We start from the raw sequence: 136934 nt of genomic DNA, 5'->3' as shown, positions 1-136934 counted from the left end.
TTTTTTTTGTCACACACACACACACAGATCATCCATCCACTGGTACCCTCCCCAAATGGCTGGGTCAGGCTGAAGCCAGGAACAAGGAACCAGGAACTCCACCCTGGTCTCCCACGTGGGTGGCCATCATGTACTGGATCAGAAATGAGGCTTCAGGACTCTAATGGGCAGTCAGGACACAAGCTGTTCTTCCCCTGGAATGCCGCGGCGCCGGCCCCTCCCCGCAACTTTAAACCTCCAAGTGCCACTACAGAGTGAGCAGGGCCTGGTCTTGAGATGTCTGAGACCCCCAGGGTGGAGGGGTAGGGAGCCATGGTGGCAGGAAGCTTGGGGTGTTGGAGGCTTGTGGTTGGGCTGCTGGGGCCCGGTTGGCTGTGAAGGCCTCAGGAGGAGGCAGGAAGTCAGGGTGGAACGTGGGCGCGGGGCGGCAGGTGGTGGCGGCGAGGACGGCAGCGAGGGGAGCTGCTGCCGCAGCTGGGCGGCCGGGCCAGGCTGGGAGGACCATGTGAATGGGGCCAGGGGGCTCCCAGGCTGGGCAGGTAAGGAGCGCGGGGAACCGGGAGGCCTGGCAGTGCGGGGGGCCAGGCCCTGCACGGATGCAGCACTCTTTCAGACTGGGAGAGAAGAGCCTGCAGGAGGTCAGGCAGGGGCTTGGGCCAGGGGCTCTTGTCTCGGCCCCACCTCCCTGGGGCATGCTGCTGGCAGATCCGCTGCGCGGACATCAGGACTCACTAAGCCCTTTGGGAGCCATCCAGGCCGGCATTTTGTCCTGTGAGGATGAGGCTCCAGGCACCCAGAGAGGGCCAGACAGCTGCCCACAGACCGTCAGCAAAGCAGTGGCAGAGTCTAGGCTGGGACCCTGCACCTCCCACGATGGAGCAGGCGACCCTATGAATTCTTTTAGTTCCTGGGACAGACCTCAGAAGAAAGAATTTCCTGAAAGAGAGAGAAGGGAGAGAGGAGGTGCCTAGGGCTCAGAGAAGAGATGCTGGCCTTGGCGACTGTCATAGCTGGACGGAACGGGGCCTCTGCGTGGGGGCAGGGGACAGCGAGGGGAGACTGGTCATCTGGGATGAAATCTCCGGGGCACTGGTTCCGTCAGACTCTGGGAAGCTTGAGGCGACAGATGAGGCTGGAGAGGGAAGAGGAAGGACTATTTTTATCCAGACGGAGTGTAGCGACCCGGAGCAAGGGACTTCTGACCTCACAGCTGGAAAGGGACCATGCCTGCCCTTGCCAAGGGTCACAGCGTGCTGGCCTCTTCCTGCTGCAGCCCCGGCGTCAGGGGCAGGGGCAGGGGCAGGGGCAGGGGCAGGGGGTCTTGCCGATTCCTGCTGCAAACTCCAGGGAGGTGGAGACCCAGGGAGGCACCCTCAGCTGCCTGCCACCCCCTTACTCTCTAACTTTGAGCTTGCAGATCTGGGGGGCAGCCCCCACCCCAGCCGACTTTCCAGGCTTCCCTGCCTCACTGGAACTTCTCCTGACACAAACTTTCCGCCCTGTTAGTCTGTCCTTGCCTGTCTCCAGCTACAAGGCCTGTGGCCTCTTGTGGGGGCTGGGGCTGGGGAGCCCACTAGCTCTCCCCAGGGTGCTGGGGGGGGTGCCCATCCGCCACTGGACAGGCACACACTGTCCCCTCCACCCGACAGCTGGCTCAGACAGGGTCTTGGGGGCTCAAGGTCAAAGGCTCTTCTCCAAGAAAGAAAGGGCCAAGTGGAGAGGAGCAGAGAACAGTCTGAGGGGCCCAAGGGGCTGGGGTGGGGGAATGGAGGAGGAGGCTTCCCTCCAGGGGGCTGAAAAGCTTCTGGGAGTTCTGAGGACAAAAGCCCCTTCTGGAGAGCACCTAGGAGGTGAAGCCAAGGCTGTGGTCCCTGAGTCCTGTTCCTTGCGGACTGTGGGGGTAGGGACCTCAGAGCAAGGCCGAAGGTAGGGGAGCCCCTGGGTGTGGTGTGGTGTGAAGATCATGCAGTTTGGGGTCAGGCAGACCTGAGTACAATTCCGGTTCTGCCATTTCCTTGTGAGCTCACCCCTCTGAACTTCAGTTTGCCTCTCGGTAAAACGGCCACAGAAGCCCCTCCCCGTGCAGTGCTGCTGGGGAGCTGTGGCCGGGAGGGGCGGAGCAGGTGTTTTGGGAAGGGTAGGCATTCCTGGCCTCCTGAAGATGGTGCACCACAAGCAGGACTGCCCGTGTCCAGAACGCGCCTAATGGGGCCTTGGCAGCACCGTGCACCGCCCGTTCCCTCACCTTTGCAGTGTGGCTTTGCTTGCTTCCTGTACAGGGTGTGAGAACCCAGGCAGGCCGGGTTCTGAGTTGCCAGAGTTTCCCTTGGCAACAGGTCCCTCACCTAGACACACACACGCGCGCACACCCATGCCCTCTCACCCTGACCATTGTAGGAAAACGCATCTGTGCAGGTATGTCAGCCGCAGGGCAGGGATGACACAGACGACACAAGCTGGGCCCTACAAAAATTCTAAAAAAAATTATTTATTTGAAAGAGTTACACAGAGAGGTAGAGAGACGTCTTCCATCCAGTGGTTCACTCTCCAATGGCCGCAAGACCAGAGCTGAGCTTGATCCGAATCCTGGAGCCTAGAGCCAGGAGCCAGGAGCTTCTTCCGGGTCTCCCATGTGGGTGCAGGAACCCAAGGACTTGGGCCGTCTTCTACTGCTTTCTCAGATGCATTAGCAGGGAGCTGAATTGGAAGTGGAGCAGCCGGGACTCAAACTGGCACCCATATGGGATGCCAGTGCTGTAGGCCAGGGCTTTAACCCACTGCGCCACAGCGCCAGCCCTGGGTCCTACAAATTCATGCACATCCTCCAGTAGACAGCTTCAAGGTCAAGCTCACTGCAGCCACAACAATTCTGGGCTACTGGTGTGTTGGGGATGGGGGCTTGCAGGACCAAGACACCAACCAGGAATCTGGCCTCAGACGAACAACCCTGGTGTTGGCCGCAAAGCACCTGAGCTGTGTTTCCAAGGCTGGCACCAAGGCACCTGGAAAGTGAGGGCTCAGAGCCCAACCTACTGGCCTCAGCTACACGCTGTCCCCTGCGCATATCCAGAGCAGCCCTAACCCAGCAAATCTCTGGAAGTCTCCCTGGAGCACAGCCTGAGCCATCTGCTCAGACTCAAGGTGTCCCAGAACCTTTTGTTCCCATGTCCCGTATTCCATGGCCACCCCACTGGAGACAAGGACAGGAGGGGCAGGGCAGGGCAGCCTGGGGAGTTGAGAACTCCTCAAACGATGGTGTCTCTTGGCAGAGTTTTTGTGTTGGTGGTGGGTTTGTTGCTTTTGCTTTTTTTTTTTTTTTTTTTTTTTTTTTTTTGCAATTATAAAATTAGCACACGGCTATTTTGAAAAACTCAAACGGCACAGAGGCATATAAAGAAGTACCCAAAATACAGCCAGCCCCCTCCACTCCCACTGCGGAGACGTGCTCACCGAGGCCGGCTTCGTGTGCGCCATTGCAGATGTCCCTTTGTGTGGCCCTGAGAAGCGGAGCTGTTAGGAACCTGAGTCTCCGGAGCCAGACAGACCAGGTTCAGCTCCATCACTCATTGGTTTATTATGAGGGCTCAGGCGAATCACGTTACTGGGTTTGGCCCTCGGGTTTCGCATCTGTAAAGTGGGGATAATAGCACCTACTTCATAGGATTACATGAAGCAATGCAAATGAAGGAGTAAGAGAACCCTCCATATACACAGATTCAGATGCAAATGGACGTCTCCTCTGTGTTTTGTTCTCTGGGATATCTTACTATGACCTCATCCTTTTTTAATGGTTTTAGCTAAATATTAGCTTGGTCAATGGGAAATGGAGGTAATTTTGAGATGCTGCTTCCTGGAAAGTATTGCTGTTTTGTGTGGCTGTGTTGTTGAGAGTCACAGATGTTACTGCTCAGCCAGCTACGGAGAGGCAGGACAGCTCCCTGCAAAGTGCAGAGAGCCGCTGGAGGGGACCCGTCTGCCACACGGGGCAGAGCCAAGCGGTGGGGACCTCTCTGCTCAGCTGTGTGTCCTCAGCTCTGTGTCAGAGCCTGCCTCATAGCAGGTACCCGTATGGTATATTATTTATTGACTATTTGAAAGGCAGAGTGCCAGAGTGGGAGAGACTGAGAGAGAGAGATTTTTCATCTGCTGGTTCACTCCCCAGATGGCTGCAATGGTCCAGGCTGGTCCATGCTTAAAGCCAGGATCCAGAAACATCGTCCAGGTCTCCTATGTGGGTGGCAGAGGCCCAAGCATTTGGGCCATCTTCTGCTGTCTTCCCAGGCACCTTAGCAGGGAGCTGGATTGGAACCAGAGGAGCTGGGACTCAAATCTGCACTCTCACGTGGGACGCTGGCATCACACGTGGTATCTTTCCCAACTGCGCTGCAACGTCAGTCCAAGATTTTTAAAAATCTCTTAAAAACTATTTATTTATTTGTTTGAAAATCAGAGAATAAGAGAGAGAGAGAGACAGAGAGAACGAGTCTTTGATCTGCTTGTCTACTTTCCAAATGCCCACGACAGGGGCTGTTGCAGCTCCAGATTCCGGGTTCGGTGGGCAGCAGCCCATTGAGGCCATCTGGGTAGTAAACCAGCATACGGAAGATCTTTCTTTCTCCCCCTCTGCCTTTCAAATAAATAAATAATGAAATCTTTAACAAAATGCCCCCCCACAACCAGGGCTGGGCCAAGCTGAAGCCAGGAGCCCGGAACTCCATCTGCAGCTCCTGCGGACCTTTACATTTTTGTGAATAGACTGGCCCATTAAGAAAGCTGGGGCTCCTCTAATTCTACAACAGAGGCCTGAGTCCGGAGTTCTCTCTCACGGTGCAGACTTTCCCAAAACGGGGCCTGGTTGCCTCTCAGGGATATGAGGGATTTTAAGGGACAATGGGTGAATCTTTACAAATGTTAATGTCTGTGATTATTCTAATGTGCAGGGATGTGTGACTTCTATTTATGGCCCTGATCTTGGATTTCCATTTATGGTGGTGATGTTTCCATATTAAAGGAGAAAAAGTGGTCTGTGGAAGTGCTAAAAACCATGAAGAAAAATAAAAACTGTTGATCATTTTTGGCTGGAAGATGTTTAAGTCTGGTATAATGAAAGGCCAATTATTCCCACTTACTTAGTCCTTGTTATGTTCCAAGCACCACGTTGAGCATTTTACTACATATTACATATGATGCTCATAATAGCCCTAGATGTGGGTCCCATTTATCTAAGAGACAAGAGACTGGGGAGAGAGAAAGTGTTCCCATTCACTGGTTTACTCCCCAAATGCTTACAATGGCTGGGGCTGGACCAGGGCCTAAACCGGGAGTCAGAAACACAATCCAGGTCTCCCGAGAGGGTGCTAGGAAACCAGTGACTGAGAGATCGCTGCTGCTTCCCAGGATGTGGCAGGAAGCTGGAGTCAGGAGCCAGGGACCCCTGTGTGGGACTTGGGCATCTCTTGTGTGTGTGTGTGTGTGTGTGTGTGTGTGTGTATGATGTATCATATCTATAAACATATATATTTTGGACTTGGCCATCTTAACCAGCACCTGAACTTGTAGGCTAAATGCCCCCCTGTGGGTCCTATTTTTACTCCCATTTTGAAGAAAATGGAACTGAGGAAGGCTCAGGGAGTTCTAGTAACCAGCCCAGAGGCCCTCTGCCAGTGAGCAATGGGGAAGCCTTGGGTTTGAACATGGGTTACCAAGACACGAACATTCAGGAAGCAGTGTGGACTGTTAAGCAGTGAGTAAGATTCCATCCTAATTAAACTCTCATGACGCAAAACACACACAGAGGTACCCAGGACAAGGGACTCACTAAAAGAAATTTTTAAGCACAATGCATGTTCCTGCCTGGAGGAGTTATGCTAAAATACCATTTAGAGTCTGGACTCTCCAGCCTATGTGTGACAATAATCAACCAGCAGTCTCAGTTCTGTGTTCAAGCCACTCCCAATCTATGAAAATTAATCCATGTTGTTTGCATCTAAAAAAAAGACTTTTCTTGTCCTCTGTGCTAAGAGGCAAGTTCACTTGAACTTTTTTATCAGGAAGGAACATATGAAAAAGGAGGAAGGGGTAGGCATATCAGAGTGTGATTTGAGTCCTGGCTGTTCCACTTCCAATCTGGCTCCCTGCTAATGCACCCTGGGAGGCAGCAGATGATGGTCAAGTAAGTACTTGAGTTGCTGCCACGCATGTGGGGAGCCTGGATGAAGTTCCTGGCTCCTGTCTGTGGCCTGGTCCAGCCATGGCTGTTAGGGGCACTTGGATAGTGAACTAGTGGATAGAAGATCTTCCTCTCTCTCAGTTGTTCTGCCTTTCAAATAAGAATATTAAAAAAAAAAAAAAAAAAAAAAGAGAGAGAGAGAGAGAGAGAAAAAAGAGGCAACCCAAGACACATCCCTGATTTTTTTTCACATCCCTGATTTATCCACCAGGAATTATGTCCCATGCCTGCTAACCCTGATTTATGAGCATTATGGTGAAGAGCCTGTGTGGACACCACAGCTATGCTCTTATCGAACATGTGCCTTTGCAGATAACCAAATCTTAGCCAGAGGCAAAGACCAAAAGAGTGTTTTAAATGATTTTTTTCTTTAAAGAATTTTTTTTTTTTAATTTGAAAGGTAGAGTGACAAAGAGAGAGGGAGAGACAGAGAGCTCTTCCATCTGCAGGTTCACTCCCCAAATGGCCACAGAGGCTAGAGGTGGGCCAGGCTGAAGCCAGGAGCTTGGAACTCCATCCTGGTCTTTGACACAGATGCAGGGGCCCAAGGACTTGTGCCATCCTGAGCTGACTAGAAAGTAGAGCAGCTGGAATTTGTACCAGCACTCCAATGGGATGCCGGAGTGGCAATTGGTGGCTTAGTCCACTGCGCCACAACGCCGGCCCCTTAAATAATTTCTGACAGATTTCGCTACAAAGTGGACCAGAGTACATAGTCTTAACCTGTCTATTTTCAATGTAAAGAATTGGCCCAAGCAACTCATGCAAGAATCTGGCACACAACTAACAGACTATTCAATAAATCAGTATGTCTATGGTTAGGGGAGGAAAATTGTTGCTAGCTTGCTTTTTTTTTTTTTTTTAAAGGACAAAATAGATTCTAGGCCCTGCCAGACAGCGTACTGTCTGTGGAGCTGATAAAAATGACTCTGCCAGAATCTAACTCATCATGATATGATTTCTTAACAATCCTGAGATTAGAAAATCTAGTACATGAGTTTCCCATAGCCTGAGATTTTTTAATGTATTTATTTACCTATTTAAGATTTATGTATTTATTTGAGAGGCAGAGTTACAGACAGGGAGAGAGAGAGGTCTTCCATCCGCTTGTTCACTCGCTCCCCAAATGGCCACAGCGCCCAGAACTGGGCTGATCCAAAGCCAGGATCCAGTAGTCTCCCCCGGGTTCCCCATGCGGGTGCAGGGGCTCAAGGACTTGGGCCATCTTCCACCACTTTCTCAGGCTGTTAGCAGGGAGCGAAATTGAAAGTGGAGCAGCTAGAACTCAAACCAGCGCCTATATAGGATGCTGGCGCTGCAGGCAGAGGCTTAACCTACTATGCCACAGCGCCGGCCCCAGGGATTTTAAAAAATCAATCACATGCCATTTGAACAGGGCCACTGTGTGTGCTGAGCAGGTTGGGTACTGTGGAGAAAGACAAGAAAGGGAGAGCAGGGGTGGGCACTGAGACTCCGTGGATTAAGTCCTGGCTCGGGATGCCTACATGCCATATTTCAGTGCCACTTGGAGTCCCCGCTGTTCCACTTTCAATCTGCTCCCTGCTAATGCACCCTGGGAGGCAGCAGGTGATGGTCTAAGTACTTAAGTCCCTGCCACCCATGGGGGAGACCTGGATAAAGTTCCTGGCTCCTGTCTTTGGCCTGGTCCAGCCCTGGCTACTGTAGGCGTTTGGGGAATGAACCAGCACATAGGAACTCCTTCTCTCTCATCTTGCCTTTCAAGGAAGTAAATAAATCGGTTATTTTTTTAAAGGGGGTGAATAGTGCTGGCGTTATAGCACAGCAGGTTAAGCTGCTGCCTGCAATGCCAGCATCCCATACTGAAACACCGGTTCCGTCTCAGCTGCTCTGCTTCTACTCCAGCCCCCCGTTAATGTGTCTAGGAAAGCAGTGGATGATGGCCCAAGCACTTGGGCTCCTGCCGCCCACATGGAAAACCCAGATGGAATTCCTAATTCCTGACTTCAGCCTGGCCCAGCCCCAGACATCGTTTGGGGAGTGAACCAGTAGATGGCTGCAACGGCTGGGGCTGGGTCAGGCTGAAGCCAGGAGCTTCATTCTGGGTCTCCCTCTTAGGTGACAGGGGCCCAAGCACTTTAGCCATCCTTCACTGCTTTCCCAGGCCATTAGCAAGGAGCTGAATCATCTGGGACCAAACTGGTGCTCATATGGGATGCCGGTGTAGCAGGTGGTAGTTTAATCAGCTACCCCACAACTCCAGCCCCACTAAATAAATCTTTGGGAAAAAAAATAAGTGGTGGGAGTAGGCACTAAAATCCAGCTCTCAGTCTACTCTCCAAGCTTGAAATTCCAAGGAGGGGTGATCCCTTTATAATTAGTACAAAGTGCTCTGTGGACCAGGGGCATCTATCTGACTGAGAGGTGGTCTTTAAAAAATCTACAAAATTCTCACCTTGGATTTCTGAGTTGGGAGAAGAGAATGTCCTGTTTCATTCATCCCAGAAGCTGCTTTCCTATTGGTTCTGAGAGCTCTGGATCTCTGGGATCTGTGTTCTCCTCCTCCTTTCTTTCAGACAATGAGAAATTCATGTTAAGCTTTAATTGTGACTATTTTTCCTGACCTCTGTTATTAGCCTGGCTCGGCCATTTCAGCTGCCTGGCTTTTTTTTTTTTTTTTTTTTTTTTTCAAATTCAGGCTGAAAAGATGAGATACACATTTTTAATAAACTGATGTGTGCACATAGGACCTCCCAGTTACCTAACTCTACAGAGCCCTGGCGTGCTACACATCCCTGTGCACACACAGACTGGTGCAAGCCCACAGATGTGCACACACCAGCACAGTGCTCACAGGTACTTCCCTATGCACTGAATTCCGGCGTCCATACAGGGTTGTGCACATGCAGAACATGCATTCCAGGCAGACAGACAACAGTCTTGTGGAGAAAAGCCTTTAGTAACAGCTCAACGGTTGGCTTTTTTTTTTTTTTTTTTTTTTTCAGGGAAAGTGGACAGTGAGAGAGAGAGACAGAGAGAAAGGTCTTCCTTTGCCGTTGGTTCACCCTCCAATGGCCACTGTGGCCGGCGCACCGCGCTGATCCAAAGGCAGGAGCCAGGTGCTTCTCCTGGTCTCCCATGTGGGTGCAGGGCCCAAGCACTTGGGCCATCCTCCACTGCCTTCCCGGGCCACAGCAGAGAGCTGGCCTGGAAGAGGGGCAACCGGGACAGAATCCGGCGCCCCGACCGGGACTAGAACCGGGTGTGCCGGCGCCACAAGGTGGAGGATTAGCCTGTTGAGCGGCGGTGCTGGCAACGGTCAGCTTCTAGATGGGGACTGGCTCCCACCCTGACCATCTGCCTGGCTGCGTTGGTCTCTCCGTAGCCTCTCAGGATCACTCCAACCCCTTTGTACTTCCCAGGGAGAGAGAGGCGAGAGGAGTCCCTTGATCACAAGATTTAGGAAGCTTATTTGAACTTTGCTTCTGCCAAGAACTTTCTGTGTGTTATTGGGAAAATAACTTCTCTGATCTCCCAGATGCCCCATCTTTAAAACCCCTGGAGGATTGCATTAGTGCTCCCTAACTCTCCTCTGCTTTGGATTTGTTTGCCATTCCCTCCTCCCTCTACAGATCTCATGATTGTGATGTTTTTGCCTACTAAACAATGGTATTTCCTTTAATGTTAAAAAATTTTAATTTTATTTCTTTGAAAGACAGAGGAGAGAGAGAGAGAGAGAGAGAGAGAGAGAGAGAGAAATCTTCCATATATTGGTTTACTTCCCAAATGGCTACAATGGCCAGGGCTGGGCCAGACCAAAGCCAGGAACCCGGGATTTCATTTGCACCTCCCATGTGTGTGGCAAGGACCCAGGTACTTGGGCCATCTGCTGCTGCTTTCCTAGCCATTATCAGGGAGCTGGATTGGACATGGAGCACCGGGACTCCAATTAGCATTGATGTGGGATGCTCGTGTCACAGATGGCTGCCCAATGTGCTGCTCTCTCTTCCTTCCTTCCTTCCTTCCTTCCTTCCTTCCTTCCTTCCTTCCTTCCTTCCTTCCTGGCAGAGTGGACAGTGAGAGAGAGAGAGAGACGGAGAGAAAGGTCTTCCTTTTACCATTGGTTCACCTTCCAATGGCCGCTGCGGCTGGCACGCTGCAGCCGGCGCACCGCGCTGATCCGAAGCCAGGAGCCAGGTACTTATCCTGGTCTCTCATGGGGTGCAGGGCCCAAGTACTTGGGCCATCCTCCACTGCACTCCCGGGCCACAGCAGAGAGCTGGACTGGAAGAGGGGCAACCGGGACAGAATCCGGCACCCTGACCGGGACTAGAACCCGGTGTGCCGGCGCGGCAGGTGGAGGATTAGCCTAGTGAGCCACAGCGTCAGCCTGCTCACTTTCTTAATTTTTTAAAAATTTACTTCATTTGAAAGAGGGACTGAGAGGAGGAGAGAGACAGGCAGAAACAAAGAGAGACCGAGAGCAGCAGACAGAGAGGGATTTTTCTTCCCCTGGTTCACTCAAATACCCATAGCAGTGGGGCTGGGCCAGGCTGAAGCTAGGAGCCTGGAACTTAATCTGGTCCTCCCACCTGGGTGATGGATGCAAGTACTTGAGCCACCAATTGTTACCTCTCAGGATACATATTTACGGGAAGCTAGAATGAGAAGCAGACCTGGGATTTGAACCCAGGTACTTCAACAGAGGCAGGTATCTTAACTGCTACACCAAAAACACCTGATGCTGTACCTTGTTTAGAATTAATTTTCTTGTTTTCCAGCTAAAATTTTAACAGATACTTAGCCAAGGATGCATTGAAGAAACTATAAAACAATGTGTCAAACTAAGAAACCTATCATAGTACAATTTCTCTTCAGAGTTTTGATATACTGAATTAACTCAATGGCCTGCAACACAGTCCTGGGGTCTCCTGGGAGCTTGTGGGCACACAGCTGGCCAAAATAACTTCTGGCATTGCCAGATCTTGGGGGCTTTTGATTGCTTCCAGGCCCCACACTCCAAAGCTCACACGCTTGTTGAGGGGAGATTTGCTAAGTGCAGCCGGAGGCCTCCAGGAGTGCAGAGCAAGCCATAGAAGGTTCAGCGGGGGCCTGACGCTCCGCAGAGTTAACAGCATTCAGCTAAATTTAACAGGGCCTGGCCTTTTCTCACTTTTGGCTTTAGTCTTAAGAGACGCCCTTTCCAGCTTGGCATTGTGGTGTGGTAGGTAAAGCCGCCGCCTGCACGCCAGCATCCCATATAGGGGCTGATTCAAGTCCCAGCCGCTCCCCTTCCCAACCAGCAGCTGCCCTGGGAAAGCTTCGGAGGATGGCCCAAGTACTTGGGCCCCTGCACCCATGTAGGAGACCCAGAAGAAGCTCCTGGCTCCTGGCTTCGGCCTGGCCCTGCCCCGGCAGTTGCGGCCATTTGGGGAGTGAACCAGAGCATGGAAGACCTCTGTCTCTCCCTCTCTCTCTGTAACTCTGCCTTTCAAATAAATAGATAAATCCTATATATAAAAAAGAGAGCGATATCCTTTCTGTGGGTCCCAGATTCAGCCCAAGAGCCGGCCCTCCCTATACCTTCTATTGGGTCCCTGTGGCTCCTTCTCCCTCCACACCTGACGCCGGAGTCTGGACTCATTCTGTGTTGGCCTTTCCTTAGGACTGCACCGCAGTTCATCCTCCTTCTTCATGTGTTTTAGAGACTTTGGTTTATTCTCTCCTCCGGGGCTCTTGTTAAATACGGCTATTCCCCCTCCACCCCAAATTCGAACCTCATGTCTGCCCTGCTCTTCCCACCCACCTGAGCAGCGCCTCTAAGTTGTTTCATCCCAGTGAGCCTCCACGCCTTCTTCCCAGATCCCAAGCAGCCATTTGCTGCTTCCAATCCTGTCTTGTCTCTGCTGCCTGTGTTTTATTAAGTATACACACGTTCAAAAATAAAGATTTTATTTTATTTGTTTGAAATGTAGAATGAGGGAGACAGACAGATAGACAGAAAGAAAGATCTTCCATCCACTGGTTCACTTCCCAAGTGGCTGCAACAGCCAGGGCTGGGCCAGGCCAAAGCCAGGGGCCAGGAACTCCATTAGGGTCTCCCGTGTGAGTGCAGGGGCTCACGTACTCGGGCCATCTGCTGCTGCTTTCCCAGGTGCATTAACAGGGAGCTGGGTCAGAAGTGGAGCAGCTGGACTTGAGCTTGTGGTCCTGATACAGGATGCCAGCGGCTCAGTCAGTGACTTAACCCGTTGCACCACAATACTCGCACCACATCCTGTCTTTATTGTTTTTTTTTAATTTTAAGATTTATTTATTTATTTACTTGAAAGGCAGAGCAACAAAGAGAGATGGAGAGACGGAAAAAGAGAGCAATCTTCCATGTGTTGATGTACTCCCCAAATGGTCACAACAGCCAGATCTGGGCTAGGCTGAAGCCAGGAGCCAGGAACTCCATCCTGGCTTCTCACCTGGGTGACAGGGGCCCACGCACTTGGGCCGTCTTCCACTGCCTCTCCAGACATGCGCATGATCAGGGAGCTGGATCAGAGGTGGAGCAGCTAGGGCCTTGAACCAGCGCTTTGACATGGAATGCTGGCACTGCACGTGGCAGTTTAGGCCGCTGTGCCACAGTGCCAGCTCCGACATCCCCTCTTTGTGATTCCAAACTTTCCACATCTTTCTCTTGCCTTTTCCTAAGGCCTCCAAAAACATGAAGTGTGGAAGGAGCCTTATGGACCTAAGTCCATGTCCCCTCTGACGCTGGCATTACCGCCCCGACATAACCAGCTTGTGGTTTCCCAGGGCCTGTGTGAGTATCTCGAACAACAGGATGCTCACTACCTAACAAGACGGCTCAGCACATCTCAGGTTGTTTCCGGGTGCCTATTAGTCCTCTCTGGGGGCTTTTATTGCTAGTCACTTCCTAGCCATAATAAAATTAGCAGTCAGAAAGTCATTTGCAGCCTTAGATGAGTGGGTCTGGCCTAGCCCGGTTTGTGAAAGATCTATCTGGCCCCTGCCCTGGAACTCCAAACAGTGAGGGGGCACACGATGCTGCCCTTGACAGTCTCTCTCTCTTAGATTTATTTATTTACTTGAATGAAAGGAAGAAAACGAGAGAGAGAGAGAGAGAGAACCTTCATCCACGGATTCACTCCCCAGATGCCCGCACGACAGCCAAAACTAGGCCACGCCGAAGCGAGGAGTCAGGAGCTCCGTCAAGTCCCCCCAGGGTGTGCATTGCAGGGAGCCAGAGTCCAAAGGGGAGGAGGGACTCTAACCCAGGCACTTGCGTGTGGGGTGCAGGCATCTTATCTGCCGTGCCAAATGCAGGCCCCTCGTTGGGGGCGTCTATTTATTTAGCTTGAAATTCCATGCACATTTTGCACTTCCCTCCACATTGGACTCACACTGTTGAATTTACATGAATAAGGTCAAGCCACACTCACGCCCGGGGAAGATGCACTCCGTGACTTCTGGGCCCCGTGGAGGCTCTCAGAGGTTTTTTGCCAGTTCATCCCCCACCCCCTCCATCAGGGACTGCTAAGGCAGAAGGAGCTGTTAACCAAGCTAACATTTATGGATGCTCATTAGAAGGGGACGATCCCATTTGAAAGAAGAGGAAAGTGAGGCTCAGGAAGAAGGGTTTCGGCAAACAGCACAGTGTCAGAGCAGGCATTTGAACTTCAGTCTCTCCAACTCTGGGCCTATCTCCTGATTCTCGCTGACCAGAAACTTCCAGCGCTCCCTCCCTCCACTTAGATCCTGGACGGGTTAGCAGCTCCGGTTCTGCTCTCCCCACACAGGTTGTGTGACCTTAGGCAGGCCTCTCTGGCCTAGGGTTGCTCAAATAAAAACAGATGTTAGGCTGGATGGCTTTTTTTTTTTTTTTTTTTTTTTTTTTGACAGGCAGAGTGGACAGTGAGAGAGAGAGAGACAGAGAGAAAGGTCTTCCTTTGCCGTTGGTTCACCCTCCAATGGCCGCCGCGGCTGGCGACTGGGACTAGAACCTGGTGTGCCGGCGCCACAAGGTGGAGGATTAGCCTAGTGTGCCGCGGCGCCAGCCGCTGGATGGCTTCTAAGACCTTTGTGAGTTTAACCCTCCACATGCCAACTGGCATTGATGAATGTGTATGGGGGGGGGGGCTTTCAGGCAAGTGAGTCCCCACCCAGCCTCATCTAAGGGGTGGGGCTGACCCATCAACGAGTCATATGGAACTCAGGGCCCAAGTTGAGGACTGTGGTCTGAGGATTTACAGGAGCCTGGGGCGAGTGGAGAATGCAGAGCCGGGCAAGGCCTCACAGAGTAGGCCAAGGGCCGGGAGAACCTGGAGGGTCCAATTAGAATTCAGCAGGAAGACAACCGAGCATTCCAAGGCAAGCAGAACCAAAGGTACCAGCACTCGAACAAAGATTGCAGCGGGGGTGGGGGAGGCATTGTGGCAGTGGCAGGTAAAGCTGCCCCTTGCAGCGCCGCCTCCCATATGGGCACCGGTTTAGGTCCTGGCTGCTCCACTTCCCAACAAGCTCCCTGCTGATGGCCTGCGAAAAGCAGGAAAGCTGGCCCAAGTGCTGTGGCCCCTACACCCTCACGGGAGACCTGGATGGGGCTCCTGGCTCCTGGCTTTGGTTGTTGTGGCCATCTGGGGAGTGAACCAGCAGATGGAGGATCTGCCTCTCCTTTCTGTAACTCTGACTTTCAAATAAATAAATATGTCTTTAAAGAAAGAAAGAAGGAAGGAAAGAGAGAGAGAAAGAAAGAAGCATTGGGTATTTGGGAAAGGCAAGAGTAGTTCAGAACACAGGACGTGTGTGTGTGTGTGTGTATAGCAGAACAAACTGAGAAGGTGGATTTGGTCTTGGTATTAAAGGGTCTTGCATACATAGTAAATTAAACTTTGAGGACTAGTTTTTAAAATTTTGCCAGCGCCATGGCTCACTAGGCTAATACTCTGCCTGCGGCACTGGCACTCCGGGTTCTAGTCCTGGTCAGGGCGTCGGATTCTGTCCCGGTTGCTCCTCTTCCAGTCCAGCTCTCTGCTGTGGCCCGGGAGGGCAGTGGAGGATGGCCCAGGTGCTTGGGCCCTGCACCCGCATGGGAGACCAGGAGGAAGTACCAGGCTCCTGGCTTCAGATTGGCACACGGGGCCAGCTGTAGCTGCCATTTGGGGGGTGAACCAATGGAAGGAAGACCTCTCTCTGCTCTCTCTCTCTCACTGTCTAACTCTGCCTGTCAAAAAAAAAATTATTTTATTTATAAAAAAGATGCAGATAGGGGAAAAGAGACAGAGGCAGAGAGAGACACAAAGAGATCTTCCACCTGCTGGTTCATTCCCCAAATGCCTGCAACAGCCAGGGCTTGGGCAGGCTGAAGCCAGGAGCCAGGAACTCGATCCAGGTCTCCCAACGTGAGTGACAGGGACCCAGGTGCCTGAGTCATCTGCTGTCTCCCAGGGTGCACATTAGCAGGAAGCTAGAGTGGACGGTGGGGCCAGGACTCGAACCCAGGCACTCTGATATGGGAAGCGAGTGTGCCACGCAACAGCTTAGCCATCTCTCCACACGCCCACTGCAGGGCCTGGGGTTTTCCAAGCGGTTCTCAGGAGCAGGGAAGGTGCGGCCTGAGGGCTCCTAGGGGCCTTGGAGTGGGGCCGCCACGCTGCCCTGCCGCAGGAAGATCCGCTGGCTCTGACCGGCTTTATTTGTGGTGTTCTGCTTGCTTTCAACTGACAAAAGTTTCCACTGCTGTAACAGGCAAACAAACAAAACAAGTTATGGCCAACAGGGCCCCTGAAGGGTTTTCGTGTAGGAACTCTGTGAGGCTGACCGCGTGGGTGTGTGGGGAAGCAGGGCCTGCCTGTCAACACCGGGGAGAGAGCGGAGAGAGGCTCAGCTTCCTTGCCTGCAAGGGCAATTGTATTTGAGGTGGGGGTGGTAGGGGACCCAGGGCTCCCCCAGGGCTCCGGGGAGTTTGTGTGATCTCCAGGAGGTAGTCCCCCAACGGCAGAGGGAGGAAGTGGGTAACTAGACTAACAAAGGTGCCTGTGGCAGTTTGCCCATCCCAGGTGGGAGGGCGGGGCCTCTGGCTCAGCCTGGGGAGCCTCGGGTGCGTGCTGTTCCGTGTGGCCCCTGGGGCTCCCCCCCAGTCAGGAGCGAGGGTCCCCCGTCTCAGCTTTTCTGTAGCTGATGGATGGGGGCCCAGGAGCTGAGCATCTCACGGTCCTGGGGAAATGCCTGACGCTGGGGGAGCCCTGTCAACCCCCTCTCCATTCTCCCAGGGACCATGGGCTGTAGCTGCAGCTCAAACCCTGAAGATGACTGGATGGAAAACATCGACGTGTGTGAGAACTGCCACTACCCCATAGTCCCACTGGAAGGCAAGGCCACGGTAAGAGGCCAGGCAGGGGCCGCGGTGAGGGAGTTGGGAGGAGCACACAGCAGAGGGAGAAACGGACCACCATTGTCGGTCCTGTAAATCAGAGGGTGGCCCTGCCTGGATGCGGAAACAGAGGGGTCCAGAGAGGGGAAGGGACTCTTCGAAGGTCACAAGGCAAGCGGTTGTCCAGTTCAGGGGCGAGACCGTGCCAGACTGGAGAAGCAGAGGCGAGCAAGGCAGGGGGAGGCAGTCAGAGGCTGACCCGGCCTTCTGCCCTCTTACCCCCACCCCACAGCTGCCCATCCGGAACGGCTCTGAGGTTCGGGACCCACTGGTCACCTATGAAGGTTCAAACCCTCCGGCATCCCCACTGCAAGGTAACGGAAACCAGCGGGGCCTAGAAGATAAGACCTGTGGATCCTTGGCTCCCTAGTCCTCCCCACCCACCTCTGCCCTGTCCCGCCCCTCTCTTCCTTGTCCCCTGCCCTGTGACTCCAGAACTCCGGTACCTACTCCCTGCCTGTCCCAGGCCACTGCCTCCAGCCCCCTTGTCTTTACAGACAACCTGGTTATCGCCCTGCACAGCTATGAGCCCTCTCACGACGGAGACCTGGGCTTCGAGAAGGGTGAACAGCTCCGTATCCTGGAGCAGTGAGTGCCCCCTCCCCACCCACACATCCTGCAAGGGCGGGGATCCCTCCTGTGGACCCCTGACTGGGTCCGGGTGGGCGTCCTTGGGAAGCTCCGGGGCGCTGGCCCGGCGCGACTGGGGGTCGTGAGAAGGGTCTCCAGCGAGTCCATGGCTGGCCGCGCTGATAGCCTCTGTGGCACAGGAACGGGGAGTGGTGGAAGGCGCAGTCCCTGACCACAGGCCAGGAAGGCTTCATCCCCTTCAACTTCGTGGCCAAAGCGAACAGCCTGGAGCCCGAACCGTGAGTGGGGATGGGAGGGGTGGGAGCAGTTCTAGGGACCCTGGAAGAGGTCAGGGACCCTGGGGTGGCGGCGAATCCTTAGGGAGATGGAGGAAGAACGGACCAACTCCCGACGGGCTTCGCTTGTGCCCTGCGCAGCTGGTTCTTCAAGAACCTAAGCCGCAAGGACGCAGAGCGGCAGCTCCTGGCGCCCGGGAACACACACGGCTCCTTCCTGATCCGGGAGAGCGAGAGCACCGCGGGTGAGCGGGAGGGCGGAATCTTGGTGGGCGGGGCCCTCGGGCGCGGGCTCGCTCGGTGGGCGTGGCCCCGCCTGGTGGGGCTCGGTGGGCGGGGCTTCAGGAGGCGGGCCTCGGTGGGCGGGGCCCTCGGGCGCGGGCTTGCTCGGTGGGCGGGGCCCAGTGGGTGTGGGCTCGGTAGGCGCGGCCGCAGGCGGGAGCTGCGGAGCGCGAAGGTGTGGGCGCGCCTGGCAGGAAGCCATCCCTCCTGATCTCCAGTTCCTTCTCTTCGGTTCGTGCATTCATTCATCCAGGATCATTTTCACTGTCGGTGCGGGATTTCGACCAGAACCAGGGAGAGGTGGTGAAACATTACAAGATCCGTAACCTGGACAACGGCGGCTTCTACATCTCCCCTCGCATCACTTTTCCAGGCCTGCACGAGCTGGTCCGCCATTACACCAGTGAGCAGCAGGACCCCTCACCTGTGCGCTGGCAGCCTGTTTCCCCTGCTTCCCCCTAGGGGCGCCCTCCTGCGTCTGCCGGTGTACTTCGTTCCCCGCAGTGGCTGCAGTGTGGTACCCGGCCACAGTCCCAGATGTCGGTGACAGCTCATTTCCCCTGGGTGGGGACGTGGAGGCTCCGGGGCCTCCCAGCCCTGCCCTCCGACGGCCTCTGCCATGCTGGCCCTTGCCCGCGTCCCCGCAGGTGCTCCGGACGGGCTGTGCACGCGGCTGAGCCGCCCCTGCCAGACCCAGAAGCCCCAGAAGCCTTGGTGGGAGGACGAATGGGAGGTTCCCAGGGAGACGCTGAAGCTGGTGGAGCGGCTCGGGGCCGGACAGTTCGGGGAGGTGTGGATGGGTGAGTGCGGCGCTCCGGCACGGCCTGGGGGGCGGGGCGGGGGCGTCTGCTGCGGTCCCGCGACCTTGACTACCCTGGCCCCCGGCTCAGGCTATTACAACGGGCACACAAAGGTGGCGGTGAAGAGCCTGAAGCAGGGCAGCATGTCCCCCGACGCCTTCCTGGCCGAGGCCAACCTCATGAAGCAGCTGCAGCACCAGCGGCTGGTCCGGCTCTACGCGGTGGTCACCCAGGAGCCCATCTACATCATCACGGAATACATGGAAAACGGTGGGCGGCCGCCGCGCATGCTCGCTGGGGAACACCGCTGGCCCCTGGGACCCTGCTGGAGGGTGGGGAGACGCTGTTTCCTCCCGCCCAGAGCTAGAGGCCTTTCCGGGGGCTCCCAAGACTCAGCTCCAGGGGTGGGGCGAGCTGTCGTTGGGGCCTCTGTGGAAGCCCCCCGCGCAAGGTGGCAGGCTCTGGAACAGCATCCCCCCTGATTCAAAGCTCTGCCTTGATCCCAGAGTGAAGTGGGTCCCTGACCCCGTTTCTGTCTCCCACCTCTGAGAGTTGGGAGGGTGGTGGTGGTTCTGTCCCAAATGGCTCTTTTTCAGTTTTGGGTGAGCTCCTACTTCAGTAGCTCTGCTGTGGAATAGCATAAGAGTCCGAAAAAGACAGGGAGCAGCTCCTAGGCTCAGCTTTGCTCCCACTGACTTGCTGTGTGACACAGGCCACGTCCCTGTACCGCATCTAGCGCACAGTTATCCTAAGGAATAAAGCAGAAGTTTAAACGGGCTGGCCCAGAAGTCACACCGGGTGTTCCTTAAAGGCTCGGGAGCCTGGGTTAGAGCCCTGGATGGCTTTGCACTAATCACGTCAGTCCTCTCTGTCGCGGTTTCCACATCTGTAAAACGGTGGGACCAGGACAGGGGTCACTTCCTCACAGTCTTTGGGAGGCTACGAAGGTGAATTACGGAGAGCCCTTAGCACAGTGCCTGCTCCGTGTTAGCAGCTCAGGCAGGGACCCGGCTCTGCTTCTTTGGGAACACAAGGTCTGCCCCTCTTTCATGAAGGGAAGCAAACTCTTCATTGGCTCATGGGTCGTGGAAGTCACCTAGATCTTAGGTACGCCAGCTTTGGAGCGAAGGCTTGCGAAGGAGTCTCGGGCTCACTGGAGGTGAGCGTGGGGGTTGATGAGCACTGTCTGCCACCGACCGAGGAGGAATGGCAGCGTGTGTCCCTGCATGTGCTGGGGCTGGGTGAGGCCTGCATCTCTGATGACTGCTTCAGCACGCCACTCGCACTGGGGCACGTGCTCGTTGTCATTCGCACACAGAGTTTTAATCACTTGGAAAGGGCCAGTGGTCACTGACTGTGTTCCAGCAACTCCTATCCTGGTCTTCTCCCAGTCACCCCCCCCCCCACCAAAGAGTGTCCTTCCTGCCACACCCCACCCAACGTATGCAGCCCACTCAGACAGGGAGAAAGGTCTTGCATCCGCTGGTTCACTCCCCACATGGCCGCAATGGCCAGAGCTGGGCCGATCTGAAGCCAGGAGCCAGGAGCGTCTTCCAGGTCTCCCATATGAGTGCAGGAGCCCAAGCACGTGAGTTATCTCCCACTGCTTTGCCAGACCATAAGCAGAGAGCTGGATGAGAAGAGGAGTAGCCAGGACACGAACTGGCGCCCATATGGGATGCTGGTGCCGCAGGCAGACACTTCATCTGCTACACCTCAGCACCAGCCCTGGAAAGCCCGATTTTAGTAATTGGCACTGAGAAAACCAGAGCTCAAGTCATGGAAAAGTTCCAGTGTGCATGGGAAGGCAGATGATGCTGCAATTTGTGGTGCCTGCTGGCGTCCAGAGAGACTTTCAGGAAGGGTGGCCCAACTGGGTTAGAAGAAGAAAGGGGGCCGGCACCGCGGCTCACTAGGCTAATCCTCCACCTAGCGGCGCCGGCACACCGGGTTCTAGTCCCGGTCGGGGCGCCGGATTCTGTCCCGGTTGCCCCTCTTCCAGGCCAGCTCTCTGCTGTGGCCAGGGAGTGCAGTGGAGGATGGCCCAGGTGCTTGGGCCCTGCACCCCATGGGAGACCAGGAAAAGCACCTGGCTCCTGGCTCCTGCCATCGGATTAGCGCGGTGCGCTGGCCGCAGCGCGCCGGCCGCGGAAGCCATTGGAGGGTGAACCAACGGCAAAGGAAGACCTTTCTCTTTGTCTCTCTCTCTCACTGTCCACTCTGCCTGTAAAAAAAAAAAAAAAAAAAAAAAAAAAAAAAAAAAAAAAAAAGAAGAAGAAGAAAGGAAAGTAGAAATTTCAGGGCCCAGTGCTGTGGCTTTGCTGGTAAAGCCACTGCCTGCAGTGCCAGCATCTCATATGGGCACAGTTCGAGTCCCAGCTTCTCTTCTGATCCAGCTCTCTGCTATGGCCTGGGAAAACAGCAGAAGATGGCCAAGTGACTGGGCCCTTGTACCCGTGTGGGAGACCTGGAAGAAGCTCCTGGCTCCTGGCTTCATTGCTGCCATTTGGGCAGTGACCCAGTGGATGGAAGACCTCTCTCTCTGCCTCTGCCTCTCTGTAACTTAACTCTGTACATAAAAAAAAGAAAGAAAGAAATTTTAGCAGGCAGATATGAAAGAAAGAGGTGAGCCCAGTGGTCTGTGTGAAGGATCTCAAAGTTGTCGTTGATGGGTGGAGTGAAAGAGGCCGGTAGCGGAAGGAGAAGCTGCAAATGTGGACCACGCAGGACTTTGAATGACTCTATACCCTCATGGTGATGAGAAACCTACAGTCCCCTCCAACAGGGCCCCCACCTTGTCCCCTGAAAAAGCCCCTCATGTTCCTGGGCCTCTCACCTTGAACAAGCTTCTCCATTTGCACTCCTTACTCATCCATCTAGACCCCCAGCTGGGGGACAAGGGTCTGAGGGCCTCCCCCTAGGGCAACTTGGCTCAGCAACTCTTGCTTCTGCCTACAGGGAGCTTAGTGGATTTTCTCAAGACCCCTACAGGCATCAAATTGACCATCAACAAACTCTTGGACATGGCAGCCCAAGTAAGGAGGCTAAAGAGGGCCTGGGCGTTGGGCACAGGCCAGTGGGGTGAAGCTGTCAGGCCCAGGAGTACTGACCTGTACCTGGCCTGCAGATTGCAGAGGGCATGGCATTCATTGAAGAGCGGAATTATATCCACCGGGACCTGCGGGCTGCCAACATCCTGGTTTCTGACACCCTGAGCTGCAAGATTGCAGACTTTGGCCTAGCGCGCCTCATTGAGGACAATGAATACACAGCCAGGGAAGGTAGGTGTGGGGCGTGAGGGAGGTCTGGGGCCTGTACCTTCTGGCTAAGCACACACATTTTGTTTCTCCCTAGGAGCCAAGTTTCCTATTAAGTGGACAGCACCAGAAGCCATTAACTATGGGACATTCACCATCAAGTCAGATGTGTGGTCCTTTGGGATCCTGCTGACGGAGATCGTCACTCATGGCCGCATCCCTTACCCAGGTCAGCACCAAAGACAGGACTGAAAGGGGCGATGGGGAAGGCCAGCAAATCCATGTCTTCCCACTCGCTTCCTCCCAGGCTCAGAACCTGAAACTCTCTGGTTGCTTCTCCTCTGTCTTCTCAGGGTTGTCTCCAACCTCCCTAACAGATGCCACATCTCCCGGGGCCAGCCTGCATCTCTGTCTCTGAATCTCTCCCTTCTAGAACCCCAGCTCTTCTCTCTAGTTCTGGCACAGGCAGCCTGGTATGGTGGAAGTGGATCTGGTTTGGAAGGCAAGAGGCTTGTCTTTTATTACCAGATCTGCAACTGATGCTAACTTTCTTTTTGGTTTTGATCAGACCATTCCTTCTCTTTTTTAAAATAAATTTTTAATTATTTATTTTGTTTATTTGAAAGGCAGACAGACATAGTTAGATAGAAATCTCTTATCTGCTGGTTCACTCCCCAAATGCCCTCATACCTGAGACTGAACCAGACTGAAGGCAGGAGATGGCATTCAATCCAGGTCTTCTGTGTGAATGGCAGGAACCCAACTACTTGAGCCGTCACCTGCTGTCTCTCAGAATGTGTATGTGCAGGAAGCTAGAATTGGCAGTGGAGCCAGGGATTCAAACCCAGGCACTCCAGTATGGGGGATGCAGCTACCCCAAGTGGCCACACTTGACTGTTGTGTCAAATGCCTGTCCTAGATCACCCCTCCTGTTCCCATCTGTTAAGTGTGAGATCACTGTAGTGACTGGCCCATGCTGAGCTATTATTAATCATCACTTTGGGCCGTCACTTCACCTCTGTGAGCCTCAGTTTCCTGAAAAACAAGCGATTATTTGTAAAAAGCCTGGCTCATAGGAGGTGCTCACTGAACACTGACTTCCGTTTGCCTTCTAAAGAGGAAGAGAGATGTGTAAACAGCCAATCGCCCTCCCCTGAAATGCTTCCCCCCTCCCCACCTCCCTGCATTCAGCCTGGACAGAGATGGAAGGTTTTGAAAGGAATTGGCTTGGGAACTCTGAGGAAGGGAAATTGAACACACAAACAGGAGTAGGGAGGTCATGGAGCCCAGTGGCTGGATTTGCAGAGGCTTCGCACATCTCAGAGCAATGTGAACAGAACTTTGCTCCTAGGAAGGCTCTGTGGGGTCAGGTGAGAGGTTGAAGGACCGTGGCTTTGTCCCATCAGAGTCCGGAGGCAGTGCTGGAGCTAGAACCACACACCAGAGGTCCTGCCAAGGCCCCCTGCTGCTCCTCCATTGTTCCTGCAGAGTGAAAGCCCCGTGATCAAAGGCAACTGACACGTGGCACTAGGGTTTGGGAGAATGGGGAGACATGGGGACCTTAGTGAACTTGCATCTGCCCCAGCAGATGGCTGTCACTTATGGTAGGGGCATCTGAAAACCAGATCTTTTGTGTTTCCAAGAGAGACCAAAACTTGGAGTTTTAGGAAAAGCTACTCATTTCCAAATATTGGTAATTGACTCAAGTTGTTTAAAAACACCATATGGGCATTAGGCCTACCAGTTAAGCCTTTAGTTAGGACACCTATGCCCCACATGAGAGTGCCTGGGTTCAAGTCCCGCTCCAGTTCCTGACTCCAGCTTACTAACTGTGGACAATGGGAGCAGCAGTGATGTCTCAAGTGGATGGGTCCCTGCCATCCACTGGGAGACCTGGATTGAGTTCCTGGCTTCCAGCTTTGGCCTGGCCTAGCCCTGGCCATTGTGGGCATTTGAGGAAATGAACCAGCATATGGGGAGGCTGTTTGTGTCTCTCTGTCTCCCTGATCTTGCAAATGAAACAAACAAATGGAAAATCAACTACCTGGTCCAAAGCAAGCTGGGCCATCTTCAAGCTGGGTTTAGCTGATGGTTGGCATCATTGACTCTCGTGTTTGGTTTCCTGGCTTACGTCTTCTACTTCCTGGATTTTAAAATGTGAGGAATCCAGAGATAGGAGCCATCCAAGGGCAAGGGCTGGGGAAGAGGAGTCTGTATTGACAAAGGTCTAGCCCCAAGCTTAGCAGGAGCCAAACTTCAGTGTATGTATTTTGCTGGGACCCTATAAGGGTTTGGCCTTTGAGATCTGTTTGTCACAGTCTTCTCTCAGGAGAGTGAAGAAAATGCAAGAGGATACATGGATAATTTTAAGATAGGGAACCGGGGTGGGCGATGTGGCCTGTGTCCCATATTGGAGTGCCAGTTTGAGTCCCAGTGACTTCACTTCTGACACAGCTGATGGCTCAAGAGCTTGGACTGCTACCATCAATGTGGGAGACCCAAATAGAGTTCTGGGCTCCTGGCTTTGGCCTGGCACAGCTCTGGCTGTTGCAGGCATTTTTTAAAATTTTATTTATTTATTTTTAAAGCTTCTCTCTGTCCCAGGGACAGCACTTTCTTTCTTTTCCTTTTCTTTTCTTTCTTTCCTAATTTTTTAAGGATTTTCTTTATTATTTGAGAGGTAGAGTTACAGACAGAGAGAGGGAGAGACAGACCGAAAAGTCTTCAATCCACTGGTTCACTTCCCAAATGGCCACAATGGCTGGAGCTGGGCTGATCCAAAGCCAAGAGCAAGGAGCTTCTTCCAGGTCTTCCACATGGGTGCAGGGGTTCAAGCACTTGGACCATCTTCCACTGCTTCCCCAGGCCAGAGCAAGGCGCTGGATTGGAAGAGGAGCAGCTGGGACATGAAATGGTGCCCATTTGGGTTGCCAGCGCTTCAGGCAGAGGCTTAGGCTACCCTGCCACGGTGCCGGCCCCCTGTTGCAGGCGTTTGTGGAGTGAACAAGCAGATGGAAGATATCTCTTTGCCTCTGAACCTCTGCCTTTCAAGTAGATGAACATAAACAAACATTTAAAAAGAATGAAATGAAAACAAGGAATTACATCCTTGCAATCCTCCAGAGAAGTTCTCCTGAGACAAGAAGCCTGCCTGGGGGAACAAGACCAGCACAAAAGGAGGGAACCAACCCAAAGACTATTTGGTCTGGGTCATGGAGGGGCCTGGTGATCCTTCTCAGTCCCAGGCAGAGCCTGCTTCTCTGGGCCTGGGCCCTTCTGTCTTCCTGACTCACATTTCATGTGCCTGGTCCCAGAGTGGGAGAAACCTCACCACTCTCCTGGCTGTGGGCTCCCATCCTGCCCTGGGTCCTGACCTACCTGTCATCATCATAATCACAATTTCCCTTGGTGAAGCAGCGCCTAACTGGGCCTTCATACACACTACCTCGTTCAGCCATCATAATGACTCTGGGAGGGAGGAGCAGCAGCTTACTCTGTGTTCCAGATAAGGAAATTCAGGCCCAAAGACATGAGGTTGGCAGGAGATGTGGGGGGAGCACGTTGTGGCACAGTGGGTTAAGCTACTGCTTGGGATACCCACATCCCAAATCAGAGTCCCACTTTGAGTCCCAGCTCCTCTATATCCAATCCAGCTTCCTGCTAACGCACCTGGGAGGCATCAGATAATGGCCCAAGTACCCTGGGGAGAAGGATGGAGTTCCTAGCTCCTGGTTTTGGCCTGGCCCAGCCCTGAGTGTTGTGGGCATTTAGGAAGTGAACCAGCAGATGGAAGATCCCGCTCTCTGTTTCTCCCCCTCCCCTCCGCCTTTCAATTAAATAAACAAATCCCATTTTTTTATTTAAAAAAGAGGTAAGGTTGCTGTCCATGGACCCACAGCTAAAATGTGCGTGCTAATTGAGTGTTTGAGCTGTATTAGGTAGTCAGGTGGTGTGAATGACATCAGCAGGTGCTGCCAGCATGGCTTTACCATTGAAGAAGACCAAAATCCTTTTGAACTGGTGCTCGGACTCTGCCAGTTACAGGTTCTAAACATCACCCTTGGCTGTGGGCTTCGAAATTCTAAAGCCTTGATGTCCTTTCTCCCATCAACCTCCAGGGATGACTAATCCTGAAGTGATCCAGAACCTGGAGCGGGGCTACCGCATGGTGCGCCCTGAGAACTGCCCAGAGGAGCTGTACCACCTCATGAAGCTGTGCTGGAAAGAGCGCCCAGAGGACCGGCCCACCTTTGACTACCTGCGCAGCGTGCTGGAGGACTTCTTCACGGCCACAGAGGGCCAGTACCAGCCCCAGCCTTGAGAAGGCCCTTCCCCTTCATGCCAGCCTGGCTTGGGGAGATGGAGTTCTTGTGCCAAAACCACATGGCCTATGCATATATGGACTCTGCACATGAGTCCTGCCCACGTGCAACACATATGTATCTTGTGCTTGTACATACATCCCGAGTTGCATGGGTTTTGCACATGTGTCTTGTACATGTGTAGCCTATGCATGGATGCCTTCGACACTGTCCAAGGTGTGTCTTTCTAAGCACTCCTACTTCCTGATACCACAGAGACAGGAGAGAGTCTTGTGATTGACACCAGCTTCTGCCTGCCCACTTGTCTTTGCCCAAGCCCTCCAGAAGCTCCTTCAGGGTTAGGACCTTATCTAATACCTCTGTGTGCTCCTTGTCGGTGCCTGGCACCTGTTAGGGGCTCAATAAATGTCTGTTGATGAAGGTGATGCAACTCTCTGCTGTGCACTCCGTATCTCTTTCTTGGGGGGGGGGGTGGTAAATGGGAGGTCACATGATAGAAACTGGGTCACCCCAGGGTTGGGGTGTTGTGCAGTGTATTAAGCTGCTGCTTGGGACACCCACATCTGGGCTCCTCCATTTCCCTTCTAGCTTCCTGCTAATGCACCTGGAAGTCCTTAGATCCCTGCTACCCATGTAGAAGACCTGAATGGAGTTTCTGGCTCCTGACTGCAGCCTAGCCCAGCCTAGGCTATTGTAGGAGTTTGTGGAGTGAGCCAGTGGATGAAAGATCTCTTCTCTTTTTGTATCTCCCCCTCTCTCTCTGTCACTCTTTCAAATAGATAGATACATCTTTTTTTAAGATTTATTTATTTATTTATCTATTTGAAAGTCAGAGTTACACAGAAAAAGAAGGAGAGGCAGAGAGAGCTTCCATCCGCTGGTTCATGCCCCAGTTGGCTGTGATGGCCAGAACTGCGCCGATCTGAAGCCAGGAGCCAGGAGCGTCTTCTGGGTCTCCCATGCCGGTGCAGGGGCTCAAGGACTTGGGCCATCATCCACTGCTTTCCCAGGCCATAGCAGAGAGCTGGATCGAAAGAGGAGCAGCCGGGACTAGAACCGGCGCCCATATGGGATGCCAGCACTGCAGGCGGCAGCTTTACCCGCTACCCCACAGTGCAGGCCTGATAAATAAATCTTAAAGCAAACAAGACACCAAACTGGACACGCTGAGTCACGGTGACAGATGGAATGAGCAGATGTCCGAAAGTCTGCTGGCCCTGGTGATTGACGCTGGGGCCAAGAGGAGGTCCCTTTAGCTCTACCACCAGGACTCTGCATGCCCCTTCAAATACTACAGTGCTCCTCACTGCCTCCTGGGAGTGGGTGTGTCACATGACCCCACGATGTGAGGTCAATGGCATTTTTTTAATAGCTACTGATTCAAGGATTGTTTCTGACCTGGGATATATTTTGATTCACCTTCAAGATGTTATAAAATATTGAATTAATTCACTCATTTAACAAATTTTTTTTTTTTTTACTTTTTTGAGAGGCAAAGTGGACAGTGAGAGAGAGAGACAAAGAGAAAGGTCTTCCTTTGCCGTTGGTTCACCCTCCAATGGCTGCTGTGGCCCGCACATTGCGCTGATCTGAAACCAGGAGCCAGGTGCTTCTCCTGGTCTCCCATGTGGGTGCAGGGCCCAAGGACTTGGGCCATCCTCCACTGCACTCCTGGGCCATAGCAGAGAGCTAGCCTGGGAGAGGGGCAACCGGGACGGAATCCAGTACCGGGACTAGAACCCGGTGTGCTGGCGCCGCAAGGTGGAGGATTAGCCTACTGAGCCATGGCGCAGGCCTCATTTAACAAATGTTTATTGAACATTTATCATGTGCCAGGCATTGTTTGAGGCCCACAGGCTATCTAGTGGATAAAGCACACACAAATTTCTGCCCTTCTTCTTACATTCTAGTAAGGGGAGACAAAGACATCACAAAGAAGTGGATCATGGTAATATTGTACACTACAAGGTGACAGGTGCTAAGGGAAAATGTGAGGGGAGTTAGGAATGTCATACTTAGGAGAGATTTGCGTGTGTACAGAAGGTTGTCAGGGAAGGTATCTCTGAGGAGGGGACTTCAGCAAAGATTTGAAGGTGAGGGAATTGAACTCCCTGCTGTGGAGGAGGGATAGTCAGCCAGAAGCAGCAGCCTGATGCACGAGCTTGCCTGGACTGCTTTGAGAGACGATGCAGGCCTGAGAAAGGGGAACAGACTTCGGGGCTGTGTCCTCTGCAGAAGCCACTTAAGATGTCTGTTTCGGGGCTGGAGCTGTGGTGCAGCGAGTTAAAGCCTTGGTCTTCAGCACCGGCATCCCATATGGGCTCCTGTTGGTGTCCCGGCTGCTCCACTTCCATCCAGCTCTCTGCTATGGCCTGGGAGAGCAGTACAAGGTAGGTCCAAGTGCTTGGGCCCCTGCACCCGCGTGGGAGACCCAGAAGAAGCTCCTGGTTTCTGGCTTTGGATCAGCACAGTCCTAGCTGTTGCAGCCATTTGGATAGTGAACCATTGGAAGGAAGACCTCTCTCTGTCTCTCTCTCTATGTAACTCTTTCAAATAAATAAAATAAATCTTAAAAAATAAAATATTTATTTATTTGAAAGGAAAGAGAGAGAGAGAGAGAATCCATCTGCAGGTTCCTTCTTCAAATTGAGTACCAGTTCGAGTCCAGCTATTCTGCTTCTGACCCAGCTCCCTGCTGATGCACCTGGAAAAACAGCGGAGAATAGTTCAAGTTCCAGAACGGAGTTCCTGACTCCTGGCTTTGGCTTGGTTTGGTCCTGGCCTTTGGATGTTTCTCTGTCCCTTCATCTCTCTCTGTCACTCTGCCATTCAAATAAATAAAATAAATTAAAATAATAATAATAAGAAGAAGAAAGCTGGAATCAGGAGCCACGCATCCAACCCAGGTGCTTGGACGTCTTAACCTGCTAGGCTAAATTCCAGTTCCTGTAGAAGGCATTGTGAGGAGACTTTGTAGGGGAGCTATCTATATTGAGCTGTGAAGCGATATGATTTACATTTTAAAAGGATGATTCTTACTGCTGAGTAAGCCAGTTTAAAGAACCAGGGACATCTTGCATAAAACTCCAGATTTCTGCCATCTTTTAAAAGGTAGGCAGGTTTGGGGCCGGCGCCGCGGCTCACTAGGCTAATCCTCCGCCTAGCGGCGCCGGCACACCGGGTTCTAGTCCCGGTCGGGGCGCCGGATTCTGTCCCGGTTGCCCCTCTTCCAGGCCAGCCCTCTGCTGTGGCCAGGGAGTGCAGTGGAGGATGGCCCAGGTGCTTGGGCCCTGCACCCCATGGGAGACCAGGATAAGCACCTGGCTCCTGGCTCCTGCCATCGGATCAGCGCGGTGCGCCGGCCGCAGCGCGCCGGCCGCAGCGGCCATTGGAGGGTGAACCAACGGCAAAGGAAGACCTTTCTCTCTGTCTCTCTCTCTCACTGTCCACTCTGCCTGTCAAAAAAAAAAAAAAAAAAAAAAAAGGTAGGCAGGTTTGGCTATGATGGGCATATCTGCCCTCATGGTGCGTGGAGGAGTGGCCGTCCCCTTCAGGTGTCTCCTGTAATCTCTATTGCTCCCAGACAATGAAACTGACTGTTAGCAGCTATTTATCATCAACCTTGCATTGTTGTTCTTACAGCAAAGAGGAAAATGAAATTTTTTTTGGTATTCATATTTTCATTATAAAGAGAGAAAGCTAAATACACCCGAACATGGTGATATGTTTGATGAAAGACATTTTTTTAAAGATTTATTTTATTTATTTGAAAGGCAGGGCCAGCGCCGTGGCTCACTAGGCTAATCCTCCACCTTGCGGCGCCGGCATACTGGGTTCTAGTCCCGGTCGGGACACCGGATTCTGTCCCGGTTGCCCCTCTTCCAGGCCAGCTCTCTGCTGTGGCCAGGGAGTGCAGTGGAGGATGGCCCAAGTCCTTGGGCCCTGCACCCCATGGGAGACCAGGATAAGTACCTGGCTCCTGCCATCGGATCAGCGTGGTGTGCCGGCTGCAGCACGCTGGCCGCAGCGGCCATTGGAGGGTGAACCAACGGCAAAGGAAGACCTTTCTCCCTCTCTCTCTCTCACTGTCCACTCTGCCTGTTAAAAAAATAAAAATTAAAAAAAAATGAAAGGCAGACTTAGAGAGAAAGAGAGAGAAAGAGACCTTTCATCTACTGGTTTGCTCCCAAATGGTTGCAATGGATGGGACTGTGCCAGGCTGAAACCAGGACCCTAGAACTCCATCTAGGTTTCCCATGTGGGTGGCAGGGCCCCAAATACTTGGGCCATCTTCTGCTGCCTTTGCAGGCGTATTAGCAGGAAGCTGGATCAGAGGTGGAGCAGTGGCTGGCACTGTGGTGCTGTAGTAGGTTAAGCCAGCACCTCAGCGTGGGCATCACATATGGGCACCAGTTCAACTCTCCACTGCTCCACCTCTGATCTTGCGCTCTGCTTATGGCCTGGGAAAGCAGCAGAGGATGACCCAAGTGGTCATGTGGGAGACCCAGAAGAAGCTCCTGGCTCCTGGTTTCTGATTGGTCCAGCTCCGGCCTTTGCAGCCATTTGGGGAGTGAACCAGAGGGTGGAAGACCTTTCTTTCTGTCTCTCCCTCTCTCTGTCTGTAACTCTGCCTCACAAATAAATAAATAAAATCTTTTTTTTTCCACCATATCATGTTATTTAATACTGCTCAAGTTTTTCACCTCAGTGGGTGTGAAACTTGATCAATGATACCACTGATGTCCATCACAACTGTACACCAAAAATAAAACATTTTAAAACCACCATTTGGATGTTGAGTTTTCCCTTTATAAAAATAAAGGATCTGCCACTCATCATACACACCATGTGCCTGAAGCATGAGCCCAGGCAGCTTCGTAGCCCACCTCAGCCATCTGGGTCCTGCCGGTCCCTGCCTTGTTTAGAGCCCCTCACTCGCTGGTTGCTTGGCAGTCACACAGCATATAAATCCATTTTAAGAATCTTCTCTGAGGGATGGCTCCACAATTCCTAAACAGCAGTCGGCAAACTCCACAAACAGGGGCTCCTGCATGTAGTCTCTCATGAGCTTGGCTTTGTCGTCCCCCTGATCAAGGCTGATGATCAGCTGTCTCAGGTGTGGGTTCAGCAGTAAGCTTCTTAATGTAGCAGATTCCCATAAATTCCTTAAATTCTGCAAAGAAACTCTGTCTTCCTCTTCATCACTATTCAGAAAATCAGCTACAGAGTCGTCATTATTTCAGCCAGTCCAGCCTCGGCCTCTGCAGCCACTTTGGGAGTAAACCAGCAGGTGGAAGATCTCTCTCTCTCCATCTCCCTGTCAATCTTGGTTTTCCACCGGCTTCATAGTTTTGGCAGAGACAGCTGATCTTTTTTTCTCAACAGGACAAGTTTCAGGGTTGCACTGCTCTTTGTGGGTTCGGAAGCAGGTCAGGGAGCAGTAGGGCACGCGGCAGGACGGGCAGCGGTATTTGGGCTTCTCCAGACAGATCACGCAGACCACAGTGCTACACCTCAGCGACGCCATGGCCTCCCCTAGACTCTAAATAAAATCTTAAAAAAAAAAAAAGAATTAAGAAGTGGCCTTGCACTGGAGCTCGTATAAAATGCTGGCACAGCAGGTGGTGGCTTAGCCTGCTGCAGCACAATACCAACACCAAGATACATTTTTCATGAAGTGAAAAATTTAATATTTTAAAAGATTTATTTATTTATTTGAAAGGCAGAGTTATAGAGAGGCAGAGAGAGAGAGAGAGAGAGAGAGAGAGGTCTTCCATTCGTTGGTTCACTCCCCAAATGGCCGTAATTACCAGAGCTGGGCTTCTTCCAGGTCTCCCATGTGGGTGCAGGGGCCCTAGGACTTGGGCCATCTTCTTCTTCTTCTTCTTCTTCTTCTTTTTTTTTTTTTTTTTTGACAGGCAGAGTGGACAGTGAGAGAGAGAGAGACAGAGAGAAAGGTCTTCCTTTGCCATTGGTTCACCCTCCAATGGCCGCTGCGACCGGCGCACTGCAGCCGGCACACCGCGCTGATCCAATGGCAGGAGCCAGGTGCTTTTCCTGATCTCCCATGGGGTGCAGGGCCCAAGTACCTGGGCCATCCTCCACTGCACTCCCTGGCCACAGCAGAGAGCTGGCCTGGAAGAGGGGCAACCGGGACAGAATCCGGCGCCCCGACCGGGACTAGAACCCGGTGTGCCGGCGCCGCTAGGCGGAGGATTAGCCTAGTGAGCCGTGGCACTGGCCTGGGCCATCTTCTACTGCTTTCCCAGGCCACAACAGAGAGCTGGATTGGAAGAGGAGCAGACGGGACCTGAACTGGCACCCATATGGGATGCCTGCGCTGCAGGCGTTGGCTTTACCTACTACACCAAAGCACTGGCCCATGAAAAATTCAATTTTTAAAGTATGCAAACAATAAAAAAATAAAGTATGCAAACAAAGAGCATCTGAGTCATAATAAAAGTCCATTTCTGTCAGCTGCCTGACCTCCATAGGCATCTGAGTTTATAACCCCTATTCTGCAATTTATAAGATGCTGCCAGCCACACTCTTGATCTTATTTGATCCTAACCCTCTCCTTCTTTTGGATCCTGCAGGCCATTATAAGGTCTTTTTTTTTTTTTACAAGTGAGTTTTGTTTTTAGAAAGCTTTTATTTAATAAATATAAATTTCATAAGTACAGTTTTTGGAATATAGCGGTTCTTTCCCCCATACCCACCCTCGCACCCCCACACCCATCCCATCCCACTTCCTACTTCTTTTTCCCATCCTACTCTTTATTTTTTTAAAAAGATTATTTATTTATTTGAAAGCCAGAGTTACACAGAGAGAGAAGGAGAGGCAGAGAGAGAGAGAGAGAGAGAGAGAGAGAGAGAGGTCTTCCATCTGTTGGTTCACTCCCCAATTGGCTGCAAGAGCCGGAACTCTGCTGATCCGGAGGCAGGAGCCAGGAGCTTCTTCTGGTCTCCCACGTGGCTGCAGGGGTCTGAGGACTCAGGCCATCTTTCACTGCTTTCCCAGGCCCTAGCAGAGAGCTGGATTGGAAGTGCAGCAGCCAGGACTCGAACCAGCACCCATATGGGATGCCGGCACTGCAGGTGGCAGCTGTACCTACTGTGCCACAGCGCCAGCCCCTCTATTCTTCATTAAGATTCATTTTTTTGAGCCGGCGCTGTGGCTCACTAGGCTAATCCTCTGCCTTGCGGCACTGGCACACCGGGTTCTAGTCCCGGTCGGGGCGCTGGATTCTGTCCCGGTTTCCCCTCTTCCAGGCCAGCTGTCTGCTGTGGCCAGGGAGTACAGTGGAGGATGGCCCAGGTACTTGGGCCCTGCACCCCATGGGAGACCAGGATAAGTACCTGGCTCCTGCCATTGGATCAGCGCGGTGCGCCGGCTGCAGCGCGCCGGCCATGGCGGCCATCGGAGGGTGAACCAACGGCAAAGGAAGACCTTTCTCTCTCTGTCTCTCTCTCTCTCTCACTGTCCACTCTGCCTGTCCAAAAAAAAAAAAAAAAGATTCATTTTTAATTATCTTTATATACAGAAGATCAACTCTATACTAAGTAAAGAAACAATTATTTATTTGAAAGTCAGAGTTACACAGAGAGAGGAGAGGCAGAGAGAGAGAAAGAGAGAGAGAGAGAGAGAGAGAGAGAGAGAGAGGTCTTCCATCAGCTGGTTCACTCCCCAATTGGCCACAGTGGCCGGCCAGAGCTGCACTGATCCGAAGCCAGGAGCCAGGAGCTTCTTCTGGGCCTCCCATGCGGGTGCAGGGGCCCAAGGACTTGGGCCATCTTCCACTGCTTTCCCAGGCCACAGCAGAGAGTTGGATGGGAAGTGGAGCAGCTGGGTCCTGAACTGGCGCCCACATAGGATGCCGACACCGCATGTGGCGGCTTTACCTGCTATGCCACAGACCCAGCCCCCACCATAAGGTCTTAGACTTTGTATTCTTGGCATCCTGATTTTACAAAGAAGGAAATAAAGGCCCAGAAGGGGTAAGTAAACCCACCCAAGGCTGTCTGGGAAGCTGCAGGGCAGAACTGGGAACAGGGTTTGTTCCCTGACCCTGGCTGTTTCTGTCCCAGCACCTTCCGTCTTAGGTCTCCTGTTACCTTATAATTAATGGCTCAAGTCCAGTTCCCAAGTGAGGAACACAAGTCTGCCAGTTAACAAGGAGGCATGAAAATGTATCTTGTTGACTATGGGACCTCTGAGAAGTAGCTAAGTGAGCAGGATGTTTGGGAGGTAGGAAGCACTCACGGAGTGTTTACATAGTTATTTTAATAGGCCAGCTCCTTAAGCTTTAATAAAGACCAGTCTAGCACAGTGGTTCACAAGGACAGATGTGGGATGTTCTAATACGGCCTCTGGGTTCCCCTCATCCCGGTGACATCAGCAATGTCTGGAGACGATTTTGATGGTCACAACCAAGGGGCTATATGCTCACCCATGTGCACTCCTGGCATCGACTGGAGAGAGGCCGGGGACGCAGCTAAACATCCTGCAACACACAGCACAGCCCCCTCTAGCTCTCCAGGTCCACATCTCAGCAGTTTCAAGGTTGGGAAACTCTACTCTCCTAAAACAGGATAATCCCCTTTCCTCCTCTGTCATCCTGGGGGCCTGCAGTCGGGAGGTGGGCTTTGGAGCCAGGAAGGCTGGTTTCTGCCCCTGTTAGGGCCTCCAGTGCACAGCAGGCAACCAAAAAAAAAAAAGTACAGTTGCAAATGGAATTTCATGACGAATTGTGTGAATCTGAGCAGTTCCCAACCTTCTTTATCTTTCCCTGGAAAGTGGAGATTTAAGAGCCCCAGCCCAGAGCCACCGTGAGGCGTCACGGAGCTCACCCTGGTAAAGCCATGGCCCGCACTCGGCCCAGGACAAGCATTCGTTTTATTTCCCTTTCTTGTCGGTTTCTTTCTTCCACCTCTACATTCGCGCCCCAGCCCACCCATGGGCTGAGTGACCCTGCGCAAGTCACTTTTCCCCTGTGGGCCTCGGTTTTTCCTCCGTGAAATTGGAAAGTTGGCCTGCGATCTCCAAGCGCGCTTTCAACCACGAAATGGGACTGAAGTTTGCAGAGCGCCTTTCCTCCCCCGGGACTGATGGTACGGTCCCGGGGTAGCTCCCCCACCCCTCTGTCGCGGACCTTGGTACAGGCCCAGGGGGCCCTAGGCGGCCTCTCAGGGCTGCCCTTGCCCCCTGCCGAGTTCCGGGCCTGTCCCCGCGCAAGCTGATTGGCTGGAGTGGTGCCCGGGCTGCGCGGCTATAGGTGAGCTCGGGAGGGGACGGGCGGGGCGCGCTGCAGGCCCGCCCCCTCCCCCCTGGCTCGGACGCTGCGCGGAGCCGCGGGCGGGAGGGCTGACGGACCGACCGACGGGAGGGACAGGAGCCGAGCAAGATGGCGCAGACTCAGGGCACCAGGAGGAAAGTCTGTTACTACTACGACGGTGAGCCTCGTCCGCGCGCCGGGGGCGGAGCCTGGTGGGCCGGATCGGGGAGAGGGAGGCTGAAGCGGAGCAGATCTGAGAGGGGAGGGCGCGAGGCCGAGGCGTGCGGGCACGGCTGAGCGAGGAGGCTGAGAGGAGGAGGTCGAGGCTGAGGGAGGAGGCTGAGAGGAAAGGAGGTCGAGGCTGAGGCCGAGAGGGCGTCGTGTGCGGGAAGCCCGCGTGATGTTGCGGGCGAGATCCTGAAGAAGTCCCGAGTGGAGAGTTTGAGTGGGACGCCCAGCGGGGAGGCCGAGTCCGAGGTGGGGGCGGGGGAGGCCGGATCTGACGGGTGTTCTGAATACGAAGCTCTTTCACGGTCCCGCGCCTTCCTCGGCTTCCTCGATGCGAGTCCTGCAGGATGGGTCACCTGCTTCCCCTCCCCCAGTCCCGGAGCCGGGCCTGCGGTTGCTGCTGCAACACGGGGCCCCTGGGATCGCACGGGGCGGGGTGGGGGTGGGGGTGGGGGTGGGATGCAACCTGTTCAAACAGACCTTTCATTTGACAGAAGTCCACTGGGCAGCTCGCTGTGTGCTACGTGGTGTTTAGATGCTGGGGCCGTGGGGCTGGCCAGGTCCCATGCCCTATTTTTAGGGTGCAGGCTGGAGGGGGAACTAGTGGGTGGCAGGCTGGGCGTCTCCAGCCTGGGTGCTGGGGATAAAGAAGGGCCCAGGGTGTGATGGGAGCGCGGAGAAGCAGAGGAATCGGGAAGGTGGTGTCATCCCAGCCAGGACCTGAAGAACAGGAGATATGAGCCAGGTGCAGGGAAGGAAAGAACAGCAAGTTTAGAAGCTCCGAGGAGGACGGTACGTCTGAAACACGGGAGGTGGTTTGACAGCGTGGCTGAGGCCTACCTAGGTTTGGGGCCTAGTGTGGTGGGAGGGAAAGGTTACCAGTGGCGAGGGAAAGGTTACCAGTGATGAGGCTTGAGAAGGTAATAGGGCCCGAGTCACCCAGGGCTGGGCGTCCTCGCCCAAGGAAACTGGACTTTATTCTCAGGGCTCTTGTGAATCATTGAAGGTTAGTGCAAGTTCACGCCATCATCAGTTGTAGACTTGAGAAGTATGAACACTGTTGCCAAAAAGCCCGTGGAAAAATGAAATTCAAAGATAAGTTTATTTTGGTGTACACGTTTTTTAAAAAATTCGTGCAGTTTTTTCTTGATATGCATTTCCCATGAGCTTTAAATATTTTTATAAGCATTTTTTTAAAGATTTATTTACTTATTTAAAAGTCAGAGTTACACATACAGAGAAGGAGAGGCAGAGAGGGAGATCTTCCATCTGCTGGTTCACCCCCCCAATTGGCCGCAACGGCTGGAGCTGTGCCAATCTGAAGCCAGGAGCATGAGCTTCTTCCGGGTCTCCCACGCGGGTGCAGGGGCCTAAGGACTTGGGCCATCTTCTACTGCTTTCCCAGGCCCTAGCAGAGAGCTGGATTGGAAGTGGAGCAGCCGGGACTAGAACCGGCGCCCATTTGGGCTGCCGGCACTTCAGGCCAGGACGTTAACCCACTGTGCCACAGCGCCGGCCCCCAGCTTTAGGAATTTTTATTTGAAAAGCAGAGAGACAGACAGAGACAGAAAGATCCCCCGTCCATTGGTTTACTCCCCAAATGTCCAAAACAGCTAGGACTGGGCCAGGCGGAAGCCAGGAGCTGGGAGTTCAATCCAGGTCTCCTACATGGTGGCAGGGACTCAAGGACTTGTATGGAATGTAGGCATCCCAAGCTGCATCTCTACCATTATGCCAAAGGGCCAGCCCTCCATGAAGTGGCCTTGTGTCACTCTGGGACATCAGTGAGTGGATGGGTAAGGAAGAAGGCTGTGACCCCGGTTTTGGTTGTGGGCCAGACTTTGGTAGTAGGAGAAGGGCACGTCTGGTCATAACTTCAGTGACTATGCTATGTGTAGGGGTATCCAGGTAGAGGCACCTAGGAGGTGGTGGCCATTCAGGTCTGCAGTTTAGAAGACAGAAATGAGAGGATAGAGATTTTTGGTATCAGTTGTCAGCAAATAGATGGTACTTTGAGCTAGGTTAGAAGATGATTGATCACTTGAGAAGTTGTGTAGGGGGAGAAGAGAAGGAGTCCCAGGCTGGAAGCGTGAGGAAGCGGACTGAGGAAAGGCCTAGTGCCTCTTTCATTGTGGATGGGGCTGCCCGTTTGGCCTTTTTTTTTTTTTTTTTTTTTTTTGACAGGCAGAGTGGACAGTGAGAGAGAGAGACAAAGAGAAAGGTCTTCCTTTTGCCGTTGGTTCACCCTCCAATGGCTGCCGTGGCCGGCGCACCGCGCAGATCCGATGGCAGGAGCCAGGTACTTATCCTGGTCTCCCATGGGGTGCAGGGCCCAAGCACTTGGGCCATCCTCCACTGCCTTCCCGGGCCACAGCAGAGAGCTGGCCTGGAAGAGGGGCAACCGGGACAGAATCCGGCGCCCCGACTGGGACTAGAACCCGGTGTGCCGGCACCGCAAGGCGGAGGATTAGCCTAGTGAGCCGCAGCGCCGGCCTGCCCGTTTGGTCTTGCAGGCAGTGTGCTTCTGTACCCCCAGACCCTAGACCCCAGAACAGGGCCTAGCTCATAGTCGTCCCTTAATCAATATTTGTTGATTAAATGAATAAAGATACAGAGGGAGTGGCCAGAGAGGGAAGTAAACCGGAAAGTGTTGAGTTACTGAAGCCAAGTAGGGAGTGAATGGGCAAGTGTTGTCAGGAGTTGGGGCAGAAGCTAGACTGCAGTAGGTTCAGGAATGAACGGATAGGTGAAGAGGAGCGATAAGGTTGAAGCTTCTTAAAGGGAACCTTGTCTGAGACAGAGAGAGAGGGTTGTTCATGAAGGGGTGTTGTAGTGACATTCAAATTTTTTTTTTAAAGATTTTATTTATTTGAGAGGTAGAGTTATTGACAGAGAGGGAGAGACATAGAGAAAGGTTTTCCATCTGCTGATTGACTCCCCAAGTGGCTGCAATAGTTGGAGCTAAGCCAATCCGAAGCCAGGAGTCAGGAGCTTCTTCCGGGTCTCCCATGTGGGTGCAAGGGTCCAAGTACTTGGGCCATCTTCTACTGCTTTCCCAGGCCACAGCAGAGAGCTGGATGGGAAGTGGAGCAGCCAGGAGTCAAACCGGCACCCATATGGGATGCCGGCGCTTCAGGCATTGGCTTCACCCGCTACACCACAGCGCTAGGCTCGAGCCTCAAGTTGCTTTCTTATAAAACTGAAATAGTAGCAGTTCCTGTTATGAGAACAATGATGGGAAAGCTCTTTAAGAGTTTAAGGTAGTGTCTAGGCAGAGTGTCGGGTGTGAGCATTGGCCGGATCTGGATTTGCTGGGTAAGGAAGTTGCTGGGATCGAGGCCCAGGCCTTTCTTTACATAGCATGCTGAAAACTGCCTCATCCTGATGGCCTTCTAAGAAGAGATCTCTGGGTGTATAGTTCACTCAACTTTGAAGCATTGTTCAAGGAACTGTCTACCGAGTAGCCCCACAGAACCCTGTAACAAGTACAAACTGAAGTAGGTATTAGGAAATCCAATGTAGGTTCTGGCATACTAGATTTGGAGACAAAAGAGTTGACTCCCAGGGGCCGGCACTGTGGCACAGCAGGTTAAAGCCCTGGCCTCAAGCTCTGGCAGCTCATATGGGCACCGGTTCTAGTCCTGGCTGCTCCTCTTTCGATCCAGCTCTCTGCTAGGGCCTGGGAAAGCTGTGGAAGATGGCTCAAGTCCTTGGGCTCCTGCACTCAAGTGGGAGACCCAGAAGAAGCTCCTGGCTCCTGGCCCTGACTGTTGCAGCCATTTGGGGAGTGAACCAGCAGATGGAGGACTTTCTCTCTCTCTTTCTCTCTCTCTCTCTCTCTACCTCTGTAACTCTCTGCAGCTCCAGCTGTTGCGGCTCTCTGGGGAGTGAACCAGCGGATGGAAGATCTCTCTGTCTCTACCTCACTCTGTAACTCTTTCAATAAATAAAATAAATCTTAAAAAAAAAAAAAAAGAAAGTAGACTCCCAGAACACTCATTAGCTGTGTCATCTTCGCTGGGCACTTCTCTGAGTCTACATTCAATTCATGAATCTTTATTGAACCTCTGTGATATACAGGGCTTATTCCCTGTATATATTCCTTATTCTTGCCTTTAAGGGGTTCCCAGTCTGTAGATGTAGATAGATACAAAAATAATTGAGATGCAAAATTAATGGAGTGATATATACAAATTGCATTTAGAGGAAAAGGCCATTTATTTTAATGGAGAAAGGATTTAGAGCCAGAGCCGGGCTTTGTAGTGTGAGGAAGCAGCACATTCCAGGTTGAAGGAATAGTCTGAACAAAGCATACTTCCCTATGAAGTCAATGCCTTTTTCAGGATGCTGGTAATGATCTGATGTGCCTAGAGCGTAGCTTGACAAACGTTTTCTGTAAAGGACAAGATGGTAAAGTTTGGGCTTCATGTTGCCTGATTGGTGGATCTCTGTGGCAACTACTTATTTATCCAGCTCCGCCATTGGGGTGTGAAAACATCATAGACAATATATAAACCAAGGGTGTGGTTGTGCTACAGTAAAATATCATTTACAAAATCAGGCAGCCAGTGTATTTTACCCAAGGGCGATAGTTTGTCTGCGCTGGTCTAAAGTCAGTGAGTATGAATGAGTGTGTTTTGTTGGAGAAGGTGGTTGTAGGTAGCAGGAGATCAAGTTAGAAAGGGAGATTAAGAAAGTCTTAATGAAGTTCAGTCTTACTGAAGTTTTTTTTTTTTTTTACTCTTTTTGTGAAAGATTTATTTATTTATTTGAAAGTCAGAGTTACACAGAGAGAAGGAGAGGCAGAGAGAGAGAGAGAGAGAAAGATCTTCCATTTGTTGGTTCACTCCCCAATTGGCTGCAATGGCTGGAGCTGCGCTGATCCAAAGCCAGGAGCCAGGACCTTCTTCTGGGTCTCCCGTGTGGGTCCAAGGACTTGGGCCATCTTCCGCTGCTTTCCCAGGCTGTGTCAGAGAGCTGGATCAGAAGTGGAACAGCCGGGTCTTGAACCAGTGCCCATATGGGATACCAGTACTGCAGGTGGCAGCCTTACCTGCTGCGCCACAGCACCGGCCCCATTGTTTCTACTCTTTATCCTATATGGAATAGGGAGCCATTAAAGATTTTGGGGCAGAGGCATGATGTTCTCAGTGTGTGTTAGGAACATAACTGGTGATAGTGTAGCAGATTGTTTGAATGGAAGGCAGGAGGACCAGTTGGAATGTTGTTGCCAGGGGCCAGTGTTCTGTGGAGCAGTGGCTTCAGCCACCGAGTGCAATGCTGACGTTCTGTAAGAGCTGCTCCACTTCCCATCCAGCTCCCTGCTAATGCACCTAGGAGGCAGGAGAAGATGGCCCAGTGCTTATGCCTCTGCACCCATGTGGGAAACAAGGATGTAGTTCCAAGTTCCAGGCTTTGGCCTGACACAGCCCTGGCCATTGTGGCCATCTAGGGAGGAAACCAGTGATGGAAAATCCCTCTGTAACTCTGCTTTTTAAATAAATCAATCATATATATATATATATATATATATATATATAAACTTTAAAAAAAAGGGCAGTTGCTATTCAGGGTGGAGAACATCAGCCCCATGGGCCTCAACTGCAGTGGGACTTGAAGCTCAGTAAGTCTACAGTGGGGTAATTTTTAAGTTGATAATTTTGTATGGCCCATGAATGATATAAATATCCATCCACATGGCCCTTGGCGGAGAAAAATTCCCCACCTCTGCATAGAGCAAGCAATGATAAAGGCTTAGTTTTCTTACTTATAAAATAAGAATAATACTCCCTGTCCTATATATTTTCTACTATTGTTGTGAGGATCCAGTAAGAAAATAAAATGAATCTGCTCTGACATTTAAGGTGTCACAATATATCAGAGGTGACTTGTGGCTTATAATAATTCTGAGTAGTAATGGTTGTTTTTCTGTTGTGGGAGGGAATTCCTTGGAGGTATATTGAGGTGAATCACCTGACTGGCTGCTATTCTCCAGTAGCTAGGAATGAACCCTTCATGCTATCTTGAGCCTGTGGGCTCTAGAAGAAAATGGGCTAGCCTGATCTTTAAGTGCTGACCTCATCAGAGACCCCAGTTTGTTGTGTTTTTCTTTTAGAGTTACATTTCTTTTAGGTAGAGAGATAATCTTGGGCTCAAGAAATAACCCAGAAAGACAGATTGCTGTAAAAATTCCTGGGTTCTCCTGGGAGTATGTGTCTAACGGTCATCAGAACTCTCCCTGTTCTTCAGGTGATGTTGGGAATTACTACTATGGACAAGGCCATCCAATGAAGCCTCACCGGATCCGCATGACTCACAACTTGCTGCTCAACTATGGTCTCTACCGGAAAATGGAAATCTATGTGAGTTACTTACTGCGAGTGTTCCCCTCTGTTACCTCATCAGCTCTGGTCCCCCAAATGCCATTTACTATCTGATTTTCTAAACCATGCACTCATTAAGCAAATGTGGGCATTGGCCTATCAGTTAAGATGCTTGTGTTCCACTTCGGAGCACTTGTATTCAATTCCCAGCTGCAGGAGACCCCCATATAAATAAATCATACTGCAGTGTGTAAGAGCAACAGTTTAGAAAATGTGCAAGATGCAGAGATAATGAGGAAGGAAGGAGGAAAGGGGGCTTGAATTGATTCTAGGAAGTGATATATGAGAAATTTTAAAGATTGAATAGAATTTAGCCTGGAGGGGCTGGTGTTGTGTAGTGGGTAAAGCCACTCCCTGCCAAGCTGGCATCCCATATGGGTGCTGGTTCATGTCTTGGCTGCTCTACTTGTTTGTTTATTTATTTTTAAGATTTACTTATTTATTTGAAAGGTAGAGTTACAGAGACAGAGAGAGACAGAGACAGAGAGAGACAGAGAGAGGTCTTCTGTCTTTTGGATCACTCCCAAAATGGCTGCAATGGCTGGAGCTGGGCCAATCTGAAGCCAGAAGCCTGGAGCTTCTTCTGGGTCTCCCATGTGGTTTCAAGGGCCCAAGCACTTGGGTCTATCTTCTACTGCTTTCCAGGCCATAGCAGACAGATGGATTGAAAATGGAGCAGCCGGGACTTGAACCAGCATCCCATATGGATGCTGGCACTGCAGGCGGCAGCTTTACCTGCTATGCCACGGTGCCGGCCCCTGCTCCACTTCTGACCCAGCTCCCTGCTAATGTCCTGAGAAAAGCAGCTAAACATGGCCCAAGTGCTTGAGTCCCTGCCATCAAGTAGGAGACCCAGATGAAGCTCCTGGCTCCTGGCTTCAGCCTGGCCCAGCCCTGGCCATTGCAGCCATCTGGGGGGTGAACCAGCAGATGGAAGAGCTCTGACTTTGAAATAAATAAATAAATCTTACAAAAAATTATCCTTGAGTTCAGGAGGGGACTGGTAGGGGGAAGAATATATGCAGTATATGCATATGCATATTATATATGCAAAAAGGCTGAGGTATTTGAGGAAAAATCCGTTTTTTTTTTTTTTTTTTTTGTTTTGTTTTTTTTGACAGGCAGAGTGGACAGTGAGAGAGAGAGACAGAGAGAAAGGTCTTCCTTTGCCGTTGGTTCACCCTCCAATGGCCGCCGCGGCCAGCGCGATGTGGCCGGCGCACCGTGCTGATCCGATGGCAGGAGCCAGGAGCCAGGTGCTTTTCCTGGTCTCCCATGGGGTGCAGGGCCCAAGCACCTGGGCCATCCTCCACTGCACTCCCGGGCCACAGCAGAGGGCTGGCCTGGAAGAGGGGCAACCGGGACAGAATCCGGCGCCCCAACCGGGACTAGAACCCGGTGTGCCGGCGCCGCTAGGCGGAGGATTAGCCTAGTGAGCCGCGGCGCCGGCCGAAAAATCCGTTTTTATGTGTAGGGATACAATGTGAATTCACAGACGTGAGGCAGGGCGTAGAGCTGGAGAGGTCAGCCAGCGTTGGATGTGCTGTGCTAAACCACTCTTGTAGGCCAGGGTCGGAAATCCAGTGGCTAAAAAAGGAGTGACTGGGGATCGTGTTGGACAAGTTGCCAAGTCTGTGGTTACGAGAGAGTGTAGGCTTCTGTCTAACCACCAGTCTCAGCTCCACTTGATTCTACCTGGTCTTCCAGATTTTAAGAAGCTGGAAATCCAAATTAGTATGCAAAACCTCCTCGGTTTAAAATGTTGGCACAGGGTTTTTGTTTTAAATGTTTGTATATAAAACACATCAATACACGTGCGGACCAAATGTGGTTCGGTGGTTCCCAATTTAATCTGTTCTGGAGGTGGTGGGGGAAAAGTGAAAGGTTTTAAATAAAAGATATAAGAATAGATAGGCATGTATTTTACAAGCAGGTAGGCCACTTAGGAGCCTGTTGCTAGAGTCCAAGTGAGAAAATAAAGAGGGGCTGGGGGCCCATGTTGCTTTATGGCGTGGTGCCTGCTGTTAAAGGCTGTACTGACAGTTTGAGTAACCTAGCAACAGCAGCATCCTTCTCACCATTCCAGAGACTGAAAGGAGATGAGTCTTCTGTCCCAGATGGCTTTGTCGTGTCTCTGGAGCTGGTGGAGCCAACTGGGGAAGGTAGACAGGGCGAGCAGACCTTGGGACCACAGTGCTTTATCAGGTGTGAAGAACAGGTGGGGAAGAAAGCATACAAGGCAGCAGAGGTTTTCAGGAACTCTGGGGAGCCGCCTAGCTCTTTCTATCAAGGAGAAAAACTCCCCAGGAGCTTCCCAATACACTCCCCCTTACCTCCCATCATCTCATTCCTGAGACCACTCACCAGTGTAGACGGATAGAATTACCAGAGCTGGCCTAGGCTAATCATGATTCTATTCCTAGGGCTGGGTACATTTTGTTACCAAGGAAGAAGGAACAGGATGGCTCTTTGGGAAGCAACCAGTAGTAACTTCCTTATGGGAGGTGAATTTCCCTGTGGTGTTCTTATAAACTTTTTTTTTTTTTTAAGATTTATTCATTTATTTGAAAGACAGAAAGGCAGAGTTATGGACAGAGAGAGGGAGAGACAGAGAGAGAGAGAGATCTTCTATCCATTGGTTTACCTCCGAATGGCTGCAACAGCGTAGCTAAGCCAGTCTGAAGCCAGGAGCCAAGAGCTTCTTCCTGGTCTCCCACATGGGTGCAGGGGCCCAAACACTTGGGCTACCCATCCTGCTTTCCCAAGCGCATTAGCTGGGAGCTGGATCAGAAGTGGATTGAGGCCGGCGCTGCGGCTCACTAGGCTAATCCTCCACCTGCGGCACCAGTACCCTGGGTTCTGTCCTCGGTTGCTCCTCTTCCAGTCCAGCTCTCTGCTGTGGCCCAGGAGTGCAGGGGAGGATGGCCCAAGTGCTTGGGCCCTGCACCCACATGGGAGACCAGGAAGAAGCACCTGGCTCCTGGCTTTGGATCGGCGCAGCACGCCGGCCATAACGGCCATTTGGGGAGTAACCAACAGAAGGAAGACCTTTCTCTTTGTCTCTCTCTCACTGTCTAACTGCCTGTCAAAAAAAAAAAAAAAAAAAAAGTGGATTGAACTGGCGCCCATATGGGATGACGGCTCCACAGACAGCAGCTTTACCCACTGTGCCATGGTGCCAGCCCCTATCATAAACTTTTAAAGGAAAAACCTAGTATCATCTCTCTTCCCTAATGCTAGACCTGTTGTCTTTCTCCCCCCCCCCTTTTTTTTTTATGATTTACTTATTTATTTGAAAGTCAGAGTTACAAAGAGGCAGAGACAGAGAAAGAGGTCTTCCATCCGCTGGTTCACTCCCCAGATGGCTGCAACAATGGCCAGAGCTGGGCCTATCTGAAGCCAGGAGCCAGGAGCTTCTTCTTCAGGATCTCCAACATGGGTGCAGGGGCCCAAGGACTTGGGTCATCCTCTGCTGATTTCCCAGGCCGTAGCAGAGAGCCGGAATGGAAGTGGAGCAGCCGGGACTTGAACTGGCATCCATATGAGATGCTGGTACTGCAGGCGGTGGCTTTACCTGCTACGCCACAGCACTGGCCCTTAGACCTGTTGTCCTTAATGTGACCTTCTCCTCTGCCTCTGCCTCTCCACTGACTGTCCATTTGGTCCTTTTCTCCAGCTTCTCTGGCTTCCTCCCTCCTGCCCTTCCCTTCTCTGAGCTGTCTGTGATCCATCCGTCCCTTCACAAAGTGAAAGTGGCTGTTAATTTAGGCTCTGTCCCAAAACTGATGTCTTCTGGGAGTCATACCTGAAAGAAGTTCCTTAGACTGCTGTTGGAAGTTGTTACATTACCTCTCTACCTGAACGAGACCCGCTGAGGTCTTTTTCACATAATTTCACCCTCATTTCACCCTCGTTGGTCCTTCCACAGCTTCTGTCTCCGTACATCGGATTAATCTCTCCCAGAACCTATATCCTCACTTTACATCCAGACACCTTCCTGTTTACATAATCAAGAATTCTCTCTTCCTTGCCTGCGGTGCTAATTTTGTATATTCTCAGGCTTCTTATTCATCGCCTTCTGTTCTTTTGTTCTTTTTTTAAGAAAGTGTTTTTATTAAATATTGAGTGGCTATGAAAGGATTTTTATAGTGTGTGTTTGTATATGTATGTGTATATATATGTATGTATGATAAAGAATCACAATTCAATTAATATCATTAGTTTAAGAATGTTTCCATTACCATAAAAATCCTGGTGTATCATTTTCTAAGCCTTTCTTCTTCACTAGAATTAACTCTGCCCTGAATTTGAGATTATTTCCTTCCTTTTCTGTTGTTTTACTAGTATATATATGTAATTTTTTTTTTTTTTTTTTTTTTGGATAGGCAGAGTTAGACAGTGAGAGAGAGAGAGACAGAGAGAAAGGTCTTCCTTCCGTTGGTTCACCCCCCAAATGGCCTCTATGGCCGGCGCGCTGCGTCAGTCCAAAGCCAGGAGCCAGGTGCTTCCTGGTCTCCCATGCGAATACAGGGCACAAGCACCTGGGCCATCCTCCACTGCGCTCCCGGGCCACAACAGAGAGCTGGACTGGAAGAGGAGCAACTGGGACAGAATCCGGTGTCTCAACTGGGATTAGAACCCAGGGCGCTGGTGCCGCAGGTGGAGGATTAGCCTAGTGAGCTGTGGGGCGCAGGCCTACTAGTATATATTTTTAAACATTGTATTTTTTAATCTTATAATCATAGAGTATTTATTATGTGATTGCCTTTTTTGTTCAACATGTTGCTGAGAGTTATAAATATTGAAGTATGTAGTGGTATTTATTTTTACTGTACTTCACTGAAATAATGTACTACAATTTGTCTACTAGTGGTGCTCATTTGATTTATTTCTGTTTTTTGGTCATAAACACTACTGTGAACATTCTTAATTTTTTTTAGGTTTTTAAAAAAGCTTTACTTAAAATTTTTTTTTTTTTTTGAGAGGCAGAGGAAGAAAGAGGAACAAAGGAAAGAAGAAAAAAAAAGAGAGAAACTCCCCTCTGCTGGCTCACTAATAATACCTGCAGAAAGAAAGAGAGAGAGAGGGAGGATGGGAAGGAAGGAAGGAAAGAAAGACTTAAGAAAGAAACTCGCCTCTGCTGGCTCACTTCCCAAATACTGCAGCAGCCAGAGGCCTGGAACCCTGAGCCAGGAACTCAATCTAGGCTTCCAACTGCTTGATCCATCATAACTGCCTCCCAGGGTCTGCGTTAGCAAGAAACTAGAATGAGGAGCCAGAGCCAGGAGTTGAACCCAGGTACTACAATGTGGGGCACCGGGGTCCTAACCAGTGGCTTAACTGCCAGGCCAAACAACCTGCCTCTCTGAACATTCTTTCTTTCTTTTCTTTTTTCTTTCTTTTTTTTTTTTTTTTTTTAAGACTTATTTTGAAAAGAGTTTTGAAAGAGTTACAGAGAGAGATCAAGACAGAGAGAGAGAGGTCTTCCTTCCGCTGGTTCACTCCCCAGATGGCCGCAAAGGCCGGAGCTGCGCCGATCCAAAGCCAGCAGCTTCTTCTGGGTCTCCCACGTGTGTGCAGGGGCCCAAGGACTTGGACCATCTTCTGCTGCTTTCCCAGGCTGTAGCAGAGAGCTGGACTGGATGAGGAGTAGCCAGGACTAGAACCAGTGCCCATATGGGATGCCAGCGCTTCAGGCCAGGGCTTTAACTCGCTGCACCACAGCGCCGGCCCCTCTCTGAACATTCTTGAACATGTGTCTTGTTGGACATATGCTGGAGTTCCACTAGAGGGATACACTAGGAGTAAAATTGTTGGGTCAGCACATAAGCAAAAATGATTCGTAGTTGCCATCGATATAGAATTGTCGTTGCTTTTAGTCCTTACCAACACATGATTTTGTCAAATTTAAGTTTTTTGCCTAATTAGGTAGGTGTGTGGGTGTGTGAAATGTTTTATTACCACTGATTTATATTTACTTACAAAAATTCCTAATCAAGGCTTTTAAAAATTAACTTAATAATTTGCTTATTTGAGAAGCAGACAGGGAAAGAACTCAATCCACTGTTTCACTCACTCCCCAATGCCTACAATGGCTAGGGCTGAAGCTGGGAGCCCGGAATGCAATCCAGGTCTTCAGCTTACATGGTACGAGTGCAATTACTTGAAGCATTATAGCTGCCTCCTAGGGTCTGTCTTAGCAGGAAGGTGGAGTCCGGAGTCAGAGCCAGGAATAAAAGCCAGGCATTCTGATGTGGGAAACAAGCATCTTTATATATGTATGTAGTTATATATATATATAAAATCTTTATGTATATACATACATATATGTATGTGTTTGAAAGAGTGACACAAAGATGCTGAAAGATGTATCTTCTGTCTGCTGCTTCACTCCCTAAAGAAGCCAGGAACTCTGTTTGGGTCTCCTGCGTGGTTGGTAGAGACTCAAGTGCTTGAGCCCTCATCTGCTGCTTCTCAGGTGTGTTAGCAGGGAACTAGAAAGGAAGTGGAGTGGCTGGGACTTGAACCAAGCACTCTGATAAAAGATGCAGGTGTCTCAAGTCACAGCTTAACCTGCTGCGCCACAGTGCCCAGCCATGTGTAGGAATGTCTTTGGCTCTATCTTTAGGAGTAGAATTGCTATATTGTAGGGTACATGAACATTAAATGTCATGTTGCTTTTCAGTGTGGTTCAGAGAATATGTACTCTCACTGACAATGTATGAAATATCTTGAGTTACTTCTTCTCTACATTGGGAATTGGAATTTTAAATTTTGCAGATCAACTAGGTATAAAACCCTATCTAATAGTAATTTTTTTAACATAGTAGAAATATCCAAGTAGTATCATGTCTAACACTTTCTTTTTTTAAATTAATTAATTAATTAATTAATTTGAAAGGCAGAGAGAGAGAAGTCTTCCATCCGCTGGTTCTCTCTCCAAATGGCTGCAATGGCTGCAGTTGCACTGATCCAAAGCCAGGAGCCAGGAGCTTCTGGGTCTCCCACATAGGTGCAGGGGCCCAAGGACTTGGGCCATCTTCTACTGCCTTCCCAGGCCATAGCAGAAAGGTAGATCAGAAGTGGAGCTGCTGGAACTCGAACTGGTGTCCATATGAGATGCTGGTACCGTAGGCAGTGGCTTTTACCCACTATGCCACAGCACCAGCCCCTCTAATAGTGATCTTAATTTACACATCACTAATGACCAATGAAATTATTATCCATGTAGTTTCTTCTGCTGTGAAGAAATGTCTTTTCATTTCTTTTTCCCATTTTTCTCTTGGATTGTTTGGCTTATTTATTTATTTGAAGAAGAGAGTGACAGGGAAAGAGAGAGAGATCTTCTGTCTGCTGTTTCACTTTCCAAATGACTATAATGGCTAGGACTGGGCCTGGCCAAAGCCACAAGTCTGGAGCTCTATCCTGGTTTCCCTCTTGGAGGGCAAGGCCCCGGGTACTTAGGCTATCTTCTGCTGCTTTCCCAGGTGCTTTTGTAGGGAGCTGGATTGGAAGTGGAGCAGCTGTCTCAAACCAGCACTCAGATATGGGGGCTAGTTAAGCAGGTGGTAGCCTAACTTGCTGCACCACAATTGCAGCCCCGTTCGGCTTTTTCTTTTTTTTTTTTTAAGATTTATTTTATTTATTTGAAAGACAGAGTTACAGAGAGAGAGAGAGAGAGAGAGAGAGAGAGAGAGAGAGAGAGAGAAAGTGTCTTATTCCGCTGGTTCACTCCCCAAATGAATACAATGGCCAGAGCTGAGCTGATCCAAAGCCAGGAGCCAGGAGCTTCTTCTGGGTCTCTCACATGGGTACAGGGGCCCAAGGACTTGGCCATCTTCTACTGCTTTCCCAGGCCATAGCAGAGAGCTGGATGGGAAGTGGAGCAGCCAGGACTTGAACCGGCGCCCATATGGGATGCCAGCACTGCAGGTGGCAGCTTTACCTGCTACGCCACTGCACCAGCCCCATCATTTGGCTTTTTCTTACCAATTTGTGGTAAGTTCTTCCAGTGTCAGTATATTGCTATAAATAACCTCTATTCTAGTTTTTTCTTTTTGCTGTAATCTATCTTTAATGCACAGAAGTTCTTAATTTTAGTATTGTTTGTGTGCTTTTTAAGCAGGAAGTTTTCTAAACTTGCTAAATTTGGTGTTCTTTGGGCTACAGCACAAAATATTTAGAGGGTTGTCAGAGAGGTGAGCAGGAATCAGATTATTCTGGTTTTCTAAGCCAGGTTCAAGATTTGGAGCTTGCTATTGTGTGTCATGCAGCCTCTGAGGTATTTATAGTGGGGCGTGAGGTGGTTCAGTTTGCATTTTACACGGATTACTCTGCCTATAGAATTGAGAAGAGATATACCATGGTGAAGATTGAGGCTGAGAGCCAGGTCGTAGATTGTTGCCAGAAGGGTGGTGATTGGGGATGGAAATGAACGGATTAGACTGCAGTTTCTAGAGAACTTGAATGTAGTGCACGAGGAGTGAGAGGAATCAAAGCTGATAACTCTGACTGCTGTCCTGAGCAGGTGAGGGCATGGTAGTGAGAACAGGAAACCTGGGGCAGAGAGCAGAGGAGAAATATATGAGTGCTTACATCAAGATTATGGAGGTATGGAGGGACTGGCAGTGGTTTGGGAAAGCAAAAAAGAGGAGAATTTTTTACTCAAGATTCATTTCACTTGATTTTAAAGATATTGTATTTATTTGATAGGCAGAGTTACAAAGAGAGAGAGGGGGATCTTCCATCAGATAGTTCACTACCCAAATAGCCTTAATGGCCAGGGCTGGGTCAAGCTGAAGATAAGAGACCAGAATGAAATTCTGGTCTCCTATTGGGCCATCCTCTGCCTTTCCAGGCGCATTAGCAGGGAGCTGGATCAGAAGTGGAGCAGCTAGGACTCGAGCCAGTGCTCATATGGGATGCCGGCTTCAGAGGTGGGAGTTTAACCTGGTGTGCCACAACACTGGCCCCAAAAGGGAAATTTTTTTTTTTTTAAGATTTATTTATTTATTTGAGATGTAGAGTTACAGACAGAGGGAGGGAGAGACAGAGAAAGAGGCCTTCCATCTACTAGTTCACTCCTCAAGTGGCCACAATGGCTAGAGCTGGGCCGATCTAAAGCCAGGAACCCAGAGTGTCTTCCAGGTCTCCCACTTGGGTGCAGAGGCCCAAGCAGTTAGGCCATCTTCTACTGCTTTCAGGCCATAGCAGAGAGCTGGATCAGAACAGGAGCAGATGCCGGCCGTTGCACTAGTGCCCAAAAGGAAGAATTTTAAATGGCATTTAGGGGAGGATGCAGTGCCTCTAAGCCATATTGGAATGCCTGGTTTTAGTCTTGGCTCCACTGCTTCTGATCCAGCTTCCTACTGTTTGTATCTTGGGAGGCAGCAGATCGTGGCTCAAGTATTTGCATCTCTGCCACCCATGCAGGGACACTTGGATTGAATTCCAGGCTCTTGGCTTTAGCCTGGCTCACCCCTCGCTGTTGTAGGCATTTGTGAAGTAAAGCAACAGATGATAGCTCGCTCTCTCCCCCTCTGGGAAGTGAACAAGCAGATGATTGATCTCTGTTTCTCTGCCTTTCAAATAAAACAAAATAATTAATTCTAAAATATCAAATGACATCTATCTATTCAGCCTGAGTAGATCTTGGTATAATTTTTTTAAAAACAGGTTTATTTATTTGAAAGGAAGAGTAACATAGAGTGAGAGACAGAAGAGATATTTCATCTGTTGGTCCACTCCCCAAATGTCTGCAACAGCCAGGTCTGCGCCAGGTGCAGCTAGGAATCAAGAATTCCACCCAGGTCTCCCCCAGGAGTGTCAGGGTCCAAGTACTTAGGCCATCTTCCTCTGCCTTCACAGGTGCCTTAGCAGGAAGCTGGATCAGAAGCATAGTAGGGGTGAGTGCTGTGGCATAGTGATAAAACTGCTGCCTGTATTGCCAGCATCCCATAGGGGCACCGGTTGAGTCCTGGCTCCTCCACCTCAATCCCTCTCTCTGCTATGGCCTGGGAAAACAGTGGAAGATGACCCAAGTCCTTGGCCCCTGCACCTGTGAGGGATACCCAGAAGAAGCTCCTGGCTCCTGGCTTTGGATGAGCCAGCTCTAGCCATTGCAGTCATTTGAGGAGTGAACCAGCAGATGGAAGACCTCTCTCTCTCTCTCTCTTTCTGCCTCTGACTCTCTGTAGCTCTTTCAAATAAGTAAATAAATCTTTAAAAAAAAAAAGGAAGCAGCAGCAGCATAGTAGTAGCCAGGTCTCAAAACTAGCACTCTGATATTGGATGCTGGAGTTGATGCCCACAAGTGGCAGCTTAATGTGCTGTGCTAAAGCAATGGCCCCAGATCTCAATATCATCCACTGAAAGAGTAAAAGAAGTTTTGAGGGGGAGTGTTTGGCCTAGCAGTTAAAAATCGCCCTGAACACTTGCATCCTCTATTGGACTGCCTTGGTTCAAGTTCTAGCTCTACCCGCCCCCCCCCCCCTTTTTTTTAAGATTTATTTATTTATTTGAAAGAGATACACAGAGACAGAAGGAGAGGCAGAGAGAGAGGTCTTCCATTTGCTGCTTCACTACCATATTGGCTACAATGGCTGGGCAATCCGAAGCTAGGAGCCAGGATCTTCTTCTGGGTCTCCCATGTGGGCGCAGGGGCCCAAAGACTTGGGCCATCTTCTACTGCTATCCCAGGCCATAGCAGAAAGCTGGATTGGAAGAGGAGCAGCTGGGACTCGAACTGGTGCGCATATCGGATGCCTGCACTGCAGGCAGTGGCATTTACCGCTGTGCCACAGCTCTATTCTTGATTCTAATTTCCTGCTAATGTGCAGCAGGTAATGGCTAATTACAGCAGGTAATGGCTCAAGCAGTTGGGTCACTGCCACCCGTATGGGAAAACTGGATTGAGTTCCTGGTTCCCAACTTGGCTTGGCCAGTTTGCACCCACACAGGCACACAAAGTATAAAGTACTGCTTGAAAACTAGTTTTACCATTAATTCTCATAGTACAACACATTAAGGACAGAGGTCCTACATGGGGAGCAAGTGCACAGTGACTCCTGTTGTTGATTTAACAATTGACACTTAGTCAGTGATCACCCGAGGCTCTTGTCATGAACTGCCAAGGCTATGGAGGCCTCTTGAGTTCACAAACTCTGACTTTATTTAGGGCCATAATCAAAGTGGAAGTTCTGTCCTCCCTTCAGAGAAAGGTACCTCCTTCTTTGATGGCCTGTTCTTTCCACTGGGATCTCACTCACAGACATCTTTCATTTAGGTCATTTTTTCCCACAGTGTCTTGGCTTTCCATGCCTGAAATACTCTCATGGGCTTTTTAGCTAGATCTGAATGCCTTAAGGGCTGATTCTGAGGCCAGAGTGCTGTTTAGGGCATTTGTAATTCTATGAATCTGCTGTGTATCCTGCTTCCCATGTTGTACCATTCTCTCCTTTTAATTCTATCATAAATAAGACACTTGTCTTTATGTGATCCCTTTGACACTTACTCCTATCTTTATAATCAGTTATGAACTTAAACTGATCTCTTTAACTAGTAAGATGGTATTGGTACTTGCCAACTTAATGGGATTTGGATTCCAATGGCAAGTTTTAGCTTTACCCTTAGGGGTAAGTCTGAGGGAGCGTGTGTCAAACTGTGTATCTCCTTCCTGTCTTATTCCCACTCAGGGATCAATTTTCCATTGGATTTAAACACCTAAGAATAATTCTGTAAATATATAATTTTTTTTTTTGACAGGCAGAGTGGATAGTGAGAGAGAGAGACAGAGAGAAAGGTCTTCCTTTTGCCGTTGGTTCACCCTCCAATGGCAGCCACGGCTGGCGCGCTGCGGCCGGCGCACCACGCTGATCCGATGGCAGGAGCCAGGTGCTTCTCCTGGTCTCCCATGGGGTGTAGGGCCCAAGCACTTGGGCCATCCTCCACTGCACTCCCTGGCCACAGCAGAGAGCTGGCCTGGAAGAGGGGTAACTGGGACAGAATCCAGCGCCCGACTGGGACTAGAACCTGGTGTGCCGGCGCTGCTAGGTGGAGGATTAGCCTAGTGAGCCACGGCGCCGGCCAAATACATAATTTTTTAAAAATTAAAAATATTTTGGAGCTGGTGCTATGGTGTAGTGGTTAAAGCTGCTGCCTCTATATATGAGTGCCAGTTCAAATCCCAGCTGCTGCAGCCTGGGGAAGCAGTGCACTCACCTGAGGGACCTGAAGGGACCTCCTGGCTCCTGGCTTTGGATTGGCCCAGCTCTGGCTGTTGTGGCCATTTGGGGGGTGAACCAGCAGATGGAAGAGCTCTCTCTCTGTCTGCCTCTGCCTCTCTGTAACTCTGCCTGTCAAATAAATAAATAAATCTTTTAAAAAATTTAAAAATACTTAAAAGCTGTCTCGGAAGCTATTAGAATTGTGAATCTGGAGCTCAAAACAAAGATGAAGATGGAGTTAGAGTCTGGGCAGTCGTGTCTCTAGAAGGAATAGCCAAGGCCGAGCTTTAGTGATATTTTCAAGAAGATAAAGGGTATAGTAAATCAACTTGGTATTTGGAGCCAAATCTTGCTTCTTTCAGTGTGGGCATTTTTGATAAAGTACTATTTGTCTTTCAATCTTAAATTCCTTATTAAATTAAGTGAGGGGGCCGGAACCATGACACAGTGAGTTGGGCTACTGCCTACTGCACTGATATCCCATATCGATACCAATTCTAGTCCCGGCTGCTCCTCTTCTGATCCAGTTCCCTGCTGGTGCTCCTGGAAGGGCAGCAGATGGTGGTCCAAGTGCTTGGGCCCCTGTATCCACATGAGAGACCCTGATGGGGCTCCTGGCTCCTGGCTTTGGCCTGGCACAGTCCTGGCTGTTGTGGCCATTTGAGGAGTGACCCAGTGGGTGGAAGATTCTCTGTCTCTCTGTCTCTCTCTGCCTCTCCTCTCTCTGTAATTCTGCCTTTCAAATGAATAAATATTTTTTTTTAAATAGAGGATTAAGTGAGAATCACTTACTTGGAGCCAGACCTCCAGGTTCCTATTCCAGTTTACTAACTGTAACCCTAGGCAAATCACTAACCTTTGTCTGCTGTAATTTCATGACTGCAAAATGAGAATAATAGTATATGAACATTAAAAGGTTGTTATGGGGGGACTGGCATTGTGTCATAGTAGGGGAAAGCTGCCACCTCCAATGCCAGCATCCTATCTGTGTGCCTGTTCAAGTACCAGTTACTCCACTTCCAATTCAGTTCCCTGCTAATGACCTCAGAACGCAGCAGAAAAAGGCCCAAATGCTTGGGTTCCTTTCACCCACGTGGGAGACCTGGATGAAGCTCGTGGCTCTTGGTTTTGGCTTGGCCCTGCCCTGGCCGTTGCAGTCATTTCAGGAGTGAACCAGTGGATGGAAGATCTCTCTCTCCCTTTCTCTGTAGCTCTGGCTTTCAAATAAATAAATAAATACTTTTTTAAAAAAATATTTATTTTATTTATTTGAAAGACAGAGTTAGGGAGAGAGGTAGAGCCGGAGAGAGTCTTCAATCCACTGGTTCACTCCCCAAATGACCACAACAGCCAGAGCTGAGCTGACCCGCAGCCAGGAGCCAGGAGCTTCTTCCGTGTCTCCCATGTGGGTGCAGGACCCCAAGCATTTGGGCCATTTTCCACTGCTCTCCCAGGCGCATTAGCAGGGAGTTGGATCAGACGTGGAGCAGCTAAGACTTGAACCAGCGCCTATATGGGATGCCGGCACTGTAGGCGGCGGCTTTACCTGCTACGCCACAGCGCTGGCCCCCGTCCACCATGCCTTTTTAAAAAGAAGGAAGGAGTGGTTAGAATGTTGGGATAACTGGTAGCTTATTACGGCAAGGAAGTTTTGTGAGGAGCACGAGACCAAAATCGTCAGCATACTGGTCAGTTGTCATTAGTTGACTGCTTTTCTTCACTTGATCTCCTGAACTCTTGGAGTCATTTGGTACATAATTACTTGTTGTTCTATTTAATAACAAAGTAATGATCTGGAAGGCCCTTTACAGTCTGCAAAGAGGTCTGACCGTTTCCAGTTCCTGCAGCTTCCCTGAGTTAGATGTTGTCCCTAGAGGGTAAGGAAATCGAGGCTCAAGACGTGATGACCTGGCCAGGCAACACAGCTCGAGCTGCAGTCCTAGGTTTTGTGACACCCAGGCCCTTTTGGTAATCCTGTGGAGCTAATTGGATTGTAAGCTTCTTCAGGGCCGAATCTAATCAGTTATTTCTCTTTGTCCTTTTAGCACCTAGCTTAGCGCTAAAGACATGTGCTGAAAGTGGACTGAGCGAAGATTGGCCGGCCTTGAGAATGACTTGCCCTTTCTCCCTTCTGCCCCTAGCGCCCTCACAAAGCCAATGCCGAGGAGATGACCAAGTACCACAGTGACGACTACATTAAGTTCTTGCGCTCCATTCGTCCGGATAACATGTCCGAGTACAGCAAGCAGATGCAGCGATGTGAGTCCGCTCTGGCCCCCCAGTCCCGCTCCCGGTGGGTCTCCCTTTCCAGTGGAGAGGCCCGCCAGCCCTTCCTCGTGCCTCCCATTTGGGCCGACATCTGATTTCCCTTGGGTGTCAAACTGTGTCTTTTTTCTTAAGTCTGGTTTTCCTTGTTTCCTGATTGTAAATAATAGTGGTTGGACTTCTTCCAGTGAGGTTCAGAACACCGTCCCAAGAGTACTGTGATGACTACAATGGAAGAAGCACTGACCGGGAGGGGAGGCGGAAGGTCCAGGACCCAGCTCTTAACTCTTAACGGGCTGGGCGAGTCACTTTTCTTTTGTGAAATGGGCTTGGCCATGTGATCGCTGATTCCTGTCTGACTAAAAGTGCTCTATTTTTTTTTTTTAAAGATTTATTTTTATTTATTTGAAAGAGTTACAGAGAGAGGTAGAGACAGAGAAAGAGGTCTTCCATCCACTGGTTCACTCCCTAGATGGCCGCAACAGCTGGAGCTGCGCTGATCTGAAGCCAGGAGCCAAGAGCTTCCTCCAGGTCTCCCACGCAGGTGCAGGAGCCCAAGGACTTGGGTCATCTTCTTCTGCTTTCCCAGGCCACAGCAGAGAGCTGGATCGGAGGTGGAGCAGCTGGGACTAGAATCGGCACCCATATGGGATGCCAGCACTTCAGGCCAGTGCTTTAACCCACTGCGTCACAGTGCCGGCCCCTCTAACTCTGTGTTAACTGGGACTGTAGGGGCCACACAGGACAGCCTCCAAGTGATGTAATCATAGATCTGTGGAGATTCTGTCCCTGCCCCTTCCACCTGAAATTCTAGAACTGGTCCCATTGCAAAAGCCATATTCAGTTTGTGGGACTCTTGGTGATTATTTTAGCTGTGGGAAATTATTTTTTTTTCCAACTTTAGGATAAAATTATCACACCTAACTTCTCCTATGTGTTATTTATTTATTTATTTTTAAGACTTATTTATTTATTATTTGAAATGCAGAGTTACAGAGAGGCAGAGAGAGAGGTCTTCCATCTGCTGGTTCACTCCCCAAACGGCTGCAACTGCTGGAGCTGGGCCGATCCGAAGTCAGGAGCCAAGAGCTTCTTCCGGGTCTCCCATGCAGGTGCGGGGGCCCAAGGACTTGGGCCATCTTCTGCTTTCCCAGCCTATAGCAGAGAGCTGGATCGGAAGTGGAGCAGCCGTGACTCAAACCAGTGCCTGTATGGATGCCGACACTGCAGGTGGTGGCTTTACCCACTGCACCACAGCACTGGCCCCTCCCTTACGTTATTTTAGAAACACTTCATACAATAGAACCGTGTGACAGTGTTGTCCAGAAGATTTGATTGGTTTATGACAGCCTCTATGAAAATGCCAGGAAGTTTATGGTGTTTATGTGTTTTTACTGGCCACAGGTAGTGTGACTCCCATGTAAGACAGTTCTTTATTAGTTCTGATAGCCGTGCAGGTGGCAGTGATGACAGGTCGGTGCGATCTTCCTGGGGCGTTGTTTCCCTGCCCCTCACCGCTGCAGGAGCTGCTGCCCCTTGAAGAGATGTGCTTGCTTTCTGAACTGGCAGAGTCTGATTTCCTTGTAAGGGGCACACATTCATTCCTTCGCTGTCGGTGGCTTTGGGGTTTCTGTAACCCGTTTAAGCCAGGGATCAAGCCTCCCTCAACATATTCTCCTTAGAGACACAGCCTGGTGTCGAATCAGTTTTCATGTCTTAGTTTGAATCCTCAGTGCTATTGCTTTGCTGTGTGTTTTTGAGTGAGTCTTCTAATCTCTGAGCATTAGCACATTATAATTATTATTTATTTTTAAATTTATTTTATTTATTTGAAAGGCAGAGTGACAGAATGAAGGAGAGACAGAGAAGAGATATACACTGCTGGTTTACTTCCCAAATGGCTAAATTGGCTGGGGCTGGGCCAGGCTGAAGCCAGGACCTTGCAGCTCCATCTTGGTCTCTCACATGGGTAGCCAAGGCCAAGTGCTTGAACCATCTTCTGGCTGCCTTGCCAGGCACATTAGCAGGAAGCTGGATCAGAAGGGAAGCAGCCAGGCCTCCATTATGGGATGCCAGCCTGTCAGGCAGCAGCTTAACCTGCTGCAGCCCAGTGCCAACCCTTACTTTCCTTCTTAGAGGAAGATACTGGTGCCTGCTTTGTAATGGGGGATAAATAAGGTAATGTATTCAAAGTACCTACGCTGATGAGTGGTAGCTACTGCTATGAATATTATGACATACTGTTTTTGTTATTTACAAATCTGTCGAGGCAGATACAATATTAGATCCTGAGTAGCATACAGGTTCTCTCCCTCCACTGCAATTTTCCCGAGACCAGCATTTCCTAGATTTGCATTAAACAATTAGGTCCTGGGATTTTCTCTCATTGGAAATGAGGACAGGAAGTTAGAGGCCGTCTTATATAGCATTTATATTATATTATATTATATTATATTATATTGAAGTAACTGGGGAGGATTTAAAAGTATGTGGGAGTTGCTGGCATTGTGGCAGCGTGGTTTAAGCCACCGGTGTCCCATGTGGGATCTCCAGTTTGCTCCCCGGATATTCTGCTTCTGATCCGGCTCCCTGCTGATGCTCCTGGGAAGGCAGCAGAAGATGGCCCAAGTGCACGGGCCCCTGCCACCCGTGTGTGAGCCCTAGATGGAGTTCCAGGCTTCGGCCTGGCCCAGCCTCAGCTGTTGCGGCTGTTTGAGGAGTGAATCAGTGGATGGAAGATCTCTTCCTTGTCCTCTCCCTCCCCCCTCATTCTGCCTTTCAAATAAATAAATATTTTCAAAAAATTTTCAAAATGAAAGTATATGGGAAGGTATACAAACTTAACATGGTTTGGGAACCATCTTTCACAGGTACTAAGGTAAAACTGTACTTTTAAAATAACAGAGTGCCGGCACTGTGGCGTAGTGGGTGAAGCCGCCGCCTGCAGCACTGGCATCCCATATGGGTGCCGGCTCGAATCCTAGTGGCTCCACTTCCAATCCGGCTCTCTGCTGTGGCCTGGGAAAGCAGCAGAAGATGGCCCAAGTCCTTGGGCCCCTGCACCCATGTGGGAGACTCAGAAGAAGCTCCTGGCTTCAGATCAGCACAGCTCCGGCCATTGCGGCCAGCTGGGGAGTGAACCAGCAGATGGAAGACCTCTTTCTCTTTCTTTCTGCCTCTTCTTCTCTCTCTCTGTAACTCTAACTTTCAAATAAATATTAAAAAAAAAAAAAAAAAAAAAAAGGATGGGAGCGGGTGTTGTGATGTGATGAGTTGAGCCACTGCATGGGATACCTGCATCCCATATTGAAGTGCCTGGAATCGAATCTCACTTCTGCTTCTGATCCTGCTTCCTGCTAATGTGCCTTGGTGGCCGCAGATGTTGGCTCCAGAGTTTGGGTCCCTGTCATCCATGTGGGAGACCCAGTGGAGTTCCATGGCTCCTTGCTTCAGCCAGCCCTGTTACAGGCATTTAGCAGATGGAAGATCTCTCTCTTTTTCTCTGTCTTTCTGCCTTTCAAATAAATAAATATGGTACATACAAAATATTTCAGGCAAAAATTGTGTAAAAATAGTGAGCATTCGAGTACCCCAGCCTAAAAATGAAGATGTTTTCCATACAGTTGAAGTCCTCCAAGACACCTCCCCTTGATTACATACCCATTCTCTGCCCTGCCCCCACCCCTGTCCCCACCACCAGGATGTAAGCTCTGTCCTGCAGGTAGTGTTTCAACCCATGGATTGCTTTTTGCAATAGTTCTTCTTTCTTTCTTTCTTTCTTTTTTTTTTTTTTTTTTGTTTTTTTTTTAAGATTTGTTTTTTGTTTATTTGGACGACAGAGTACAGAGAGAGGAAGAGACAGAGAGCTCTTCCTTCTGCTGGCTCACTCCTCAAATGGCCACAACGGCCGGAGCTGAGAGCTGTTCACAGCCAGGAGCCAAGAGCTGCTTCTGGGTCTCCCACGCGGGTGCAGGGGCCAAGGACTTGGGCCATCTGCTGCTTTCCCAGGCCACAGCAGGGAGCTGGACCAGAAGTGGGGCAGCTGGGACTCCAGCCAGCACCCATTAGGGATACTAGCACTGCAGGCCGGGGCTCTCATCCTCTGCGCCATCGCACCAGGCCCCCTGCGATAGTTTACTCCCCGACTTCACCAGCCCCCTGCCCCGTGTATTGCTCCCCGTTAGTTTGAAACTATCCTTAAAAAGAGAGAAGACGGTTATAGTAGGAAGAAGGGAAGCCCATGGAAAAGTCCTCCCTGGCCTCATAGGTGAATGTCTTCTCACCCATTTCCCTTCTTCTATCTATTAATCACAGATTGCTGAGCTGGGGATTAATGTTTGATTGGAGCCTGAAGTGAAATATTTTTTTCTCAAGTAAAAAATACCCATTTCTTCCCATGGGGGCTTCGCTCCCAAGTGGGACTATAAACCCAGCTTTGGGAACTGAGGCAGACCAACCCCTATACAGGAGGAAGCAGCCAAAGGGAAATCAGTTGCTCATGGATAAACAGCCTGTGCCAGGGACCAAAGGGACCAAAGTTCTTATTGACAAAGCCTCCCAGTGTTTACTCAAGAAGTGAGGAAGAGAGCCGCCCCTTGCTCCCTTGTGCAGCCCCACTTCCTCAGAGCCCCGGGTCTTGCACACCTTCCAAGTTTAGGGCAGCAACAAGAGTTGGTAACTCTTGTGGTTATTGCAAATGTTGAGCTCCAGCTGTGTCTCGAGATGTTGCCACTGCAGGCCAACTGGGCCGTCCCAGTGTCTCCAAGCCAGGGCTGCTCCTTGCTCTACTTTGGGAACCCCTATTGGTAACGGTGGGTGCAAAGGGGAAGCCAGACAGGAGTAAGAAGCTAGTTCGCTCCTGCCTCTGACTTCCTGTGTATCACTGATGTCTCAGCAGTTTCCTTTTCTGAAAGAGGAGCTGTAAGGTTCCTCTCTGGCTCTGAGAGTCTGAGCCTCCAGGTGTGCTTTCCTTCCTGCCTTTTTGTTTCATTTGCATTGTTGTTTGCATGTGTTTCCACATCACGGACTAGTTTGTACCTTTAGGTCTGAAATAACTATACTGTGGTTGTCATTTGTGGGTGTAGTAGCAACAGCACTGGACTGTGGGGAGTCAGGACTCCTGGTCCTGATTTCTGGTTCTGGCACTGCCTGGTTATATAAACTTGGGCAAGTCAATTGACTTCTCCATATCTGTTCGTTCACCTCCTGGGGTGGTTGTGAGGATCGAATGAGATTGTGTTACATGTGGAAGTAGTTGGGAAAAGAAGCAAGTATGTTTCCGCCAGGTTTTGGGACCGATGAGCCAAAGCTTACGTACTGACTGCCATTTCCTAGCAGCCCACCTCTGTGAGCCTGTTTCCCCATCTGTAAGATGGGACCAAAGCTTACCACAGAAAATTGCATAAGGGCCAAGTGCTTGGCATAGCAGCTAAGACACTGCCTGGGGTACTGGCATCCAGTACGGAATGCCTGGGTTGACTCCATTCCTGGGCCTATAGCTTCCTGTTACTGTACACTTAGAAGTCAACAGGTGAGGACTCGCGTCGTTGGGTCCCTGCCTTTCTTAGGAGAGACTTGTACTGAGTCCCCAGCTCCCAGCCTCAGCCTGGCTCAGCCCAGCTGCAGCTGTTGCTGTCGTCTGCATAGGAAATCAGCACATAAGAAATGTCTCTGTCTCTTTGCCTTTGAAAAAAAGACTAAAAAAAAAAGTTGATTGTGTGAGGATAAATGATATCAGGTATTTAAAGCATCGAGCACAGCATCTGTCACATTGTAAGCGCTCAGTGAATGAGTTCATGCAGGTCTCTGTTCTCACTTCCTTGGTCACCAGGAGTGAGGTCCAGGAACAAACTTAGGCTGGAAAAAGGATACTTTCTCCCTAAAGGAATGAACCAACATTTTCCAAGTTGCTAAATGCTTCTTCATGTAAAATTTCTGTTTTCTCAGTAACTAGGTGCTTATTATAGGTAAGGGGCTGTATCTTCAAAGAACTTAAATGACTTGACTCCTTCCCACAGACAGTAAGTAGTAGAGCTTGAACTAGAACTTAAGCCTTCTGAATCTACATTCTGTGTTTTTTTTTTTCCCACCAGCTTGTAAGTATCTTAACAAAAGCTGAAGGGGATTATGGAAACTAACCTTTTGCTTATTTCTTTCAAGTCAACGTTGGTGAGGACTGTCCAGTATTTGATGGCCTGTTTGAATTTTGTCAGTTGTCTACTGGTGGCTCTGTAGGTAAGGAATCTATATCCCCTCCCAAGGGTTGTGCTGGTCTGTCCTCCCGAGGTCTGCCTTTTAGGCCACCATAGTGGTAGGGCTGACCTGTGACCATGTAAAATAGTCCTTAGATCTCTAGAATGTATTTCTGGTTGAGTCCCAGCCCAGGCTTATTGTCCAGCATGGTCCTGACAGATGTCCTTGGCTGTCCTCTCCCACTAGCAAATCTCATATATAGGAATTCCCTGCAGACCTCTGGGGTTGTCAAGATGCTGTACATAAAAGCAATTTGTGAACTGCCAAAGTGCTATAAAAATGGAAGTGCCATCTTGTGTGTCTTAGGAAGGAGTGTGGCAATTACCTTCAGAGGTCAGAAATATTCCCTGCCTAGGCTTAGCTCCCACTTCCACCTATAACTTCTGGGTTCCCGCTAGGACTACTTGAAACCCTTTCTTAACAAATATTTATTTTCCTATCATCATTATTGTATCCCCCTACCAGTATCATCTTGGAAAAAAAGAAGTGCTTGGGACACACACACAGTCACACTGTCCATGGATGACCTTGTTACTACTTGGGTGTTTATTTGCCTTTTCTTTATTCATGTTTATATATCTGGACATAAAATATGTATATGAGGGTACTTCAAGAAGTTTGTGGAAAAATGAAGTTAAAATATAAGTTTATTTTGGTGGAAAACAATTTGAAATGTATGCATAGGTTTTTGTAATATGTGTTTTCCTTGAACATTTTGAAGACTCATGGTATATGGATAGATTTAAAAATTCTTTTTGGACCAAAATAAATTTGTCTTTTACTTCCATTCCCATGAACTTTTGAGGTGTATGTGTGTGTGTATATGAATAATAGTTTTGTGCCTGCATTTTTTTTTTAACCTAGGATTTTTCTATCTGTAGAAATCTTCCACAGCCTGTTTTCTAGTGGCCATAGATTATTCCATGTTATGGCCCTACTGTAGTTGATATAATCTATCTCCTTTTACTGGACCATTTAGATTGTTCCATGCTTTTATTTCTTTGAAAGTTAACAGTGCCAAAAATGCACTTGCATGCATGGGTGTATATTTCTCATGTTTTGTACTCATTTGTACTTTGAGTCAGCCCTATCTTTGGTATCATTTCAAAATTTTTTGACCATGAACCGTAATAAGAAATAAATTTACACAGGTAATCCAGGATACCATGTGTGGGCACACACATGCACGTGAACATACACACACACACAAACACACACTTTTACTCTCTCATCCTAAAGCCAACGTTTTGTAAAAGGGCAGTTACCTTTACTGTTACTCTGATATTTTTATTCTAATCTGTTTCACTTAAAAATACACATGCCAGCCATGACCCACTAAGTCAATTTTAAGGTGGGTTACCATCCTCAGTTTGGAAAATAGTTTTGTTTTATTTTTTCTTTTTGGTAAAAAATATTTTTTGTCTGTGGAAAATAGTTTTTTAAGAGCAGCTGGTATCATGTTTATTCTCTATTGGAATAGGTGAGAGGGAGGGGCCTGGCTTATTGAATAGGCAGGTCCTACCTCTCCCTAGGTTCCCTGGGCTTCTTGGGGGGAGGGGAGAGTGACTTAGTAACAGGCTTATGTTCCTCTCTCCCCACGCCCAGCAAGTGCTGTGAAACTTAATAAGCAGCAGACGGACATCGCTGTGAATTGGGCTGGGGGCCTGCACCATGCAAAGAAGTCCGAGGCATCTGGCTTCTGTTACGTCAATGATATCGTCTTGGCCATCCTGGAACTGCTAAAGTATGCCTGCCTGGCCTTGTCTCTTGGAGGAGCACCTTAGGCCAGGTTCCCACTTCCCTCCCCGGGGATTGGCCCCCTAGTTTGCTTTTCCTAGCGGTATGCTGGCTGGAATGTGTGTGGTGGCTCTGGCCATCATCTCCTTGACGGGGTCTTGGTTTGATCTGAGCCCACGGCAAGATCAGGGCAGGCGCTGCTCAGATCCTGCCTCAGAGTGTCCTTGTGTGGCTGGAGTTGACCCTGGCTATAGAGTAGGAAGAACGGACTTGGTCGGCTTGGTCAGGCCTCTGGAGACACCCGGCCGCTCTTCCACCTTCCTTCAGCCAGTTTCCACGTCTCTGGTGCTTAGAGATACCTGAGGGAGGCAGCCAGCCCGGTAAGCTGGGACCTGGCGCCCTTGGCGCGTCCCATCTCCAAAGAGCCCCCAGACCCCTGACCCCCTTCTGATCCTAGGTATCACCAGAGGGTGCTGTATATTGACATTGATATTCACCACGGCGATGGCGTGGAAGAGGCCTTCTATACCACAGACCGGGTCATGACCGTGTCCTTTCATAAGTATGGAGAGTACTTCCCAGGAACTGGGGACCTACGGGTGAGAACTCTTTTTAGGGGCCAACCAGCTCACCCTCAGCTGCCAGCTCTAACTTTCCTATCCTGTGCCACTAAAAACCACTTCCTGCCTCTTCTGCCATTCAGAACACCTTTCCCCCATCGGGAGTGCCTCCCATGGTCTCTCTCCCTAATTCTGGAGGAGAGGAAAAGTGGGACATAAAGGGTCTCCTACCATTACTGGGCTTCCCTCATGGACGCAGCTGGGTTTCATTATGTGCTGGTCCTGTGCCCCACAAGGCTTGAGTTTTGTGCTAGGAACTGGGACTCTTGTGGATCATCTCAAGGCTTCTGAGCCTTTTTAGGTTACTTTCCCCTTTGGCCCTCTGACTGAAAGCTATGAACTCTTCCTAGAAAAGTGCATGAAACGTGGTGTCTGCTGTAGAACAGTCATCATGGAGCCCATCCATGAAACTCAGGATAAGAATCCTTGGAAGCTCCTTCATCAGACTACCTGCTTCTGTTAGCATGAGTACAGCAAACTGAGCCGCTTTGCGCTGCCTTTGCCCTGAGGTGAAAAGGCGGCACTAATGCAGTTGTTGGCCATGGCAAGCATTAGAATAAGTGAGCACTTGCTATTTGGAAGTGAGTTGGAAGCTTCCCTCTGTGCTTCCTGCCACATCTCCCTGGAGAGGAAAGAAAGGGGGTTGAAGAATGAGCAGCAAAGCTCCCTGGAGACAAAGGTTGATGCGAGTGGGTGTTATTTCTGTGACCTGGCTGCCAGCCAGCTCTACCCCAATGCCAAGGTAGAAGTCTTGTGCTGTGGGGTAGGGTGTGCAGTCTCAGGCCCCATAACCAGCTCTCGGCCTGCGTGCAGGCTCAGTGACGGGATGTGGACTTGCCAGTGAGAACAGCACTAACTCAGTGCCCCTGCTTTGTCCTGGCCCGCCTCTCCCAGAACCGCTGCCTCTTCCCTTAGCCTTCCAGCCCCCATCCTTGAACGCCTTCCTCAGCTTCATCTTTCAGTTTTACTTTAATGTCCTTCTCGATTAGGATATTGGGGCTGGCAAAGGCAAATATTATGCTGTTAACTACCCGCTCCGAGATGGGATTGACGACGAGTCCTATGAAGCCATTTTCAAGCCGGTAAGTGGCTCTATCCACCCTGCGGGCTACAAACAGCAACTTGGTGTAGGGGACTCAGCCCTGCTAATGCCGGTTGGGAAATGAGAGCTTGCAGTCGCGTTGTTTTAGATCTCCGTCTCTTTGGAGTTAGCTCCCGGGATGTAACAGTGGTAGGCTTCCTTGGCTTTTCATGTTTCTTGCTGCCTTACACTGATGTCTACGCTTGAGGAAGTGTAGGGACTCCCTGCAGCCCTTGCGGCCCGGCTTGGTCTGGGAAAGCTCTTCATCAGTGAGCCCGCTCAGAGGTCTGGCAGCGTCTGTGTGGAGCGTTGGCGCGCGGGCTGGCTCAGTGCCTGTGGTTTTGAGGGATGAACGGAGGAGTGAGAGACAAACAGCTACCCTGGGGAGGGTCGTCAGGGGTGATTTCACAGAGGTGAACTTTGACGAAGGAGAAGGTACCCATGGGAAGAAGGAGGTAGGGGACCTACGGGGGGTGGCTCTCAGCAGAGGAAACAGCACCAGGCAAAGTGAAAAGGCGCTCGTGTGCAGCGGTGCGCGGGCCAGTGTGGAACCTGGGAGGAGTGGTGGAGTAGTGCTAGGAACTCTGTGGCACTGCATGCCAGCCCGAACGGTTAAATCTTCACAGATAAGCAACAAGAAACTGTCAATAGAGTATTAACCTAATAAGCTATGGTCGTCACTCAGTAGACAAGTATCTACTTATGTACCTCGTAGCGCAGGCAACAGAGAAGCCTGAGGTGTGGTCTTTGTCCTCACCTCTGTCAGACCAGAACCTAGGAGAGAGAAAACTATATGCAAAGGTCAAAGGCTTCCTACAGATGCAGAGTGTGTAGGACCAAATGTTTGGAGCAAATGCAACCAGGAGTCAGGAAAGCTTCCTAGAGGAAGTGGCCCTGGAGCACAGTGAGACAGGAAGGATTCCGGAGCTGACCGGGAGGCCGTTCTGGGTTCACATTGTTAGCCTAGAGCCAGAAGGATGTTAGATCCTTTCACACTGAAAAGCTGCAGTCCCACGTGGGCAAAGCAGAGCTGCCTCCTGCCTCTCCCTTTTCTCCACCAGGAAGGCAGCAGAGTGTGATAGGAGTAGAAGAAAGTGCTGGGCCCACCCCCACCCCCACCCCCCTTCTATCCCTGGATCTCAAGTAGCTTTCCCTGAGATTGTTGGTGACCAGGATGTGTCCTTTAAGGTCATGTCCAAAGTGATGGAGATGTTCCAGCCTAGCGCCGTGGTCTTACAGTGTGGCTCAGACTCCCTGTCTGGGGATCGGCTGGGTTGCTTCAATCTGACCATCAAAGGTGAGACCAGGTAGCTCAAGGATGGGTGGGCAGGGTCCCGCTGGGTGCTCCTGTGAACTCAGCACCCCTTCTCCCATCAAAGGGCACGCCAAGTGTGTGGAATTTGTCAAGAGCTTCAACCTGCCCATGCTGATGCTGGGAGGAGGCGGTTACACCATCCGCAATGTCGCCCGGTGCTGGACATACGAAACCGCCGTGGCCCTGGACACAGAGATCCCTAATGGTAATGCTCCAGGGCTGAGTGAGGCGGGGTGGGAGCTGGCGGCCCCATGTCCTCAGGTTCTGCACCCCCTTTCCACTGGTCATTCGGCCTGTTTCTCTGAAGGTCTCCTGCCTGGCCCCTCAGGACTGACGGCACAGCCTCTGCCTTTCCCTAGCCCTTCTTGACTCTGTCCCCTCTCCTGCTTTTGGTTTGCACAGAACTTTCAGTGGTTGTGTACAGCTTTGGGGTTCTACTCTGCAGGGTAACTGGGACAGCGAGAGAAGGGAGTACTGAGGCGTCCTAGACCAGGGCCTGTTGACCCTGGTGTGGGTCCTGGAGAGCGGTGTCAGAAACTAGAACTTCCGTGGGCACTTGGAGGCATCCTATCTAGCAGAAGGACCAGCAGGCCCAGATAAATTCACAGATGCTATTCTCAGGGTCGCCTGACTGTCTCCTCCCCTTCCCCAATCAGAGCTTCCATACAATGACTACTTCGAATACTTTGGGCCAGATTTCAAGCTTCACATCAGTCCTTCCAATATGACGAACCAGAACACTAATGAGTATCTGGAAAAGATCAAGTGAGTATACTCCCCAGCCAGCCCTTGAACTCTCCAGATTCTGGTTTGTCCCTAACCAGAGCCCAGCCACCTCTTCTCCCCTTGGCCACAGACAGCGGCTGTTCGAGAACCTGAGGATGCTGCCGCACGCGCCTGGGGTCCAAATGCAGGCGATTCCTGAGGATGCCATCCCGGAGGAGAGTGGCGATGAGGATGAAGAAGACCCTGACAAGCGCATCTCGAGTAAGACACAGACTCTTGGCCTCCGCCTTCTACTCAGCAGGCAGCTAGGGCTTCCCTCCGCCATTTCTGCCTGCCTGCTGAGAAACCTGGAAGTTCTAGGGCCTGCAGGAACAGGCTGGGAGTCAGTTCACTCCCTCACCTCCTTGTGGTCCCCATCCCTTGGTTGTCTCTGAGGACACACAGCGAAGCACTGAACATAGACCCTGGGATTAAAACCTCCTGCTCTCACCCAGACTTTCCATCTCCTGCCTCCTAGTCTGTTCCTCTGACAAACGAATTGCCTGTGAGGAGGAGTTTTCCGACTCCGATGAGGAGGGAGAGGGCGGGCGCAAGAATTCTTCCAACTTCAAGAAAGCCAAGAGAGTCAAAACAGAAGATGAAAAAGACAAAGATGCTGAAGAGAAGAAAGGTAGGTCTGGATGTCCAGCACTGGGGTCTCAGCCCACGCCCTGCCACATCTGCAGGGATCAGGGGCTCCCAGAAGCAGCAGGGCCCACAATGCAGTGGCTCTCACATACCACCCAAGCGCTTTTCCCAGCACTCACCCCAGTTTCCCAGGGGGCTGCCTCCGCCCACCAAGCTCTGGCTCAGGCAGGCTGGAAAACCGGTCCAACCTGTCTGTTTTCAGCAGGGCTCACTGGGAGGGCCTGGGATGGGCTTTTCTCTTGTTCTAAGTCCAGTAAGCCATAGTGCTGGGAGGGGGTTTTGGGGTAAAGACTGTATGGGTCTCTCCAGAGGGGCTGCCCTTGATCATCCCTGCACTCTTATGTTCTAGAAGTCGCAGAAGAGGAGAAAACCAAGGAGGAGAAGCCAGAAGCCAAAGGGTGAGGAAGGAGCTGTCTGCCTTGGTGTTGGAGCATCAGCCCCTTTGTCCCACTGCTCTGAGAGGGAAGGCACAGGGACAGCTGGTCCCACTTACAAAGGCCTCTTTCAGGGACCAGTCTGTCTGTCTCTGCAGCTCTAGGCAGAGCTAAGAAGCCCCAGCCCCCGGCAGTCACCTGGGCAGCCTGGGCCTGAGGAAGTCATTGTATCCCCACTCTTGCCCCAAGGCCTCTGGGGTGGGTTATCTCATGCCAGTCTCTGCTTTCTCCACAGGGTCAAAGAGGAGGTCAAGCTGGCCTGAGCAGACTTCTCCAGATCTGGCTCCTGGCCAGCTTTCCCACCTTTCTCCCTTAACCCCTCAAGATTTTATATTTTCTATTTCTGTGTATTTATATAAAAATATATTAAATATAAATATCCCTGAGGACTAGACAAGAACCAAGGCCCTGAGGCCAGGGTAGCCAAGCTGGGTAAACTCATAGCCGCTGCCCTGCCAGCCATCCCTCCCCAGTTCGATTTTAAACCACGAAGGGCTCCAGGTGTGGGTAGAAGGGAGCTACAAGACACGCCGGGGTGTGTCCCTAGCAGGTATGGAAAGGTGCCCCCTGTTGACCATTCTAGGAGGGTAGGGGTGGCTGGGTCTTCAGGGACTTCCTGTTCTTTCCAGCCCCTAAGGTAACGTTAGCCATTTTTAGGTTGGTTCTGTTCTCGTCATACCGTCCCGCTGGCCTCAGGTGAGCCCCGAAACTAATGCTGCCCGCCCTCGGTCTTCCCCAGCTCTGCAGGTGGAGGCTGGCGGCCTAGCTTCCTTTTTGAGATACTATTTTCATTTTTGTGCGACTCTTTGTAATAAAATGGTACCTTTCTATACCCACCTGAGCCTCTGTTTCCTGGCACTCCCTGGGTTGATGTCAGCTCTGAACTCCCTGCGTTCTGGTGTACGGGCAGGGCAGCCCTACGACGACAAAGCCCGTAAACTTACCTGCCTTCTAGTTTGCTCCTGGCTGGAGGTTAACTAGTGTCCACAGATCTCACCCCATCCCCAGAAGACCAGTCATTAAAGCACCACTAAAGGGACAACATTTATTCCTTTTCCAAAGGTTACAGTAAAACCAGGTGGAAGAGAATGGTTTTAGCAATTAGAAAAAAAAAGTACAAATCTGGGGTTTGGCCATTAAAAGTTATTTACAACAATGGGAGAAAAAGACAACAAGAAGTTGTTTCACATTACAGACTTCCCCCACCCCAAAGCCTAATACTTGCTTACCAAGTCAAAAAAGAGACACAGTTGATTCACAAGCTGGAGGTTTGAACTTGAGTAAGACATTTATAAAAACCCAGACAGGGGCAGTGTCCTCCCCAGCCCAGGTGCCACTAGGCACAGCACAAGAGACTAAAAACTCAACAGGGGGAAGGCTGGACACTCAGGGTTTGGGAGTATAAGCACCCCACTTCTGGCTCAGGGATTTGGGGGAGTAGGGTAAACAGAACCTACTTGGAAAAGAACCGAGGGAGAAAACCAGCAATTGCCTTCTGCAGGGCAGGGGTGGGGGGGTCAGGGGAGGGGGCTGGACCAGGAGCATTTCACATCACTAACCTAACTTGGGAAAATGTAAGGGACCATCTTCAGCTGGCCTTGCGAGGAAGACCAGATGGCTGATGGGAGAATCCACAGGAGGGAGAGGAGGAGAGGGAAGTGGTTGGGAGGGGGCAGCAGCCCCTCCTTTCTGGGCACAGGAAGGCAGCCAGGGCACAGGGTCCAGGCAGTGACCTCACAAGGACAGCACAGTTTTTTGTAGCTTAAGAGATCACCCGCCTGCCCCCACCCAGCTACTCATTCTGCTCGGCGCCGGCCGGTGTAGGGCCACTCTCCGGCCCCGAGGGAGTGGACGGCTCTGCTGGGGGCCCTGCCTCCTCTTCTGTGTCTCCTCCCTTGCAGGCAGCGCCAGCCTCTGCCCCCTTGGCCTGGGGCTCCTGGCTCTCCGGGGTGGCAGCGGCCTTCCCCTCCGGGGCAGTGCCCTCTTCGCTGCAGGCACCGATCTCGCCCTGCTCCTGCTCTTCCTCCGTGGGGGAGGAGGCAGAGGAGTCGCCCCCGCCCTCCTTCCGATTTCTCTTGAAGGACAGGCCGCTCAATTTGAAAGGCTTCTTGAAAGAGAATTTCTTCTTCTTCTTGGGGGTCTCCTTGGGGGGAGCGTCCCCCTTGGCCTCGGCGCCCTGGCTAGGGGGTGCTGGCTCGATCGCATCGCCAGTGGCCCCAGCTGCCTCATCTGTTCCGTTCACGGGGGGCGACTCCCCTTCACCCTTGGGGGTTAAGTCTCCATTGCTTTTCACGTGGCCATTCTCCTGCAGGGCAGAGGAGACAGCGATGAGGGCCAGGGCTCTTCCCCTCCCCAGCCCGCTCCTGGCCCCCTCCAGACAACAGGGTCTTCAGCCCCACACCGGGGACCCCTTCAGACATCTGCCTCTCGCCCCTCACAGGCGCGCAAAGGCCATGGCCGGCAGGAGGCGCTGGGGTCCCGGGGCCCCCACCCCCCTCCCCCGGGGCGCGCTCTCTATTCCGCACGGAACCGCTCCGGGCCGCGGATCCCGAGCAAGCGGGCGAGCCGTGCTGGGCGACATTGGGCGGGAAGCCGCCCCGGGGCGCTGTCTCTCAGCACCTGGACGGCCTATTTTCCCAGCCTCCTGCTTTGTGTAAACGGCCCCCCACCCACCCCAGGCTCTCCCCACATCTCGGCACCCCCCCGAAAGAAAAGACCGTGGGCTGCCGAGGTCAGGGCCGGGGGTGGCGCGCCCTCCCCGCCGGGCACCCGCCCCGCGGCCCCTGGGCGCCCCCTCGGCGCGGCCCAGCCGCGCCTTTGTTCCCCGCGCGGCCCTCGGGGCGGCCCGGGGCAGCGCCGGGGGCCGGGGCCGCGAACAAAGAAGGCGGCGGGGCCCGGCCGGCGCCCCCTCCCCGCCCCTCCCCTCGCTTCGCCCGCGGGGGCTGCGGCGCGGAGAACAAAGGGACGGGGCGGGGGAGGGGGCGCCGCGTGTCCCGGGCCGGACAAAGCGCGCGGCCCCGGCCCGAGGCCCGAGAGGGGCGCGGTGCGAGAGGAGGGGGCCGGGGCCGGTCGTGCCGAGCGCACCCACCTGTCCGTTGGCCTTCGCGGGGGAAGCGCCTGCTGCCTCCTCGGCGGTCACGTCGCCCCGGGGAGCCTTGGAGCTCTGGCTGCCCATGGTGGGGGGGGTCTGTTGGGGGCGCCCGGAGCCGCCCCGGGCTCGCGCCGCAGGGGATAGTTCGGTGGGGTCGGCCCGGCCCGCAGAGGGGTGGGGCTGGCGCCTGAGGGGGAGGGGTGTCGGGGGGAAACCGAGCTGCACCCCCGCTCCGCGGCCGACCCGCTAGCTACGCCCGCCGCCGCTCCGCTCCGCGCCAGAATGCCGCCCGCCGCCCGCCGAGCCGCCCATATATACGCGCCCGGAGCTCGGGGCGGGGCCGGACATTTAAATGAGCGCCCAATGGAGGGGCGGAGGCGGGGTCGGGTCGCGAGCCCCACTTGCGCAGTGGGCGACGCTGGCGGTCTAGTTCACCCCCGCCCCCCACCCCACCCGACCGCCCGGGGCAGGTAGGGTCCGGTGTGGGAGGAGGGAGGCCGGTCGGTGTGCGAGCTGGGCGGGGAGGGGCGTCAGGGGCGAGCGGGGAGAGCAGCCGCTCCCTCCCCTCCCGACGCCGCGCCCCTCTCAGGGCCGGCGCTCCCGCACCGTGGCGTGGCCCCCATCGCCTCGGCCCTGCCCTGGCAGCCCCTGCCAGTCCCCTCCTTGAACTCTTAGAAGGCTCGCTTGCCCAGACTCGTCAGAGGCTGTTCCCGAGTTCTGCCGCAGAAGCGTGCTTCTAGCGGCAGCAGGGCCTGGCGGGGCCTGGAGACCGGCCAGAGGTCCCACCCGTGGCCCGAGAGGCTGCAAGGCCACTGTGGTCCGCGGGCGAGCCCGTCCCTCATCCCTCGGCTCAGTCCCCTTGGTGGCCAGTCAGCCTGAGCCTGGGCTGATTGACCACAGCCGCTCCCCTCATGAAAGCCGGGGGGTCTGAGCCTGCGAGACATGGACATCATCGTCTGTCTCACTAGGTTCTGCTGCTCCCCTCGCACACACTCCAGGGCCCCCACCCAGACGGAGGAATCCCAGGGAGGGACTCAGCACACCTCAGACTCTCCAGTTCCAGAAAGGGAGAGAAAGGATGCGCCAGGTCCTCTCCAGCCCTGGGGTAGCCCCTAAGGCTGAGCCAGGGAGCCTGCGGGGTGGGGCTGGCCCTGGGATTCTGCCCTGGTGCCGCATCTCCTTCCCCTCCTTCCCCGGGCTCGGATGAGCTGGTGGGAACCCCAGCGTCCTGGCTGGTGTCTTGCTGTGTGCGGCGGCCTGGGGACTTTGCAGGAAGCAAACTGTTGCAAAACTTAGGCTGTGTCCTGGCCAGCTCAGCACCTCCCTCCCTCCTCTGGGTAAGGCCCTGTGGGAGGCCTGAGGCTGTGGGGGTGGAGACACCCCAGGGCCTGAGAAATCGGGAACTCCCAGCAGATGTGAGCAGAGTGGGTGAGGGATGGCTGAGGCAGCTTCTAAGGTCTGTTCTCCTGTAGCCTCCACCCCCCCCCCCCCGCCAGTCCTACTCCACCTTAGGTTGGGCTACTGGGGTTCAGGATGGGAAAGTGACATGCCCAAAGGCACACAGCAGCTACCTAGAGCTAAGGGTGAGAAAGTTTGGGGAGATCCAGGCTGGAAGAATTTCCTGGTGCCATCTGGGGCTGCTCTGGTCAGAGGGGGAAGGCGAGAAGAGCTGGCTCTGGGGTCGGGAGGGGCCCCAGGCCTGCTCCGCAGCTCAGGGACAGGACAGCGACTCCTGCGCTTGCTGCCACGGAGGGTTGGCCATCGTGACCTGCTCTCTGTCTCCGCCACAATAGGGAGCCCACAATGCTGCCAGGCACTGCCTGCACCAGCTTGGCAGGGCTCACATGGAGGGTGTGTGAGTCCTGGAAGGGTTGAGGTCAGAGGTTAAGCGCAGATCCCTAGGCTCCAGCTCCCCAGGTACGGCCTTGGGGAGGACATGCAAATCTGAGGATCCCAGGAGGAGACAGGAAGATCAAGCCTAAAACACCGAGTCCCCACAGCCCCAGAGGGAGCCCTCCGTTCCCACCAGGCATCCCCGGAGGCCAGGGAGGGGGCGCCTGGGAGCCCGATCCCTTAGCGAATGCAGGTCCCAGCAGAATCTGACTTCTGGAAGAAGGGAGAGGTTTGGGATGCTGCAGTGGGGTGCGGGTGCGGGGGCACAGCAGTCCTCCCGTGGCTCCTTCCTCCCCAGCTGCTGCCAAACCAGACAATGTGCCCATTGTTCTGCGTCTCCCGGAGCCCGTGTGCAACTGTGTGTGTCTGTTTCTCTCTGTGCCTGTCTGTGTGTGAGACTGCGACTGACTGTGTGTGTGTGTGTGTGTGTGTGTGACCAGGTGTGTATGTCTGGGGCTACGTGAGGCTGCGTCGTCGTGGGGCTCTGAGTAGTCCAGGGCAAGACCGAGAGAGAGAGAGAGAGAGAGAAAGAGAGAGAGAGAGAGAGAGAGAGAGAGAGAGAGAGAGAGGTGACTCCTGGTGACTCTGAGACTTCCTGGGTGTGCACCTGCCTTTCCTCAGACTGCTGCTGCTGACTGTCTGGCTGGGATTGGGTGTGCACATGGAGGGCGTGTGTCCCCGCCAGGGAGCACCTGTGAGTGTGGGGGCGGGAGGGTGGCTATGTGGGCCACAGGGGGTCACTGAGGCTGTTGCAGTTAAACCTCTCAGGTGTGGACTTCTGCCAGGACAGTGACAGGGAAAGGAGGAATGGGAGGGACATTGTGATCCTGGGACGGACTGGAAGGCTCACATTCACACATTCCCAGCTGGCTTAGTTCTCCCGGTAAGGGCTCAGACCCTGCACCCAGCCCCCAGGGAGAAAGGCACAGGACAGAAGGCACTGGAGCTCCCTGGCAGGAAAGCGGGGGACCCTGGATAGCCACAGGGCAGCGCTGAAGGCGGGAGGAGAACGGAAGAGAATATTGTCCCCGAGGGAGGTGGGGAATCAGAACAGACCGCAGGTGAGGCGCGGGTGGGCGTCCGGTCAGAGGTGGAGAGAGCGGCCTTCCCAGTGGTAGAATGGGAGGACAGCAGAGGGGGCTGGGACCTGGGGGTTCTGCGATGGCCCAGCCCCGGGGCCCCCAGCTCCTCGTGCAGAGCAACAGCTGGACCGGAGCTTTAGTGCTCACCCCAAGTCAGCCTCTGGCTGTGCGGCAGTAAGCCGGTCCCCGCCCCAGAACCCCCACCTCCGTGGCCTCAGTTTGTTCATCCGGGCAGTGAGTGGCTGGGGCTCCGTGAGTCATCCTCAGGGCAGGGCTGCAGTTCCCTCTTCTGCCCCTACGTAGAGAAGGGTAAGTGGTGAGTCACACGGGGCCCCTGCCCTCCGGGGTTTCCCATCCAGGGGAAGACAGGCAATGCCTTAACGGGGGTGGGAGGTGGGGGGCGGGAGCAAAGACCAGGGGTCTGTGTGAGGAGGGGGTGGAGGGAGAGGCCTGGTCTGGGGCAGTTTGGGAGAGGGGATCCCTAGGATCCAGTGACAGCCTGGGTGAGGACAGGCGGGCTCAGGGGTGGGGAACTGCTGCCCTTTCTGTTGCATGACGGCTGTGGCTCCGCTGGCTGGGGCGTCCGAGGGAAAAGAACCCGGGAGGGACTTGCCGAAGCCTTCAGCCTCGTGGAGGTGGGGCTGCCAGGGAACATTCTGGAAGATATCCAGGAGGCCCCTGAAGCCCACACGCTTCAGCTCACACTCGAGCCCAAGGCCAGTGCCCACAGTCTGGCGGGTGACCTCACAGGGACAAAGACAGAGGTTCTGGGTCAAGACTGACCCCTGGTCACTGCCAATAGGAAGGTAACTGCAGCCGGGTGGTGCGTGAGGTCACCCAGGAAGTGCCTAGGCCGCGGGAGCACTCCCTTGGTGGGTGGCCGGCCGGCCAGAGAGAGCCCAGGAGGGAGCCAGCATGCTGGGGGCACAGAGGACCACAGAGTGCAGACGCTTGGCCATCCCTGAGCCCCGCGTGGGAGGGGCCGCCGGGAATAAGGATCATGGCCGCTGGCCTTGGTGATGTGGTGACTGTGTGCCAAGCTCGTGCCCACAGCGTGGCACGCCTTGCCTCGTGGCCTGGTGAGATGGCCACCATCCCTACTGCCCTCCGCGCAGGAGGAAACTGAGGTGGGACCAAGAGAGGTGAGGCAGCTGCAGGGCCGGGCCCAGGGGCAGGGGCGCTGCTCCCCCCACCCGGGCCTCAGTTCCGGGGGCTTGTGGCGGCATGGTCAGCAGGCCCTGGCTGTGTGGCCTCCCTGCCTGCCGCGGGACCCCGCTGCGGACACGAGGCACCTCACTGGCATCCACCATGCAGTTGCCTGGGCACAAGCACAGGAAATCTGAAAATCCCCTCTTCAGGATTCCAGGCCTCCCAGACCTTTTATTTCTCCCCTCCCTCTCCGGGTGTGTGTGTGTGTGTGTGTGTGTGTGATGGTTACATAATCGGACAGGACCAGCCACTGTAAGAGAGCTGTCTTCTCTAGGGCTTGGTTTCCCCAGTAGCAGAGAGCGCCTTATCCCAGCTCACCTGCTTACCTCTCCCAGGCATGATGAGGTCACCAGAAATTCAACCCAGTTTATCTGGCCTGCCTGAGCGGCTCCTCCCCCCTCTCCCCACCTCTTCCTCAGGATCCCAGTGCCTGTGGGGATGCGTGGCCAGAGCCATGGAATGCAGGTCCGTGGGGGACAGGGGACTTCCCTCCCAAAGGGAAACTGAAACTGCTTCCCGGGCCAGGCCCCAAGCCCCCCCCCCGCCCCACCTCGCCCTGCCCCCGCAGGTGCTCCCGTGCTCCCAGGCTCTGTGACCCCACAAGTGCCTTCCTCTCTGGCCTCCCGCCCGCCACTCAGAAGTGCAGACCCTGGAGCTGCTTCAGGGTGCGGGCTCTGGGAGGTATTTATTGCGTTGCGGTCCTATTGGTGAGGCGGTGGCTCTGCAGCCTCAGTGTCCCCATCTATAAAATAGGGGTGGTGTAGCACCCTTTCTGCAGGGTTACGGGGCAGTAATGGGTTAGCTCTATCGGGAAAGCTTTAACCCGAGCGCCTGAGGCACAGAGCGCCCTGGAAGCTCCAGCAATGCTCACGGATGCTGTGTGTGATTCTGGGGTAATGGGGGCCCATCAGCGAGCCCATTCCCTGCCCTTCTCTTCTGCTTCCATCCTAGGAAGAGGAGGCGGGAGGCAGCGCAGCACTGGCACCTTCCTTTGGAGGGGGGAGAGGGGGCATTGCTGGACCGCTCTAAGCGTGCTGGATTGCTCAGGGGAAATTCATTTGGCCTCAATCAGCGCTCTCTCTCTCTCTCTCTCTCTGATTTATTTATTTGAAAGAGTTACACAGAAGGAGAAGGACAGGCAGAGAGAGAGAGAGAGAGAGAGAGAGAGAGAGAGGTCTTCCATCCACTGGTTCACTCTCCAAATGGCTGCAATGGCCAGAGCTGCGCCGATCTGAAGCCAGGAGCCAGGAGCTTCTTCCGGGTCTCCCACGCAGGTGCAGGGGCCCAAGGACTTGGGCCATCCTTCACTGCTTTCCCAGGCCATAGCAGAGAGCTGGATCAGAAGTGGAGCAGCCAAGGCTGGCACCGCGGCTCACTAGGCTAATCCTCCGCCTTGCGGCACCGGCACACCAGGTTCTTGTCCCAGTCGGGGTGCCGGATTCTGTCCCAGTTGCCCCTCTTCCAGGCCAGCTCTCTGCTGTGGCCAGGGAGTGCAGTGGAGGATGGCCCAAGTACTTGGGCCCTGCACCCCATGGGAGACCAGGAGAAGCACCTGGCTCCTGCCATGGGATCAGTGCGGTGCGCCGGCCTCAGCTCGCTGGCCGCAGCGGCCATTGGAGGGTGAACCAATGGCAAAAAGGAAGACCTTTCTCTCTGTCTCTCTCTCTCACTGTCCACTCTGCCTGTCGAAAAAAAAAAAAAAAAAAAAAAAAAAGTGGAGCAGCCGGGACTTGATGTATGGGATGCCAGCACTGCAGGCGGCGGCTTTACTCACTACGCCACAGTGCGGGCCCCAATTCTCTCTCTCTTTTTTTAAGTTTATCTATTCATTTCAAATACAAAGAGAGAGAGAGAGAGAGAGAGAGAGAGAGAGAGAGAACAAGTCAGCCTCCATCTACTGGATCAATCCACAAATAGCTGCAATGGCCAGGGCTGGGCCAGGCAAAACCAGGAGCCTGGAACTCCAGCCAGGTCTCCCTCATGGGTGGCAGGGGTCCAAGTACTTGAGCCATCATTTGCTGCCTCTGAACGGTGAGCATCAGCAGGGAGCTGGATGGGAAACAGGCGGGACTCGATCCCAGGCCCTCTGATACGGGATGCAGGCAGCACAAGCTATTTCGTCACAACGCCCACCTCTTGGTCCTTTAAAAGCTGCAGGAACACGCCCCTCCCCCAGAGCCTACGGATTCTTTCCCTCTCCCCTATACCCAGAAGTGTGCCCCGCGGCCTCCTTGTAGTGCCCTTTCTAAACAGACTGTGGAGCACCCCCAACACATACTTTATCTGTCTGTCCCCTCCCAGTCCCTCCTTGAGTTCTTGCCCCTCCTGCCTGCCTGGGAAGCCCTTCCATCCCCATGGAGCCTTCCCCAGTGCCCCAGCTAGGATCTCGGAGAGAGGACTCAGCCCTCAGCCCTGTGTCCCTCCCTCCTCTCCTGGCCCACTGCATTTCCACAATGCTGGCTTTTCGCTTCCTCAGAATGCTGAGCTGCCTCCCACCTCAGGGCCTTTGAACATGCCGTTCCCTCTGCCTAGAAGGTGTTACTTGCTACATTTCTATCCTTTTCCTAACAACCCAACTGACGCTCTGCTGAGGAGCGCCCCAGGTTTCCCAGGAGGAAAGTGGCTCTGCCCGTGCTGTACTCCACACCCGCAGGCTGCGCACTTCCCACGCTGTGGCCACTCCCTCCGTTGTGTTAGCCAGGGCCCTGGGCGGAGCCCCGCACCACCCACTGCAGCTCATCCTCCCCTCGCCTCACCTCCATGGGGAAGCTCCTCCTTTCACCAGGGCTGGGCCGTGTCACCGGCTTCTCACTGGTCCCTCTGCCCTTCCAGCCGTTCTCCAGGTCACAGAGACACTTCCAATAGAAGGAGCTCGGTAAATATCTCAATGACAGTGAAAAACATGCACACATCCAACGTGCTGCCCTTGGCCTTTAGCCTCTCCGTGGCTTTCCCTTGCCCCTGGGACAAAGTCCATGTGCGCCTTACATGGGGCGGCGATCCAGCCAGAGGTGCTGGCCTCCGAGCAAAAGGCAGAGTAGAGAGGCAGCCACCGCTGGCATTTCCTTCTTTTTCATTCCACTTGCCATAAACCTTTTAAAAATTATTTACTCATTTCTTTTCTATTTGAAAGGCCAAGTCATCTTACATCCACTGGTTCACTCCCCAAATGCCTACAACAGCCAGAGCTGGGCCAGACTGAAGTCAGGAGCCCAGAATTCCACTGGGGTCTCCCACCTGGGTGGCAGGAACCCAACCACTTGAGCCGTCCCCTGCCACCTCCCACGGTATGCACTCGTGGGAGGCTGGAAGTGGAAGTGGAAGTGGGGCCAGGACTCAAACATGGAATGAACGCATCCCAAGTGGCATCTTAACCATTGTGCCAAACGCCCACTCCAGTACTAGCATTTATTTCTTGATCTCAGGGTTCTTGCCGTTCTCAGTGCCAGAGCTTAAAAGTATGGCCTGAAGGGGTTGGTATTTGGCACAGCACTTAAGACACTACCTGGGGGACAGGTGTTGTGCAGAGGGCTAAGCCACCACGTGGAATACCTGCATCTTGCACTCCTTTGCCTCTAAACCAGCTTCTTGCTAATGTTCCTGGAGTCCTTGGGCTCCTATCACGCACACGGGAGAGACTTGGATGGTGCTCCTGGCTCCTCGCTTCAGCCTGGCCCAGCCCCAGCTGTTGTGGGCATTTGGGGAGTAAGTCAGCGGATAGAAGCACTTTCTCTTTCTCTGTCTCTCCCTCTCAATCTCTGCTGCTTTGCCTTTCAAATTAATTAAAAAAAAAGAAAACCCACTTCTTGGGACACCTGCATCTCAAACTGGAATGCCTAGGTTCGAGTCCCGGCTCCACCTCTGATTCCAGTTTCCTGCCAATGCGACATACCTTGGAGGTGGCAGGTGATGGCTCGAGTGGTCTGGTCTCTGCCATGTATGTAAGAGTCCTGGATTGAGTTTCCCAGCTATTGTGAACATTTAGGGAGCGAACCAGAGGATGGAACGTTCTCTTTGTCTCTATTTCAAAAGAGACTCCTTCCTCTGGCTACCAGCACCCACCCTCAGGCCAGGAAGTCCCAGAGAGCAACTGGAGACAGCCGTGGGAGCACAGGGACAGGTGCCCTGTGGCCTTGGACCTATCTGAGGCCAGAGACCACTCATGTGCCTCCCCGCTGTTAAACCCGTCCCTGGCTCCCTACTCACCCTTATTCTGGCCTTCAAGGTCTTTGAAACTCTGACCCCTAGAGGCCTCCTTTTGATAAGGGGCCCCCTGGTACCAGGGTCGCTGTCACCCTAGTGAGACAACCATTTCAGCCTGCAAGTTGCCAAAGCTTCCTCCTTGGATCGCTGCCCCCACCCTGCCTACAATGCCTTCCCGAGGTCCACCTCTCCAGGGTCTGCTCACCTGTCAGGGCCCAGCCCAAGGCACTTCCCCTGAAGTCTCTCCTGACCTACCAAGGACACACTGCCCCCAACCAAGGAGTGCCCCCTTCCTGGGACACTGTGCTTGCTGGCATGTGCCTCTGCCTTTCTCCATCTGTGGCACTGGGAAAGCCTGGAGACCAAGAACTAGGTCCCCTGCACCCACCTTCCCCACTGGGCGTTCATGTGCGGGACAGGTATGGTGGGAGGGCCAAGGGGTCACTGTGGATGCCCGCCAGCTCCATGTGTGTCACGGGGGGAACCAAGATCATCCCCACAATGCAGTGGCGCGAGCCCGAGAGAGGCAGAAGCTGCTTTATTTGAGAAGCCAAAGCAGAAACACGGAGACCCCAAGAGGGCGGGGCAGGTGGGTAACCTTCATCCCCAGAGAGGGCACCCTGGGGGGTGCAGTGCTCCCAGGCCATCTTCCTGCTAGCCCTGGCTTGCACAAGGTGAACCTGAAGCCTGTCCCTCCACGGCCCTGGAAAACCGACATGTGGGACACCCTGGCATCCAGGCACAGGGAACAGAGGGGAGTACGGCTCTGCTGTGCACTAGCTGGGGGGACCTGGACAGGTCACTTAAAAAAAAGATTACTTATTTATTTGAAAGGCAGAAATACAAGAGAGAAGGAGAGAGAGAGAGAGAGAGAGAGAGAGAGAGGTCTTCCATCCACTGGTTCACTCCCCAAATGGCCGCAACAGCTGGAGCTGTGCCAATCTGAAGCCAGGAGCTTCTTCTGGGTCTCCCACGCAGGTGCAGGGGCCCAACAACTTGGGCCATCCTCTGCTGCTTTCCCAGGCTACAGCAGAGAGCTGGATCGGAAGTGGGGCAGCCAGGACTCAAACCAGCGCCCATATGGGATGCCGGCTCTGCAGGTGGCAGCTTAACCCGCTGCGCCACAGCGCCGGCCCCGACAGGTCACTTAATGATTCTGAGCATCAGTTTCATCTGAGGATACAGGAATCATGAGGGGGCCTCACAGGTTGTGATGTGGCTTCGAGAAGAAAACGCAGTTTTAGCCCAGTCCCCAGCAGAATGTAACTGTGGAATAAACGCTGGTTGCATTGTTCCTATTTTATCAACAGACCCGGGTTCTGGTCCCAGGTCTGCACTGCTTTCCTCGGTGGGCCCGCCTGAGTTTCTGTCTAAAAATGAGGCTCTTGGGAGTGGATGTGGCAGAGGCTTCTGAGTGGTTAGCTTTGCCCTTCTTGGGCTGCAGAGCTGGTCACCCCCACTCTCAGGTCTTTGCTGGGCTCGCGGGCCAGGCAGGATCTGCTGTCACAGATGGCCAGCCCATCTCCTCCCCTCTGCCCACAGACAGAATGAGAGGAAAGGGCTGGGGTTGCCTCAGCAGGGACTGCGGTTAGACAGGACGAAGGACTTCCTTCCGGGCTGCAGGATGCTGCCCTGGGAAGGAGCCAAAGGTCGTGGGACTGATGCTGAAGGGGTGGGGGTGGGGCTGCTTCCAGGGGGATGGGCCGGGCCAGAGCTGGCCAGTGGCCTGAATCAGCTCCAGTGGCAGCGGCCTCACTTCCAGACTCCACAGGGGCCCTGTTGAAGCCTGCATCAGGACTCCCAGGGACCAAGGTGCAGCAGTACACACTCCCAGGACAGCCAGACGGAGCAGCGGGTCACCAGCCAGACATGTGCTATGCCCCTCACCCAGAACACTCTTGCTGGAAGTCGAGCCCCTCATCCTTCCAGACCAGCAAAGTTCCTGTCCTCATGGAGGACCTCCCAGCCAGCCAGATACGTGTCCCTGGCCGCCCCACAGGCAGCAGCACCCGGTCCAGCCTCTGCTCTGCAAACACAGCAGGTGGCTGATGGCCCACCCCTCTGCCGGGTCTGACTCCCCCACCAGCTCGGGAGCCCCATGAGGGCAGGGACCTCCGCTGAGCAGTCCCCCTCTGAGGACTCACTGATGAACTGGGCGTGAACCCGGCACAAACCTGGAAAGAGGCCCTTGGAAAGTGTTTGCTGAATAAAGCAACAAACACAGAAATCCTGGCCAGAAAGAAACAGTTGCATTCAGAGGTGGTGCGGCTGTTCCCAGGTGCTCAGGAGTGTGTGTGGGGGGCCCTCCTGGAGGGTCGCCTGCCCCCGCCCTGCAAGCTGACCCACCTTTCTTCCCTGAGTCACTCATCGAAGCTGCCAGGCCCAGCCGGTCACCCTGGCCCTAGGGTCATGGGCTCCTGCACTCCCTGCTTTGGGTACAGAGCTGGCCTCATGTTTTTGGAGCCCTGTCTGGGACTCTTTACTTAACATTTTGGGGTATCTTCCAGGAAACGGAAATTTCAGAGTGGTCAAATTTGTAAACCTTGGGGCCGGTGCAGGTTAAGCCTCTGCCTGTGATGCCCGCATCTCATACGGACGCTGGTTCAAGTCCCCGCTGCTCTACTTCCAATCCAGCTCCCTGCTAACGCACCTGGAAAAGCAGGGAGGATGGCCCAATTGCTTGGGCCCCTGCTACCACGTGGGAGACCCGGAAGAAGCTCCCGGCTCCCTGCTTCGGCCTGGCTCAGCTTGGGCTGTTATGGCCATCTGGGGAGTGAACCAGCAGATGAAGACCTCTCGCTCTCCCTGTGTCTGTCCTCCCACCCCTGTAACTCTGCCTTTCAAGTAAATAAAAAATAAATATTTATAAAATTTGTCAATCTTTCAAAAAAAAATAATGCTTGTGGTTCGAGAAAGGCAGGGAAGAACCCCGCAGAGACACACATCCGGCACTCAACTATGGATGCCCGCAACTGCTGCAAGACCCACTTAGTGCTCGGGCCTCGCCCAGCCCCCACGCCTCGGCCAGGCCCCGCCCCCTGGAGGCCACGCCCAGCGGGCGCCCCTCGGGCCCCGCCCCTCACCGGCTCTCTCGGGTGCAGGGAACCTATCTGTCTCTTCCTCTCGTCCAGGAATTGATAGCTAACGTTCAGCCATCGGCGCTGGTACCTGGAGTCGAGGAAACCCGCGCAGAAAGAGGGGGGCGAGGACCCGCGCTCCGGGTCTGCGCCGACTCCGCCCAGCCCCGCCCCTTCCCTCCGCCTGTGACGCCCTCACGCCCCACCCCTCGCCCCGCCGCCCTGGGGCCCCGCCCCTCCGCCTAGGCCCCGCCCCGCGCGCTCAAGGGAGGCGCGGGTGCGCGCTGCAGCAGCGGGGCGGGCGCGCCGACGGCACGTCCTCCGGGCCCGTGGCCCCTGGCGGCAGCGGCCCGGTGCGAGCCTGCGGGCGGCGGCGCTGCGGAACAAGCCGCGGGGCGCGGGGCCGGGTCCCGGTCCCGGCTGCCCCAGAAACACAGCTCGGAGCCTCCTGCTGGGGAGACGCGGCCGCGCTCATCCTGGGGGGCGCTTGAGAGGGACAGGGACAGCCTCCAGGGTTGGAGGCCCCCAGCGGGGCCTTTCCAAGGACCGGGGCATCTCCTTCTCTGTCCGGCGCCCTCCCCGCAGGCCTTCTCCCCGAGAGGAAAAAAAAGAAAAAAAAAGAAAAAAAAGAAAGTTCACCACGGAGTGGGCAGTCTCGGTGAATGGTGAATGGCACGGTGTCCAGCCATAGTTGCCTGGGGCTGTTTTTAGCCGGAGGCTTCATCTGACAAGAGGAGGTGGGGGCAGAGCCGTCCCCGACTTCCCTGGAGACACTTCCGGCCAGAGCAGGGGCCAAAGACTGGCGTTTGAGAACAGGCAGCGGGAGGGCCAGGCGCCTGCAGCCTCTGCTCTTTGACCGTTGATGGTGTGCAGAACCCACACCTCTCTCCTCCCAGGCATCGCCGGAGTGGCCCCTCCCCACCGGATCTCCAGCCAGAGAGCTGAGCTGGGGAGGATCCAGAACCCTCTCAGCTGGCCTCAGACCTACACACAGATATTTCTGAAAGAATCGAGAAGGGGCCCTCACACACACACACCAGCCACCGCCCAAAACAGAAGTCCTTGATTGCTCTGGTCTAACCCTTGCCTTTTGCAGAAGGGGAACCAGGTTCAGAGAGGGGCAGAAAAAGCCAGAATAAAATCCACACTTGCTGCAAACTCTGCGTGCCCAGGGTAAGCTGAGCCTCGCGTGCCTTCCTGGCTGGGGCATGGGGCTCAGGGCCCAGGGCACAACTGCCCGTTCCCACACTGCCGTTGGAGCTGTCTCCCCCTTAGTGACTCACACTGGCTGCTGCGCTGAGCCCCCAGAGCCCGGAACAGGCTCCGACTTGCTGCCCTCGCTGTTGTCCAGCTGTGTTTGGGGATCTGATGTCCTCTTTCCCTTCCTTGGGGAATGTCCCTCCTCTATCGCTTCCTCTTCCCTATCTTCAACCTCTCCCTCCCATCGGCAAACAAACAGGCTCCAGTCTTTGCTATCTGGAAAGAAAAAGGGAGCCCTCCCTCCACCCCACACCCCTCTGCAGCTCCCCTTCCTCCCTGTGCAGCCAACATTCTTGGAAGACGTGCGTACACACGTTGTTTCCCCTGGGTCCCTCAAGCCCTGCCATCTGGCTTCCTCCCCCACCATTCCGCAGGCCGGGCTCTGCAAGGTCGCCGCAGCCCTCCTTGTGGCCAAGTGCAGGGGATGCTAGCTGCTCTTATCTGACTTGACCTCTTAGCAGTGGCTGGCTTAGACACAGCCAGATACTCCCTCCTGCTTGAGATCCTCTGGGAACCCTGGTGTTTTGGATCACTGCATAGTCTTGATTTCCTGGCTGTCCTACGGGTTGCTGCTATGGGACGCGCTTCTCATCTGTTGCTCACGGCTTAGCCGTGGTTATCCCAGGTCCCTCTACGTCTGTCCTGGGTTCTCTTGCCTTCAGCGTCCTGCCGGTGGTCAGCGCTTCTCTCTTCAGACCTGCCCTCCCCTCTTAATTCACACCTGCCTCCTGGATGGTCCCCCTTCCCCAGGAGACATGCCCCACATCTGTCCTGCCTCCTGTGCTCCCGGCTGGGCCACACTCCACTCGCTGGGCCCGAAATCTGGTCTTTTTTTTTTTTTTTGACAGGCGGAGTGGACAGTGAGAGAGAGACAGAGAGAAAGGTCTTCCTTTGCCGTTGGTTCACCCTCCAATGGCCGCCGTGGCCAGCGCGCTGCAGCCGGCGCACCGCGCTGATCCGATGGCAGGAGCCAGGAGCCAGGTGCTTTTCCTGGTCTCCCATGGGGTGCAGGGCCCAAGCACCTGGGCCATCCTCCACTGCACTTCCTGGCCACAGCAGAGAGCTGGCCTGGAAGAGGGGCAACCAGGACAGAATCCGGCGCCCCGACCGGGACTAGAACCCAATGTGCCGGCGCCGCTAGGCGGAGGATTAGCCTAGTGAGCCGCGGCGCCGGCCTTTTTTTTTTTTTTTTTTCTTAGATTTTATTTATTTATTTGAGAGGTAGAGTTACAAACAGTGAGAGGGAAAGACAGAGAGAAAGGTCTTCCTTCCGTTGGTTCACTCTCCAGATGGCTGCGATGGCCAGAGCTGCGCCAATCCGAAGCCAGGAGCCAGGTGCTTGTTCCCAGTCTCCCACGTGGGTGCAGGGGCCCAAGGACTTGGGCCATCTTCTACTACTTTCCCAGGCCACAGCAGAGAGCTGGATTGGAAGAGGGGCAGCCGGGATTAGAACCGGCGCCCATATGGGATGCTGGCGCTTCAGGCCACAGCGCTGGCTCCGGAAATCTGGTCTTGATACCAGAATCTGCCCTATGTCTCCCTTTTCCTGCTCAAGCAGATACAGAATTCTCTCCTCTCTGGGCTATGTCTAAAATCCCATCACTTCCGCCACCTACACTTGGGCCAAGGCCCCGTCGCCTTTTGCAACCTCCTGACCCGGCTCCCTGCTGTTGGTCTGTCCCTGTAGGGCAGCCTGGATTATCTTCCCAACACAGGAGCAGGTGCCCCTACGCAGCATCTTCCGCACCAAGGTCACCCGTGGAGCAGACCAATCCCGGGGCAGGGGGCATTTCTGACGCCCATATCTTTGCCCGGATAGCTGCTTCTCATCCTTCAGTTCAAATGTCAGTTCTTTAAATTTTGCTTATTCTATTTGAAAGGCAGAGAGAGCAAGCTTCCATCCTCAGGTTCACTCCCCAGATGCCAGAAACACCTGGGAGTGGGCCAGGCAGAAGCCAGGAACCAGGAACTCCATCCGGTGCCGTCACCTGCTGCCTCCTAGGGTGTGCCTTAGCAGGAAATCAGAATTGGAAGTGGAGCTGGGGCTGGAACCTAGGCACTTCTGTAAAGGGGTGCAGGTGTCCCAGGCTGCACCTGCCCCTAGATGTCAGTTCTTCATTGAGAGCATTTCCTATAGCCAGGCCAGGCCAGGCCAGACAGCTCTGCTTGTCCTTCTCTTCAGAGCCCCAGGCCTCAGCTGGGTGGACATTCCCTGGCCCAGCTGTGGATCTGAGCCCTCCTGTTCCAGGTCCTGGAGAGCGAATATGACAGAGCCCTGGCCCTCCCACAGGCCCAAGTGTAATAAGATCAAACCCAGCAGGAAAGCAGGTGCCTGGGGAGGGAATGGATGCGTGGCCAGGGGTCTCCTCTGAGAAGTGACAGTCAGTGTCGGTCTGAGAGGTGAGCAGGTCTCCAGGGAAACTAGTCCAGGATGCGGGAAGACAGGGCTTTGAGGTGGGAAGAGTGGTGAGCGGCTGTAGCTGTGAGATTTGGGTAGGAAAGTGACACAACTGTGTGAAAGCTTTCTGGGGTGGGGGGATCTGGTACTGGAGGAAGCAGGGAGATGAGTCGGGGGTCTCGGGATGGGTGGGGATGGGGACCTCACTCAGAATTGCAGCAGAATGCACTGGGCTGCTTGGCTGGCTGGGAAGGAGGAGGGCAGGAGAAGGCTGGCTGGGGAGAGGGCAATGGGAGCTGCAGCCCTGAGAACCCCGTGTGCACCCCGTTCCACCTAGTGTCCTCCCTGGCTCCCTCCTCCGTCCTTTCTCCTAGTGGACAGATTCAGGCTCAAGAAGCGGAAGGCTGCGAGAACCCAGGACGAGGTTGGGGGGGGGGGCGGGGGAGAAAGGGGAAGTTGGGTCAGAGTCCGGATGTGATGGGACTTCAGGGAAAGTGGGTTCTGGGGTTTCCTCAGAGCCTGGAAATTCCAGTGTCTCTGGCTCCACCGGGAGAGCCCCCACAGACCCTGGTGCCCGCCCAGTGCCTGGAAGTCCTGGCCCCCTCTAAAAGGCCACATCCCCTGACGCGGCCCAAGATGGCAGGCAGGGCTCTGCGCAGCCGCCAACGGCCATGGACGTGTCTCAGGAGCTGGTTCCCATGCCTACTGAATGCCTGATCCCTGTAATCCTCACCGTCACCCTCGGAGGCTCGTTTGTCACCATGGCCCCTGTGAGACTTCAAGGGGTTAAGGAGCTTACTCAGACGCACACAGCTAGGACGAGGCAGAGCGAGGATTTGAACCAAGGTTTGACTGACACCAGGCTCTGAGCTTTTAGCTCCCGTGCTATATTAAGCCTGTCGACCCCCTGGTTGATTGGCTCAGCAAGGGGAGGAGGCTTTGTGGGGGATTTGCTCGTGGTTGGGGTGGCTGGCCCCCTCTCATATCAAGCAGTGGGAAAGGGTAGTACTGACGTCAATTGTTGCCATGGCGATGCAGCAACCCTTTCCCTGCCGTCTCCATGGTAACCTGGGGGGTCCATCTGTACTTCGCCCCCTCCTTCTAAAAAGGGGTCCCTTAGGGAGGGGCTAGCTAATAAGGTGTCTGAGAGAGAAGTCAAGGAAGGCAGTGATTTGAGCACCCCCTTTCCCTGGGCCCACCCTGTTCCAGGTCCAGAGAATGGGCTGGGTTCTGGAGGGTCTGGCCTGGGCCTGGGGACAGTTTTACCCTTGCGGATGAGGGAGGTGGCTCTGCCTTTCCCACTTGGAGGTTTCCCTGGAAATGTCCTCCCCCCAGCCTAGTTCTTAGGCTCCTGGAAAGAACAACTGGGAAGGTGGCAGAAAAGAGGCAAGGGGGTTTCCCCAGCCCCCTGCAGAGCTGGACGTCACCCACCCTTGAGGGATAGTGTCCTTGGCCATCTGGCTCTCTGCTTTCCCTTGAAGCTGGAGGTCGGAACGGCAGTTGCAGGCTGTCTGGTTCATCAGGGGCTAGCTGTGCCCGGGCGTCCCTCCTGATACTGCAGGGGCATAACCTGACTGCAACCCGAGCAGGTGTCACTCCTCCCATCTTGCAGATTTGGAAACGGAGGCTCAGAGAAGTCATGAAGCCCAAGATGGCTTAGTTAATAAATGGCAGAATCAGGACTCGAACTCAGGACTAGAGTTTAGCCCAGCAGCTTTTCCAGGGGAAAGAGGAAGAAGAAGCAGGGAGCAGGATGGAAGCGGAGAAGAGAACCCGGAGAATGAAGTCCCAGCTTGGGACCTCTTACTCCCTGCTGCCTGTGGAACAAAGGTCACACTCCTGAGCCTGGTAACCCAAAAAGCCTCCTTGATCCAGCCCCCGCCCCTTCTGCTCCCTGACCCCGCTGAGACTGCGAGGGGAAGGGACTCCCTGTGTTCGTGCCTGGGTTCTGAGCACGTGGCGTGGTCCAGGTAGGTGATGGTGAAAGCTGAACTGAATTTCTTGAACTTGCCCTTTGCTTTCTTGCTTTAAAGATTTACTTATGGGGCTGTGGCTTTGTCTCAGGGAGTTAAAGCCCCAGCCAGCAGCAACGAGTCCCATATGGACACTGGTTTGCTTCCCGGCTGCTCCACTTCTGATCCGGCTCCCTGCTAATGTGCTTGGGAAGGCAGAGGCAGTGGAAGATGGCCAAGTGCTTGGGACACTGCACCCATGGAAGAAGCTCCTGGCTCCTGACTTCTGATTGGCCCAGCTCCAGCCATTGTGGCCATTTGGGGAGTGAAATAAATAAATAAAATAAATCTTTTTTTTTAAAGGTTTATTTATTTGAAAGGCAGAGTCACAGAGAAGCAGAGGGAGAGGGAGAGAGAGGTCTTTCATCTTCTGGTTCATTCCCAAATGGCCGCAACAGCTGGAGCTGGGCCAGTCTGAAGCCAGGATCCTGGAGCTTCTTCCTGGTCTCCCATGTGAGTGCAGGGGTCCAAGCACTTGGGCCATCCTCCACTGCTTTCCCAGGCACATTAGCAGGGAGCTGGATCAGAAGTGGAGCAGCCTGGACTCAAACAAGTGCCTGTATGGTATGTCAGCATTTCAGGCGGTGGCTTTACACACTATGCCACGGCACTGGCCTCATATATTGCTTTTTAGAGATTTATTTTATTGGGGTTGGTGCTGTGACACAGTGGGTAAAGCCGCCACCTGCAGCAGTGCCGACATCCCAATATGGGCACTGGTTCAAGTCCCAGATGCCCTACTTTTCTTTTTTTTCTTTTTTTTTTTTTTTATAGGCAGAGTTAGTGAGAGAGACAGAGAGAAAGGTCTTCCTTCCATTGGTTCACCCCCCAAATGGCAGCTACAGCCGTCGCGCTGTGCCGATCCGAAGCCAGGAGCCAGGTGCTTCCTTCTGGTCTCCCATGTGGGTGCAGGGCCCAAGCACTTGAGCCATCCTCCACTGCCTTCCTGGGCCACAGCAGAGAGCTGGAGTGGAAGAGGAGCAACTGAGGACAGAACTCAGCGCCCCAACCGGGACTAGAACCTGGGGTGCCGGCGCCGCAGGCAGAAGATTAGCCAAGTGAGCCGCGGCGCCGGCCTGGATACTCTACTTCTAATCTATCTCTCTGCTATGGCCTGGGAAAGAAGTGGAAGATGGCCCAAGGGCTTGGGCACCTGCCCTTATGTGGGAGACCCGGAAGAAGCTCCTGGCTCTTAGCTTGGGATCTGCACAGCTCCAGCTGTTGGCGCCACCTGGGGAGTGAACCAGTGGATGGAAGACCTCTCTCTCTCTCTTTGCCTCTGTCTCTCTGTAACTCTGCCTCTCAAATAAATAAATAAATAAATCTTTTAAAAAATTACTTATTTATTTGAAATTCAAGTTACAGAGAAGTGGGGGGAGAGGAGGGAGCGAGAGAGAGATCTTCTAGCTGCTGGTTCACTCACCTGCAAAGGACGGGCTGTGCCAGCCTGAAGCCAGGAGCTCATGTGGGTCTACCACGTGGGTGCAGGAGCTGAAGCACTTGGGCCATGCTCTGCTGCTTTCCCAGAAGCAAAGGGAGCTGGATCGGAAGAGGACCAGCTGGGACACACCAACGCCTTGGGTGGTGGCTTTATTCGCACACTGCCTGCCCCCTCCCATTTTTCTTTTTTTAAGATTTATTTATTCATTTGAAAGGCAGAGTTACAGAGAGAAGAAGAGACAGATAGGGATCTTCTATCTGCTGATTCACTCCCTAAATAGCCTCAATGGTCAGGGCTAGGCCAGGCCAAAGCCAGAGGCCAGGAACTTTCTCCAGGTCTCCCACATAGGTGCAGGTACCCAAGCACTTGGGTCATTCCACTGATTTCCCAGGCACATTAGCAGGGAGCTGGATTGGAAGTGGAGCAGCTGGGACTCAAACCAGAGCCCATATTGGATGCCAGTGTCACAGGCAGAGGCTTAACCTGCTATGCTATGTCAGCCCCTACCTACATTCCTTTTTTTTTTTTTTTTAAAGACTTATCTTGGGGCCGGCACTGTGGCATAGTGGGTAAAGCTGCTGCCTGCAGTGCTGACATCCCATATGGGTACAGGTTCGAGTCTCAGCTGCTCCACTTCCGATCTAGCTCTCTGCTATGGCCTGGGAATGCAGTAGAAGATGGACCAAATCTTTGAGCCCCTGTGCACACATGGGAGACCTGGAAGAAGCCTCAGGCTCCTGGATTTGGATCTGCACAGCTCCAGCTGCTGGGGCCATTTGGGGAGTGAACCAGCAGATGGAAGATCTCTCTGTAACTCTACCTTTCAAATACATAAAATCTTTTTTTTAAATAAAAGGCTTATTTTATTTATTTGAAAGGTGTGGTAACACACACACATATTTTCCACCCTCTGGTTCAGTCCCAAAATGGCCACAATAGCTAGGGCAGGACCAGGCCGAAGCCAGGAGCCAGGAACCCCATCTGAGTCTCCCACTTGGACGGCAGGAACCCAAACACTTGGCGCCATCCTTGGCTATCTTCCCAGGCACATTGGCAGGGAGCTGTATTGGAAGCTGAGCAGGCAGAACTCCAACTAGCACTCCAATTTGACTTAATTTTTTATTTAAACATTTGTTTATTTGAAAAACAGAATTACAAAGAGATCTTCTATTCGCTCAGTGACCTGGAACTCACTGCTTTCCCAGGAGCTTGGCAGGGAGCTGGACTGGACGTGGAGCAGCGGGGACTCACATGAGTGCCAGCGTTGCAGGCAGGGGCTTAACCCCGCTGCACTCCAGTGCTGGCCCTCTTGCCCTTCACTTTCTTCCCTCCACTGGGGACGCCTTTTCCCATAGCTCATGGGCATCCTGAGCTAACTGGTCCCAAGGACTGGCCCATTGGCACAGTCTGTCTCTGAAATCTTTGCATCCCACACAAATCAAGCAGGTGGGAGGTGGCAATAAATTATTTTCTTTTGAAAAAAGATTTATTTAGGGGCTGGCATTGTGGCATAGCAGGTTAAGCCAAGGCCTGCAGTGCCGGCATCCCATATGGGTGTCAGTTGGAGTCCCAGCTGCTCTATTTCCCATCCAGCTCTCTGCTCATGCCCTGGGAAAGCAGCAGAAGATGGCCCAGGTGCTCAGGCCCCTGCACCATGTGGGTTGAAACAGGATGAAGCTCCTGGTTTCAGCTTGGTCTAGTCCTGGCCATTGTGACCATTTGGGAAGTGAACCAGGGGATGGAAGACCTCTCTCTCTCTCTCTGTCTCTCCCTAATGCTGCCTTTCAAATAATAATAATAATAATAATAATAATAATAAATTTAGCTGAAGTCAGGAGCTTCATTTAGGTCTCCTATTGTGGGTGACAGGGGCCCAAGTACTTGGGTCAACTTCTGCTGCTTTTTTTTTTTTTTTAAGATTTATTTATTTGAATGGCAGATTTGCAGAAAGAGATGGAGAGGGAGAGAGAGAGGGAGAGAGAGAAAGAGAGAGAGAGAGAGAGAGAGAGAGAGACCCTCTGCTGGTTCATTCCTCAAATGGCTGCAACAGCTGGGGCTGGGGCTGGGCCAGGCCAAAACCAGGAGCCGGGAGCTTCATGCAGGCCAGGTCTCCCACATGGGTGCAGGGGCCCAAGCACTTGGGCCATCTTCTGTTGTTTTCCCAGGCGCGTTAGCTGGGAGCTGGAATGGAAGTGGAGCAACCAGGATTGGAACTGGCTCCCACATGGGATGCTGGTGTCCCAGCTGGTGGGTTTACCTGCTATGCCACAAAGCTGGCCTCTCTGCTGCTTTTTACAAAGATACTGGTAGGGAGTCAGATTGGAAGTAGAACAGCTGGGACAAAAACTGGCATCCACATGCGATGCGAGTCTCAGGTGGTGGTTTCACCTGCTACGTCACAACGCGGACCCCAGTAGACGATTTTTAAAGGAAAGGAAGTGGGGCTTTTGCTGTGGCAATGCAGGTTAAGCTGCTGCCTGCAGTGCTGGCGTCTCATGTGGGCACCGGTTTGAGTCCCAGCTGCTCCACTTCTGATCCTGCTCCCCGCCAATGTGCCTGAGAAATCAGCAGCAGACGGCCCAAGTGCTTGAGCCCCTGCACCTGTGTGGGAGACCCAGAAGAAGCTCCTGACTCCTGGCTTCAGATCGACCCAGCTCCGGCCGTTGTGGCCGTTTAGGAAGTGAACCAACGGATGGAAGACTCTCTCTCTGCCTCTGCCTCTCCTTCTCTGTAACTCCACCTTTCAAGTACGATAAATCAATTTTTAAGGAAAAAAAGGGGGAAGGAAGGTTGGGGTCTCTGGGATGTGGTGCAGTGGGTTAAGCTGCCTCCTGCAATGTGGGCATCCCATAGGGGCGCCGGTTCCAACCCCGGCTGCTCCACTTCCAATCTAGTTCCCTGCTAATGTGCCTGAGCAAGCAGCAGAAGACGGCCCGAGCGCTTGGGCCCCTGCTACCCATTTGGGGGACCTGGATGGGGTTCCAGGCTCCCGATTTCAGGACCCAGGCTGGGCCATTGCAACCATTTGGAGAATGAGCCAGTGGATGGAAGTTCTTTCTTTTTCTGTCTCTTCCTTTCTCTCTGCAGCTCTACCTTTCAACTAAATAAATAAATGAATAAATAAATAAATAGTAAAAAAAAAAAAAGGAAGGAAGGAAGGCTGAGGAGAGGGGAGAAAGGAAGTGATGGAGATAGAAGAATGGGAAAGATGGAGCCTGTGGTGGTCAGATCAGCTGGCCCTCTGTTGGCCTCCTGTACTTCAGACTGCCTGGGAACCAAGAAGCCTGTCTCTTCAGGTAACTCTGGGCTCCTTTCTTAGAGTCTGTTTCTTTGAAAGGAAGAGATACAGAGAGAGGGAGAGAGAAAGACATATGTCAAGAGATAGATATTGGCTGGCGCCGCAGCTCACTAGGCTAATCCTCCACCTGCGGCACCGGCACCCCGGGTTCTAGTCCCGGTCGGGGTGCCAGATTCTGTCCCGGTTGCTCCTCTTCCAGTCCAGCTCTCTGCTGTGGAGGATGGCCCAAGTGCTTGGCCCCTGCACCCACATGGGAGACCAGGAGAAGCACCTGGTTCCTGGCTTCAGATCAGCGCAGCACGCCGGCCGCAGCAGCCATTGGGGGGTGAACCAACGGTAAAGGAAGACCCTTCTCTCTGTCTCTCTCATTGTCCACTCTGCCTATCAGAAAAAAAAAAAAAAAAAAAAAGAGGTAGATATCGAGATCTCCCATCTGCTGGTTTACTCCCCAAATGCCCACCACTGTGAGGCCTGGGCCAGACTAAAGCCAGGTTCCCAAAACTCAGTCCGGGTCTCCTGCAGAGGGGCCCGGGACCCAAGTACCTGAGCCATCGCATCTCTCAGGGTGTATTAGCAGGAAGCAGAGCTGAGACGAACTCAGGTGCTTCCAGATGGAATGAGGTGTCCCAAGCAGTACCTTAACCTCTGTGCCAATCACCCAGCAGACCGTGGGAATCTGAAACGCTCTCAGGGACCGCGGGTTAGGGGAGGGGGGAATGAGACAACTGCACTTAGCTCCCAGGGGAGCAGGGGATGAAGCTGATCTCTGGGTTACATTTATATTTTCCCAACATAAACATAATACAGGCTCATCAAAGCAAAATCGAGAAATATTTGTTCAGCTTGAGTTCTGCCACTGCAGGGGCCTTCGTGTCTCCAGCCCCTCCTGAGGGTGGACCTTAGGGTGTTTGGGGACACTGAGGATCATCTGGGTCACCCCAAAATCCTCTCATATGGCCTCACCTGTAAAATACAAAGTTAAGAAACCAAAGTTCCTGGAAGGATGTCATCCCCAATCTTTTTCTGATCCCATTAGTTCTAGGAAAAAATCCAGGCTCAGGATGGACTGGGGAGGGGGGCAGGAGTTCCACCCGGCACTTAAGACACCTGTAACCCAGCTTGGTGCCTGGTACACCTGGCCCTGCTCCTAACCCAGCTTCCTGCTAATGAACTCTGGGCGACAGCAGGTGATACCTTAAGTAGTTTGGCTCCTGCCACCTGGGTGGGAGGTCTGGATTGAGTCCCCCCTGCTGGGCACCTAGGGAGGGAACCAACAGTTGGGACTTCTCTGATGGGTTGGGGGCTGGGGGTGCAGCCCCTAACCCTTGCAACAATGTCAGGAGTGTCACAAAACGGCAGTTAGCAGAACCTAACTCTATTCTGAGAATGCACTGGGCCTGGGGTAGGTGGGCAATCTTTTAATTCTAACCTACATGTCCTGTGGTCACCAGCGTAATAGGAACTTCAGCTGAGAATCAAGTACATGGACAGGGAGAAGGATGAGCGCAGGTCCTAAAGGACAGGCTGGGGCAAGGGGTTCTGGCCGCCAAGTAATGCCGAGCCAGGGCCAGCTTCCAGGGCTGCGTCCCCGAGAGACGGCACAGAGAAGGTGCGGTTGGGCAGGGTGGGACAGCTGGTGGGCCGGATCCAACAGACAGATATACCAGGCCAGCCCAGAGTGGAAAGAACAGTTTATGCTGTGCTTTATTAAAATGTGCATCATTCTTTTATTTTAAAATGTGCATCACTGTCTCGTGCTCGGCGCGTGCGACCTCAGCGTGGTGGCCCGCGGAGGGCCTCGTCCCCGCCCGGCTCCCGGGGAGCTGCCGTGCGCAGGCGCACTCAGGTGGCGCGGGCCCGGGGGCTCCCGCCCATGGCCAGGTAGACGTCGATGGGCACGTGCAGCAGCGTCAGACAGTGGCAGCCCGGGCAGCGTCGAAGCGGCCTGGGGAAAACGGGCCGCTGAGCCGGGGGCTTGGCCTATCTTGGGGTGCACCCAGGGAGTGCCCTGGAGGTCCACTGGGGCTCTGGCCTGGATGTGGGGAGGCCTGGGGGCGCGCAGTGGGCCACAGGTGGGGCCGCGGGACGGGGCGCCGGCCTCACCTGACCGGGTTGTGCTCCGTAGCTACTGGCTCCGGGCTGTCCTGGGACTCTGGGACGGCGGCAAGGCCAGGGGAGTCTCCGGCCTCAATGGGGAATCTCCGACCCTGCGGGGGCTCCTGGGCACTCATGTCCAGGCCCCGGGGCGCTCTGCGCGGGGAGTGGCTGTCAGGCCGCTCCCGGGCCGCCAGGCGACCCCCTCCCCGCGCTCGCCCCTGGGTCGTTCTCACCTGCCGGAGGCCGAGGCCGCTCCCAGGCTGGAGGCAGCTGCCCGAGCCCTGGCCGCGGGAGGACGCTCCGGTCCAGGCGGAGCCGGGCAGGTGTCTGCGGCGCGCCCGGGCTCGGGTGTCGAGGGGGAGAACGGCATTGTGACCCGGGCCGCGGCGCGCTGACCTCACAGAGCCCGTTCCCCACGCCGGGGAACCCCCTGCCGCCCCAGCACTTCGCGGGGGCCCGAGCCGGGCGTCGGAAGGCTCTCGCCATGGCGCCTGGAGACCTGGCCGCGCAGACGCCCTGGCCGCCAGATGGAGGCCGAGGAGCCGGGCACGCCCGCTCCACGCCGACACCCTGGAGCGCCCTCCGCGGCTACGCAGTGACTCGCGGCCCGGCCCGGCCCCGCGGCGGCGGGGACTTAGCCCGCGCTGGGTTTGGCAGAGAGGGTGCGAGCAGGTAGGGCCATTGCCCATTTTGGCCAAGGGTCACACAATATTTACATCACAATTGGGCCGGAGTTTTAAAATGTCTGACCCTCTCCTGCCCCCCACCCGCGGCTGCGTGCAGACGGAGAATGCTCTAGCGCTGGGGCGGCTGTGGATGAAGTCCTTGGGGGGAAGAGGAGCGGGCCGAGGGCGATGGTGCAGTAGAGCTGCCTCGCGGAGGCAGCATGCGCTGAGTGGGTGATAGGAAGGAGGCGCTAGACAGCATGGAGGACTTTCTGCTCTCCAATGGGTACCAGCTGGGCAAGACCATTGGGGAAGGGACCTACTCAAAAGTCAGAGAAGCATTTTCCAAAAAACACCAAAGAAAAGTGGCAATTAAAATTATAGACAAGATGGGAGGGCCAGAAGGTGAGCCGGGGGCCCTCTGGAGGAAGGGAGGGCTGGCTGAGGTGGGAGGGCACTTTCCCCAGTCAGAGCAGTCATTTCCTCCTGGCCTTTAGTCTGGAACCAAGGAATGCAAGCCCTAGGGACCCCCGCCCCCCCCCGGGGGGGGGTCAGTGCGGGAACAGAGGGAAGCTGGGAGTCCAAGAGCATTGCACAGTCCAAGATAAAGCGGCACCAGGAGAGGAGTCCTCAGAGGCAAGATCTGAGCTTGCCAGGCTCTTCCTATTCCGGGAACGAACAGAGACTTGCAGAGAGGCCACAGCCAGGGCTAGCGGAAGGCAGGAGCTGGTGCCAAGGTAGGTGGAGGTGGGAAAAAGGCAGGCAGGGTTCATGGGAAAGAACCGTGGGTCAGGAGGCAGGAGGCAGGGACCAGGGACGGGAGGAGCTGGCTCACCATGCCCTGGGCAAGTATGGCCTTGTAACAGATTCAGTAACTTTGTCTGAAAGTCCCCAAAGCACCTCATCTTGCTACCTGCAGTCTCCCAGACTGCTCACAATAGTGCCGAAGCTGGCAGGGGGCAGTTCCACTGCATAACGTGTTAGCTACAAAAGCAACAGGAGTGACGGTTCGGTTCTCGCAACATCCAAGGGCGAGAACCACATTTAAGAAGGGCAGCCCGAAGTCCAGGAGTGAGGCGCTGGGCCCTTTGACTTGATAGCTCATCACCTCTTGTCCTCTCGTTTCAGAGTTTATCCAGAGATTCCTGCCGCGGGAGCTCCAGATCGTCCGCACCCTGGACCACAAGAACATCATCCGGGTGTACGAGATGCTGGAGTCTGCGGACGGGAAAATCTACCTGGTGATGGAACTGGCTGAGGGAGGGGATGTCTTTGACTGTGTGCTGAATGGGGGGCCGCTGCCTGAGAGCCGGGCCAAGGCCCTCTTCCGTCAGATGGTCGAGGCCATCCGCTACTGCCATGGATGTGGCGTGGCCCACCGGGACCTCAAGTGCGAGAACGCCTTGCTGCAGGGCTTCAACCTGAAGCTCACAGACTTTGGCTTTGCCAAAGTGTTGCCCAAGTCCCGCCGGGAGCTGAGCCAGACCTTCTGCGGTAGCACCGCCTACGCCGCCCCCGAGGTACTGCAGGGCGTTCCCCACGACAGCAAGAAGGGCGATGTGTGGAGCATGGGCGTGGTCCTGTACGTCATGCTCTGCGCCAGCCTACCTTTTGATGACACAGACATCCCCAAGATGCTGTGGCAGCAGCAGAAGGGGGTGTCCTTCCCCACCCACCTGGGCATCTCGGCCGAATGCCAGGACCTGCTCAAGCGGCTCCTGGAACCAGACATGATCCTCCGGCCTTCAATCGAGGAAGTTAGTTGGCATCCGTGGCTAGCAAGCACTTGATAAAAGCAATAGCAAGTCCTCCCCAATAAATCAGGGGAGAAAGCAAACTCAAAACCTGCTTGCAGAGTGGTCATCTGACTTCCCGTGTTAAGGTCACTCCTGCCCCAGCGTACCTGCGACCTTTAAAGATCCTCATGGAACCAAAGGGCTTCACTCAGACTTCCCTTTTATTACCGCTTACAAGTGGTTTTCACACAGGTGTCCGAACTGATTAGTTGACCCCAGACTCTCTCTCACACACACACACACACACACACACACACCCGCACGCACACACGGAGGGCAGGAGAAAAATGACCCAATGCAACTGGAACTATTGTTGCAACTTCCTTTCCACATAAGAGGCCTGCTGGGGGCCCTCTCCCTTCCCTTCCTCATTCCAAAGGCCAAGCAGAGCCTGGGATGAGGGCAAGGGACTTCCTCAGGACCCAGGCAATTCTCCCATGGCTCCCCTCCCCCTGATCCAAACGGGAAGTCACCTCCACAGCGTGCGTCCTGCCCTGGCTCCTGAGAGCTGCCATGGGGGACAAACCAGGTGCCCAGACAGCTGGTGAATCTCTTTAGTGCTGTGAGTGGCAATTCTGTAAAAGGTGCTGGACAAAGTTCTCTTTTCTTTCTTTTTTAATTACAAAACAGCTGTTAGAATCTTTTTTTTCTTTCCTGTTGTGTGTGTGTGTGTGTGTGTGTGTGCATTTTGACCTTTTTTCCCAGCTAAAAAATACTCTGGGGAGATGCATTATAATTTAAAATATATAATATTGCACAAACAACCAAAAAGTTAATTACACTAGAGAAGTAATTACAAAGAGAAAACCCTACCCCATCAGAAAAAGACTCAGCATCCTTTCCCTCCCACCATCACGGGAGGTCTGAAGCCGGCGCCCACCCCCCGGCCGCCCCGGCCGCCGTCCCATTCCATCCCCGGCGAACGCACCAGACTGTACAAACCCAGCAGAGCAGCATCATGAAGCACCAGGGTCTCCAGGAATTCCTGCAGCCCCCCGCTCCCCCGAGTGGTGCAGCCGACAGCCACCAGGCTGCGACCAGCTTCAGGAAGAAGAACTTTTGCAGAAGCCAGATGAGAGCCTCCAGCTCCTGCCCGGCTATCCGTTCAAGCAGCTGGAGGCAGGAGGCGGACAAGCTGGGCTGCACCCGAGTTTTAAGCACTCGCCTTTGATCACTGCTCTGTACCGCTGGCAGCTGGCTTGGGTCCTAAGCTACAGGAGAGTGGTAGCTGGTTGGACAAGGTATCCTGTCAGGCGACGCACAGAAGGGCCTGAAGTGTCCCCTCCCTTCTTGCGGAGGGGATGAAATGCAAGAGTGGACTCCTGCAGGCGGCACAGCTGGGCTAAGGACTTGGGTGCACTGGATGACAAAGCCCTGGGGAAGGGATGCGGACATCCCAGAGCAGGCGGGAGGAAAGGTAGCAGGTGGGTCAAGGTTTGGTCTCTAGGTCTGAACCCCAAAGGATCTTTCCAGGAATGGAAAATGCCTCGGAGGGGAGATGCCAAAGAGGCACATTTCCCAGGGATGAGTACCTCACCCTCTGGGACAGGGACCAACATGTGCTCGCCGTCCCTTGTTCAGCCAAGGGACAGGAGCCACAGCCTTCCTTGCCTGTTTATGGGTGACAGCGTGTGTTGTCTTGGCTTCCTCCAAGGGACTGGCGGTGTAGCTTCTGTCTACACAGGCCGAAGGGCTAGAGCTTTCCCGTAGGCCTTCCCAGCAGGCGCCCCCAGGAACAGTGCATGCTGGGCAGAAAACGGCAGGCTCTCCAGTGAGGCGTGTGGCCTTCTTCCCGCTTAGCTCATCCCATAGTTGGCACAAGTCGGAGATCCTGGCTGGGAGTTAGAGAGCCTCTTCCCCGGTGTACACACAGGCCGAAAGGGCCAGGAGGGAGCCGCCCAGAATCTGTGCCCAGAGCTCTGGTTCGTAGAGGCCAATTTGGGAACTGACACGGGAGTCAGTGTCTTCCAGGGCTGGGCTGAGCGAGCGAGGGAGGCAGGAGGTGCCGTGGGAGGGGGAGCTGCTTGCTGGGGCTCCCCTCACTCCCAGTCCTCCCACTCTGCATCTTCCAGCTGCAAACGGGGAGGGGGATAATGGAGAGCACAAACACATGCTTACTCCTCTGAGGCAGGCCTGGACCCACCCTTGGCTGCACACAGCTGTTCCCCACCCCCGCCCTGCTGCGAGAGGACTCCCCTCGTCTTGAGGAGTGCGTCTGGGGAGCCTGAGGCGTGACCTGCTGCTCTGGCTGTCGCACACCTGGGGAAATGCTCTGCTAAGCAGCACCGGGCGCCACAAAGGATGCCCTGTCTGCAGGAACCAGGTCAGCCCGGCCCTGAAGGAGAACCTGCCTCCTGCCGGGCGATGAGGCTGTGGCTCTGGGAGCAGAGGACTTGAGAGTGACACAGCGGCGACAACCCAGGGTGGCAGCGCTGCCAGTCCTCCCAAGGTCTTCACCCACGACTCCAGCACCCTAATTCTCACCTCAAATCTCCCCAAGAACCTTCCCCTTGCCTTGTAAATTACTCTTGGCCTGCTGGCAGCTGCCCACTGCCCACCGTCCAGCCCGTACGACGGGATACAGAACGGCTGCTCAGGAACACGGCTCATCAGATTTTAAAGGGGGCTGGTAAAGCCACAAAAAGCCAGCGAGCCCGAGGCATGACGGAGCACCGGAGCCTTCTCTGCCTAGGGCACGGTGAGATCACAGGCACAAGGTATTACTGAGTCTATCACCACACACACACACACACACACACACACTCTGCCCCATGCCAAGGCTTCAGTTCCCTGTATGAAAACCAAGGCCTTTCACATGTCTTTCTGATCTGTCCACCTCTCTATAGCAGGTGTGGGAGTGCCATGGTGGAGGGAATCGTGCTGTTCCTGTGACAATGGAAGCAATGCGGCCTTGAATCAGGTGGCGCCTCAGTGCCGTCCTCTCGGGGCTGTCCCAGCCTCTCCCTCACAATGACCCCTCGATTCTGGAAGGCACTGAACAGGAAGGGTGACGAGGCCTCTCTGACTCAGCGCCTCGAATGGGTTCTGTGCTGTTTATCACTTAGTCTGCCGAGGGCCACCCGTCCCAGGCACTGCTCCATTCCAGCTCGCACGCCAGGTCTTACCAGCGTCAATGCCATGTTTTCCAGGAGGAAACGGGCTCACGACTGCCTCTGAGCACAGTGGTCTCTTGTCTCCAAGCTCAGCCCCACTCTCGGCACCCTGGGTCAGAGGTCTGGGGTAGGGTCAGCATCTGTGTTTTTTAAGTAGTTCCCTTGGTGCTGAGCTGAGGTCAAGAACTCTCCTACCCATCTGCTCTAGAACTCAGGAGGGGCAGAGCCTCGTGATGACAACTGTTGTGGGCTGAGAGGGCAGTGACCGCCCGAGGGGAGAGCGGGGCTTGGGGAGGAGCCTTCTCAGACCTCGCGTCCCCAGGCTTGCTTGCCTGCAGCCACCCAGGTCCACTCACCTCACCGGAGGCATCCATCTTGGAAAGTGCCATCTGTACTTCTTCTTCAGTCATGTCCAGGTCAAAGTCCTTCTCCCAGTCCTCACTGATGTCAGTGCTGGAGCCTGGAACCATGAGCCACAGCGTGAGAGACGGCGGGGGGCAAGGGAGGGACACTGCAGAGGCTGTGGCTGGGTCTGAAGGCAATCTTTAAAGGGCCTGACAGATATCCGTTTGCTTCCATTCTGGCCCAGCCATCCTACTTTTAGGAACCTATCCCAAGGAGGAATCCTGGATTCAGTTACAAATTTAGTCAAAAGGATGTTCACTGTAGTGCTGTAACACTGACGAGAACTGAGAAACAACCTTCCTCACAGGAATTGGAAAAGTAAATAAATGGCACAGTACTTGATGGAACATTCTGTGATTTTTATAGGCTAGGCTGTGGAAAATCTTGATGCCCATGGCAAAACAGTCTTACGATATTAATTGAGAAGTAACAGGTTACTAAAGAGTAGAGAAGCATTTTGGCCCAGACGCTGCCAAGGAGCTACAAAACTCTGTGTTGAAGAAATATACCATGGACCTCCGTCTCCCCACCCCCTCCCTCCCACCCAGGCAGAGCCTGCTCCTCCCGGAACACACCAGGCACATTCCCACCCCAGGGCCTTTGCACGGGCTCTTCCCCCGCAGCAGGATCTCTGACGTCCACAAGACTAACGTCCTCTCTCCTTCATGGCGTTGCTTAAATCTCACCACGGAGGTGTGCCCTCCTCTCACTATACTATTTTATTTTTAAGCTTTTACCTAGTTAAGAGGTAGAGAGAGAAAGAGAGAGCATGGATGCGAGCTCTCCCACTCTCTCCCATTTGTTCATTCACTTCCTTAATGCCTTCAACGGCCAAGGAGAGCAAAGCTCTATGGCTCCTGCCAGGAACTCAATCCACACCTCCAACATGGGTGACGTGAAACCAACTATATTAGGAAGAAGCTGGAGCCAGGAGTCTGAGCTGGGGCCAAACGCAAGTATTCTGATGTGGGACTCGGGCATCCTAACAGGTGTCTTAACTAAACACTAGGCCAAATGCCTGCCCATGTCTTATTTTATTTATTCAAAAGGAAGGATGACAGAAAGGGAGGAAGAGGAAGTGGGGGGCGGGGCGAGGCAGAGAGAGAAAGAGAGAGACACACACAGATAGGTATCTTTCATCCATTGTTTCACTCTCCAAATGCCTGCAACAGCTGGGGCTGGGCCAGACCAAAGCCAGGAGCCAAAAACTCCATCTGGGTCTCCCAAGTACTTGGGCCATCTGTTGTTGCTGCCTTACCAGGCACATTAGCAGGAAGCTGGATCAGAAGCGGAGCAGGGACCGGCGAATGTGGGGCAACAGATTAAGCTGCTGCTTGCAATGCTGGCATCCCATATGTTCACCAGTTTGAGTCCCTGCTAATGCACCTGGGAAAGCAGTGGAGGATGGCCCAAGCGCTTGGGCCCCTGCACCCATGAAGGAGAGCTGGATGAAGCTCCTGGCTCCTGGCTTCAGCCTGGTCCAGCCCCGGCCATTTGGGGAGTGAACCAGTGGATGGAAGATCTACCTCCTCCCCAATCTCTCCCTCTCTAACTCGGCCTTCCAAATAAATAAAAATAAATCTTAAAAAAAAAAAAAGTGTTTAGTAGCACACAATGGTATGGATGCAGACCCAAATGGTGGCTTAACACACTGTGACACAACGCCTGCCCCTCTCCTGTTTCAAATTGCAATCCAGCCCCCTCATTCTGCTGTTTTTTCCATTGTATTTATCACTCACTAACATATTACATAGTCAGACTCAATATGCTTATTGCCTAGTAATAGAGAAGCTAGAATGTGAGCTCCATGGGGGCAAGGATCTTTGTTTTCATGTGTGTTCCAGGTGCCTAGAACACATAGCTGGCACTCAGTAAACACCTGTGGCTTCTTGCTCTAAATCAAGAGGCAGCAAATTTGGTCCACGGAGCAAATCCAGCCTATGACCTGTTTTTTTTTGTTTTGTTTTGTTTTTGTTTTTTTAAACAGATAGAGTTAGTGAGAGAGAGAAAGAGAGAAAGGTCTTCGTTCCATTGGTTCACAACCCAGATGGCCGCCACAGCCGGAGCTATGCAGATCCAAAGCCAGGAGCCAGGTGCTTCCTCCTGATCTCCCATGCAGGTGCAGGGCCCAAGCACTTGGGCCATCCTCCACTGCACTCCTGGGCCACAGCAGAGAGCTGGACTGGAAGAGGAGCAACCGGGACTAGAACTGGTGCCCATATGGGATGCCGGTGCCGCAGGCAGAGGATTAACCAAGTGAGCCATGGCGCTGGCCCCAGCCTACCACCTGTTTTTAACATAAATGTTTGGAATTCAGCCACGTCTGCTTGCTTGCATCTTGTCTGTGGCTGCTCTCATGCTATCAAAGTTAATAGTTTCAGGGCCAGCACTGTGGCATAGTGGGTAAAGCCTGCAGTGCTGGCATCCCATATGGACACCGGTTCAAGTCCTGGCTGCTCTACTTCCAATCCAGCTCTCTGCTATGGCCTGGGAAAGCAGTAGCAGATGGCCCAAGTGCTTGGGCCCCTGCCCTCACGTGGGAGACCCAGAAGAAGCTCCTGGCTCTGGATAGGCCCAGTGCTGGCCGTTGCAGCCATTTGGGGAGTGAAACAGTGGATAGAAGACCTCTCTCTCTCTGGCTCTCCTTTTCTCGCTGTGTAACTCTGACTTTCGAATAAATAATAATAATAAAAGTTCAATAGCTTCGATGGAAACTATAAGGCCCCAAAAGCCAACAATATTTACAGTCTGACTGTGTAATGGAAAAATTCCAGCGATCCCCGCTCTACGGGATTCTGACGTCTGCTAGAGTATGACAAACTCTGCTCTAAACATTCCAGTTTGGGTAAGACTTTTTAGAGGCAATATTAAAAATGTTAAATATGAAAGCTGTTACCAAGAAGAAACAGTTCCTTTAAAATATGTACAGGCCTGGGCATGTGGGACAGCAGTTAAGAAGCCCTTTGGTACGCTTGTATCCATACTGGAGTGCTTGTTCAAGTTCCAGCTATTCCACTTGCAATCCAGCTTCCTGCGAATACGTCCTAGGAGGCAGCGGATGATGGCTCAGAGGCCTGAGCCCCTGCCACCCATGTGGAAGACCTGGATAGGGTTCCAGGCTCCTGGCTTCAGCCTGTTCTAGCCATGGCTGTAGCTGGCATTTGGGGGAATGAACCATTGCATGGCAGATCTCCTTGTCTCTCTGCCTTTTCAAATAAAAAAATTTTCTAAAAAAGTAGGCTGGCGCCGCGGCTCACTAGGCTAATCCTCCACCTTGCGGCGCCGGCACACCGGGTTCTAGTCCCGGTTGCCCCTCTTCCAGGCCAGCCCTCTGCTGTGGCCAGGCAGTGCAGTGGAGGATGGCCCAAGTGCTTGGGCCCTGCACCCCATGGGAGACCAGGAAAAGCACCTGGCTCCTGCCATCGGATCAGCGTGGTGCACCGGCCACAGCGTGCCAGCTGCGGTGGCCACTGGAGGGTGAACCAACGGCAAAAGGAAAACCTTTCTCTCTCTCTCTCTCACTGTCCACTCTGTCAAAAAAAAAAAAATAAATAAATTTAAATAAACGTTGAAAAAATGCTCAGTGGCAGGTGCTCAGCATAGCCGTTGGGACACTGTTGGGACACCCCCGTCCCATCCTGGAATGCGCAGGTTGCAGTCCCAGCTCCAGCTCCTGATTCCAGGACTGCTAATGCAGACTCTGGGATGCAGCAGTGACGGTCAACTAACTGGGTTCCTGCACCGCATGGGAGACCTGGATGAGTTCCTGGCTCTCAGCTTTGGCTCCCCAGTAGTTCTGAATATCTGAGGAATGAACAAGCAGATATGAGTTCTCTCTCTCTCTAATAAATAAAAATATACTCATAGGAGTAGGCATGGGGCCTGCGCTGTGGCTCACTTGGTTAATCCTCTGCCCGCGGCACCAGCATCCCATATGGGCGCCAGTTGCTCCTCTTCCAGGCCAGCTCTCTGCTGTGGCCCTGGAGTGCAGTGGAGGATGGCCCAAGTGCTGGGGCCCTGCACCCACATGGGAGACCAGGAGGAAGCACCTGGCTCCTGGCTTCGGATTGGCACAGCGCTGGCCATGGCGGCCATTTGATTTGGGGAGTGAATCAACAGGAGGAAGACCTTTCTCTGTCTCTCCCTTTCACTGTCTGTAACTCTGTCAAATAAATTAAAAAATAAAAAAAAAGCTTGTGGAAAATGGAAATAAAATCATTGAAAAAAAAAAAAAAGAAGTAGGCATTTGGCACGGTGAAGAAACTGCTGGGGCGGGCAGAGCGGTTCGGCGTTGTGGCATAGTGGAGTAAGCCGCTGCCTGCAAGGCCAGCATCCCATGCAAGCGCTGGTTTGCGTTCCAGCTGCTCTACTTCTGATCCAGCTCCTTGCTGGATCAAGGAAAGCAGAAGATGGCCCAAGTAGGGGCTGGCACTGTGGTGTAGTGGGTTAATCCACTGCCTGCAGTGCCGGCATCCCATACGGGCACCAGTTCAAGTCGTGGCTCCTCCACTTCTGATCCTCCTCCCTGCTAATGCACCTGGGAAAGAAGCAGAAGATGACTCAAGTCCCTGGGGCCCTGCACCCATGCGGGAGTCCAAGACAAAGCTCCTTGGCTCCTGATTTCGGCCTGGTGCAGCCCTGGCTGTCGAGGGCATTTGGAGAGTTAAATCAACAGGTGGCAGCTCTCTGTTTCTCTGTCTTTCAAATAAAATTTTAGAAAATGGTCATAGATGTATCTATACATGCAGAAAAGATGAACAAGATATCCCAAACTGACCAGCCAAAGTTATCTGTACATAATGAGGTCATGGAGTGATTTTTCTTGGTGTTTTCTTCTCTTAAAATAATCACATATTGCTTTAATAGTTTTGTTTGTTTCCAAACTTATCTTTCCACTAAATTTTTTGTTTGTTTTTAAAGCAGAGGGAAAGAAACAGACATATCTTCCATCCATTGGTTCAACCCCAAAAGCTCAGCACAGCCAACACTGGGTCAGGCTGAAGCCAGGAGTCAGGAACTCCATGCAGGTCCCCAGGTAGGTGTCAGGGACCCAAGTTCTTGAGCCACCATCTGCTGTTATCCAGAGGGCACATCAATAGGAAGCTGAAATTAGAAGCAGGGCTGAAATTCAAATCTAGGTACTCCAATACAGGATGTGGGTATTCCAAGCAGTATCTTAACCACTGTCTATAATTATCCTTTTTTTTTTTTTTTTAATATTTTATTTTATTTATTTGAAATTCAGAGAGGACATGGCCGGCGCCGTGGCTCACTAGGCTAATCCTCCGCCTAGCGGCGCCGGCACACCGGGTTCTAGTCCCGGTCGGGGCGCCGGATTCTGTCCCGGTTGCCCCTCTTCCAGGCCAGCCCTCTGCTTTGGCCCGGGAGTGCAGTGGAGGATGGCCCAGGTGCTTGGGCCCTGCACCTCATGGGAGACCAGGAAAAGCACCTGGCTCCTGCCATCGGATAGGCGCGGTGCGCCGGCCGCAGCGCGCCGGCCGCGGTGGCCATTGGAGGGTGAACCAACGGCAAAGGAAGACCTTTCTCTCTGTCTCTCTCTCTCACTGTCCACTCTGCCTGTCAAAAAAAAAAAAAAAAAAAATTATAAAAAAAAAAAAAAAAAAAGAAAGTCAGAGAGGACAGAACGAGAGATCTTCCATCTGCTGGTTCACTCCCCAATGCCACGCCAAAGCCAGGTGCCTCTTCTGGGTCTCCCACACTGGTACAGGGGCCCAAACACTTGGGCCATCCTCCACTGCTTTCCCAGGCACATTAGCAGGGAACTGGATTGGAAGTCATTGGGGCTCGAACCGGTGTCCATACTGGATGTTGGCATTGCAGGCAGCGGCTTTATCTACTACACCACAATGCCAGTCCCTACCAATATGCTTTAAAGCAACTTTTTAAAGAGTGGGCCCTGGGGTGAATGTTGTGGTATAGCAAGTTAAGCTGCTGCTTAGGGCATTTGCATCCCATATTGGACAGTTGGTTCAAGTAGCTTCTGATCCAGCTTCCTGCTAATGTGCCTGGGAAGATGATGGTCCGAGTATATGGGTCCCTGCCACCCATGTGGGAAACCCAGATGGAGTTCCTAGCTCTTGGCTTTGACCAGACTATTGTGGGCATTTGGGGAATGAACCAGCAAATGGAAAATCTCTTTCTCTGTCTCTCCCTCTGTGTCACTCTGCCTTTGATATAAATTACTATTATTATTTTTTAAGAAAGCCCTTGAATGCCATGATCCATAAGGCCCTGTTTCTTCTGCTCACCACCTGCCCAGACTCCAACATCTGCCCCCTAAAGTCCATGTACAGAGTCTTACACTGTGCTTTCCTCCTCACCACAGCTAACCACCAGCTGCCTGGTAAGCGCACGTTCTCTGGAGCTGGTATACCTACTCCTTTACCTTACTATCGTATAGTCTTGGGCAAATTATTCTAGGCTTTAGTCTATTAAAAAAACAAACAGATGAAATGACCCTCTTTGTAAAGAACTACGAGAGGAGCTTACTAGAATGCAGGTCCCTGCACTGCTCTCTCCTTCCCCCAAACTGAGATTTAGCAGGGGTAAGAGGTGGCTTGTTCCTCTGCATTATCAACAGGTACCCAGTGATTCTGTGTACTAAGGCCCACGGTTTGAGAAACAGAGTGTCACAATTAGAGGCATGAATATAAAGTGCCTGCCACATCCATACATAGCAGATATTTAATAAATGGAGCCATGTTTCTCTCAAAGGCCTCAAGTTGGAGTTAAATAATTGTGTCCACGGTTCCACAGCAAGTCAGTGTATCTGCAGCCAAAGCCTAGTTCCTCTGGCCCTGCACTCCAGCTCCTCTGTGTCTTCAGGATCCTTTGCGGCACGCATCCAGGTGGATGTCAGTGTTGGCCTCCTGTGGGTAAGAGGCTGCACTCTTGGTTGCCTGCTCCCTCTGGGCTGTGGCTGTGGCCTCACGGCTTTCCTGAACCTCTCAGGATTTGAAAGTTCTCTTCAGGCCTCAGTGCTAGGGCAGACCCTTCCAGCCACCGAAAACAGACCTCAGCTAACATCTCTGGAGCATTTCACATCTACTCTCTGGGATGGTATCAACAGTCCAGTTTACAGATGAGGAAATGGAGGCTTCCACAGGCAGCGGGATGTGACTCTGGCTCCACCTGCCATTGGCCTCTTCACATTATCTTGTCCTGCCATACAAGGAGAGAGCTAGATCTCTGTGACACTGCACATGTGGCAGAGACACGACCTATGCAACAATTTAAGATTTTATCATGGACTCTGACAGTTTTTGTTTTGTTTTGAAGAAATGAGAGATTACAGGTGATTATAAACCTCACATTGCTGTCACTCAACAGCTCATTCTGTCTAATTGACTGCTTCCCCAGACCAGAAAAGGAGGTAAGGGGCTGGCGCTGTGGTGTAGCAGGTAAAGGTGCCACCTGCAGTGCCGGCATCCCATATGGTCGCCGGTTCGAGTCCCGGCAGCTCCACTTCTGATCCAGCTCTCTGCTATGGCCTGGGAAGGCAGTAGAAGATGGCCCAAGTCCTTGGGCCCCTGCACCCGTGTGGGAGACCTGGAAAAAGCTTCTGGCTCCTGCCTTCAGATCAGCACAGCTCTGGCTGTTGCAGCCAATTGAGGAGTGAACCAGTGGATGGAAGCCCTCTCTTATTTTTCCTTCTCTCTCTGTGTAACTCTGACTTTCAAATAAATAAATAAATCTTAAAAAGACAGAAAGACAGAAAGAAAGAAAGAGAAAGAAAGAAAAGGAGGCAAAAGCACTCTACACTGTGGCCAAGCAGGGCTTTGAACCCAGGGCCCCAGTGCACAGCCCACAGACTAGCCCAAGGCTCCTATCCTCTGCCCCCGCTGACAACAGCTGAGCAGGGTAATTCCAGTCTGGAAGATCAGACAGAACCCGAGACAAAACACAGGTAGGAAGCAGCCTTGCAATGAAAGGGATCACCTTGATTCTTTGGGAAGCTCATGAACCCTGCTGCTCCCAGAGATCAAGCCTCTTGTGATTCTACGACGTGAACTTCAGAGGGAAAAGTAGCCACTCTGTCTCAAGCTTCTGTTCTTCCTTTTTAAGATCCAATCCCTTGGGGCAGGCGTTTGGCACAGCAGTTAGATGCTGCCTGGGACTCCTGCACCCCACCCTGGAGTGCCTGGGTTTGAATCCCAGCTCCATTTCCCATTCCAGCTTCGGGCTAAGGTGCACCCTGGGAGGCAGCAGGTGATGGTTCAAGTACTTGGGTCCTTGCCACCCATGTGGGAGACCTGGATGGAGTTTTGGGCTCCTGGCTTTGGTCTGGTTCTGATGCAGATGGAAGATCTTGCCTCTCTGGCTTTCACATGAATAAAAATAAATAAATAATTTATAAAAAATAAAAAAAGGATTCACTGCCTCTACTGTTTCCACTGTCCAAATATAGTCTAAGACCCTGGCTCCCAGCAATCTGCCTGACTGTTGTTGCCTCTGGTGGGTTCCCTACTCTGTACCCACCACCCTCCTGGCCACAAGCCGGAGTGTATCAGAGGCAGGATGCAGAGTGGTTAACGGCTTGTACCACACCTCCCCCATCACTGCAATTTCATCCAGTCTCCACTGTTAATTTTCCTGATCACCCTCATTGTAGCCCACTTCCAAATGGAACCCTTCATTCTTTAACCCTTGAGCTGTTTCTCTGTCCCTCACTTCTTCCCTTACCCAGCCATCATCCTGATCCCCTTTTTTCACATCTTTGGGTGATCTTTTCTTCCACTCATTTCACCTGGCTAAATCTGAACCCAGTAAATTCAAGTCCCCGTCCTGCTCCTTGCCTGCACCTGAGCAACCAAATGTGGCTGGGCCAAAGGACAGAAGGGATGACTGGTCTCAGTTAAAACCCCTGACCACTACCTCCATGGGGCCCTGATGAGTACTACCTACCCAGCAACCCCACCACACCTGTCAGGCATATCACCTAGTCTTCCTCCGCCCTATGGGACGATTTCACACTTTTCTTAATGTTTATTGGGTGAGTGATTGAACTCAGCTTCCTCCCAGTAGAAACATGGGAAATGGCACAGATGTCACAGGGCTTTTGTGAGGACTCAGTGACATGCATATCAAGTGCTTAGCCCAGATCTGGACAAACAGAATGTGCTCAGAGAATTTTGATCACAATTTCCCCAAAGCTCTGCTCAAATTTCTTCCCTAAGGATCTACCATGAAGGCACAGAAGAGTAAAGAGAGGCTCAGAGAAGATCAGGAACTCATAGAGCTACGCAGCTTAGGTGGAAAGTCGGGATTTGAACTCAGAACGGTGTGACTGCAGAGCCCGACTCGAGCCCTTAGCCTCTGTGCTCTGCTGCTTTACAGCACCAAGTCCAACCTCTGGGAGTCAGCTTAAGATCTAAGTCCTTCTTTTCTCTTTCTGAGTCGACCCCTCCAACCCTGCTCTCTCCTGGGAGACAATATAGAAAAGGAGGCTTTAGCGTGTCCCATGCCCTCCACTATCTGGACTCCGCAGGCCTGCTCAGCCTGGCCTGCCTCTCCCCCATACCTGCCCCAAACTCTCCAACTCTCCTGTACAATGCCTGTCTCCTCAGTGAGACACCTGCCGATGCCCAGAGAGCCCTTCTTTCTCTGAACGCCTCTGGTACCAGGCCTGCCACATGCTGCTCATGCTTCCTCACAAAGACTGCTGCTCCTGCCCCTCCCCACTCAGTGTCTCATAAAGAGCAGGAGAGAGCCAATGGATGACTTCACTGACTCAGAGTCAGGAGGAGAGCTCTGTGGTGGATACTGGAAATGCCAGCTTCCACCAGGGAGCAGGGCAGGGCTGCAGTGGGGCCCACTTCCCTCACTGTGCAACAGAACAGGCCTCACCAGCTGGGCAAGCTTTGTGGCTGTGACTGGGACCGAGTGTTAGCAGTGACAGATGTGTGTGTGTGAAGTGGTGAGGGGAGGTTTTGCTGATCATCAGCTAATGCTAGAGGGGATTCTGGATGGTCCAAAACAGGCTATCCCGGGGCTCACGCTGTGGTGTAACAGGCAAAGCCATTGCCTACAATGCTGGCATCCCATATGGGTGCCAGTTCATGTCCAGGCTGCTTCACTTCTGATCCAGCTCCCTGTTAATGGCCTGGGAAAGCAGCCAAAGATGGCTCATGTGTTTGGGTCCCTGCCACCTACACGGGGCACCTGGATAAAGCTCCTGGCTTCTGCCTGGCCCAGTCCTGACCATGGCAGCCATCTGGGGAGTGAACCAGTGGATGGAAGATCTCTCTGTCTCTGTCTCCCTGTAACTGTGGCTTTCAAATAAATAAATCTGGAAGAAAAAAAAAAAAAAAAAAAAAAAGAGGGGGCGGCCAGGGGGAAGGTGAAACTATTCTTGTCTTGATTCCTGGGGCTGGAGCCGGTGTCCTTTGACATAAACTCAGAGATTCTCCTGTCTAAAATCCCACTGTGCAGATAAGACACTGAAGCTTTATGATCAACACTGGGTTACTGTAAGTTCCCTGGTGTTCACTGTAGTCCTTACACTGTGCCAGTTCTGTTTACACATTTCCTAATAACTAATGAAGGCTTAGGGAAGCTGAACAACTTTCTTGGGTTCCACAGAGTACCCTTGACAGCACTGTCTGGGGATTCCCAAGGCAGGGTAAGATAGAATTGTCCAAGAGGATAGAAACTGGCACAGCGCAGTCGTTGGACATAGGCTTGGGGTCAGACGGGCTGCGTCTGAATGTGGGCTTTGAGCAAGTTACTTAACATGCTTGGGCCTCATTTTTATCACCAGAAAAATGAGAACAATTACGCCTCACTGGGTGTGAGATGTTAAATGAGAAAATGTCATCTAACATATTTAGCATGGGGCCCAGCATCAATCTTAATTCATTGACTCTAAGACCCTAATAATTGAAAGATGTAAACTTTCAGACAATATGTGCAAATCAGAACTGATGAAATACAGAACAGATGCCATCGTCATCATCACAAATGAGCTCAACAAGGAACAAGACACAGCTGCCCCGTGAGGTGGCAACTCTCATGCCGTCCTTCGTCCATACAACCCCCTGGGCTTGGGCCTCCAGACCTACCTTTCTTCCCATTGTTGGAGGGTGTAGACTTCCCGCTGTCCGAGTTCAGCTCAAACACCCGTAAGTCTGTAGGCCCCTCCTCCCTCAGAGTCTCTACTCTGGCTGGAGGCCTGGGCTCTGTGCCACTAGGGCGGCCAGCAGGGGCTAGAGGCTTGGAGGGAGCTGGGGGCGGGGGTCCAGTCTCGCCCATATCCTCAGCCAGGCTCTGGTCCTCCAAGGATGCTTCCAGCAGCTTTTGGGACAGGTCCTTGGGCGGGTCTGGTGCCTCGGGTGCAGTGACAGAGCTGACAATCTGTGTCACGAGAGAGATGCTCTCACTGCTCTCTGATGGAGTCACCTCTGTTGGGGGCTCCGCTGGGGTCACCTGAGACTCTTCACATGGGCTCTGGAGGCCAGGTCCTCCTTCTGGGTATGTGGAAGTTTTGGCCACAGGGATCTTTGCCTCTTTTAGAGATGTGGGTGAAATGCCCACAAGCTCCTCTGCAGAGAGAGAGAAGTAGGGGAAGAGAGGACAGTGAACACTGGCTGGCCCAAGACAATCCTGGAGCTCCCTCCAAAGTTTACTCTGACCAGAACTAAACAGCGCCATTTTCCTAAACCCCTGCCCATCACGGTTCTCCTGCAGACACTCCCTGTTAGCCAGATTCCTGCCTGCCCATGGGCCAAAGACATGGCAGGTTTCCAGCAACTCAGCTCACCACAGTAAAACAGACAAGAGAGCCAAATGTGGAAAGTGCGTCAGGTTAGGGTTCAGGCCAGGCCCTGATACATTCTGTGTGTAGGACTGGGCAAGCCATTTGATTTTAACTTGCCTACCTCTTTCCTAAGAGGAACAACTGAGTTGTGGCAAGGACTATACAAATCAGCTCTTTGCACTTAATCCATGTGTTAATAATATTAGACCTTCCAGGGCCAGCGTTGTGGCACAGCACGCAAATCTGCTGTCTACAATGCTGATACAGGCATCCACAAGGATGCTGGTTTGTGTCCCAGCTGCTCCACTTCAAATCCAGCTCCCTGCTAATGGCCTGAGAAAAGCAGTGGACAATGGCCAAAGTGTTTGGGTCCCTGCTACCCATGTGGGACACCAGGATTAAGCTTCTGGCTCCTGGCTTTGGCCTGGCCCAGCCCTGGCAGTTGTGGCCCTCTCAGGAGTGAACCAGCAGCTGAAGATCTCTGTTTCTCTCTCTTTCTTTGCAATTCTTTCAAATAAATCTTAAACAAAAACAAAAACAAAAACAAAAACAAAAACAAAACAGTAATAGGGGCCAGCACTGTGGCAGAGCAGGAAAAGTTGCTGTCTGCAGTGCCGGCATTCCATATGGGCGCCAGTTTGAGTCCTGGCTGCTCGACTTCTGATCCAGCTCTCTGCTGTGGCCTGGGAAAGCAATAGAAGATGGTCCAAGTCCTTGGGCCCCTACACCTGTGTGGGAGACCCAGAAGAAGCTCCTGGCTCCTGGCTTTGGATTGGCCCAGCTCCGGTTGTTGCAGCCATTTGGGGAGTGAACCAGCAGATGGAAGACCTCTCTCTCTCTCTGCCTCTGCCTCTTTGTAACTCTGCTTTACAATAAATAAATCTTAAACAAAAATAGTATTAAATATTCCTGGTGGCTCCCACATGCTGTTCCAGGCTGAGCTGCCAGGTAGAGGATGCTCAGCTCCCTCCCTAAAGCAAACCTGGCTGGGCATTAACGTTAGCAGGGAAGCTGGTTAACAATCCCTGCAGTCTCATTAGAAGGTGGGGAAGGATGGGTTTCCAGTAAGCTCTCCAGGCCTACGGGCTGGCAGGGGAATCTGCTGCAACTGATACAAGCGACTGCTCTACCTAACCCTGGAGCTCCAGCAGTTTTGGTCAACAGCCCCTTCTTAGCTCCGCCCATCCTCAGCACATATAAATAATGCCCTCGTTTCCTGCTGTACCTTGGGGCACAATGTCTCTACGGGCTTCAGAGAGCGAGGGTCACAGGCCCCTCGCAGACAAGACCTGTCACTTGCCCATCACCTCTTACCTTCTTCCTCCTCCCAGCCGGGTTCTTCAGAGATGCTCTGTTCTGCCCGCTGCTTCAGGGCATCCCTGCGGGCCTGCTCCTGGAGGGGAGGGGCAGAGGCCAGGAGCAGTTGGGCAGCCTCTTCCTAGACCCTGATCCAGACCCCAGAATTCTTGGCACTGTGTCCCCTTTTCCCCTCAACCAAATCCAGCCTGCTCCCGACCAGGACTGAGTGGGGCCCCCTGGGCTGCAGCAGCATACCTGCTCTAGCTGATGGACTTTGTAGAAATACCGATGCCAGAATTCGGAGTGGGAAACAGCTGCTGGAACCTGGAAGAAGGGGGAGTGCAGGTGAGACGTCGGGAACACCCGTCTGTCCCGGCCACTCTGCATCTCAGACGCAGCAAGTAGTTCTGTGGGGCTCGTCAGAGTACTTCCACCCCACTGACGTTCTGGCCAGACCCACTTTCCTGGTCCAGTTTGGCCAAGGAAGGCGACAGAACCCCCACTGGAAGGGCTCTGCAGCCCTTCCATTCTTCACCATTCTCTGAATGCCAGAAGCCTGGTAAATCAGCCTCTCCCACTTGGAGTTGGCTCACTACATGGCTGGTCTGGCTGTACAGGGTCTCCGCTGCGCATGTCCCTCCCACTCCCAACAGCTCAAGCCTAGGGCTGGCTGAGGTCCTGCTGGCTGGGCCCTCACCATCTTGGTGTAGAGGGCCCGGATGGAGGGGCTGCCTACAAGGAGCTCTGAGATCTCCCCCTTCTTCTCCTCCAGGCAGCACTGGGAAAGCCAGGCGTCAAACAATTCCGGGGGCCCTGCAAAGGGACAGATGCTGACGGTCAGTTCCCTAAGTCTGGGGAAAGAATACTGGGCCTACAGAAAATGCCTGAGCCTGGCCTTGAACGGTAAAGAAAGCTTAAGGGTTTCTTCAAAGTTATTTGGCTCAAGATTTGGGGGTTGGGAGTGGGGAGGGAAAGTAGGTCAGGTGGGGTCGGGGGCTGTAGTGAGATCACTAGAGCTCGGCACCTAAGCAGTCTCCAGGAAGGGCTCTGGTCTCCATTTCCCTGTACCCCTGCTGGCAGTTTAGTGCCTGCACCTGGCTACTGAATCCCACCTCTCTCAAACAGCTGCCTGCCATCCGGTCACCCCTGGACGCAAGCTACCAGAGCCCACAGCAACTCCCCCATCCTCTCTCACGTAACCTCTTTACAGCTTCCCGCCCTGGGGGCCACGGCCTTCCTCTTGAGCCCTCTGCTCCCCTGGCTTCTCACTCTGTCCTTTTCCTTCTGCTTCTCTCACTGTTCCCTGCGAGTCTTCCTGGGCTCCTCTTTTTCCTCACCTTATCTGTTCTCTCTTTCTATTTCCTCTCAAGATCATCTCTACTAAACTACAAGTTCCACACATCACCACAGCCACCTCGCACTGATGGTTCCTGGGCCAGCAGTCCAGACTACCCTGCTGCACTCCAGACCCAGAGGCTGCAAACTCAGCGTCTGGAAACCTGGGGGCCACCCCAGGCTCCTACCTTGTCCAGTACTCGAGATTCCACTTCCTCAGGGTCGCGTACAGGCGCACATCCTCCTCTCCACCACACCTGGCTCTTCCTAGGCTCTGGCCTTAACCTCTGACATGGGGACTTCTACCAAGCCTCTTAACTGGTCTCCTGTCTTTCCTTTCCCTCTCTTTCCTTCTTCACAACACTGACCAAGTGCTGCTTTCCAAAATGCAAGATCTGACCATCTTGGGCCTCAGAACCTTTTAATAGTTCTGTCCGCAAAGACTATTGGACCTAGAGTCCAGAGATGGGCTTCAAAGGGTTAAAGATTTCCCCTACTGCAGGCGAAAGTTTTGGAAAGAAGGCTTGTCATTTTCAATTTTTAAAGGCCTTTGTGACTAAAAAAGGTCTAGGACCAACCACTACTGAGAACCTTCCAGGACAAAATTCACTCTGCTTGGTCTGACACACAAAGCCATCCCCACCTGGCTTCCATAGCAGCTCTCGCTGCAGGCACTCCCTCACATCGCTTTAATCCGACGTTACAAAGGGCAAGGCTCTGTCCTTTCTGGACCTTCAAATGTACTGCTGCTGTGGCCTCAGTAGCCCTCCCCACTTCTTTACTTTTAGAAGTGCATTCATTTACCTCGGAAACCTTGATTCGAGTCTCACTTCCTAGGCTCCCCAGGCTGCGTTAGGTGCCATTCCCCTGGGCTCCCACTGCCCCCATCTTTCTGGGAAAGCAGCCACTCCACCCTACTATCTCAGCTTTATTCAGTGTCCCTATTCCTCCCCCTTCACAGCTACCTGGAGGGCTCGGCCGTGCTGAGGGACCGGCTCATTTCTGATCTCTGTCCTAGCACTGGGCTTGTCGTATGGCAGGGGCTCAGGAAAAGGAGCTTTAGAGAAGACAGGCAGGGCAGCAGGGCTGGAAGGGAGGCTAAGCCGAGAGGACGGGGGACCAGAGGAGCGAAGTCTCTGCAGGTGCAGGGAAAGGGGGGGATGAAGATAATAGGGTTCAGGGAGGAAAGGGGACCATCAATACATCCCACAGGGTGACACACACAACAGTCCCATTCTGGTACCTCTAAAAATGGGGTAATAGCCTCAGCTATTGGACAGAGACAGGGCCGACAGCCCAGATCCCCTTGGTCTACCTGCAAGCCCACCCCTCACTGCTACCCTCTCACCATCTGGTTCATTGCAGTAGGTTGCTGGGTCTGACTGCAGGCTATAGAGGCGAGCCTGTAGGGAAGACAGAAGAGACAACAGAAATCCTGGGGTGCTAGGAGTAGAAAGCACCTCTTTCTGTCAATGAAGTAAATCAATCACAACCACAACCAGCTCCTCCCCTCTGGCCCACCACATCCACAGGGCATTTATCAATAAATACTGTGGCACTGGGTTAGGAATCCAAAACCAGGGCTCTCAGGAAAATGATCTTTCAGTCAGTGTGCCTCTCTTGGGGACTAAGAAAATAGTATAAGCAGGCTATAAAATTGTATATATAGTGGCTAGTGTTGTGGTACAGTGGGTTAAGCCACCGCCTGCAATGCTGGCATCCTATATGGGCATTGATTTGAGTCTCAGCTGCTCCACTTCTGATTCAGCTCCCTGCTAATGCACCTGGGAAAGCAGCGAAAGATGGCGCAAGTGGGCCCATGCACCCACATGGGAGACCCGGATGAAGCTCTTGGCTTTGGCCTGGCCCGGCTTCAGCCACTGCAACCACTTGGGGAGTGAACCAGCAGACGGATCTTTTTTTCTTTGACTCTTTCACATAAATAAAACAAATCTTTAAAAATAATTATGTGTATAAAACACTACTGAACTGTGTGAAATTTTAAAAATGTTAATCCAAATGTAGGAGGGGGCCAGGCATTGTGCCATAGTAGGTAAGCCACTGCTTGGGATACCTGCAACCCACTTGGGAGTGCTGGCTCAAGTCTCTGCTTCTCCATACTTATGATCCAGTGTACTGATAATATGCCTGGGAAGGCAGCAGATGATGGCCTATGTACTTGGTCCCAGCCACCTGTGTGGAAGACCTGGATGGAGTTCCAGGCTCCTGGCTTTGGCCTGGCCCAGCCCTGGCTGTTGTAAGCACTTGGGGAATGAATGTGGATAGAAACTTTCTATCTCTGTCTCTGTACCTCTTCCTGTTATTCTGCTTTTCAAATAAATAATGTTTAAAAAAATGAAAAAGAAGTTATTGGGGCAAGCATTGTGGTACCGTGGGTTAAGCTGCCACTTTCAACACCTACATCCCATATCACATTGCAGTGCTGGTTCAAGTCCCCGCTCTTGTGTTTCTAATGTAGCTTCCTGCTGCTAATGCATTCTGAGAGGCAGCAGATGATGGCCCAAATGCTTGGGCCTCTGCCACCAACATGTGAGACCTGGATGGAGTTCCAGGCTTCTGGCTTTGGCCTGCCCCAACCTTTGGTATGGCAGGCATCTGGGGAATGAATCAGCAGCTGCGGGATCTCTATCTCTGTTGCTCTACTTTTTTTTTTTTTTTTTTAATTTTTTATTTTTTATTTATTTTTTTTTTGACAGGCAGAGTGGACAGTGAGAGAGAGAGAGAGAGACAGAGAGAAAGGTCTTCCTTTGCCGTTGGTTCACCCTCCAATGGCCGCCACGGCCGGCGCGCTGCGGCCGGTGCACCGTGCTGATCCAATGGCAGGAGCCAGGTGCTTTTCCTGGTCTCCCATGGGGTGCAGGGCCCAAGCACCTGGGGCCATCCTCCACTGCACTCCCTGGCCACAGCAGAGAGCTGGCCTGGAAGAGGGGCAACCGGGACAGAATCCGGCGCCCTGACCGGGACTAGAACCCAGTGTGCCGGCGCCGCTAGGCGGAGGATTAGCCTAGTGAGCCGCGGCGCCGGCTGCTCTACTTTTGAAGTAGATAAAAGAAAAAAAAATTTCTTAATTTTATGGCCAATCTGCCAAGTGAACTACATGACGTGTTCCTACTAGACCACACTAGCCCCACTTCCTTCCCTATCAATCTTAACTGCATAAAGCATGTGCTGTTTGCATCAGAACTTTAGCAACTGGCTCTGACGAGGATTCACTGTTGTCATAACTTAAAATCTCACAGGGTTGGTGCTGTGGCATAGTGGGTAAAGCTGCCACCTGCAGTGCCGGCATCCCATATGGGCACTGGTTCGAGTCCCGGCTTTTCCACTTCTGATCCAGCTCTCAGCTATGGCCTGGGACAGCAGTAGAAGATGGCCCAGGTCCTTGGGCTCCTCTCCTGCACCAGCCTGGGAGACCTGGAGGAAGCTCCCGGCTTTGATTGGTGCAGCTCCGGCCATTGCAGCCATTTGGAGAGTGAGCCAGCGGATGGAAGACCTCTCTCTTCCTCTCCTTCTCTCTCTGTATAACTCTGACTTTCAAATAAATCTTTAAAAAAATTTTACCATTTAAGTTTTTCACAATTTGCTCATATATTCACTAAGTGGTGGTGCTAAAGCTAGTGCTGAAAAACATAGCTGAAAAATCAGTACATTTGGAATAGAAATCCACTGTGATAAAACACTACAAAAAAGACCAAACTGACATGACACTGTACTATGAATTTAGGAGAAAAAATTCCAAGAAATAGGAGAAGTAATGATGAGACAATAAAATGCAAGAGAAATATTCAATCAACTACCACACTTGCTGACTTAAGTGCTCTAAACACACAAACCCCATCTGCATGTTTATTTCTACTGGAAATTAGTCTTAAATGACATTTATGTGGGGAAGATCATGCCTCCAATGATGCTCTCTGTAGTGTTCCTCACTAGGTTACCAAATGAAAGAAATCTGGGTGTGCAACACCAGGGAAATGACTAAATAAATGATGCTATATTCACTTGCAAAAATGTAAAGACAAAAAAAAAGGTGGTGATTAGGAAAAGACACTAATAGTTTACTGTAATTTGTAAAAAAACAGGTTACAAAAATACATGTATTAAGTGCCTTTTTTGTTAAAAAAAGAACAAAACCCAAAATGTCTTTACCTATGTCTGCAAACAAAATGAAACAGGGTATATACCAATGAGAAATCGGGGTGCTTTTGGGTAGTGGGATCATTAGGTATAATTATGGATATAACTATCTTCTTCTGGCTTATTGGTGTCCTCCAGGTTACATCATGTATTCACTTTTTGGCCTGAACATATGCTGCTGGTCTGAGTACAGGTGGAGCTGAAGACCACTGGGGAGGTGGCCAGTAAATACCTTGGTGCCATCATAGGGTTCAGCTGTGCCAGAGGGTGTGCCCATCAGAGTGATGACGTCACAGTCGATGGTTTTGTCTGGCGAAGGGGCGAAAGTGTCTGAAATCACCCCTAGGAAGTCAGATAACCCCTTCTTCATCTTCTCTGTTGCCCCAGAGGAACCTTCAGTCTGTAGAGAGAACCAAGAGAAGAAGCAAGTGCCCCAGGAGCAGGCTGCAACCTGGGGTACAGGGGGTGAAGCACCGGGGACAATGTGTACCACGTGTGGGGACAAAGGACGTGTGCAAGACCCTTCACTCCATCCCTGGGCTGAAGGAGACGGGTTGTGTAGATCACAGCAGAGATCCTTGACCAGTTGTTTCACCAAAATTCCAGGGTCAAAAATCAAAAGGAGGGAGGTAAGCTTTTGGTGCAACCGTTAAGCCACTCGGGATCCTCACATCCCATACTGCAGTGCTGGAGTTTGAGTCCTGGCCCTGCTCCAAATCCAGCTTCCCATTAACCCACATCCTGGGAGGTGGCGAGTGACAGCTCAGTATTTGGGTTCTCGCTACCCATGTCAGAGACTCAGGTTTAGTTCACATCTACTAGTTTTGGTCTGGCCCATCCTTGGATTTTGTGGGCATTTGAGGAATGAACTAGTGGATGGCAAATTTCTGTGCCTTTCTGCCTTTTAAATAAATACAATAAATTAAAAAACAACCTGGCAGGAGGGGCCGATGTTTGGTATAGCAGTTAAGATGCCACTACTTGAGGAAGCTGCATCCCAAATCATAGTGCCTGCCTTGAGTCCCAGCTACTTCTTGCTACTGACTCAGTCTCCTGCGAATGTATCTGGGAGGTAGGATATGATGGATCAAGTACTTGGTTTCCTGCCACCCACATGGAGACCTGGATGGAGTCCTGTCTTTGGGTTTTGGTCTAGCCTTGGCTGTTTTAGGCATTTGGAGAGTGAACCAGCAGAGGAAAGCTCTCTCTCTCTCTCCGTCACCCTGCCTTTCAAATAAATAAGTAATCTTTTTTTTTTTTTTAAAGATTTATTTATTTGTTTGAAAGGCAGAGTTACAGAGATTCAGAGGCAGAGAGAAAAGGAGAAAGAGAGAGAGAGAGAGAGAGAGGTCTTCTATCCGCTTGTTCACTCCTCAAATGGCCACAACAGCTGGAGCTGTGCTGATCTAAAGCCAGAAGTCAGGAGCTTTTTCTGGGTCTCCCATGTGGGTGCAGGGGCCCAAGCACTTGGGCTATCTTCCACTGCCTTCCCAGGCCACAGCAGAGAGCTGGATCAGGAGTGAAGCAGTTGGGTCTGGAACATCCATATGGGTTGCTGGCACCGCAGGTGGTAGCTTTACCAGCTACGCCATGGCACCAGCTCATAAATAAGTAATCTTTAAAAAAAAAAAAAAAAAAAAAAAGACGTTGCTTGGGATGCCTACATTCCATATTGGACTGCCTGGGTTCAAGTCATGGTTCTACACTCAATTCCGGCTTTCTACTGATGCACAGCCTAGGAGGTAGCAGGTGATGGCTGGAGTAGCTAGTTCCTGCCTCCCCCCGTAGGAGATCTAGATTGAGCTCCTGGCTCCTGGCTTTGGCCTGGCCCAGCCCCAGGAGTTGTGGGCAACTGGGGAGTGTACCAGGGAAATCTCTCTTAGTCTCTCTCTGCCCTTCAAATAAAAAAAATAATAAATAAGGAAAATTTTTTTTTTTGACAGGCAGAGTGGACAGTGAGAGAGAGAGACAGAAAGAAAGGTCTTCCTTTTGCTATTGGTTCACCCTCCAATGGCTGCCGCGGCCGGCACGCTGCGGCCGGCGCACCGCGCCTATCCGAAGGCAGGAGCCAGGTACTTCTCCTGGTTTCCCATGGGGTGCAGGGCCCAAGTACTTGGGCCATCCTCCACTGTACTCCCTGGCCACAGCAAAGAGCTGGCCTGGAAGAGGGGCAACTGGGACAGAATCCGGTGCCCCGACTGGGACTAGAACCTGGTGTGCCGGCGCCGCAAGGCGGAGGATTAGCCTAGTGAGCCGCGGCGCCGGCCAAGGAAATTTTTAAGAAATTGGCAGGAGAGAAATCATCCCATAGACTTCAGTGGGCAAGACTACCTTTCCATGGGTACAGTGGTAGGAAAGTACTAGCTCTGGAATCAGACATGGATTTGAATCTCAGCTCTACCACTTATTTATGAAACTTAACCCTGTGGCTATATAAATTCTCCATAAGGATACCGTTTAGATTAGAAGATAAGGCACAGGCCATGTCTGGCACATAGCAAACACTTCATCAATAGCAGCATTTTCTCACTGCAATTTCATCATCATCGCTGCTCAGGGAGTAGAACACTCTGCACAAAGCTTGGGGAAATCAGGGCAGGATGAGAATAGACAGCCTTGCCTTGCCTGGTTCCTGTGACTTCCTGGAAGGGGGCAGCAAGGCCACCAAATCTGAGCCACATGGGTCAGAATGCCCTCAACAGGCAAGGATGGGTGCTGAGTCAAGGTTAGATTTCAAAAACCTCATGGAAAACTGTAATACTCCTGATTAAGTTGCCCACACATTTTCAACCTAGAACCTGTCATAGAACCTGACACATGTTAGCACATATATGCCAGTACTGTCATATTTGTTGAATGGAAAAAAAGGAACAGATGAATAAAATAAAAAAGTAGTACCTCTCCTATGGTTAGACTTGGAGCAGTTCAACAGGGTCACCACTTGTCATTCAAGCTCACCAGGAGCTGTGGCGAGCAGGCAGACAGTATTTTACAGGAGAATTTAACAAGATAAGCATGACTAAAAAAAAAACCCCAAACTTGTTTTTCCATAACAGAGCGACTGAAGTAGCTGGTGATCAACATCTGGTGATGCAGAAACTACAACCTGGTCCAATGCTAAAGGGAAAACTCCAATATAAAAATCGGCACCTGGGAGCAGGCATTTAGCCTAGCAGTCAAGGTGCCTGCATCCCATGTAAGAGTGCCTGGGTTAGATTCCCATCTCTGGATTCTCACTCCAATTTCCTGCCAGTGCAGATCCTGGGAGGCGGTGGTGACAGCTAAGTAGTTGGATTCCAGCCAACCACATGGGAAACCTGGATTGCATTACTGACTCCTGGCTTCAGCCCTGGCCATCACGGGCATTTGGGAGAGTGAACCAGTAGATGGGAGCTCTCTTGTATTTCTGCCTCCTTTACAAATAATTTAAAAACAAAAACAAAAACCAGGGCATTGTACTTTACCGGAAACTTAAAGATATGTGCAGAGAGATCTCTGAATATATACAATTTTCACTGATTTTATAACCTAACTCCTATTTCACAAGAGGATCCACTGAGTATTTTCGAGTTTAGGGCCAATAAGAATATAAATTTACACATTTCTAGTGGATTGTTTTGCAATAACTATTAAAACAGCTAAAACTACGCTCACCCTATGATCCCTTCCAACATTTTATTATACAGAAAATATTATGGCAGTGGGCAAAGACTTAGCAATCAGAATGTTCACTACAGTTCTGTGTTCAATTCTAGAGAAACTAAAACAGGAAACTAGGAAGTAGTTACATCCACATGATAGACTACCATGCCATTTATAATACTGTATAATATGGTTTACAACGATTATAAGTTCCAAGAATAGGTTTCAAAACTTGGTATTCAGTTGACTCAAGTTTTTGAAAAAGAATTCCTAAGAGTGTACCCCCAAAATATTAATAGTAGTTATCTCTGGGAGATGAAATTATGGATGTCTCTAAATTGGTCTTTCTTTTTTTTCACTTATCTATACTTTGCTTGCAATAAATGACTTTGTTAATGGAAAACATTTGCTAAAATAATACAGAAATGGGAAAGCTATCAACATGTATAGCTTATTTTCTTGACAAATGCTACTTTTTCAAAATGGGAGGAAACATAATTCCCCTATTTTCCCCACAGGGGGAAAACCGTCACTTAATAGTAAGGCTGGGAGCCCCCACCAGGGCCCCGGGCAGTCACTCGGAGGTGCGGGTGCACTCACAGCTAGCTTCTCCTTGACCACGCTGGCCGTGGCCGCGATGGTGCAGGCCGTGTCATGCTGCACCACCTGGGTAAACTCCGTCAGGTCCCGCTTCATGAACTCCAGGGCTTCAGAGGACTGTGGGAAGACAGAAAGGGATGAAAAAGCCAGCTGGTCCCCACCCCGTTCTTCTGTTCCCTGTGCTTCAGTACCACACACAAGGAAATCTGGGGCGCCTGGGCCTCGACACAGGCTCACTCGTCCCAGTTCTATGACCTGGGATTACCTGACAGCACAGTGCAGGGGCACTCCTGCTACTCGGAGCCCAGGCACTCACAAACCGGAGAGGCCGTGAGTAAGTCTCAGCTGGTCCTCCCCTCTGTTACCACATGAGGGAAGGTGACTGGATCAGTGATTCCCAAGTGCGTGTAGGGGAAGAGGAGACATTTACAATCTGAAAGCTAAACTGAAGAAGTGCTTTGATAGGAGGTAAGTCATGGTATTTGTTTCCCAATGTCAAACACAAGGGGACTTCAAAAAGTTCATGGAAAAGAAGCAAAGGTTTATTTCAGCACAAAAAACCTGAAATCTATGAATACTCATAATGTGAAGAAGAGCTATATAATATTAAATGAAAGCGTTTCTATTTTCATTTTTTCTTACAGAGAAATTGAGTTGAAATGAGGCAGTATGTGAGATTACTTATCCTCAGTTTCTTTTCTTCAAAGCAACACTATACTTTTTTTTTCAAAGATTTATTTATTTACTTGAGAGGCAGAGTTACAGATAGAGAGAGGGAGAGACAGCAAGAAAGTTCTTCTCTCTGCTGGTTCACTCCCCAAAAGGCCACAATAGTGGGAGCAGGGCCCATCCGAAGCCAGGAGCCAGGAGCTTCCTCTAGGTCTCCCATGTGGGTGCAGGGGCCCAAGCACTTGGGGCCATCAGCAAGGAGCTAGATTAGAAATGGAACAGCCAGGACTTGAACCGGAGCCCATATAGGATGCCAGCTCCACAGGTGGATGCTTAACCTACTTGGCCACAGTGCTGGCCCCATTATCTTTAGGTTTAAAAAATATGTTGCATTAGGGACCAGCATTGTGGTGCAGCAGGTTAAACTGCTGTTTGCGAGGCCAGCATCCTGTATCTGAGAACTGACCCAGCTCCCTGCCAATGCACCTAAGGCAGTAGAAGTTGGCCTAAGTACTCGGGCCCCTGCCGCCCACACTGGAGACACAAATGGAGTTCCTGAATCTTGGCTTTGGCCTGGCCCAGTCTCAGATGTTGTGGCCGTTTGGCCAGTGAACCAGTGGATGGAAGAGCTCTGTCTCTGTTCCTCTTCCTTTCAAATAAGTAAATCCTTAAAAAACGTATGTGTCAGGGCACACTGCCCCTGCTTCACTCTCCTCAGTGTTATACACAATCCTGCTAGCAAGCCCTGCATCTGTACTTTCACTGAGGAGGCCTCCGTCAGCCCTCGTGCCCTCCCACTGCGCCCCTCACTGAGCTCCAGCTGGCTGTCCCTCCAGTTTCTCACATGCCACCTGCCCTCACGCAGTGTCTGAACACGTTATCCTCTCTCCCTGACACATCTTCAAAGCAAGTGACAAACAAGGACCCCGCCCTGGTAGTTCCTGCCCATCCTCAGGCCAGTGCTTCACTGTCACCTCCCCGGGCGCCCTCGCTGGGTCCCCATCTCTGCTCTGCCAGTTCTCACGTGGGAGATTTAGGTTTACCTGCTCAACGTCTGTCTTCCTGGAAACACCGTGACTTCCTGGAACACAGAGCCCAAGTGTCTGATTCACTGATGCTTCCCCAATGTCTAACACAGAGCCTCACCTAGCACGTGCTCAAAACTGTGCCTGTGAAGCTTCCATGTACCAGGACATCTTAATGACGTAGCTATTTCCATAACTATTTGACGAACAGCTGTCTTTTCCACTAGATTGTGAGCTCTGAGGGGGCAAAAAGAATAGACATGGTGTTTGCCCTGAAGAAAATCAGTCTCTTGGGGGAAATGTTCAAATAACAGTGCTGGTGTGTAAGGGAAGTGGGGAGGATTTAGGGAAGGAAACACAGGCCCAGGCCCTAAACAATGAACAGGTGTCCCCTAAGGAAATGTGGACACGAGGTCTGTTGAAACCTTTGAGCACGTTAGTCCTGATGAACATAAAATGTGAAGAAGTAGTTCAGGGGGGCCAGCGCTGTGGCTTAGCAGCTAAAGCTGCCGCCTGCAGTGCCGGCATCCCATGTAGATACCAGTTCTAGTCCTGGCTACTCCACTTCTGATCCAGCTCTCTGCTATGGCCTGGGAAAGCGGCAGAAGATGGCCCAAGTCCTTGGGTCCCTGGACCCGCGTGGGACACCTGGAAGAAGCTCCTGGCTCCTGATTGGCGCAGCTCTGGCTGTTGCAACCATCTGGGGGTGAACAGCAGATGGAAGACCTCTCTCTGTCTCTCCCTTTCTCTGTAAATCCGCTTCTCAAATAAATAGATAAAACTTAAAAAAAAAAAAAGTCTTCAGAACTATATCTTAAGGAGCAGGCAGAGGAAGAAAGACTCAAACAATTAGGAGAGTTTGCAGAAGCAGGTAGAGAACTGAGAGAACCATGTGACCAAAGCCCAGAGTCAAGTTTCAGGAAAGAGGGAGAGTCCAATGCAGCAGAGAGGTCCAGAGCGATAAGGGCTGAACACCATCTGCTGGATTTGGCAGGAGGCAGGTGAAGCTGAGTGCGAAAACAGATAAGGTTCTAGGTGGTGGCTTGAGGGGCGGAGAGGGAGTTAAGAGAGACCATGCTGTTGATCTTACATTCCAAAAAGTTGATGAGTTTATTTCCTAGAGGTGAAAGGGGCAAAGTAAACAGGGAGCTTGAAGGAAGAGTCAGCCTTTGGGAAAGTTTCTGAACTCAAGGGGCAAATTACACACTGAGTGAGGCTTCTGGAAGCGCTCAGGCCCAGATGCGATCTACAGGCCGAGCGATCTGCAGAAGAACCGAAAAGCAACGTGCCTGGCCCTCAGTGCATGTGCGCACAAAGCAAGCCAGGACAGGAAAAGGAAGGCGCAGAGGAGGGCCGATCACATCACCGCCTCGGAGCCCTGGGCTCAGAGCACTGTACGGATGTGCTACAGGGTTCAAGAGCATTGAGCGAGCAGGGAAGCAAGTGGACCAGATGTGGCCAGGAAGGAAAGCAAGGCCAGTAAAGCGTCAAAAGACCCCAAAAAGAAAATATAATAAAATGGACTGATGGTAGTGTCTACCAGGTGTCCCCGTCACCCTCCATACTTAACAAAACACAGCTAACGCTTCTACAGGACTTAGTATTCTTCTTAGTGCTTTACATATGTCATCATTTAACACTGACGACAATCTCTTCAAGTACGCGTTATTACTATTTCTGCTTTGTAGGTGAGCAAACGAGGCCTGGAGGTCAAGTAACTGGCCCAAGTCCACGTTAACGTGGTTAACAGACAGAGATTAAATCTCACCAAAAAGGCAGAAGCAACACTCACACCTCTGCTTCTGACCAGTAACTCCCGAGAACGAAGATTCTCGGATTCGCAGTGAAAGACTGACCGACTTCGTGTGAGGGCACTTTCAAAAGCTCATGGAGGAAATGGATATCTTCAAAGTTTACTGTGCTGCAGAAATTTTTGAAATCTATGGTTTTTCCATAATGAACATTTTCCATGACCTTTTGCAGTAGCCCTCACTTTCTCAGGAGTTACGGTAAGACCCACACACGGAGGCTCTCATCACAGCCTGGCTGAATGAATTCAGGCTTTCCTCCCACGACACTGCTCCACAGGCAGCTTGCCACCCTGGGCTCATTTTCATGAAAACCCGGAGCGAAGCCTTCTCTGTGAGTCCTCATCACCAACCTAGACAGCTCAGGACATTCTTGCATTCTCTGGGCTGCAGCTGACAGGATGTACAGAGACGCTCAGGCCAAGGGAGGAACAAAAACGCTCCCACACAGAAGCCTCCTGGAGCTTGCCTGAAGCAGGGCTCACTCCAGTTGCCCGTGATAACTGGTCATTAACTTTTCTCACGACTCAGTTGCTCTGGTTCTGACTGGCATGGAATGAAACAGGCACAGACATCGGCACTGCCCACCGACAGACCCCAGCGCCACTTAGCCCACAGGGCCCTCCACTCTCGGGCCATCCACCTCAGTCACTCCGCCTCTCTTGGCAAACTCCTTGTGTAGAGAGGCCTCTTCAGGCACCAACAAACTCGTCTCTGGCCTGGTTTCTTGCTTTTCATCCCGTCTGGGCAGGGCTGGCCCCAAGAAGGTTCCTGTCTTGACTCCCCGGACTAGACAAGGTACTCCAGCACGTTCCTTTCACAGCACTAACCACATCAGTAATTAAACAGCTATTTGCTTGTCCATCTGGTTAATGGCTGTCTTCCAGCATCTGTTTGGCTACGGTCTGTATCCTCAAGACCTGTTGAGACTCAGAGAGCTAGCTGGGGCACACAGTCTAATATGTGAATAGGTGGGAGTAAGTGTTCTCATGGCCAGAATGCTTTTTCTTCAAGGCCTATATCAAGTGCTCTGTCTTTCACCGAGAAGTTGTGACTTTCTGGAGCTGGTATGCACTGCTCCTTCCTATGGAGCCCTACGAAAGGATCCCTCCAGCCATGCACACAGTCCTTATGTCACCGTGCTCGCACCACACCGGTCTGCGCCGGGGCCTGTGACAGCAGGGCCCAGGTCGGTCTTGAGGCTCCAGACTGCCAGAGCCGGGCAGGGCGGTGCGGGGCCCGGCCGCGGGAAGGGTGCTGGCCCGGCTTACCTTCTCTTTGACTGCCTGGTAGCTCTGCTGCAGCCAGCTCCGCCACCATCCCACGTCCTCCCTGTGGAAGACAGACACATCTGGCGGCCCCGCCGGCACTCCTGCCCACCCAATGATCGGGTCTGTTTTTCCCTGATGTGGGCCGCAGGCCGAGGCTTCGCAGACCGCTTCCCCAACCCCGTCCTGAGACTGCACTCCGCCCGCCAGCTCCGTCCACTCCCGCGCGGATCTCCTGTTCGCCCCAAGGTCCCTTGCCCAGTGCCCAAACCCTGGGAGAATCGGGCCTCAACGCCTAGGAGGAGGATGACGGGCTCACCCTTCCGCCATCTTGCCCGCATGACATCACCACTATTTACCGACCTTTGACTTCCGGCACGGCCCCGCCCCCTCAAGCACCGCCCCGGAGCGCTCGGCCCAATCATCGGGCCGGCTCTGCCTTTGGCCCAATCCCCGCTCCGCTCCATCATTAAACCCCGCCTCCCCGAGCTCGCTTCGCAGTCAGGCCGGAGTTTACCTCTAAACTCCGCCCCTGAGCTCTCGATCCAATCCTCATCCAGTACAGTTCCCTGTATGGCAGCGGCTAACTTCCGATACGGTGGCCGGTGGGTGCCGCGCTCAGCCTGCTCCCTGTGGGAGAACTCGGAGGGGAGGAGAGGAAGATCGGGATTCGGGCTGGGAAGCCAGTGGGATGCCGGCACTGCCCGCCGGCGCCTTAACCCGCTGCACCACAGCGCCGGCCTCTGCTGTCTTGTCGCTGGACGTCCCAGAGCTCAGTCCCTGCTCCTCTCTTTTTCCATGTCTGTAATCATTTCTTAGGTAATCTCATCAAGTCTCCTGACTTTAGATGCCATCTATGTGCTGACAGCTCTCAGATTCTCTCTCCGGCCCACGCAAGTTCTCTGGACACCAGGCTGGATTGCACGTGTAATAGGCATGTTAAACTCAACAGGTCCTAAAACAGACTTATGCATTCCACCTCAACTTCCTGCAGACTCCCCACGTCTGTAAATGACACCCTCATTCTTCTATTGCTCAGGCGAAAGCCTGGGAGTCATCTTTGTTCACTTTCTTTCATACATTTACTTTCATTCATAGCATTTAAAAGCTGATTCCTTAACGAATCCAGCAGGCTTTGCCTTTAAATCACCACCAGAATCTAATCCTGCCACCTTCGCCTCTAGTATGTAGTTTCAATCCACCATCATCTCTCACCTGGTTAATTGCAAGAGCCTCTTAACTAGTATCTGTCCACCAACTCTTGCCTTCCTTAAATCTAGTGTTAATTTGTCCTGAAAGCAATATTTTAGGAAATATACGTTGGTGGAAATGCACAGTGGTGCGGTTGCTGTGGTAATAAAGTATGGCATTTCCTCAAAAAACTAAGCATAGAATTACCATATGTTTTCACAATTCCACTCCTGAATATAGATGACCAAAAGAATTGAAATAGGAGCTCCAACAGGTATTTGTACACCACGTTTGAAGCAGCTTCTTTCACAATAGCCAAAAGGTGGTAGCAACCAAGTGTCAGATGAATGAGTAAATAAAATGTAGTACATATATATATAATGAATATTGCTTAGTCTTAAGAAGGAAGGAAATTCTTTTTTTTTTTTTTTTTTGACAGGCAGAGTGGACAGTGAGAGAGAGAGACAGAGAGAAAGGTCTTCCTTTGCCGTTGGTTCACCCTCCAATGGCCGCCGCGGCCGGCGCACCACGCTGATCCGATGGCAGGAGCCAGGAGCCAGGTGCTTTTCCTGGTCTCCCATGGGGTGCAGGGCCCAAGCACCTGGGCCATCCTCCACTGCACTCCCTGGCCACAGCAGAGAGCTGGCCTGGAAGAGGGGCAACCGGGACAGAATCCGGTGCCCCGACCGGGACTAGAACCCGGTGTGCCGGCGCCGCAAGGCGGAGGATTAGCCTATTGAGCCGCGGCGCCGGCCCAGGAAGGAAATTCTGAGGACAGATGTTTGGGCTCGTCACTGAATACCAGTTAGGACACCTGCATTCCTAGCAGAGTGCCTGTGTTTGCACCCCAGTTCCACTCCTGATTCCAGCCTCCTGCTACCGTGCCCCCAGGAGGCAACAGGCGATGGCTCCAGTAGTTGGGCCCCTGCCTCACCTGGGAGACCTGGACTGAGTTCTTGCTTCCAACTTCAGCCTGGCCCGGCCCTGCCTGCTGCAGGAGTGGACAAGCAGATGGGCATTCTCTGTTTTCCTGTCTCTTTCTTTGCCTCTCAAACAAATAAGAACATTTTTGTTAAGTAGGAAGGAAATTCTGACACATACTACAATATAATTGAACCCTGAATACACTATGTTAAGGTGAAATGAGCTAGTTACAGAGGGGCAAAACATTGTATGCTTCCATTTATATGAGACACCTAGAGTGGTCAAATTCATAGAGATAGAAAGTAGGATGGGTGATTGTATTAGTCTCTTTTTCATTACTATAATGAAATACCTGAGGCAGGCTACTTTATTATTTTTTTTGACAGGCAGAGTTAGACAGTGAGAGAGAGAGAGAAAGAGAAAGGTCTTCCTTCCGTTGGTTCATCCCCCAAATGGCCACCATGGCCGGCGCTGCGCTGATCTGAAGCCAGGAGCCAGGTGCTTCTTCCTGGTCTCCCATGTGGGTGCAGGGCCCAAGAACCTGTGCCATCCTCCACTTCCCTCCCTGGCCACAACAGAGAGCTGGACTGGAATAGGAGCATCCGGGACAGAATGCGGCGCCCCAACCAGCGCCCACATGGGATGCTGGCGCCACAGGCGAAGGACCAGCCAAGTGAGCCGCGGCGCTGGCCCCTGAGGCAGGCTACTTTATAAAGAAAAGAGGTAGAGGTAGGAATTGTGGCACAGCAGGATAAACCAAAGCTTGGGATGCCTGTGCCAGTTCAAGTCCCATCTGTTCCACTTCTAATCCAGCTTCCTGCTGATGCACCCTGGGAGGCAGCAGGTGATGGCCCAGCGATTGAGTTCCTGCACCCATGTAGGAGGCTCAGATGAAGTTTCCTAGTTTTAGTCTGGCCCAACCTGTCTGTTGCAGGCACTTAGGGAGTGAACCAGTAGATGGAGGTGCCTTCTCCCTCCCCACCCCCACTCTGCTTTTCAAGTAGATAAAAAATAAATAAGTAGTTAAAAATTACATTTGAGCCGGCGCCGTGGCTCACTAGGCTAATCCTCCGCCTTGCGGCGCCGGCACACCGGGTTCTAGACCCGGCAGGTCGCCGGATTCTGTCCCGGTTGCCCCTCTTCCAGGCCAGCTCTCTGCTGTGGCCAGGGAGTGCAGTGGAGGATGGCCCAGGTGCTTGGGCCCTGCACCCCATGGGAGACCAGGATAAGTACCTGGCTCCTGCCATTGGATCAGCGTGGTGCGCTGGCCGCAGCGCGCCGGCCACGGCCATTGGAGGGTGAACCAATGGCAAAAGGAAGACCTTTCTCTCTGTCTCTCTCTCTCACTGCCCACTCTGCCTGTCAAAAAAAAAATACATTTTAAAAAGAAGCTTTTTTTGACTGATGGTTCTGGAAGTACAGAATCTAGAGGACTCATCTCACAATGGCCTCTGTGTTGGTCAGCTTGTCATTATTTTAAAATACCTGAAACGGCTTTCTTGGGAAAGAAAGTGTTTATTTTTGGCCTACAGTTTTGGAGGCTCACAGTTCAAGACTGGGTCGCTCATTAGTCTTGCATCTGGTGGAGGCTGCCAATGGTATAAGAGTCAGATGTTCACATGGTGAGCCAGAAAATAAAGAGAAGCTAGGCCAAATTCAGCTTAAATAACCAACCCTTTTGTGGGAACTGCCTGCCCAGGGCAAGGTCCCAGTGATCTAAAGATCTACGGGGCCTACCTCCTGGCACTATAATTGGATCAAGTCTCCACCTTGTCCATTCGATGTTGCTGTGGATTCATTCTGAGAGGAGGAGCATGGTGGGGGCAAGAGGTGCAGTGTCACCACACAGACCCTGGGAGTTGGGTGAAAGTGGGCCAGAGGCGAGCGGCCCGCACACTCATTTATTTCAGTTGGTACAGCAGCTTATATAGCCAAGGCAGCCAATCCGATCAAGGGGCGGTTTATGCCGTAACCAATCACAGCTTGTTGCTAGGCAGGCTACTTTGCCAGGTGGGTTCCGCAGCCATTTCCTGAGTAACTGACACTTGCTTGCCGGTGGCCATCTTGGCACAGCCTTCTCATTCCACCACATTTCCCCCTTTTTGTTTGTTTTTGAGCAATAGGAGGCATAATCCTTGGCCATACCATTGTTGGCCCCGTTTCCATGTGGTCTCCTCATACAGCTGTGCTGGTCTTAGATTGTCCCCCAGGGGATCTTACCCATCATTGACTAACCAGCCCTCAAAATGGGAGACCACAGGAGTGCTCAGATTGGGGTAGGAATGAGGAACAATGGTAATCAGGAATGGCATGACCTCACACAGGCTGTGGGCCATTTGAGTGGCTGACTGGCGCTAGTGGGGTATAAAGCAGTAGCGGATGTGGCTGTGGGCAGTTCCTCAGGGTAGGATGATAGGGCAGCAGCTTGACAAACAGTAGCAGGTGCATCCACTAACAAGGCGGTCTCTCAGTCTTGTTCATCTGGTTCTGGTTGACTGTCAGTTGCAGGCTTGATGTTTCTGGCTGGTACCCAAATGGGCTGTCCCACATTCTCTGGAAAGACACAAGCATATCCTCTGTCCTTGGTTAGCAGAAGCCTTTTTACAGGTGTTGGAATCCAGGGCCTGAATTCTGCATCTGCTCTGACATTAATGGCAAACATGCAGATGGGGTGGGATCTAGTAGTTGCCCTGAGAGCCTGGGTTACCCGGGGACTGCCACAAATGTAGGGGTCCTCACTGGATATGGATGGGATGACCTCGCAGGGGTTATCGCCTCGAGGTCATCTGAGTTCATTCCATGGATATCTGGGGGGTGGCTGACTAGGTATTGTTGCGTTGTCTGCTGTCATCTCATTTTCACTGTCGGAGCTCTCTCTCCCTAAGTCATCAACTGCTGCCTGTGAGGCAGAGGCCTGGAATGACAGGCTCTTATCACTCACAGATCCATTATGTTTGGTAATTTGTGTGGGCTTCTGAGAAGGGAGTATGTTTCCCATGTTTGAGTGCTTAAGAGCAGTGCACCATGTCAACTCTAGCCAAAGGAAAGACACCCACAGCTCTGCTGTCATAACAAAGCAAATTCCTAGCACCTCAGTGGCTGATGGCATTCTGCAGGGGTTCCCTACATTAGATGAACAGACAGTGGTGTATCAGATCGTACGTATGTCCTGTGCTTAGTAGGGGACTTCCTTGATCTGTTAGGTCAAGGCCGTATGCCCACACGGTGTTTCTGGAGTATCACCTCTCTCTCTCTCTCTCTCTCTCTCTCTCTCTCTTTTTTGACAGGAAGAGTGGATAGTGAGAGAGAGAGACAGAGAGAAAGGTCTTCCTTTGCCGTTGGTTCACCCTCCAATGGCCGCCACGGCCAGCGCGCTGCGGCAGCGCTGATCCGATGGCAGGAGTAGTGGTTTCCAGGGGCTGGAGGAGGAGGGAAGTGGAAAGTGTTATTTAGTGAGTACAGAGTTCCAGTTAGAAAAATCAGGAAGTCCTAGAGGTGGATGGTGGTGATGGCTGCACAACAGTGCAAATATGTACACTGCTACTGAAATGTGCACTTAAAAATGGTGAGAATGGCCGGCGCCGTGGCTCACTAGGCTAATTCTCTGCCTTGCGGTGCCGGCACACAGGGTTCTAGTCCTGGTCGGGGTGCTGGATTCTGTCTTGGTTGCCCCTCTTCCAGGCCAGCTCTCTGCTGTGGCCCGGGAAGGCAGTGCTTGGGCCCTGCACCCGTATGGGAGACCAGGAGAAGCACCTGACTCTTGCCTTCGGATCAGCTCGGTGTGTCGGCCGTAGTGCACCGGCCGCAGCAGCCATTGGAGGGTGAACCAACCGCAAAGGAAGACCTTTCTCTCTATCTCTCTCTCTCTCACTGTCCACTCTGCCTGTCTAAAAAAAAAAAATGGTGAGAATGGTAAACTTCATGGAAAATATATCCTGACACAATTAAAAACCTGTGTCTGCCCTCCTAGGACACCCGTGACCCTGACCCTGGAGCTGCCCATCGAGTTGCTGTCTTAACTCAGCTGCTCATTTCACTATGCTTGACAAGGCTGTTTGACCCAAATACACACACAGGACTTTCAATGCATGTTTTCCCGTGCCCCTGCCCCAGGACACACTTAAGAAGTAGCTTTTGATCCCTAGTGGTGTGCTTTTAATTTTAAGCCGTTTTCAGAGTATCATGATTGTTGCCGAAATTGTTTATGGCTTTTTCATTTCAGTCATTTCTTCCAATGGACTTTAGCTGTGGAGTGCAGCTTAACCTACTTTGTTGTGCTGATGGTTTCTTCTTTAGCAATAGCTTTCGTATTTATTTAAAGATGTTACATGATGGGGTTTTGTTTTTTCATTGTTGTTGTCATTGTCATTGGTCATTTGTCCATATTAAGTCACCTCTTCTGCTCACTTCTTGCTGTGGAAGAAAAAAAGACACGTTATAAAATGACACTTTAAACAAGCCATATGCAGTTTTATTTTATAATGCACTTGGCAAAGCAAATTTGTGATGAAGGAACTGCTCATCTAAGCAAAAGATTCCTGTATGATAGGATTAAAATTTCCTGCATTCTATTTAAAAAAAAATTATGTGTCCGATCATAACGCTCCTCTGCCCACGCTTCTCCAGTGTCTTATTTTGCTTGGAGGAAAAGCCAGTAAGTGGCCAGGGAGGGCGTAGGTAGTCAGCCGCCCTTGCACTGCTGGTCCCTTTAGTCTCGCTGCTCCCCACACTGCGGCTACCATGATGTCCCCGAGAAATCCTGCTGCTCCTGACTTGGGCCTCTGAACTTGCTCTTC

General features: G+C 52.4%; 6 protein-coding genes, 2 long non-coding RNA genes and 1 pseudogene across 10 annotated transcripts; 3 read left to right on the top strand and 6 right to left on the bottom strand.

Moving 5' to 3' along the window:
* The first annotated feature begins 383 nt into the window (after positions 1-383).
* LCK (LCK proto-oncogene, Src family tyrosine kinase) lies at positions 384-26606 on the top strand. Its single transcript, XM_002720629.5, has 13 exons — positions 384-539; positions 16489-16598; positions 16882-16963; positions 17147-17237; positions 17420-17518; positions 17657-17760; positions 18051-18200; positions 18445-18597; positions 18688-18867; positions 21556-21632; positions 21725-21878; positions 21952-22083; positions 25973-26606. Exons 2-13 carry the CDS (start codon positions 16494-16496, stop codon positions 26173-26175), a joined length of 1530 nt encoding a protein of 509 aa, XP_002720675.2. The 5' UTR covers positions 384-539; positions 16489-16493; the 3' UTR covers positions 26176-26606.
* Positions 26607-30937: 4331 nt separating this feature from the next.
* LOC100348855 (zinc finger HIT domain-containing protein 3-like) lies at positions 30938-31718 on the bottom strand (annotated as a pseudogene).
* Positions 31719-35361: 3643 nt separating this feature from the next.
* HDAC1 (histone deacetylase 1) lies at positions 35362-70239 on the top strand. The gene is made up of 14 exons (XM_002720715.5): positions 35362-35629; positions 41929-42041; positions 56428-56545; positions 62711-62785; positions 64409-64547; positions 64998-65139; positions 66150-66242; positions 67430-67538; positions 67621-67761; positions 68213-68321; positions 68413-68543; positions 68800-68952; positions 69319-69367; positions 69639-70239. Exons 1-14 carry the CDS (start codon positions 35581-35583, stop codon positions 69664-69666), a joined length of 1449 nt encoding a protein of 482 aa, XP_002720761.1. The 5' UTR covers positions 35362-35580; the 3' UTR covers positions 69667-70239.
* A 195-nt stretch (positions 70240-70434) lies between these two features.
* Positions 70435-72767, bottom strand: MARCKSL1 (MARCKS like 1). Its single transcript, NM_001082318.1, is given in 2 exon segments — positions 70435-71708; positions 72492-72767. Coding segments are annotated over 2 exon segments (600 nt in total). The 5' UTR covers positions 72579-72767; the 3' UTR covers positions 70435-71195.
* Positions 72768-78413: 5646 nt separating this feature from the next.
* LOC103352121 (uncharacterized) lies at positions 78414-84119 on the bottom strand. The gene is made up of 3 exons (XR_007913863.2): positions 83965-84119; positions 79435-79533; positions 78414-78500 (listed from the first exon to the last, which is right to left on the bottom strand). It is a non-coding gene; the product is annotated as an uncharacterized lncRNA (long non-coding RNA).
* An 11002-nt stretch (positions 84120-95121) lies between these two features.
* LOC138850690 (uncharacterized) lies at positions 95122-95627 on the bottom strand. Its single transcript, XR_011390802.1, has 2 exons — positions 95562-95627; positions 95122-95330 (listed from the first exon to the last, which is right to left on the bottom strand). It is a non-coding gene; the product is annotated as an uncharacterized lncRNA (long non-coding RNA).
* Positions 95628-96046: 419 nt separating this feature from the next.
* FAM229A (family with sequence similarity 229 member A) lies at positions 96047-96966 on the bottom strand. The gene is made up of 3 exons (XM_002720714.5): positions 96698-96966; positions 96471-96617; positions 96047-96312 (listed from the first exon to the last, which is right to left on the bottom strand). Exons 1-3 carry the CDS (start codon positions 96832-96834, stop codon positions 96210-96212), a joined length of 387 nt encoding a protein of 128 aa, XP_002720760.1. The 5' UTR covers positions 96835-96966; the 3' UTR covers positions 96047-96209.
* Positions 96967-97243: 277 nt separating this feature from the next.
* TSSK3 (testis specific serine kinase 3) lies at positions 97244-98973 on the top strand. 2 transcript variants are annotated; one of them, XM_002720713.5, is made up of 2 exons: positions 97244-97534; positions 98258-98973. In XM_002720713.5, the coding sequence occupies exons 1-2, from the start codon at positions 97390-97392 to the stop codon at positions 98917-98919; spliced, it is 807 nt and encodes a 268-aa protein (XP_002720759.1). In that variant the 5' UTR covers positions 97244-97389; the 3' UTR covers positions 98920-98973. The 2 variants fall into 2 exon arrangements, with proteins under 2 accessions (XP_002720759.1, XP_069934939.1); XM_070078838.1 differs by lacking the exon at positions 97244-97534 and adding an exon at positions 97557-97866.
* Positions 98974-99655: 682 nt separating this feature from the next.
* Positions 99656-130394, bottom strand: BSDC1 (BSD domain containing 1). 2 transcript variants are annotated; one of them, XM_002720710.5, is made up of 11 exons: positions 130343-130394; positions 130027-130087; positions 125254-125370; positions 121244-121411; positions 118202-118256; positions 116216-116331; positions 115774-115842; positions 115534-115612; positions 113525-114004; positions 102395-102498; positions 99656-100997 (listed from the first exon to the last, which is right to left on the bottom strand). In XM_002720710.5, the coding sequence occupies exons 1-11, from the start codon at positions 130351-130353 to the stop codon at positions 100965-100967; spliced, it is 1293 nt and encodes a 430-aa protein (XP_002720756.2). In that variant the 5' UTR covers positions 130354-130394; the 3' UTR covers positions 99656-100964. The 2 variants fall into 2 exon arrangements, with proteins under 2 accessions (XP_002720756.2, XP_051688076.2); XM_051832116.2 differs by lacking the exon at positions 99656-100997 and adding an exon at positions 101996-102178 and having other exon boundaries at positions 130343-130386.
* Between the last annotated feature and the right edge of the window lie 6540 nt (positions 130395-136934).

Source organism: Oryctolagus cuniculus, chromosome 7, assembly GCF_964237555.1.
Source record: "Oryctolagus cuniculus chromosome 7, mOryCun1.1, whole genome shotgun sequence".
NCBI lineage: Eukaryota > Metazoa > Chordata > Mammalia > Lagomorpha > Leporidae > Oryctolagus > Oryctolagus cuniculus.
The sequence above is the reverse complement of the archived record's forward strand: the minus strand, read 5'-3'. Positions and strand labels throughout refer to the sequence as shown.

Coding starts and splice junctions, on each gene's coding strand:
- LCK (XM_002720629.5), top strand. CDS start 16,494: ATGGGCTGTAGCTGCAGCTCAAACCCTGAAGATGACTGGATGGAAAAC. Junction 16,964..17,146: donor TCCGGCATCCCCACTGCAAG/GTAACGGAAACC, acceptor TTGTCTTTACAG/ACAACCTGGTTATCGCCCTG. Junction 22,084..25,972: donor TGGCCGCATCCCTTACCCAG/GTCAGCACCAAA, acceptor ATCAACCTCCAG/GGATGACTAATCCTGAAGTG.
- HDAC1 (XM_002720715.5), top strand. CDS start 35,581: ATGGCGCAGACTCAGGGCACCAGGAGGAAAGTCTGTTACTACTACGAC. Junction 35,630..41,928: donor AGTCTGTTACTACTACGACG/GTGAGCCTCGTC, acceptor CCTGTTCTTCAG/GTGATGTTGGGAATTACTAC. Junction 67,762..68,212: donor GGACACAGAGATCCCTAATG/GTAATGCTCCAG, acceptor TTCCCCAATCAG/AGCTTCCATACAATGACTAC.
- FAM229A (XM_002720714.5), bottom strand. CDS start 96,834: ATGCCGTTCTCCCCCTCGACACCCGAGCCCGGGCGCGCCGCAGACACC. Junction 96,618..96,697: donor GCGGCCTCGGCCTCCGGCAG/GTGAGAACGACC, acceptor CTCCCCGCGCAG/AGCGCCCCGGGGCCTGGACA. Junction 96,313..96,470: donor ACGGAGCACAACCCGGTCAG/GTGAGGCCGGCG, acceptor CGTTTTCCCCAG/GCCGCTTCGACGCTGCCCGG.
- TSSK3 (XM_070078838.1), top strand. CDS start 97,641: ATGCAAGCCCTAGGGACCCCCGCCCCCCCCCGGGGGGGGGTCAGTGCG. Junction 97,867..98,257: donor AGGCAGGAGCTGGTGCCAAG/GTAGGTGGAGGT, acceptor CTCTCGTTTCAG/AGTTTATCCAGAGATTCCTG.
- BSDC1 (XM_051832116.2), bottom strand. Junction 114,005..115,533: donor CGGCTGGGAGGAGGAAGAAG/GTAAGAGGTGAT, acceptor CTCTCTCTGCAG/AGGAGCTTGTGGGCATTTCA. Junction 102,179..102,394: donor AGATGGATGCCTCCGGTGAG/GTGAGTGGACCT, acceptor TAAAAAACACAG/ATGCTGACCCTACCCCAGAC.